The sequence below is a fragment of the Oryctolagus cuniculus genome, chromosome 3 (assembly GCF_051225735.1).
Source record: "Oryctolagus cuniculus isolate XC-2025 breed Fujian yellow rabbit chromosome 3, ASM5122573v1, whole genome shotgun sequence".
In the NCBI taxonomy this organism is placed as follows: Eukaryota; Metazoa; Chordata; class Mammalia; order Lagomorpha; family Leporidae; genus Oryctolagus; species Oryctolagus cuniculus.
This window is the reverse complement of record NC_142869.1, coordinates 15,436,501-15,580,679: the sequence shown is the minus strand read 5'-3', so window position 1 is coordinate 15,580,679 and position 144,179 is coordinate 15,436,501. Positions and strand designations below refer to the sequence as shown.

Here is a 144,179-nt window from a genome sequence, read left to right as displayed (position 1 = left end):
GTTGGCTAACCATAAGGACAACCATTTTTATAATATCAGGAAATAATAAGTTTATAATATATTAGTATATGATAAAACACAATACTATGGAATATTATTCTTATACAGTTAATATAATACTATAATAATCTCAAAACTAAGGCATTTTTTTCAATCAACTGGCTTTCTAATAAACCTGTGAATTACACATATTTCTAATTTGGGGATAAAATAATGTCAAATTATATACAAATTGTGTAGTATATATATTCAACATTATATATTTTGTTATCTATATCATATAATTATATTATATATTATATATAATATATAATAATATTCAATATTAAAAGATGATAAAAATGTATAGTATATGTATACATATATGTATAATCTCATTATTAGGGATTCTAATAATCCTTTAACTACTTGCTATTGTGGACTTTCAAAGAATATTAAAACGGGTACATAAAGCCATGTCTTAGGAAGTGACTTACTCTGCTTCTGAAATATTAAGCCAGTGATTAAAGAACTTCCCCTGATTTCCTTCAAAGCATTAGGAAAATTAAGGGTGTGAACTGTTTCTAACTTGCCCTGTGAGGGATTATGTAGGTCTCAAATCTCTAATATGGGAAAATATCAGAAAGGAAGAAACCAATGATTTTGCTAAGAAGTCTAAGATAAAAGGGCAAAGCTAAATTGCTGGGCAGGCAGGCTGCCTTTCTGAAGCTTTTCTCCATTCATTATAGTCACCAAGTAAGGTTTCTATCTTGTGGATGGAAGACTTATTTCTCAAAGTACTCTCTCATTAATCTGGTCTGCCATGCACAGAAATGTGTTAGTTTAAATTAGGAGGAGTGACTGGATAGAACATGTTGGGTCACCATGGGTCACTGCTACTGCAAAAATTAAATATAGAATCTTTGAGATATCAAATATATAAAAAATTAAAAGTTGTAACCTTGACTGTGATGACAGAGAGTCAGTCTAAGAAGAGACAGAATCTGGCAAACCCAAAGCTTGTTGATAGGCAGGGGACTGAGAATGAGGGCTAAATTGCACTCATAAAAAAATGATTCAAGGAGTGGACTAAAATATAGATTCTCAGTATAAACCAGAGAATTTTTTAGATGTATTTATGTATTATTTGAAAGGTACAGTTACAGAGAGACAGAGGCAGAGAGAGAGAGAAAGGCCTTCTAGCTACTGGTTCACTCCCCAAATGGCCACAATGGACAGAGTTGTGCTGATACAAAGCCAGGAGCCAGGAGCTTCCTCTGGGTCTCCCACGTGGGTGCAGGGCCCCAAGGAGTTGGGCCATCTTCTACTACTTTCCCAGGCCAGAGCAGAGAGCTGAATTCGAAGTGGAGCAACCAGAACTAGAACCAGCATCCATATGGGATGCCACCACTGCAGGTGGAGGCTTTATCCACTATGCCACAGCACCAGCCCCACCCCATCTTTTAAAAACTGATGGAAGAAAGATTTAGAAATGCTGACTTAGAAAGTACAAATGGCACAGTCAAATCAACTTTTTTCTAAACTAATCTGCAACCATTCAGTGACATTTCAGTAAAATAATAACAGAACAGAGGTAGGGAATGTTCAGCCTGTGAGCTGGACATGTAACGTTAATGAAACTATTTAGTCTGCTCTGCCAATGCAACCACAGGCAGGACTCAAAATTCAAGAAATCTATAGCAGGCTAAGTTTTAAGTTCATAATTTTGTGTGGTCCAGCCCTGAGTAAGCAATTTTGACAGAGCCATATTTGAAACAGGGAGTATTTAAATAATCTGCTAGCTATTTTTGCTTTCAAATCACTAATTTGACCTTTTTTCAGTTCCCTATCCTGCCTAATTCAGTAGTTTTAAATGATAAAGATACCGCTTTCATCTAAATTCAAAATAACAAAGTCAATTGGGGGGACATAATGAAACTGACATTGGTGGACTCTATAATGATATTCCAAAGGTTAACATTATTCATTTCTAAACTAATTAGGCTGATTGCCTGCTCAGAAGTATAGATTTGAATATCTGTAGGTGGTGACAGCTTATTTCCACATAGCCAATTCCACAGTTGGAGTTTAATCAGTAGGTTCACAATGCTGTCAAATTTACCTTCAAGTTCAAGCATTCTCTCTGGGCAAAAGCAGCGGCAAAGTTTCAGAATTTCAAACTTGCCCTTCCCAAAGGTTTCCATCTGACAGTATGGCCTAGTAGCATTATTCCTGAGAGCAGAATTGAAGATGGAGCTCAGAGAGCCCCAAAGTGTACTTCTTTCATCAGTAGAAAGGGAGTCACGAAGGGCCCACATGGCGGGGGGGGGGGGGGGTGGAGGGCTTTGGAATCTACATTTCCACAAGATATGCAAGCTGAAAACATTGCTCAAGTTCTATTTTCAACTTTGTCACTGAATGTGTGGGCCAGAATAAAGTATATAGTCTCTTACACTTTGGTTTGCAAATCTGTATGCAGGGATGATATTTGTATTCTCTCTTCCTCGAGGGATGTTTCAGATGCAACATTAGTGGGTACATACTTAAAAGTAAAAACCTGAGGGTGGACTTTGGCCTACCAGTTGAGACACCAGTTAGGCATACCCTCCACATCAGAGGGTCTGGGACTGGTTCCCAGCCCTGGATTCTGACCCCAGTTTCCTACTGATGGGCACTCCTGGAGGCTAGAGAAAATGGTTCAAGTCAATGGGTTCCTGCTACCCATGTAGAAAATCGAGTTCCCAGCTCCTGACTTCAACCCTGGCCAATCCCTAACTTTTGTGAGCATGAATAAATAAATAAATTTTTAAAATTGGGGGGAAAAATGAAAATTTGAGAGTTTGAGAACACAGCATAAGATAGTCACAAAACAAACATGTTTTGCATTAGGAAAACCTAGGTCCAAAACCCAGTCTACTACTTAGCGACAAAATTTAGGTTTCAATTTTCATATCTGAAAAAAAAAGCCTACTATAAGAATTGAGTTAAAGAAGATACTATGCCAAGTCCTGGTGTTGTGATTGTCATTGTGGAGACTCAGTTAAAGATGGATTTAAGTTGGCTAACCCTTATCCAAAGTACTTGGGAGCAGGAGTGTTTCTGACTTTGAATTCTAGGATATTTGCATATATATAATGAGACAGCTTGGGGATGGGATCAAAGTCTCAACAAAAAATATATCTGTGTTTCATATACCCCTTATACACATAAATGTGAAGGTAACTTTATGCAACATTTTTAGTGTACCTCTATTTGGGCACATGACATGAAGTAAGTTATGAAATCATATCAAAACATAATGTCAGTGCACAAAAAGTTTCAGATTTTGGAGCATTTAAAAATTTTATCAGTTTGGATTAGAGATGATCAGACTGTATTGCTATGGATGAGAGGAGGACTACTTCTAATGGATTTATGCCAAGTGGGATGAGAAATAAAACAATTGTATAACACTATGAACTAACAGGTACAGCTCTCTTTACAAATTTTGGTCATAATGGATATCAAACTCTTTAAGCAAGGCCTTGCCTATCCTCCTACTTGACAAAGACTACTTGCAGAGGCAAGCATGAAAGCCCCTGGCAGGTACAGTGTGGCCAGGTGGGAAGTCTCACATTTCGCATATGCCCTATTGTTTCAATTCTCTACTCATAATCTGCTAATAGTGCTCATGAGGACGGGATATTTCAGAGGCACCTCTAGAGAAAGCCTCTCTCAGCGACTGTCAAAGATACCCTGCTGCAGAATGTCCCCTGAATGCATGCAAGCATTCGCCACTTCCCTGGGACTCCAGGCTGTCTAGAGTAGTATGTTCAGCTCCCATCCATCAGTGCTGTGATGGCAGGAGACACCAGCAGCATACCCTCTGCTTGTTTACCACATCTTACTCACCACCCTTCGGGGGCCTGGAGGATCCCGCGAGTCTTGTCATTGTCTGTCGTGGATGAGAAGTTTGCAGTGGAAAACACTGCCATAATATGTGATGGGAGAGGAGACGAATAATAAGAAACAACCAGAGCCCATAATTGTTACATCTCAGCACCACTTTGAAAGGCAGAGCCAAAGGCTGGAAAGAACACAAAATTTGGACTCCAAAAAACAGGGCTTTGAAACTCAGTTCTATCCTTATTACCAGTAATAATAAAAGCCCCTAAGCACAGCACGTGCTTTATCTTATTCAGTCTTCACAAGAAACATACAACAAAGTGTGATGGTGCATGTGTCCACTTGACTGGATCAGGGAGTGTCCAGGCTAAACATTATTTCTTGGTGTGTCTATGAGGGTATTTCTGGTCAAGATTAGCCTTTAGGCCGGCACCGCGGCTCACTAGGCTAATCCTCTGCCTGCAGCGCCGGCACACTGGGTTCTAGTGCTGGTTGGGGTGCCGGATCCCGTCCCAGATACTCCTCTTCCAGCCCAGCTCTCTGCTGTGGCCTGGGAAGGCAGTGGAGGACGGCCGAAGTGCTTGGGCCCTGCACCTGCATGGGAGACCAGGAGGAAGCACCTGGCTCCTGGCTTCTGCATGCCAACCATAGCAGCCATTTGGGGGGTGAACCAACGGAAGGAAGACCTTTCTCTCTGTCTCTGTCTCTCTCTCACTGTATAACTCTGCCTGTCAAAAAAAAAAAAAGATTAGCCTTTGAATCAGTGGACTCTGCTAGATGGCCTTTCCCAAAATGGGTTGACATCAGCCGATCTGTTGAGGGTCAGGATAGAACAAAAGGCAGAGGAAGGAGGAATTCATATTTCTGCTTCTCTGTATGAGCTGACTTGGTCTTTTCCTGCCTTATGACTGTGACTTGTACCATTGGTTCCCTCTTGTTCTAAGGTCTTAGGATTTGGACTGTAACTACATCATTGGCTTTTCCTGGGTCTCCAGCTGCAGACAGCTGGTTATGGGACTTCTCAGACTCTATAATGTGTGAGCCAATCCCTTATAAAAATCTTTTCATATGTACATATGTGAGGAGATCTTCAAAAAGCTCTGGGAAATTAGCATTATCTTTTAGTTAAATTTTTCAAAGAACTTTTTGAAGTTCATTTATGTGTGTGTGCACACATATATGTACGGTTCTATTCTACTACATTGTTACCTGATTTTATAGATTAGGAGAACCAAGGAACAATGAAGTATTGTTCCATTTCTTGTGATCATGAGGAGCAAGTATAAACACAAAGCAGCATTGGGTTAAGCCACTAATTGAGATGCCCACATCTTATATCAGATCACCTGGGATGGCACCCCACCTCTGCTTCTGAGCAAGCTTCCTGCGAATGCACATCCTGAGAGGACTTAATATTATCTGAGAATCAATTTATAAAGTCTTATATATAAACTCTTGTACCCCAAGAAAAGAAATGTTTCACCGAGGTGATGCTGCTGCCATTTTGGTTCTTTGAGTCCTTTTGTCCTCCCCATAGGGCTCCACCTTCTCTGTGGGAAGAATGCACCCTCCCCTCTCTCCCAAGACAGCAAGGAGAGCAGGAGGAAGCTAAGCGGCAATCAGGGCTTGGGAGAGCAGTGGCCTCCTTCACATGGATGACTTAACTCTCCGCACAAGGAAACACAATATGTAAACATGCATAGACTTAGCTGTTCCAGGATGAAAAGCAAAGGGAAGAGAGTAGTAAGACCCTGCCCACATCCACTCACACAACTCCAGGACATCAATTTCCAATCCAGGCTGCCCTCCTAGATAACCACTGACGCTTACCAAATTACAGATGCCAGACTCTGCTGCTAGTAATTCAGGTTCAACAGATCTGGTTGGGGCTCAGGCATCTGATTTTCAAATATTCCAAGATGTCTGAGGAGCAGCCAAAGCCGATAATCCCAGACCATGAGGGCAGCTCCACTGTGAATAGATACTGTTAGCAAAGCAAGAAAATATCCTCACCTCGCCTCGCCTCGCCTCGCCTCGCCTCGCCTCGCCTCTCTCCTCTCCTCTCCTCCCCTCTCCTCATTTCTTCTCCCTCCCTCTCCTCTTATCTCTTCTATCTTTAAGTCATCCAAACAATGACTAAGTTAGCTACCCAGCCTTCTGCCCACTGAGATTTTAATTCACATAATCTATTAGAAAGACTTTTCCACTTGACAAAAAAACCCCATAGATTCCTCCCTTGATTTCCCAAGAATCTGTGTGTCTAACATAGATCGTTTCTGTTGAACACAAGCACTTGAACATAATACAATAATGGTCTAGTTTTCCCATGTTTCAGCACTGGGTTGTTATTTTACACACATGTTGCTTCTGGTAGATGACCTTGGTTAATAGTCGAACTGAATTTCTACAATGAACAAATGCTTCTTGAAGGGACTAAAAATTTTTATACATATTCAAGCACTTCCTGAACAACTTGACAAACACACAGATCCCGCAGTTATTCATAGCAGCTCTGACGGATCTTCTCCCATCACTGTACTTGGCATTGTAAACTTATTTGTTCCTCTTCAAAAGATAGAAAGAAGGAAATTTCTTAGTCTATTTCTTATTACAAAATTTTATTTAGAGCCGGCGCCGTGGCTCAATAGGCTAATCCTCCACCTTGCGGCGCCGGCACACCGGGTTCTAGTCCCGGTTGGGGCGCCGGATTCTGTCCCGGTTGCCCCTCTTCCAGGCCAGCTCTCTGCTATGGCCAGGGAGTGCAGTGGAGGATGGCCCAGGTGCTTGGGCCCTGCACCCCATGGGAGACCAGGAAAAGCACCTGGCTCCTGGCTCCTGCCAGGATCAGCGCGGTGCGCCGGCTGCAGTGGCGGCCATTGGAGGGTGAACCAGCGGCAAAGGAAGACCTTTCTCTCTCTGTCTCTCTCTCTCACTGTCCACTCTGCCTGTCAAAAAAAAAAAAAAAAAAAAAAAAAAAAAAAAAAATTTTATTTATAAGTAGAAGTCCTTTGGCTTTTAGAACTATTCTTAGAATCTCCAAATGCAAGATAAAACTATTGGTGAATACCAACACGGGTAATGATAATGTATTGAATAGAGGAAATATATTTTTAAAGGCCCTGATGAAAGTTTAAATTTCTAACATTATATCGCTACCTATCCCAGGAATGCCACCTTTTGATAATGTTTTTTGACATTTCTTTTCCCTCAAGCTCCCAGTCTCTAAACGAAGGGGACAGGGAGCACCCATGACGCCTGCCAACCCCAGCAGCACTTTGAGATACTGGATACTGTTGAAGATGTAGCGCTTTTTAAAAAATTACTAAGTGAAAACTATAATTTTTGTGGCTGAAAGACGCTTGTCATTAGTACCAGTCATTAGCTCATCTAATTAAGTGAAATGATTCTCTGTAGATACTGATCTTCCATCCTTGAATGTATTGGCTCACATGAGATTAAGGCCTTGCAGTTACCAGGAGTGGGAAAGATCAATTTAACTGATACTGTGCCATAAGGCTGACCTTATTATTTATTTTCCATGAATCATATGAACTACAGGGAAATCTCATACCCGTGCTTTTCATTAAAGAACAGGTAATGCATTTAACTTTCATTTTATGACTCAGTCAGGAGAACACTGTGATCTGACCTCTGGGGTTTAGAAATAAACAACTACTTTCTCATCAATATTGGCATCACTGAGCAAGAATCAGGAAACCGTTTTGACTCAACACAAAAGCATGTCTTTTACAAAAGCAAAGAAAATATCCAAAGCAAGATGTAGGCGTTTTCTTCCACTATCCATATCGCAGCAGCCAGATGAACCAGCAGGTCAGGAGAAAAAATGTTTCTTTGACAGAGAAGTTTCCAGAGGCAATATAGGATTCTGTATAGAATATAGATTCCCACTGCTCTCAAACAGGCAGATCACCTACTGTTTTATACACTTTCATGTCACTTAAGGCAAAATTATATTCTAATTTTACAGGATGTAGTCCTTGGGACTGGGCTGGAAGGAGGAAAGAGTCTATGTCCTTAATTGGTAGGGCAGCAGACTTTCCCCTCGTCTCCATAATTATGTCCTCTGTATTCCATAGTCTCGCTTTTACAAACTTGCTCTCAGCGTAGCCTTACTTATTAACATGTTACTTTTCATTTAAAAAAATGTTGAAAAGAAGCCACATTTGCAGAATGTGTGCAAGAAGAACAAGTGTTTGCCTCATCTTCCCCTGGCTATGCTTCTGATTATAACTGAAAGCATTTAAGTGTTCACTAGATAAGTTGTCACTGTCCGAAGGAAGGAGGGACAATGGGAGGTGGTCTTCCAAACGACTTTGTGTAGGCTAAAGCTATCTTGGACCTAAAGTCTTGTCCTTTCCAAGAGGTATTTCTTACTTCCAAATAATATTCTTTGTAATTAAATAGGCATTTTTGTTCATTATCAACCAGCATTAATGCTATTAGAAAATAGATTGCAACTTATTATTAGCATCTTTTGAGGCTCTCCAGTTTGACAAATTCAACACACATTGTTTCTATTCTTTCTTAGCCTCTCAACCAAATTTTCTCTAAGGTTACTGTCTCTCCAATGGAGGAATTAGATTTTAATTTGGAGTAATGAAGTTTGCCCACTTATATTGAAATTATGCCTTCATTTTCCTAATTATAATCCAAGTTAATTCAAGCTATGTGACTCTCAGACTTCTACATCTGTGTTTTGGATCCAACCACCATGTCCCTTTAAGCATGGCTCTATCAGACCATGTTAACAACTATTCCTCCTGGCTGGCAAAAAGGCATTATGGTATGATAGGTGAAAATTATTACTACGCTTCAGAAACTGAATCCAGGACATGGGTAGTCAGGTAGCTAAAAAAAAAAAAACAAAAAAAAAAAAAAAAACTAACCACCAAAAGAGGTAGGGTTTTTTACTACATTTTTTTTTTTTTTTTTGACAGGCAGAGTGGACAGTGAGAGAGAGAGAGACAGAGAGAAAGGTCTTCCTTTGCCGTTGGTTCACCCTCCAATGGCCGCCGCGGCCGGCGCGCTGCGGCCGGCGCACCGCGCTGATCCGATGGCAGGAGCCAGGAGCCAGGTGCTTTTCCTGGTCTCCCATGGGGTGCAGGGCCCAAGCACCTGGGCCATCCTCCACTGCACTCCCTGGCCACAGCAGAGGGCTGGCCTGGAAGAGGGGCAACCGGGACAGAATCCGGTGCCCCGACCGGGACTAGAACCCGGTGTGCCGGCGCCGCTAGGCAGAGGATTAGCCTAGTGAGCCGCGGCGCCGGCCCTCACTACATTTTAATACTTAACCTCAGGCATGGGAAAACTTCCATCAAGTTCTAATGAAAACTGATTGGATTGTGTTGGAGGTTGTGTTGGTGGCAAAAAGATTGATATAAAGGCTAGAAAGAGTTTGAAGAAAAAGTTTATCAGAAAGTAAAGAGAAAGAGAACTTGCACCCCTGAATCATCTAGTCAGGATTTAATGATGTCTCACGTTGCTGTCCATCAAAGCCACTTAATATATGTTTGAAAGAAAACAGGAATGTAATTAGATACCTCTCTACCTAGTTAGAAAGAACATAAAGTACTTCAGGGTTTATCTTGAGACCTTTTGCGTAGATTGGGAGGAACAAAGATGAGTTGTGACTCAGTCACTAACTAGAGGAAATGAGTCATAAGATGGTGTATTTAGCTGTTTGAGCTTCAGCATCACACTCAGGCAGCCCATCTGACACACAGCTTGCTTGAAAGTGGAGAAGTGAAGTTAGAGCACACTTCTATTGTTAAGATCTTTATTTCCCAACATAAAATACATTTCTCAATCCCACGACTTTGGATTCAATCTTACAGTGAAGTTCATTCTCAAAAACCATGAGTTTTAGATGTTCTTCTGTTTGTTTTCCAAGTAAATATTTGCCTTGATTATGGAACTTATTGAAATTATGAGAAAGTCATAAACATAATGAAATAATCTGTGCTCATTCCCTGTGAGACATATAAACCCAAATGTATTAAAAATAAATTAAATTAACAATTTGAAAAAGCAATAAATTGTAACTATGTAACAGCCAAAATCATCAAAAATACAATCTCAGGATCTAGAAAATGTTTGATAAAAGATCACATTTTTCACTGTAGCAGGAAACATGATTTTGTTTCTGTTCACTCTGTTCTCTTATATCCACCAAAATACATGGATTCATATTCATGATGAATAAAAACATCTTTTCAAATCAAACTGAGATCATAAAGATAATGCAAACATGTTTTCTAATCCTACTCATTTTCTATTATGCTATCCATCTATTTATCTACAAGACAAATGCTATAATTTGGATATCAATTTGGGGGTCAGTCGAAGGCCCATGTAATAAAGCTTTGGTCCCCAAAGTCTTATATTAATGGCTAATTTATTAAGGTTAAGGTTAGTGGATTTAGGAGTAGAAACACTATGCAACTAGGATGTCTAGGAGGTGTGCCTTGTGGGAGATCTTAGGTTACCAGAAGATCTCCCAGGAAGTTCTCATGAGAGAGTTGGTAATAAAAACTGGGTTGGGATTCACCCCTCTCTCTTCCTCTTGGCTTGGCTTATGATCCTTCCCATACAAGTATTCCATCATTTCCATCCACCACTGTCCTCTCACCATGACTGGGTCATCCAATTATGGACTGTGAACCTCCAACACATGAACCAAAGCAAACCTCCTTCCTTCATAAGTGGCCTGTGTCCAGTATTTAGCTATGATAACAACAAGTTGACTAATATAAGTTTGAAAAATGTTGAATTTGAGTCCTTACAGTATCCTTTAAAAATTCGCCATAGCATGGAGAGTCTAGTTAGCTAACTAAGATCATTTGTCAGACAACTTGTTTAGTAGTCTCTGTTCATTTACTCGTTACTACCATAATGTGTAAGCTTTTTCTTTCCTACTGATTTGATTAGATTTTCATCCAACTTAGTCCAATTAGTGTATGTATGAAGTCATAACTGCATAGCCTCAGTGGAAAACTGGTTCTTGAATTCAGTGCTTAATCTCAGTTGCCACCCACGGTCAAGTTGACAGTTATTTTCCCAAAACTATTTTATAGCTAAGTTTGAGAATTATGTGCTGGAAGTCTCCAGAATGGAGTTAAAAGTGAGGGAACACTTTAGGGAACAGTATCTATGAGCAAGTATCAATTACATAATGAGGAAGCAACTCCCAAATATAGAACTATAGAACTATTTAATATGGGCACCCATATATAGCAGCTAACTCTTAGGGATTGTTTATTATGTGTCAGACACTACTCTGGGTATTTTCCAGGTAGTGGTTATTTAATCTTTATTAAAGGCACATGGCAAAGATGCTATTATAATCCTTATAAAGGATGAAGAGTTTAAGGCACAGAGGTCAAGGATATTACCAATATCACCCAGCTAATAAGTGGTACTGTCAGTATTTAAAGTCTAGCTCAGAGTCAATGCTCTTAGCAGTATGATAGACTGCCATTTATAGATTGTAAAGGAAAGTTCTACTTATTGATGAAGTGTATTTCTGGAAATGAGGTCAGAAAATCTTGCAGCTAAAAGCACCACATATTTCTACACTCCGCAGTCAGTCGTTACTCTAGTCAGTTACCTTAATTGGAAAGGAACAATACAGACTTAAATTTCAGCCAGAAGACACAAAGGAGTCAACCGCTCTAGCAGATGAATCCATGACTACAGTGGAGGTTTGGGGCTACACTGGCAGCATCAGACATAAACTGGAGAAAGTCAAGGCAGCCTGTCAGTCAGAACCTGTCACTGAACAAGAGCATACTGGAGTCCCTTCTCTAGATTGCGAAAGTAACTCCTATCCACACCAGACGAGTTAATAATCAGTATACATTGTCTAGGGTTCTTCAAAATATTCTATCTTCTTTTCTCCATTAAATAGTAATTCATCTAAAGACTGAATCTATATTGTCTTTGTGTATATCCTACTGTGTACAAACCATCATTAGAATCAAAATGATATTTAACACATTTTATTTTCAAGCTGGATTTTCCAAATCCTTCTTTATATAACAATTAATATACATAATCACAAAACCAATATGTACCCACGATAACAATTTAAGAAATTAAAACACACACTAAAAGTCACACATCATTTTATCATCATTCTTATACTTGGGTTTCTATAAGTTATCATCTCTCACCCTTTGGGGATCTACCAAGATTGTCATGAGATTTGAATGAGATAACACAAGTAGTATAAAGTGTTTAAAAAATGGAAGCTATTATTAAGGTAGTGACTATTATCTTAATTTGTATGTGAATATTCATAAAGGGAAGATTTCTACACGTAAAATGGTTCTATAAAGAATATGCATATTTTACATTTTACCAGTAACTGCCAAATTTTCTTCAAAAACCTATGTCAATATATATTCCTACACAATAAAGCTCTTTTTCTATACCCCCAGCCATCAGCCCTTATGTTTTTACTACTTTGGATGAAACATGGTATTTCAAATTAACTTGCATTTCTATTTGTGAATGAGGTAGGCATCTCTTTATTATGATTATTGGATACTCAATTTATTGAATTATCTGTTCAAATTATCTCCCGTTTTTATGTTAATTTACTCTCCTTTTCTTACTGTTTTGTAGTACCTTTTATATCCCATAAATATCAATTCTTTTGTCTCCAAGTACAAATATATTTTCCCAGTTTTCTCACAGCCTTTTAACATTGTTTATGAAATATTTTATAAATCTGAATTTTCAAAAGGTTTGTTGTCAGATCTGTCAATCATTCCCTTTATAGTTTCTAGATTGAGGCTTTGACTAGGAAAGTCTTCATCACTTCAATATTCATAAAAACATTTTCCTATTTCTTATAAATTTTGCATAATAATAGAATTGTTTTATATGTCTGAGTGTATAAGGTATAAATATGTATATGATTTGAGATAAAGCTCAGACTTTTGTTATTTTCTGGTCAAATTTTAGACTTCTTCCTTCTATTACATTATGAAATATTTTATTGAAATCTTAGAAATAACAGCACTAGACAAAATCTTTTACCCATACCCTCTTCATATACAATGTGAGTAGATTTTCTTTTTTGTCTCAATGTTGCAGGTGGAGAAATTGAAGATCAAAGAGTTTAAGCAACTTGATTAAAGTCATATGGCTAAAAAAGGACATATGTGTACCTGTTATGTAGACTTTTTGATGCATGTCCCGCACACATTCTACCAGGAATCATTATATAAGGTCCACAGTATAATGAGAATAGAATTAGCTTCAATATGCAGTATCATCAAACTTTAAATGTATTCATGCTTATTGATGTTATTCAATCCACCATCATCACTTCAAGGTATTAGACAAATGTACAGGTTCTTTGTGACATGTAGAAAGTCAAATGGATGCTTTTATTTTGCATTTATGATCTTTTGAAAAAAAATGTAAGTCCATCTGGTATAGATAAAAATCATTATAATGACCCAATTCACTGATTCAATTTGTACAATAAAGTGCCATATCTTTATGACTCGTTTATTAAAATCAGGAATTGGTAAATTGGCCTTCTTTATAAAGTATGTCAATATCTTGGGCTTGGTAGTCTGTCATGTTGCCTCTGTTACAACTAATCAAATCTGCTGCTCTAACATGAAAACAACCGTACACTATGCAAAAGAATAGACTTGACTGTGTTCCAAGAAAATTTTATTTACTGTGACCATAGTGTTCTGAACTCTAATCTAAATTATCACAAGATATCTTACAGTTCCTTCTCTTTATTACTGCAAATTATAATGAGGAAGTGAAAAACATAAAGCAGTAAATTTGAGGCATGCTAATAATCCATGAGACTTTAATTTCCTAGGGAAGAACATGATGAACATTTTCCCTCCATATTTATAGCTTTTGTTAATGGCTTGGACTAATAGATGAGTTTAAAATATATTTTGGAGGAGAACCAACAGCCCGCAGGTCTCACTAACGGATTGGATATAAGGTGAAAATCATTGATAATGCCAAAGTTTCCAGCATGAGCAAATGGTGAAGACATTTGTTGAAATGAAAAGGATTGGGCAGGGATATATTTGGGGATGACCACCATATATTTATTAATATACTTAAAAAGTTTGTTCCCCATGTTGAAGGAAAAGGTATGAGAAATAAAACCAAAAGTTTTGAATTAAAATAATACTTCTGAAATTTCTATAAAACATAAAAAGTAGAACCGCCAGGTTAATCTGTGGCACTCAGAAAAGAGGCTTAGAATATAGAGAGAATTCAGATCATAGATGTCATTTAAAGCCAAGGGAATGGATGGAATTAGTTAGAGAATGCAGAAAGAGAAATCAAGACAAGGAAGAATTTTTCTTAAGATTTATTTATTTATTTGAAAGGCAGAGTTGTAGAGGAAGAAAGAGAGAGAGAGAGATCTTCCATCTGCTGTTTCACTCACCAAATGGCCACAATGGCCAGGGCTGAACCAAGCCAAAGCAAAGCAAGGAGCTTTTTCTGGGTTTCCCACTTGAGTGCAGGAGCCCAAGGATTCAGGCCATCTTAAGCTGCTCTCCAAGGCACATTAACATGGAGCTGAATCAAAAGCAGAGCAGACACGACACAAAATGGCAACCACATAGGATTGTGGGCAGTGGCTCAACCTGCTGCACCACAACATCGATCCCAAAAAGGAAGGATCTTTGTAGGCTTTCTGCATCATCCCTTAAAGAACAAGGCACATTTGGCATAGTTTACCAAGAAGAGGGTTCTATTGTTCTCCTAATCTTGGTAAATCTGGTACTCATGTGAAGTAATCATCTACATCCTATTCTCTAAAATGTTTTTCTAATTTATTAAGCCATATAGCCCTTTTAAGGGAAGTAATGGGTTTCAAATAATCTCTGCAATTCAGACTCCAGCTACATTTCACTTCTACCTACCTAATAAGCTCAGTGCACTGCCTCTTGAGGTATTACTTGCTGAAGGATATGGGTAAAATCCCTGCAGTTTAAATGCATGGAGAGATGGGATAGCATTGTGGCTTGGACCTCTGCATCCTCATGGGAGACCCGGATAGAGCTCTTGGCTCCTGGATTCAGCCTGATCCAGCCCTGGCCGTTGAGGCCATTTGGGGGGTGAACCAGAGGATACTCCTCTCTCTCTCTCTCTCTCTCTCTTTCTCTCTCTCTCCCCCTCCCTCTCTCTCTCTGCCTCTGCCTCTCTTTAACTCTTACTTTCAAATAAATCTTAAAAAAATAAAAAAGAGATAACGAAACTAATAACGGAGACATTGCTGTCATTTAATCAAAAATTCTTATCCCACACTTATACAAGGCCACTCTTAAATTTCTTGGAGACATCAGAGCAGAGATAAGAAAAATAAGCCAGTTTGAAAATAGATCAATAGAAATTATCCCATCTGAAGAAATGTAGGAAAGAAGATTGGAAAAAACAAATAACATTACCAGACTTTTCAGAGACCTAAGGGACAGCATCAATAGGCCTCCTAAATGAAATGAGAGTGTTTAATGAGCCTGTGGGTACCATTTATGTTACTGGGTGCTTATTAGTAGATTTGGAATATTAATAAGCCTGTGTGTGTTCTTGCCTAATATTCAAAGAATTCTAAATAGTGGCACAAATAAATGAGGTAGCATGATAAGTTTTAAGCTTTTTATTTAGTGAGAGAAATGAATAGGAGAGTGAGGGCCCTATCTAAAAGAGAGGGGGAGATCTGGATTCATTCTGAGTACCAGGAGCCAGCCATGTAGAGGAGCATGCAGGCCAGGAAGCATGGGGCGGGAGGCCCAAAAGGCCACACACCAGAAGGCACAGGGCAGCAAGGGCCCATAATGGCGAAAGAGGCAAAAGGCCAAAAGAGCTGGGCCCACCGTGTTCCAGGCCTTTAATCCACTTCCACAGGGGAGTGGTTAATTAACCTGATTAGTAGGTGGGCACAAAGGCGTGGTCAGGTAGGGGCATGAGGTCACACAGGGGCGTGGTGAAGGCATGGCCTTCCAGCTCACAAACCTAATCAATTTTATCCTGTATGCCTGCGTACTAGAGAGGAAATACAAGCTATAAATTTTAGAAATAATAGCTGAATGCTTCCAAATTTGATGACTGACATAAATTTACAGCGACTATCAAGGAGAATTAATATAAAAAGAACTATTCCTAGAAACATCATAGTCAATCTGGCAAACACCAAAGATAAAGAGAAAAATTTTAACAGCAAATAAAAATAGCACTTTGTATACAAAGGAACAAGAATCAAATGCTCATTTACTTCTCATCAGAAACGATGGAGGCCAGAGGACAGTATATGTTAAAAGTACTGAAATAATTTTTAAGTCAATGCAAAATTTTATCTTTAGCAAACTATACATCAAAACTCAAAGTCAAATCAGGACATGTTTGGATAATAGAAAACGAAAATATTTCATAACCTGCCAGAAAATGCTAGAAGTTCTTTAGTTTAAAGGCATGTGAAATCAGATGGAAATCTGAATCTTCAGAAAATAATAACAAACTTCAGAAATGGTAAATATATAATTTACAAAATGTTATTTTCCACTTAGTTTTTAAAAGAGACATGACTATTTAAATAATCAGGGTGAATATATTATTTCAATATAGACTGGATTTTCCTTTTTACTTAAATGATATTAATCTTAGGTCTTAAAAAGTCATCCAATTTTTCCTGGCATGAACCTGATACCTGGATGGACTGTGGTCATTATTTTTTTGAAGTTAAATGTGCATTTTCTACCATTTATTTGCTTATCATTCATTGTATTTAAATTGTTTCTCCAATTTGTAGAAAAGTTGACAAGTTTAAAGTCTTCTAGAGTGATAAAATATTCTCCAAATCTACTTCTCTCTCTCTCTTTAAGGTTTATTTATTTATTTATTTATTTATTTGAAAGGCAGAGTTAACACAGAGAGAAGGCAAGTCAAAGAGAGAACCATGAACTGGCTCACCACCCACATGGCCATAATGTCCTGGGCTATGCCAGGCAGAGGCCACAGCCAGGAAATTCTTCCAAGTCTTCCACATGGAGCTCAAGTCTTGGATCATCTTCTGCTGCTTTCCAAGGGGCAATAGCAGGGAGTTGGATTGGAAGTGGAGCAGCCAGGAATTGACCTAGCACCCATATAGGATGCAAGCGCCACAAGCAGTGGCTAATCCCTGTATGCCACAATCCTGGACCCTGAATATCTCTTTTAAAAGGGGAACACTTCTTAACAGTCTTCCACTCTGAGAGATGTCCAAGTGGCTACTCAGCAGAGCAGTAAGTAATAAACACACTGCTGTGTGGTTAGAACTCCTTTCCAGGAAGAAAAGTTTGTTCATAAATTCTGTTGACATTTAAGTTAAAATAAAGAGCAAGCATCTTCAGGTAAGGGTAAAATTCTTGGGGAAAAACAATAAAACACACACACACACAAATTCTAAGATCAATATATCCTGGGGCCAGTGTTGTGGCATAACGGGTTAAGCCACTGTCTGCAACAGGGCATCCCATATGGGCAGTAGTTTGAGTCCAGGCTGCTTCACTTCCAATCTAGCTCCCTGCTAATGCACCTAGAAAAAGTTGCAAAAGATGGCCCAAGTGGTTGGCCCCTGCATCCACGTGGGAGAGCTAGATGAATATCTGGCTCCTGGCTTTGGCCTGGCCCAGCTTCAGCCATTGTGGCCATTTTGGGAGTGAACCTATGGGTAGAAGATCTCTTTCTCTTTCTCTCTCTCTCTCTCTCTCTCTCTCTCTCTGCTTCTCCCTCTCTCTCTCTGTAAAAAAGTAAGTTTTCAAAAATTGTTTTTTTAAAAAAAGGTCAATATCCTATAAAAGAAAAAAACTCAATTAAAATTGTCTTCAAATGCTGGTGGACTGAAATAAGGAAATTATATAGCGTTAAAATCTGGAGCTGTAGTATCCAGATTAAAGTCATCAAAGTAATACTATAGGGGTCAGCGCTATGGCATAGGGTGTAAAGCTGCCGCCTGCAGTGCCAGCATCCCATATGGGCGCCGGTTCGAGACCCCGCTGCTCCACTTCCGATCCAGCTCTCTGCTATGGCCTGGCACAGCAGTAGAAGATGGCCCAAGTGCTCGGACCCCTGAACCCACATGGGAGATTTGCAAGAAGCTCCTGGCTCCTGGCTTCATATCAGCGCAGCTCCAGCTTTTGGGGCCAGTTGGGGAGTGAACCAGTGGATGAAAGACCTCTCTCTCTCTCTGCGTCTCCTTCTCTCTCTGCGTAACTCTGACTTCTAATAAATAAATAAATCTCTCTTTTTTTTTTTTTTTTGACAAGCAGAGTGGACAGTGAGAGAGAGAGAGAGAGACAGAGAAAGGTCTTCCTTTTCCGTTGGCTCATCCCCCAATGTCCGCTGTGACCGAAACGCTGTGGCCCAAGCACTGCGGCCGAAGCGCTGCAGCTGGCACACTGCGCTGATCCGAAGCCAGGAGCCAGGTGCTTCTCCTGATCTCCCATGTGAGTGCAGGGCCCAAGCACTTGGGCCATCCTCCACTGTACTCCAGGGCCACAGCAGAGAGCTGGACTGGAAGAGGAGCAACCGGGACAGAATCTGGCGCCCCGACCAGGATTAGAACCAGGGGTGCTGGTGCCACAGGCAGAGGATTAGCCTATTGAGCTGCCGGCACCAGCTATAAATAAATCTTTTTAAAATGTAATACTATATTTAGATTCTTTTAATAATTTCCAGAAACAAACAGAATTTGTTTTCTTAGCTCCTGAATTTTCCTCCTGGACATTTCTGTGTGAATGTCTCAATGTCTACAATCAAAAGTCAAACTCCTTATCTTTGGTCTCAAACATTTGTCTCTCCTAACTACACATTTTATAGTATTACCACCTTTGTCTCAAGTTCAAAACCTAAAAATAATCTTTGGCTCCTCCCTCGCCCCTCATAAAGGATTTACCTTACCTTATTTTTTCTTGACAAAATCTTGGAATTTATCCTTTTCTTCCCCTTGCTAATTCCACCAATCTAATTCAGGATTTAAAATACCTCAATTGAATCTAAGAAGCCTGTATTTAAGGATAAAAAATGCAGAAGGAAGGAGAATATTGTCTGCACTTAATAATAACAGGTGGGTATTAAACACTTTAATTATTTCTCTAAGCCTTACTACAATTCTACCAGATAAATATAGTTAGTATTAATGCTGGATTTACAGAGGGGAAGGCTAAGGCACCTTGCATGAGGAACACAGATGTGAAAATTAATAAGTGGGGCCTCAATGGATGACAAGACTGTTTGAGCCAAATGTGTAAATCTTCATCAGTTCAAATATCAGCTTCCAGAGCCAGATACCGCAGCCAGTAGGTAGTTTGATCGCTGTGACTCTACTGTATGGTGTGACCTTTTAAAATAAATTGTTAGACATGGCAGTCACGGATAGCTGTTCCATGGACCGGTATCTGGTCTACTCTCATAGGCTCGCTATTACTCACAGCTTCAGAGAAAATATAAAAGTGGAAACTACCTAGCTAACTGGCAATGTAAAGGGAAAAAAATCTATTATGAATCCCAGTGGGAGCTCCATTTGTGCTTGGTTACCCCTAATTGTTTTTATTTTCCTTGCCCTTAGTCCCCAGAGCCATTCTTATCCATAGGAAGAAGTGTGTAAAGTGCAAAAAGTGTAAAAGCTCTGGAGTCTGAAATGACCCCGCCAGCACTGGAGGAAACTAAAGGAGCAGTTGCTATGGAGAACGCCAGTGTTGCCAACACGAAGCTATTTCTGCTTGAGCCTGAAGATACAGGAAAGACAGGTTCAGAAAGGGAGAGGGGGAATCACGGGGCTGACAATATCGCCCCTTGATAGAAAGATTTTGCTTTGCCTTTTGGAAGGAACTTTCTTAGAATAAAATTCATCTTCAACTCTGCTCAAGTCCCAGGATGGATGAATACTAATCCCCCCAAATCTGATTATTCTTCTAGTACAGATCCTAAAAGGGATCCCAGTGCCAGGGCTGGTGGAACCTGGAGGTCAAGCAGGATTTGCTCCATATGGAAACTCTTTCATGGAATCATCTATTCATCAGCTAGGCAATCAGTATCTATGAGTAACTTTGCAGCCAGAACCAGGGATTAGGAGCCATACTCCTGTGTGAAATTGGCAGGAGCTGAGCTTTTCTGCCTGTCAAAATCTGTGCCGTCTGGCACAAGCACAGAGATTCCATTTAAAATCCAACGTGTCTGCCAAATTAATCCCATTAAACTCTATGCGACCTTCCACTGAGGAAGCTCATTAAGAAGGCTACTGCTGTATTACTATTCCTATCCTACCAGAGAAATCCTCTTAGGAAGATAAAATTTTTAATGTGTCATAAACTGTCAGAGATAAGGCGATCTTGAAAACCATAGATCACCCCATTCAACCATCTTGTTTTACAGATTCTTGGCATGTGGAGAAAGAAAATTCATCTGCATATGTGAATGACCTGAGGGTTTTGAAACACAAAGTTCACATACTACACAGTATCTGTAATTTGGTTTATGAAATAAAATTTAAAAATCAATACATTCTGATGTTTTCCTTTTAGTCCCTGAAAATAAATCTCGGTATAATTTAATCCAATGTTTCTTCTAAAGGTAATTTAGTATAGCTCTTTTTGTAAATTCTATTTCTGCATTGATTCCAAAATCTCCCCTGGCTGGACAACAGTAAGTCTTTGTCTTATTCTTCACTTTCTCTTATGCTCTAACCTCTTATTAATATTTTTCTCAAGTTTCAGTTCCCTGCCTTTTTCCTCCATCACTATACATATTTGATCTTCTTTTAGCATATTTATGGCTAAACTTTTACATGATGGCAAGTTACTGTACTTCAATATTTGAGCTCCCAATGTCAATCAGAGTTTAGATAAAGCAAAAAAAAAATGTCCAGCATCATGACATACACTAACCACATTAGTAGCCTATACAGAGCATTGTCTAACTAAGCGCTAAGTGAATTCCCTTATTTTATCACTGATTACCTCATCTCATCATTACATCGATTCTAGCAGGAGGTTGATGATATTAAAATCCCCATATTGAAAATGAGAAAATAAGCTCAGAGTTAATTAATTTGCTCATGATCACACAATTACAAACAATAGAACCATCTATGGCCATACCAACCTGAACACACCCGATCTCATCCGATCTTGGAGGCTAAGCAGGGTCAGGTCTGGTTAATACTTGGATGGGAGAAATACTACAACCAAGCTTTTGGTTCCAGTGGTCTTCTATCATGATGAGCTGGGTCTCTTAACCACTATGCCATTCTTCCCATAAACTTGGGATCAAGCATAGTGAGAGATGAGGCTGGGAGGTAAATTTGTGAACAGATTTATTAGGAGACTTTGAGTGTCATCCTAAAGGGCTGGGTGTATGGGTAGCACTTAAACCAGGCTTGGAGAGAGAAGGTCAAGGAAACCTCACAAGCAAGTTGTCCTCAGAACAACTTGGAACAATCAGGAGACATATGAGCTCTCTAATCAGTGGGAAGAACATGTGGAAAAGAATAGAGGTGAAAGACTGTGGTGCACTTGGGAACAATATAAAATTTAATAATGATACTATGAGCTGGCTCACTAGGCTAATCCTCCACCTGTGGCGCCGGCACACGGGGTTCTAGTCCCGGTCGGGGCACCAGATTCTGTCCCGGTTGCCCCTCTTCCAGGCCAGCTCTCTGCTGTGGCCCTGGAGTGCAGTGGAGGATGGCTCAAGTGCTTGGGCCCTGCACCCCATGGGAGACCAGGATAAGTACCTGGCTCCTGCCTTCGGATCAGTGCGGTGCGCCGGCCGCAGCGCGGTGGCCACGGCGGCCATTAGAGGGTGAACCAACGGCAAAGGAAGACCTTTCTCTCTCTCTCTCTCTCTCACTGTCCACTCTGCCTGTCAAAAAATAATAATGATACTATGAATAGATGAATGAATGGGAGATGGATTGTCATGTGGTGAATTTCTAAGGAAATTGATGTTAGAGAGGAAGATGAGGTTTAAAAATATCTAATCCTCGTTAGCCATGCATTCCAAGTTCAGGTAACAATTCAACTCAGTAATTTGAACTTGTTGGCTGCTTGAAGAATATTATTAAGGACTACAAAGAAGACAGATAAACATTTAGGATTTCCTCACCAACCAGGTAAATCTTTCTAGAGACGGCAAAAGGTTCTTATGAAAATCCCCTTATCACTAAATGCTGTAGCAGTCAGTCCATGTTGAAGTATGCATTCAGAAAGTTCAAAAGATTGTCCAGATTTCTTCATGGAGGTTGAATAGACACACATCTCTTCCAGAGTCTGTACATGGTGGTGTATACAGCACTCACATGATGCTGACTTTATGCCAGGAGCTGACATTATTAGGGCCATTGTTCTATGCATTTGCATGTATTCAATTATTTCCTCATCATGAACACCTTTATAAGGCAAAGGTTGTATTTATCCTCCTTTGACACATGAGGAAATTGAAGCACTGAGAGATTAAGTGACTTTCCCAAAGTAAAGTAGGTAGTAAATCTAGAGGCTGGGCAGCGTGGCCTCACAGTCTGATCTCAGTCATTACACTGAACAGCCCTTCATGGCATAATGGATATGATCTAGAGTTTACGTCATGATATAGCCACTTTCCAGCTGTGTGAATTTGTGACCCAGAGCATTTTTGAGCTTCTATTTCATCATATGCTATTAATAATACACATGTAGAGGCCTATGTGAATAAGTTGTGTACATAATACACCTGGCTTGGGGCCGGTGCTGTGGCATAGTAGGTTAAGCCTTCACCTGCAGTGCAAGCATCCTGTAAGGGCACTGGTTCATGTCCCAGCTGCTCCTCTTCCTATTCAGCTCTCTGTTTATGGCATGGAAAATCAGTGGAAGATGGCCCAAGTGTTTGGGCCCCTGCCCACACATGGGAGACCAGAAGAAGCTCCTGGCTCCCAATCAGCTCAGCTCTGGCCATTGCAGCTATTTGGGGAGTGAACCAATGGATGGAAGACCTCTCTCTCTGTCTCTCCCTCTCTGTCTGTAACTGTACCTCTCAAGTAAATAAATAAAACCTTTTTTAAAAAAAAATAGGCACCTGAAAACACCTGGATCAATAAAGGAAGAGAACTGCTATGTAACAAGTACCTTGAATATACATTTCTTGTAAGCTGGAGGATATTCATAAGGAATAAAAGTAGTTATAATCAGCCTCGTACCAAAACCCAATTCTCTAGTTGACAGCTACTTGGGCACATAATCATACCCATCACTGTCATGAAAAGAGAGTGGGAACCATAGGTTTTATATTCAGTTGAGAGTTCACAAGTTGAAGGAAACAACTGCAAGGTATAGAAAATAGCTTCCAAGGTGGAAGGACTCAGGGTATAGTGTGTACCTGTGCCCTTCGTGAGGATCTACTGGAGGACAGGCTTCCTCCAACCAAGAGGCAATTAAGAAAGCAAAAGAAAAAAAAATGGGTGGTGAGCATTTAATATATTTACTTGTACATTTAAGACTCAAAAATGATAGGAACCAAAGCTTTTCTATTCTGGAAAAAATAGAAAGAATGCAGTCAAAATTTGTCAAGGGGAGAGGGCAGCATTTGGCCTACTGGTTAAGACATCAGTTTCCACATTAGAAACACATCCCATGTTGGAATACTCAGCTTGGGCTCCTGACTCTAGATTCCTGTCAATGTAGATGATGGGGAGGCAGCAGTGATGGCTAAGTAGTTGGGCTCCTACCACTCACGTGGGAACCCAAGTTCCCAGTTGTTGTTGTTTTAATATTTATTTATTTGAAAGTCAGAATTACAGAGAGACAGAGGGAGAGACAGACAGAGAGATCTTCCATCTGCTGGTTCACTCCCCAAAAGCCTGCAGTGGCTAGAGCTGGGCCAGTCTGAAGCCAGGAGCCAAGAGCCAGGAGCTTCTTCTGGGTCTCCCAAATGGGTGCAGGAGCCCAATACTTTGGCCATCCTCTGCTGCTGTTGGCTCTCAGTTTTGCCACACTCCCTCCACCTACCTTACAACCACCAGGCTGTTTCAGGCATTTGAAGAGTGGGCCAGTAAATGAGCTTGTGTGTTCTCTCTCTCTCTCTCTCCTTTTGTTTCAAACAAATCATCAAAAAAGTTTAAACCATGACAAGTCAAGGAAGTAGTATTGAAGAGGGTAGATTAAGTTCACTGATTATTGAATAAGCAATCAGTAGGCATTAGATATGATTTAAAATTCACAAATCAGATGCTAAAAGATAATACATTAAGTAAAGATTTCAACAGTTTGCTCCCACACAGAAACATAAAGTGAAAAATACTGTTTGAGTACTAGTTATAGCATTAAATCTCAATGTACTGTTGGAATCTTTACTTAATGTATGCTAAACTGATCTTCTGTATATAAAGAGAAACGAAAATGAATCTTGATGTGAATGGAAGGGGAGAGGGAGTGGGAAAGGGGAGTGTTGCGGGTGGGAGGGACATTATGGGGGGGGGAAGCCATTGTAATCCATAAGCTGTACTTTGGAAATTTATATTCATTAAATAAAAGTTAAAAAAAAGATAATACAGTGTGGAACTGAAAACATTTTTAAAGGTAGCAATATGAGTAGAATTAACTAGTAGAAAAATATAAATCCTCCTAGAAATCAAAAGAAAAAAATTTGAAGAGCAAATACATCACATAGAGAGATAAACATTGAAAACATAATGTAGTAGACATAATACTCATAAAATAACTTGGACAAGTTTAGACCAAATACAAAATTCGTATCAATAAATGTAAGTGAATTTAACTCATCTACTAAAAGAAAACAATCTCCACTAAACTCACACAATAAATGACCTAATTGTTTGCTACGTACAAAAGACCCTGAAAACAAAGTGACTCAGAAGTTTGAAAATTAACAGATGGGCAAAGATATGTCAGGAAATTGGCAGTAATGAAAACTCATGACCTAAGATTTTGACATCAAAGGTAAATTCAGGCCAAAAATAATTAAATGTAGCAAAGTACGATTTTAAGTGCTGTGTTGTAATTCACAAAGATCAAATGATTTCAAAAGTCAATGTGACAAATTAAGTAGAAACTACCTCTGTAAAGCAAAAAACATGGCAGATTCAAAAAGAAATATATAGAAACATACAGGAAGGTTTAGTACACCACTCAGCACAAGATAGATCAAGTAGAAAATTAAGATATTAAAGACAAATCACATAATCAATAAGATGGATTTTATTGATTATTCTGAACTTTACCCCTTGCTAATAGAGCATACAGTTTCTTCTCAAGCATAGACAGAATATTCACAAAATAAATCATACATAGGTTACAAAGAGAATTACAGTAAGTTGTATAAAACAGAAAAATGATATTCTTTGATGGTAGCATAATAAGACCAACAATTATTAATAAGATTTTTTTAAAGAAGCTAAAAGAAGCAATGTGAGGAAGAGGCAAGAATGACCTCTTGGGGGGCTGGCTCTGTGGCACAGCAGGTTCAAGCCCTGGCCTGAAGTGCCGGCAACCCATATGGGCACATTCAAGTCCCAGCTGCTCCACTTCTGGTCCAGCTCTCTGCTATGGCCTGGGAAAGCATAAAAGATGGCCCAAGTCCTTGGGCCTCTGCACTTGAGTGAGAAGACTGGAAGAAGCTCCTGACTCCTGGCTTTGGATCAATTCAGCTCTGGCTGTTGTGGTCATTTGGGGAGTGAACCAGTATATGGAAGTCCTCTCTCCCTGGCTGTACATCTCTCTGTAACTCTGCCTTTCAAATAAATAAAATAAATCTTAAAAATAAATAAATAAATAAAAAGAATGACCTCTTGGAACAACCAATGTACCAAAACCCGCATGCTGTTGCCTCCCAGCGCCCATTGTCTACCTCCACAGTTGCCGCCACCACTCCCACCATGCCCAAGAGAAAAGCTGAAGGGATGCGAAAGGAGACAAGGTCAAGGTGAAGGATGAAACACAGACAAGATCTGCATGGTTGTCTGCTAAACCAGCTCCTTCAAAGCCAGAACCTAAGCCTAAAAAGGCCCCTGCAACAAAGGGAGAGAAAGTAAAAGGGAAAAGCTGATGCTGGCAAGGCTAGGAATAGACCTGCAGACACGGGCGATGCCAGAATAGACCAGGCAGACAAAGCCAAAGGTGCTGGGGACACCGAGAGAAGTGTGTGCGTTTCCGTAAAGTGTGCTTCAGGTGACTGCACCGTATGACACACTATTTTTCAACAAGTTTTATAAAAATGGCAGAACTTTGTATTGCTTTTTTTTAAGATGTTGGCACACAGAGCACTTCGTTGTTGTTTTGGGGGACAGGCATAGATCACTAACAGAAGGTCTCCGAAGCTGAATTGCTGTGGGGGAAAACACTTTCCCCTGCAGCTCTGGGAGACTTCTCTCAGCTCCCAGGAGGGATTCCCCACCTTTGACACACAGCCCACCCGGGCACAGAACCTAATGGCATGAAAAATGAAATTTAATTTTATGTCCTCTTCCTCCTCCTTGTCTGCCTTTAGCATAGACTTAACTTCCTTAAACCCAGAGATCTGTTGGGACCTGATCCTAAAAAATGGGTACAGCATGACACAGTGCCTCAACTGAGATGGTATCTCTTTTCTAGACTGTGATCTTCAAACTGATCATTCTGCCATTTTCATTTCATTTCCTGAAAGTGAGTCGGCTTGTGAAAAGTTCTTGAACCATAGAAATGTGAAATATAAACCCTCACTCTAAACTTTCCCTTCCCAGAGCACCAGATGGAGACTTCACTGGGTTCTGTATTGGCTTTCTGATTTTGGTAGTCCACTGAAGCAGGGAGTTGAAAGTTGTATACTTGTTCGTAATTCTATGCCCATGTCCTGCCTGAAATACTGTGACTGTTATGAAAAGAATCGTTAATAAAACTGGGTACAGTTTGACTTGGAAAAAAAGAAGTTAAAATATTCTTTCTCTTGGAAATTAAAAAACTATTTATGTGTCATAGCAAAAGATTTCTCAGGAGACATGACAATTAAATACAAGTTGTACCATGGCTTGGATCTTGGGACAGAAAGAGGACATTAATTGGAAAATAGAATAGAGTCAAATAAAATCTGAAGTATAACTGATAATAATATACCAATGCTGGTCTTTATATTTGGCAGATGTACCATAATAACATAATTTATTAACAATGGGGAAATTGAAGAGTATATGAGAACTCTGTAGTATCTTTGCGACTTTTCTATAAATACAAAATTATTCTAAAATAAATGGAGATTTATTGGTCAAAGGGTACAAACTTTCAGTCATGAATAAGTACAGCATGATGATCTAATGTTCAGTAAGATGACTTTATTTAATGACTATAATATAGTGTGTCCTTGAAAGTTACTAATGGAGTGGATTTTACCACACAAAACTATGCCAGGTGATGATATGTTAAATAGCTAATCTGTAAGAATCATTAATGGAAGGTTGTAAAATATGACTAAATAAATATTTTATATGTTGAAATCAAATAGTAAATAAAATTTTAAATAGAAAAAGCATTTCTATTAAACCGCTGTTTGATAGATAAAAAGGAAAAATGCAACTAAAATAGCAAATCTTCTAAAAATGATGATTAAAAAATACTGTATTTCAGAATCTATGAGATATAGAGGTGTACTTCAAAGAATTTATGAAAAAATGGATTTGAAAGACATTTACTTTGTTGCAAATTTTGAAATTCATGCACAGTTTTTTCATAAAACATATTTTTCATTAACTTTTTGAAGACCTCTCATATTTAAAACTATTGTTGGAGGAAAAATTATAACCTTAAGTGCTTTATAAATACAAAGGAAAAAATGAAAAATGTAAGTTAAATTCCTAACTCTTAGAATCTAAACAATAAAATAAACCAAAATATAGCACAAGATAAGAAATAATAAATATAAAAGCAGAAACCAATGAGGAAGACAATAGAAGAACTACAGATCTAATGAATAAAACAAAATATCTATTTTTTTTAAAAAAGTCAACAAAATATCCAAAGCATTAGCTAACCTAACTGAGGGGGAAACAGAGAAAGTAAAAGTAGACAAAATTAATTACATGAGGGAAATAATTATTTAAATACAATAACTGCTTGATGAAACTACTTTTCAGACCTATATAAGTCTACATTTATAGATGAAAAGTTTTCTAAGAAAACAGAGAATAGCAAAAATGACTGCATTTGGTATAGAGTTCAAAGAAATAACTTTTTATAGAAGAAATATAGTTCCTGTATTTTGTATATTGTGGGGAGCAATCCGGACTAGACTAAGTTACTCGAATTAGGACTTATTCTATGCATCTGCTCTCCCACAATATGGCGCTGGGAGAGAAGTAAACAGCTTCCGCACAGCTGCCTCCAGTTCAACCAATTAACTGTAGGACTTGCTCCTGATTGGAGAGCAGCGTACTCAGCCGAGTTGGGATTGGCGGAGGAGGACTATAAAGGAGGAGAGAGACGGCATGCACCAGGAACATCTATGGGGAACATCTAGCTGAAGGAACACCCGTGCAGCCCCCCAGAGAGCCGGCCGGCGGTGTGCCGCTCCCCTGCGGAAGTGGGGAATGCGGCCAGGGGGAACTGCCCTTCCACGGAGGTGGAAGGGATAGTAGCCAACCCGGGAAGAACCAGCAGCAAACCCGGGGAGGGCCGAGCAGACGAAAGAACAGCGCAGGGTCCTGTGTTGCTCCTCCACGAAGAGGGGGAGCGACATAATGGTGCCGTGACTCGGATAGGAAACCTAGCTTGGATAGGAAACCTAGGACGGATAGCAAACTTAGGAGGGAAGAAACGGGAAGAACTAGGGAAAATATCGGAGAGAGAGACTAGCAAACAGCCTAGGGAAAAGCCGGACGAAAAAAGTGCCGGAAGAAGCTATTGAAAGCCTAGGCATAGACTCGGATACGGACTACGGGGGGAAGCTGGGAGGAATCTCTAAGGTCGAAAGCGAAAGTGAAAGCTAGAACAAACAGACTCGGACGCGGACTGTGGGGAGAGGCCAGGAGAAATGAGGGAGGAATATCGTTGGAGGAAAGCTTGGGGAAACATACCGGGTAGAGAAAAATGTTAGGGAAATTGAAGCCGCGGGGGGCAGGCCAAGGCGGAAACGAAAGCCACTTTGGGATTCTCAAGTTAGCCCGGGAATAGGGGGCGAAAAGTTAAAACCAGAAGCTGAGACGTAAGCCAGATTGGGATCCGTCTGATTAGCCCGGGGAGCAAAGGACGGGAAGCCAGATCGTGGGGCGGAGACGTACGCTGGGTTGAATTCGCCAGGCTAGCCCGGGGAACTTAGATTGAATCCTAGTGGCGGAGACGCAAGCTACGCTGTGTTACTCGCGGAAGCCGCCGCGTGCAGAGAGAGCACGGGGCGTGAATAGACAGGGAACGCTGGCGTAGGCCGTGGTTCAGACGCGAAAGGGTTAAGCGTGGAGACCGCGGACCGCGCAAAGCCGGGAAGCCGCGCAGAGAGGCGCGCGGGCTGAAGCGGCGCAGAGCCGGGAACCCGCCGGCGGGGCGAGGTGCCGGAAAGCCGCAGGGATAAGAGAAACAGAAGTTTGGAAGTGAAGTAAAAGAGAAATGGGAATGCTGGAAGATAGAAGTGAAATGGGAGAGGTAGGAATGCCCGGAGATAGAGAAATAGAGAAAAATAAGGCCTCCCCTCAACATGCCAATTAGAAGGCTTGGATTCGGTCTGCCTGATTTAAGGCGGTAAGCGCCAGCAAAGCTCGACCAGAGTATGAGCTGCAGGTCACCGAAGATAGGCACAAATCAACACTAATAAGTCTCCCCCACAATACGGCAATGAGAAGGCTTGGATTCGGTTTGCCTGATAGGTTTTGTAAACACCTGCAGGCAGTTCTAGCAGAGCAGAGTATGCGCTGCAGGGCACCGAACACAGGCACGCATCAGCGCCTAAAAACCTCCTCACAACATGGCGAAGAGAGGACCCGGATTCGGTTTTCCTGATTGATAGGACTTGTAAGAGCCTGTGGCAACTCTAGCAAGTGCCGCGGGACACCGAAGACAGGCGCGTATCAACGCCAAAAAATAAAAAGAAAGGGGGATCTGTGGGGAGCAATCCGGACTAGACTAAGTTACTCGAATTAGGACTTATTCTATGCATCTGCTCTCCCACAATATGGCGCTGGGAGAGAAGTAAACAGCTTCCGCACAGCTGCCTCCAGTTCAACCAATTAACTGTAGGACTTGCTCCTGATTGGAGAGCAGCGTACTCAGCCGAGTTGGGATTGGCGGAGGAGGACTATAAAGGAGGAGAGAGACGGCATGCACCAGGAACATCTATGGGGAACATCTAGCTGAAGGAACACCCGTGCAGCCCCCCAGAGAGCCGGCCGGCGGTGTGCCGCTCCCCTGCGGAAGTGGGGAATGCGGCCAGGGGGAACTGCCCTTCCACGGAGGTGGAAGGGATAGTAGCCAACCCGGGAAGAACCAGCAGCAAACCCGGGGAGGGCCGAGCAGACGAAAGAACAGCGCAGGGTCCTGTGTTGCTCCTCCACGAAGAGGGGGAGCGACAGTATATAAATTAAAATGTAAAAGAAATAAAAATAACAAAAAGAAATTTAAAAATAAATAGAAAGAATGGAGAGATAAATGCTGAAGAAGTGCTTCATTTTTATTTGTTTCATTTTTATTCTCATCTGTTAACTCTCTACTTTCACTTTCTTCCCTTTATATCAGCCTACATGTCTCAGGTTGAACACTAGTTCGGCAGAATTTTCTTCTGTATACGTCTCTTTTTGACTCCACATTCAGAGAACTTCCAGCAACTTCATCAATGATGTCCTTTCAGTTTATTGTTTCTACTTCTAATCCCAAATGGTAAGCATACCCTTCACATACCTTTCTGAAAAATCTTATTTCTGCTTCAAATATCAACTTGTTAAAGGCTGGGAAAATGTCAAATTCCAAACGAGATTTAGCATTACATTTCATTTGAAATAGTTCTCAACAATCAAACTTGACAAATGACTTACAATTTATCACGGGATTCGAACTCATCCCATTTTCTTTTCTGACCTTCTGCAGGTACCATTCCAGTGTTCCGATCTCCCCCTCATAAGTAGTTCTGTTTTTCATAAACTGTCAACTGAGTGGGTAAAACAATAGCTTCTTTTGGTCCTTTCTCAACTGTACTGAAGATATTTTCATCAGTGCAATATTGCTTTAATCTGAATCCCATCAGACTTCAGCTAGTTTCTTAATAAGCCTTAGTGGAAAACACTGGCATAAATAATCAAAAGCTGTCATCATGACTGTGGCTCATGATGAGTTAAAGTCATTTTTATTTTAATAAGAAAATAAAGTGCTGAAGGACCTTTCTCATCAAGAGATTATTAAAACCCTGCTACTTAATGCTTCTTCTATCTTGAATTTACTTGTTTTTGTTGTTGTTAAGCCAGACTCCTAAGAAATAATGTCAATCAGATCAGAGCTATCTTTCTCATTAATAAGTTTGATAATCTAACAGAACTTCTCTTCAATATAACGTAAGTTTTTGAACATTAAGCTTTTCTTGTAGAGGAACTGTTATCACAAGTGAACAGATGCTCTGACTAGGGGTCAGATGAGATTGCAGCAACTTGGTTTCAGGAAAAAGATTATTTATGATTTTCTTTTAAATGTTCTCAATACAATGAAAGTTGAAAGATCCTAGAACGTGTGTTGTTTTTATCTTTCACGACCACTGCTATTTTCTTCAATTTCCTTTTTTTCATTACTTTTCTTTTCTTCTAGGGTTAAGACATTTCATCATTACCCTAGGCTAAATTTAGTAGCAAAGGAAATAAAATGCACAATAGCTGATGAGTCCAAACTTTTGGATTTTTCCATCTCCAAAGAAGAGGCACAGTTAAGTTTGGGGGAGTTTTGTTCTGCTGCAGTACTGACATCCACTTGTATTCAACAAGCATTTCCTCCTTGCCAGTTATAGGGAAGGGGTGTTGCTCAGCTCGGTGAGAAAAACAAAGCCAAGCCCTGACCCCCATCAAGTTTACAACCTAGCCAGGAAAACAGATGAATTAAATGACCATGCAAATTAAAGTACATGACTATACATGCCAGGAAGGAAAGCAAGGGGCCATTGAGCAATGTTACAAGGAGATCTGGAGCATTCTGTCGGAGGCAGATGAGACTTCTCTGAGGAAATGGTACTTCAGTTGAGAGCAGAAGATGGGTAGATAGGGAGGAGGCATGAGTGTAGATAAGGTGTCAGACAGAGGAGGGGACCTCAGCAGTCTGTAGTAAGAGGAGGGTTGTTGTTGGCGTGAGGAACCATATGAATTGTTTCCTGATATGACTTCTCATGAAATATATCAGTAGTTTTGAGAGGAAAAACAGAAAAAATGGGTCACGGTATTTAGCACAGAATAAGTACAAAATAACCCTCAGCTTCTGTTGTCATCATTTCAACACACCATGTCCCACCCCGTCCACAGCTGCTATTCAGCCTCGCTTGACTTCCAAACAGCCATTCAAGAAGGACGTGACTGCTCTCCCAAGCAGGGTTGCTTTCTAGGGGTGTTCTAAAACCTCAACTGTAATAAAGCAACAGTGTTCCTTGAATGAATAAGATTAATGTATTGGTCATCCAATAACTTCATGACATGCAAGTACCATGTGATTATCAACAGTGACAGCTAACTTTGAGTACCCACTATTGTGTTAGGGAAGTGACATGGGGAGTCATTGTCTTACAACTTTCAGAAGCAGGTGCTTTAACCACCATTGTTTTACCAATGAGAAATAAAAGGAACAGGATAATTTAAAATTTCTCCATGGTCCCACGGAGAGCTAGCAAACAGCCAACCTTGGCTTTGAATCCAAGAACTAAATCTGAAAGGATAGCCACTGCTCTATACTGCTCTCTTCAGACAAGATCCTTGCTCACATAGAGCTAGCTCACAACGTACTTGGAAAGACACAGCAGAATGGTGGGAAATTAATAAGCAAGTAAACAAATGAGCTGGATAATTTCAGTGTGTGATTAATGTTACAAAACAATTAAACAGTGATGTGATACACAGTTATGGGGCAGGGAGAGTGGCATAGGGGCACCACTGCTTTGGAAAAGCATCCCGGGAAGGGCTCCATGAAGAGGTGAGGAAAATATTTCCAGCAGAAGCAACAGTGATTGTGAAGATCTTGAGATAGGAAGCGATTGATATTGCTGGGACCACTAAGAGAGGCCAGGGAAAGAGGGGACTGTAGAACGCGGTTGCCAGATCATGTCAGAGGCTTCTGCCAAGGCTGGAGTTAGAAAAGTCGGTTCAGGCCGGCGCCGTGGCTCACTAGGCTAATCCTCCACCTAGCGGCGCCGGCACACCGGGTTCTAGTCCCGGTCGGGGTGCCGGATTCTGTCCCGGTTGCCCCTCTTCCAGGCCAGCTCTCTGCTGTGGCCAGGGAGTGCAGTGGAGGATGGCCCAAGTGCTTGGGCCCTGCACTCCATGGGAGACCAGGAAAAGCACCTGGCTCCTGGCTCCTGCCATCGGATCAGTGCGGTGCGCCGGCCGCAGCGCACCGGCCGCGGCGGCCATTGGAGGGTGAACCAACGGCAAAGGAAGACCTTTCTCTCTGTCTCTCTCTCTCTCTCTCACTGCCCACTCTGCCTGTCAAAAAAAAAAAAAAAAAAAAAAAAAAAAAAAAAAGAAAAGTCGGTTCAAGGACAGTGGGAAGTCAGGGGACATTTTAAAGTAAGGGGTGTGGCCCGCATGGGAGACCAGGAGAAGCATCTGGCTCCTGCCATCGGATCAGCGCGGTGCACTGGCCGCAGCGCGCCAGCCTCAGCGGCCAAGGGAGAGTGAACCAATGGCAAAGGAAGACCTTTCTCTCTGTATCTCTCTCTCTCACTATCTATTCTACCTGTCCAAAAAAAAAAAAAAAATGTATCTTAAAGTAAGGGGTGTGGTTAAAAGATCTGATCTTGTTTGTTTTTTTTTTTAACTTTCATTTAATGAATATAAATTTCCAAAGTACAGCTTATGGATTACAATGGCTTGCCCCCCATAATGTCCCTCCCACCCGCAACCCTCCCCTTTCCCAATCCCTCTCCCCTTCCATTCACATCAAGATTCATCCTCGTTTCTCTTTATATACAGAAGATCAGTTTAGCATACATCAAGCAAAGATTTCAACAGTTTGCTCCCACACAGAAACATAAAGTGAAAAATACTGCTTGAGTACTAGTTATAGCATTAAATCTCAATGTACAGCACACTAAGGACAAAGATCCTACATGAGGAGTAAGTGCACAGTGACTCCTGTTGTTGACTTAACAAATTGACACTCTTGTTTATGGCCTCAGTAATCACCCTAGGCTCTTGTCATGAGCTGCCAAGGCTATGGAAGCCCCCTGAGTTCACTGACTCTGATCATATTTAGACAAGGCCATGGTCAAAGTGGAAGTTCTCTCCTCCCTTCAGAGAAAGGTACCTCCTTCTTTGATGACCCGTTCTTTCCACTGGGATCTCACTTGTGGAGATCTTTCATTTAGGTTTTTTTTTTTTTTTTTTTTTTCCCCAGAGTGTCTTGGCTTTCCATGCCTGAAATACTCTCATGGGCTTTTCAGCTGGATCTGCATGCCTTAAGGGCTGATTCTGAGGCCAGAGTGCTGTTTAGGACATCTGCCATTCTATGGGTCTGCTGTGTATCTTGCTTCCCATGTTGGATCATTCTCTCCCTTTTTGATTCTATCAGCTAGTATTTGCAGACACTATTCTTGTTTATGTGATCCCTTTGGCTCTTAGTCCTATCATTATGGTCAATTTTTTGTGAACAGAAATTGATCACTGGGTTTAGTGAGATGGCATTGGAACATGCCACCTTGATGGGATTGAATTCGAATCCCCTGGTATGTTTCTAACTCTACCGTTTGAGATAAGTCAGCTTGAGCATGTCCCGAATTGCACATCTCTTCCCTCTCTTATTCCCACTCTTATATTTAACAGTGATCACTTTTCATTTAAGTTTCAGCACTTAAGAAGAATTGTGTATTGATTATAGTATTCAACCAAAAGTATTAAGTAGAACAAACAAACAAAAATACTAAGAGGGATAACATATCAAGTTGCTCATCAACAGTCAGGGTGAGGGCTGATCAAGTCACCGTTTCTCATAGTGTTCATTTCACTTTAACAGGTTTCCTTTTTGGTGCTCAGTTAGTTGTCACCTAACAATTTCACATGAACATCTGCTTAGAGAACGCAAACACTGAAGGATTCAAGAGTGAAAGAGGAGGAGGTTGTTGCAGTGGTTAAAATGCCACTTAGGACACTCACATTCTACATGGGGGTACCTGAGTTTGGGACTCAGCTTTGTTTCCAATCCCAACTTCCTGTTAATGCCAAGACCTGAGAGGTGGGAAGTGATGGTTCAAGTGATTGGGTCCTTGCTACCCATGTGAGAGAGTCCAGACTGAATTCCAAGCTCCAGGTTTCAGCATTGCCCAGCCCCAGGTATTATTGGCATTTGTGGAGTAAACCACAGGATGAACAATTTCTATCCATCTATCTCTGTTGCTGTCTCTCTACCTTTGAAACAAAATGAAAATAAATAAATAAATATGTTTAAAAGACTGAAAGAAAAAACTGGAGTAACCACAGTTGATCTAGTGAGAAATGAGAATAGTTTATACAAGGGTGTTAGCAGTGGCTGTGCAGAGCAGGGAATGGAGTGAGAATTTAAGTCCTACTGAGAAATTGGATGTAGGGAATGAAGACAGAGGAATAAAGGAGGATGGCTAGATGTTTTGGATTAGGTAAGTATCAACGGTGGTTCCTCCAAATGAAGATAAGGGAAAAACAGGTTCTAAGGGGAAAGTCATGAGTTTCAGTTTAAATGTGAAGTTTGAAATACATAATGGCCCTTCACATTAGAGTTTAAAACACAAAGTTATATATGATGGTATTTAAACTGTTCTTGGAAAAATAGAATAAAAACAAGTTTTGTGGTGCAAAACAATTTGAAATCCACACATATGGAAGGTGTTAAAAGTTCATGAAAAAGTCATATTATGAGATAACTATGCATAGATTTCAAAAAATTTTGCACCAAAATAAACATCTTTTGATTCTCTTGTCCATGAACTTAAAAGTTTATTATGTTTCATTTATTCAAAGGGCAGAGAGACTAAGACAGATGGATAGAAATAGTTTCTATTTACTGGCTCATTCTTCAAATGCCTGCAACAGCCAGAGCTGAAACTAGGATCTGGAAACTCCATCCAAGTCTCCTTCATAGGAGGAAGATAACCAACTTCTTGACTCAACACCTGCTGCTTCCCAGGGCACACTTGACCAAGAAGCTGGAATTTGGAGTAGATCCAGGACTGAAACCCAGGCACTCCCATAGGACATGTGGGTGTCCCAACAGAGGTCATAACTGGTAGGCCAAATGCCAACCCTTTTTTATTAAAGTATTTATTTATTTATTTAGAGTGCCATAGAAGTAACCTAAGGAGGGAAAAAGGAGAAGCGGGTTACGCCGTAGTTCCATGACTTCCCTGGCTTATGAGCTGACCATGTCTGTGTCTCAGATTCCCTATCTGTTAATGAGGCAATAATGACACAGCCTTTCTCTGTCTGGAGAAATCTAGGACTTCCTCTTCACTTTTGATTATTCCTTCCCATCTCTAACAGGTAAGGAATATTCTTATTCTTCTCCCTAACAGGTTCTCAAAACAGATGAAATTGTTACCTGGGGCTTTCTGGGACACAATGGGGAATGATCACATTTCGTCTTCCCTTGTGTGGAGTCTCACATGGTTCCTGCAGATAAAGCTCCAGGGAGGGCCCTTTGTATTTATTTTCAGAATGCTCACATCAGTGCGGCCAGCAAGGTCACTAACCTATTTAAATAAATCCAATCAAGCTGATTGACATCCCACAGCTGAGAGGAGTAAAGAGGCACAAAGTCCTATCTACCAGCCACAAAGTTGTATCTGAATATTCAGTTTCAACACCAAGATTTACAAGGAACCAGCAGCTCCTCTCATCAGTCAATCCTCAAGTATTTTCCGGGTGCCCTTGGGGCGGCTGGTACTGGATGAAGCTGCTTTTGTGAGCAAGCCGGTGGGTTCTCTGCTGTGAAAATAGAAATGCAATCACTTGTTCATTCAGCCATTTCCCCTCAGCCTCCCCGATGTGTTTTTTCGTGAATGACTAACGGAATAGCTGCAGCAAAGGCAGCCAGCAAATCCCAGCCGGAGGCCCTGGGAGGAAGGATGACTCATCCATACCTGACGTCAAAGCCTCTTATCCTTCCCGAGGAGTAGGAAGAGAATGGCAAGGCCTGAGTAGATGACCCAGATGCCCTCCCGAGACCCATGTGGGACATAATTGCTTCCTCTTCCCCCGCCTGGCAATGATGATTTCAACACAAAGAAAGTTCAGACTGTGAAAACCCCAATTTCACTGTCAAGTTGCCTGGAAAACTATAAACAGAAGTCTTTCTTTTCTGTCAAGCAATACCAAATGTTTGTTGCGAGTTCTTTTCCTTTGGAAAAGGCTGAAGGCATTCAGTATCTTCCAAAAGGTGTTCTGTATTGATTCGTGTCTTATTCCAGTTGAATTGGGTGGATTAAAACAGCAAGCTTATCTCTCATAATTCTGGAAACTGGAAGTCTGAAATTGAGGTACCAGAGGGTCTCTTTTATATGGCAGATGGTGGTCTTCATGCTGTATTTTTATTTGGCAGAGAAAGAGAGAGAGCCAGAGAGAGACAGAGCCAGAGAGAGAGAGAATACGCTAGTATCTTTTCGCTTATTATAATGACAATATTCCCATCAAGACCCTTCACCCTTCATCCAATCTTAATCACTTCCCAAAAGCCCCTCCTGCAAATGCCATCCACCGGTGGTTAGGGTTTCCATGCAATAACTTGAGAGCGCCCCACCTTTACAGTCTATAACTTACAGCATCTCCACATGGCCACTTCCAGTTTGTCTTCAGAATTTCCAAGGACTTCACCAGATTGCACCAGGGCCATTCATCTGCTCACTCTGACAGTTATTCAAACAGAAGTTCAAGTGTGTCAAGGAACTCACAGGGAACTATCCCATGAAGTCTCACGTCCTTGTAAGTCATCAAAATTTTTTTGCTTGGGAATTTTTTGGCTACAGCCAGCTCCCTGCGTATCTGTCATGGGACTCCCACTAGTTATCCTTTTACTCCCTGGGATCAATTCAAAAAGTTCTCTTTTTCCCAATATCTTATTAATAGGTCAAACCTAAATTTTTACCTGGTCTGTCTCTAAAGTTCCAATTCAAGTGCTAGCTACTCCAACACCACTGATCATTTAATTCTTTGCATTTTTATTGCATAAGAGTTTTATCACTCCTTTGGCCATTCTTTGATATATTAGCTTTTCATTGCATCTTAGGATTTGTTTGGTGGCTCTTGAAGATGCCAAACTTACTTTATCATCATTTTGGTTTTTGCTTTTGTTCTTTTACTAAGAGTACCTATTACAATACCTTGCACTAAAGGTTTATTCAGTAAGAGTTTATTAAGTTGATTGAAGTTACATTATTATAACCTCTGGGGCTACACTCTATTGTCATAAATCTAATAGTAGCGTTCCAGGAACGCTTTTACATATCTGCATACATGCTATTAAAGTGGAAAGCCAACACTAATTAGTTTGATGCTAGTCTTGGCCCAGCTAGGGCCTCAATATAACATTATCACCCAAATTCACAGAAGAATGATCACTAACAGGAAGCCAATTACAATTTACCAAATTATAATGAGAGAAGGGCCTGGCCTATGAACTTTCTCACTAGCAGAGGGCAGTTCCTTCCTAGCATGCAAATCTGCTAAGAAAAGTAAATTAGGATGAGATGTCTCATGGATACTAGGTAACGGTTAAGCAAATATATCTTCAAAAAACTTTAGGAAGCTAATGAATATCTCTTTCTTTATCTAGAAGGATAAAACATTGGTAATTTGAATTAGAATCCCAGTCTTAGAATCTAGAGTCACCCTGATAAATTCTTCTTCTTTGACTCCCTTTTCTGAATTTTAAATAAATCTACAACCTCTGAATTCCATCTCTTCCTGTTGTTTCAAAACTTCCTGCTTTCTCCTCTTTGTCTTTATGATGTTTTCCCTATGCTTGTTGTTATAACACTCTTACTGAGAGTCTTTATCCTGGAGGAAATTTCAATCAGATACATGCCTGATAGCCCTTTGTCTTAATTCACTTAATGTTGCAACAACAAAATAACTGACAGTGGGTAATTTATAAGGAAAGGGGGTTTACTTTAGTTCATGGTTCTAGAATTCCAGGAGTGTGGTGCTGGCATCTGCTTGGCTTCATATGGGGGCCTCATGGTGACTCAAATCAAGACAGAAAGTGAACAATCAGGCAGTTGCATGGAGAGGAGAGAAAAGGGGGTCCAAAACTCCTGCAACAGCAAACTCATGCTAACAAGTAAAGCATTAGTCCATTAATGAGGGCCCTATTCCCAAAACCCAACATCTCTTAAAAGCCCCGTCATGTCTCAGACCATTACATTGAAATTAAGTCTCAACATGTGTGTGTGTGTGTGTGTGTGTGTGTGTGGACAAATAATTTTGAAGCCATAGCACTCTCTACCCCTTTCTGTTGTTCAGTCTGGAATCTCCCAAATTTGAATGTGTGTCAAGAAAGTAAGGCTGCCTCCCAACTCCAGAAACCACTGGTTGTGTTTCCATGGACTTCCTGTTAATTTTCTGTGGGATTTTCATCTCAGTTAAGATAACCACAAGGGGCTGGCGCTGTGGTGTAGCAGGTAAAGCCATCGCCTGCAGTGCTGGCATCCATATGGGCACTGGTTCAAATCCCAGCTGCTCCTCTTCCAATCCAGCTTTCAGCTATGGCCTGAGAAAGCAATGGAAGATGGCCCAAGTCCTTGGGCCCCTGCGGCCTCATGGGAGACCTGGAAGAAGCTCCTGACTCTTGGCTTTGGATTTGCCCAGCTCTGGCTGTGGCAGCCATTTGGGGAGTAAACCAGTACCTCTGCATCTCAGTTATTCTGCCTTTCAAATAAATAAATAAATAAATCTTTAAAAAAAGATACCCAGAAAACCACAACAAAGCTCCAACTTCTGACTCCAGCTTCCTAAATGCAGACCCTGGAAGGCGGCAGTGATGGCTCAAGTAATCAGATTCCTGCCTCCTGCATAGATCTAGATGTTCCCAGCTCCTGGCTTTGGCTTTTGACATGAATCTCATAGTACTATACTTGGAACAGATTTACAGTTAGAGTCATATTTGATCATGTCTATGATAATCACAGACATTTTCCAACATCTACCTTTCTTCTGCACAAGCCAGGTAGATATGAAATTTTCACCACCACTGCATCTTCCCAGTTCTTGGGGTTCTTCTGATAGAAGGATTACAGAAAGATTCAGAGTATATACTTGTGACTATGAGGGATGTGTGTGTGTATGTGTGTGTGTGTGTGTGCATGTTTAAGTCAATCAATAATGATCATCTTTTCCAAATGGAATTGAATATGGAATGAAAAGATGAGGCTATGGGCTACCTTGAGGGAGTGATTGTTTTTCTGAATGAAATCAAACAAGTAGATGTGCACAGATCAATTGTAGTACAATCATTAAGTAGTATAACAGAATACAAAATTAAGCAATGTCAGAGTACTTCATACAAAATGAAACCTATGATTTTTATAGAAGGCACTTAAGAAGGCATTAAACACATCCTTTTAGGGGCCAGGAGTGTGGCACAGTGCGTAATGTTGCCGCCTGTGATGCCAACACCCCATTTGGGCACCAGTTCCAGTCTCAACTGTTCTACTTCCAATCCAGCTCCCTACTAATGTACCTGGGAAAGCAGTGGAAGATGGCCCAAGTGCTTGGACTCTGCACCCATGTGAAGCTCCTAGCTCCTGGCTTCAGCCTGACTCAGCCCTAGCCTTCGTGGCCATTTTGGGAGTTAACCAGTGGATGGAAGATTTCTCTCTCAACCTGCCTTTCAAATAAATAAATAAATCTTTTAAAAAATATTTTGGAGTTGACTGGAAGCCAGTGTTAAAATGGGATAGTGGGTAAGTTTGTTTTATCCTTATACTTTTTGTATTTTTAAAACTTGTTTCTTACTTTGAATAAATTGTATTTTAAAATCTTTTCAAATAAAAGTCCTACTCCCTTTAGGAGCTGCTCGATAATTCTCCTTCTCCTATATTTCCCAAAGCAGATGTAACTGGTGCTGGCAATCATGATCCATCTGATAATGACCTGGCTCTGTTACCTGCTTACTGTGTCATATGAACTCTCTGTCTCAGTTTCTTCAAATGTAAAATGGAAATGAACACTTGCTGAAAGTCATCACTATAAAAATTAAGTGGGTGAAAAGATAGTACCTAGCACCTAGTAAGAACTCAGTAAATAGTGACAACAATGATAACAACAAACAAACAGAAAACAGCAGCAAGGAGCATTTACTGAACACTCCCTCTGCCAGGTATAATTCAAGGCATTTCAGGGGATATGTCAATCACCCTCCCAGCCAGATGTAACTAATGAGGATGAGATTTTTAATTTCAACTGCTTTAGTTTCCATTTTCACAGTCCTGCATCAAAAAAAAAAAAAAGGCAAGTGTGGATAGGTATGAATAATTCATTATTCCATTAGCTACTCATTTCTGTAATTCTTTTGGATCCTTTCACCTAGAAAATAATGGCACAGATTACATCTTAACACCATGAACTTGGGCCTTTTTCCCCAGAGGAGACAAAAGCTTAAACCCCCGCACAGGCAGCCCAGCCCTGGTTTTGGTCTTTGCCTTTTGGAATAGATAACGACTGCCACACTGATCTCAGACAGCAATCTCACTGCCAAGCAATCTAATTACTGTCAGGGAAGCTATTACTCTCTTTCAATGAAGCTTCAGCCTCCACCTAAAAAAAAAATGAAGAAGAGGAAGAGAAGAAGGAAAGGAGAAAGAAATTGGAGATGAGGATGGTAGGCCCTGCCTTGAATGTTTTGCACAGCAAGTCACAGGTGGTGGTGTGTGTTAGCTTCAGACAATCTTTAATAAAATGTTCCTTGCTCCTGGGTCATTCGGATAAAGTCAGATCAAAAAAGCCAGGACAAGAAGAACAGGCTGAAATAGGAGCTGGATAGAAAACATGAGATAGGTTTGGGGTCATGGTTCCTCTAAATTGCCTGGAGCTCCTGACACTTTATTTAGCCCTCTGAATAGAAGTCACACCATAAACACAGTAACTGCAGGGAGACTGATGTAACCCATGGCGGGCTACTGCAGGGCTTTGAGGGCTGTCATCTACCCATCAACGACAATCTCCTTTGTCTGAGAAACTCACTCTCCAGGAGCAATTTTAAATCATCTTTGAGTAGACAGTTCAGCCAACCAAAATATTTTATTTTCATAAAATAAATCCTGATAAAACTTTAAAAATGGGCATAAAGAAGCCTTTTTCTCCCATGGAGGAGTTTTTTCTCTACTTACTTCCTCCCTTGGCCCAATAGCAAAAGTCAGCATGGGATGATCCTGAATAGACATTCATATTTTCAGAAACTATTTAATGTCCATTGTCTTATACCTAACCTTTGTGCTAAGTTCTAGGGGTAAAATGATGAGCAATCCAGAGGAATACAGATAAATAAGTAGGCAGCCTGAAAGTGTGGAGATAGGGAAGTCCATACGGAAGTGCCAAGTCTGATTATATAAGGTGGGGGCAGGCAATGACCCGAGAAGCCTCTGGGGTGCCACAGTCTGAGGTCAAAAGAATTTAATGCCAACCCTTTTTTTTAATATTTTATTTGTTCATTTGGGAAGTAGAGTTACAGACAGAGAGAAGAAGAGATAGAAAGTTCTTCTATCCATTGTTTCACTCCCCAGATGGGCACAATGGCTAGAGTTGGGACTGATCCGAAGACAGGAGCCAGAAGATTTTTCTAGGTCTCCCACGAGGATGCAGGGGCTCAAGCACTTGAGCCATTTTCCACTGCTTTCCCAAGACATCAGTGGAGAGCTAGATAGGAAGAGGAGCAGTTGGGACACAAACTGGCTCCCATATAGTATGCCAGCACCACAGGTTGAGGCTTAACTTACTATGCCACAGTGCCAGCCTCTAATGTCAACCCTTTCTTTAAACAAATTTTTATTGAGCACCTACTTTGAACAAATACTTTTATAGACCCTGGGATGGTAGTCAATAATGAGACCAAAAAAAAAGAAAAATTCCTGCCCTCAAAAATCTTATTGAGAGAGACTGACAAAAAGTAACACTAAATATCTATGACAGCTTTAGCTAGTGGTTATTGCTTAAAGACACTCAGGCAAATAAAAGAAAGAAATAGAAACAAAGTAAAACACAATAGAGTGTGTTTTATTAAATAATAAACAGAAGACGATGGAACAGTCAGGAGCAGCCACTTTGAATAGGAGGCATTTGGGCATTGACCTTGAATGCAGCAGGGAATTCAGCCATCAGCCAGAGGGTGCCTGGTGGCTCTGCTGATCTTGGTTGGGTGTACCCCCTGCCTGGTAGAAAGCAACATGGCCAGATGAAAGCAGACACAGAAGAGAGCAACAGGACAGAGAAGGTGGCAGGAGCTAAATTCATGGCTGTCATAGCAACTTATTGGAATTTGAATTAAATTGTGATGGGAAGCTATTGGAGACTTTTAAAAAAGGAAGTGCCATGATATTACTATTATTTGAAAAAGATCATTCTGTGACTTTAGGACAGACTATTGTGAATTAGAGTAGAAGTAACTAGCTAAGGGCCTTTATGATAGCCTAACCATCGATTGGTGGGAACAGTCAGAGCTTTTAAGATACATGGAAGATACGGCTGGCAAGTCTCCTAAGTGGGCTGGAAGTGGGCCAGTGAGGGAGGGGCATCAGTAGTCAATCTTGGAAGTAGATTCTGCATGTTGAACTCAAAAGGCAGCTTCTGCAGCAATGTGGGTTCTCTTGGTTGCCCCAGACTCTTGCCCAGAGAAGTGACATTGCCTTGTCCTGCCACTCTGACAGGCAGCACCAGCAGAGTCCACATGAGATGGCCCATTCTCGCTCCTGGCTACCAGTGCAACCACAAAACATACTCATAAAGAGACATGAGCAGTCTCAGAGGTCAGCAGTCTCCGGCTTGAAGTCAGGCTCGCCTAGCTATCACTGGTGCAGGCTCTGCAAAACTGTCTGCCTTTGAGTCCCAACCTCCTTTTTACAACAAGGGTAATAAAATTTGTTTTTGTGGGACTGTTGCAAAGACTAAGTAGGAAACCATATGGAAAGCATATGCACGAAGGTGTTTCAACATGAAGCATACGTTATTAATAAATACTTTCTGGAAATACATTTCTGCTACTCAAATAAAATTATAAAGCACAAAATTAAAATTTCTATTTACAGAAGTTTCCAGAACCTGCAAGGGGTTATTATGTGTTATGTCTCTCTATGAAGAAGATGGCATACAAACTTTCTAAACATTCCTAAAGTATTTTTCAACAAGGGTCCCTTTTTTTTCTTCAATACTGCCTAAGAAGACTTGGTTGTTTCACTTCTTGCAAATGACAAGAGTAAAAGCATTGTATTCCGAAAACCTCTAGTAAATGCTTAGGAAAAATAACCACTTAGCTCACCTACCCCCCCACCCCCACCCCGGAGGGAAGTGGGTGTAGCAAGATCCAGGCCCAGCCTTCAGAGCTATGAGGAGGCGGTGTTCAGAAGAGTAGAACCTGAGGCCAAGTCCAAGAGATCCAATACCAGGGAAGGAGTTGGCAAAATATGGAACTGGGAAAAGAAGGCAAGTAGGGAGCCTGAGGTTAGAGATCAGAGCTCAGAGATGGGAAGTCAGAGCCCCCAAGGCTTGCAACAGAACAGTAAAGGAAATCAGAGAGAATGGAGCTGAGGATTGAAAACAGGTCAAAAGAGAAGGAGAACAGCTCAATCTTGGCTCAAGGCAAATCTTGTGACTTACATGGAATGGATGCCCTGTAGCTCTCCCCCTATCTTTGGTGTATTCTTTCTGGGTGAGGGGTAGGACCTAAACAGGCAAAATCAGGTTGGAGGATTGGGATGTTTGCACGAATGTGCCAACTAGACAAAAATGGATTGCTTGGTGCCGACGCAGTAGAGGTCCTTGGAGAGGCTGGAGTGGGGGCCTTTCAAGAGGAGTGCTGAGAGAGGAGCCACTGAAGGAAACCAGCAGTTTCTCAGTGCCGCATGGTGAGAAGCAGGCTCTCGCCCAACACAATTTCTCCTGTTCAGCATCACAAGTTCACAAAGGAGCCCTGTGTAAAGCTCTCCTTGTCGCCAAGAATATAAGGCTTTGACGTTTCTTAAAGACACTGGCACATTCTTCTCTTGTCTCCTCAGGCTCTGACTTCCACTCCTCCATTCTGAGCACATTCTTGGCCAATCTAGGAACAGGCAGAAGTCCATTTTTACAAATAGCGTGAGCCAGGAATTTGGCCTTTTCCTCAGCTGTTTCCTTGGCGAAGTTCCTCAATGCATTCATCATCCACCCACTCACCACTCTCCTGGACCAATTTGCTTTCTGACTGGGGTGTGTGTGTCTCACTTCCACTCAAGTATCCATAACTGCATTAGCTGACATTTGCAGACCACTTTCTAATTGTCAGACATTGAACTAAGATCTTACATGCTTTATTTCATTTAATGCCTCCCAACAAACTTAAAGGAAAAGGAAGTTTGATATCCAGTTTTAGTGATGAAAAAACTTAGATGTTGAGCAAAACTCAATGTTGTACAGAGAATAAATGCCAGCACTGGAATTCAAACCCAGGGCCAACTTCACGACCTTACAGACACCATTAAATAAGAAATTCTGGTCTATTTCACCACTGAAATGGGCATCTGGAGATGTGAATTCCAGTGCCACCTCTTCAATTCGTTATTCAAATGGAACATCGCTCACTGGTTTTTTTTTTTTTCTCCTTTAAAAAAGAGGCATTGATTATGAGACGATCATATTTAAAGCCCTTTCAACTATAAGAGTCTACAGTTCTTGTGTTTATGTTTCTAAATGCAATACATAAATAAAAGGACTACTGTTTTTCTTTCTATTTGTCACTTTAATTTATGATTTTCCACACCTCCATTCTGTCCATTGAAACCATATTGGACATTTCTCTGGATTCTTTTCTTCTGTATTTTCATGCCTAGATTCCATCACCCTTCCTTAAAGCACTCTAATTCCTTGGCTGGCAATTCTTACTTTGCCCTGTGGGCTACATAGCATGCTCTTGGCCATGCAGTGACCCTAAGCATTGACTCTGTCTATAAACACGAACTGGCTCCTTTGTGTAAACTCTCTCCCTGACAAACTGGGGGTGAACATGTGAGCACATCAGTCATTCACGTTGAGGCTCACACATCTTCAGGACACAAGACAGCAGGGTTGATGTCAGAGAAAATCTTGTGCTTTGAGCAACAGTTGAAATAGCAGCTCTGGGATATCAGGAGATGTAACAGAGTGTGGCATCTGTGCCAGCACCAGCTTCCCATCCAGAATGTTTCTATAAAGTGATGTTGGCTGTGGGCCTGCTGCTGAGCTCTCTGGAGCTGCCCTGAGTCCTGTTTTTTCCCAGTCTGATTTTTTGATTCCTCATCAGTGTAATGTACTTTATGATATCCTTCCAGTAGATTTTATCCCTTTTCACTCCTCCCCACCTGTTATGTTAGAACCATTGCTTATACAACTCTATAATACTAACAGGGGCCAACACTGTGGCATAGCGGGTAAAGCCACTGCCTACAGTGCTGGCATCCCTTATGGGTGCCAGTTCAAGACCTGGCTGCTCTACTTCCAATCCACTTCCTGGGAAAACCAGGGAAGATGGCCCAAGTCCTTGGGCCCCTTCCCCCTGCGTGGGAGACCCAGAAGAAGCTCCTGGCCCCTGGCTTCAGATTGGCACAGCTCCGGCCATTGCAGTCAATTGGGGAGTGAGCCAGAAGGTGGAGGACCTCTCTTGCTCTCTCTCTGCCTCTCCTTCTCTCTCTGTGTAACTCTGACTTTCAAATAAATAAATAAATCTTTAAAAAAAAAACATGCAGGCATGAGTCTACACGCCAAATATTTCCTTGTGTTTGAAATGTTTTCTAAATTGATTCTTCTGAAATTAATTCTTTGAAAATGCCTTCAAATTTTCTTACAACTCACACAAGAGAACTGACATCATTAAATTGGCATGCCTTTATTTTTACCTAAAAGGGTTTCATTTAAGTCAATGATCCACCATATTCTCCAGGCTTGACTTCAGAATGTTTTCAAATATCAAGTTGCTGTTTTAAAGTCAGATTTAGAAAGAATTCCTGTTTCTTCCACTGAACACCTGTGTGACCTTGGTCAAATCAATCATTTCCTGTGCCTCCATTACTCCATCTGCGACAGGGGAACAATGTCTGTTAGGCCAGTGAAGTGAGGGTTCTCAGCACTGAGGCTATCCTACTGTGGGAGCTGAGTACTCACAGCATCATTAAATGAATAAAATGTGGCATCCCTGAAGTTGTTAGGGTCCGAAAACGCCCACCGCCTGAGGAACGACTCCAAGAGACTTTCTCTCATGCAACCAGCAAAGGCTTAAAGATTTATTGATCCAACATGTTGGGGCTCTCTGAACACACAAGAACAGAGGAGCCTCGAGGAACTAAAGTATAGGGTTTATAAAGGCAAAAACCGCAAAATCGGGAGGGGGGAGAGAATACACGGTTGCTAAGCAGTTGCTAAAATCTTACAGTCAGCAATTATGATTATGATCTTAAGACATAGACAAATCACATCTTCATTATTAGCCCAGGTAACCCAGGTGCAACCTTTCTACTTTTAAGCTTGAGCAATCATGCTAGGGGGTTTTTGTGCTCTGCCAAGGGTGATGTAGTGCACTGCTATTGTCCGACTATTTGAGATCATAGTTTCAGACCACAGTCTCATGGTGGGGTGGGGGTTGCTTTCTCAGAATGGAGTCTCAAGTGCTCCAAAATGGAGTCCCTACTGTCAAGGTGCTACTTCACTCTGTCTTATTTTCACAGCTGTACCAGGAAGGTTTAAACCTGTAAGCTTAGCTTTTTACACCCGTACATATACAATTTTAACTCTTCATTAGGCCAGTGAAGTGAGGGTTCTTAGCACTGAGGCTATCCCACCGTGGGAGCTGAGTACTCACAGCATCATTAAATGAATAAAATGTGGCATCCCTGAAGTGAGTTCCAGTAGAGGAATTCCAACACAGGCATGAGCAACAGCAGGATAGGATTGGATGAAGCCTGGATCTCTCCCCAGTGAAGCCAAGTTCATTTGGATCTTATGCTCTGGCATTTCTGCTTTAAAAACAGTCATAAACGGGGTTGGCACTGTGGTGTAATGGGTTAAGCCACTGCCTGCAGTGTCAACATCCCATATGGAGTCCTGGTTGGAGTCCCAGCTACTCCATTTCTGATCAGCTCCCTGCTAATGTGCATGGGAAGGCAGCAGAGGATGGCCCAAGTTCTTGGGCCCCTGCACCAACATGGGAGGCCCAGATGAAGCACCTGGTGCCTGGCTTTGGCTCTGGCCCAGCCCTGGCCATTGCTGCCATCTGGGGAGTGAATCAGTGGAAAGAAGATTCTCTTTCTCTCTCTGCCACTGCCACTGCCTCTCCCTCTCTGTAACTTTGCCTTTCAAATAAATAAATAAATCTTTTTTAAAAAGTCATAAACAAAAGGTGTACAAAGTGGCTGTTGAGTCTAGATCTGACCGGTCTTGTGCATGGGCCTGTGTCCCTTCCCTGGCCTAGCCACACCCATCAGCAAGCAAGTGAGAAACAATGCTCCCATGGTGGTTTCTTTAGGATGAGCTTTGAGCTGAAATCGAGCCTTATAGTCCTCTCCTATTCCAAGCCACTTGCTTGATTATAAGATTGTTCAGTCTTAGCTGTTTGCGTAATCCGCTAGAAGTCCTCTTTGGGCCCAAGTGAGATACTGATCCATAGGAATACACAAAGGGCCAAGTGGAGGAAAGAAAAGGAAGGAAGGAAGGAAGGAAGGAAGGAAGGAAGGAAGGAAGGAAGGAAGGAAGGAAGGAAGGCACAGAGGGAGGGAGAGAGTCTTCCATTACCCCTGGATCTTAACCCCCTGAACATTTGAACAATATCTGCACTCAAGCCCTTAGCTTATGTTAACCACTATCCAGCCCTGGCTCTAATTAACTCCTATTTGGGGGGGTCTGAGGTGTCTGAGCCCTGGCTATAATTAGCTCTCATTTCTTTGTGTCTGAGTTTTTTCTACTGGAATAATCAAATGAACTACTGTAGTTTGTTTGAAGGCCTCTGTTTTCCATAGCATTATAAAATACCCTTAATATGGAGGGGAAAAGTGTATACAGTGATGGTATGGACAGAAGTGTTATGCTTTCCCATGAAGAGTTTATGTTAGTCCACCAAGTTGAGAAGAACAGAGAGAGAAAGAGAAGAGCAAAGTCTAAATCAAATATAAATCAAGGCAATCTTCTTCATAAAGGTGCATATTTATAAACTTTAGGACAAATAAGGATTGTATCAGGATTATAATATAGCAATGGAAATATATTTTGTTTTTCCTTTTTAAGAAGGGAACAAAATTGCAGACTTAAATCAATGAAACATTATATATATATTCATTGTGAAATTATTATAGATTCATTTATTTGTTCATTTAAGTGATAAAAACGTGCCAGACAGTGAACTGTGGGTCCAGAGACCCAAATCCTTGCCGTCTGGAGTTTCTCATAGCTTAATGGAGTATTTATTACATACACTGACAACAACAGTTGAAATAGATCTTTGTAAAAATTAAGGCTGGGAATAGAGAGGGAGGAGAAAGAAGGGTTGGAGCATGGGTGGGAGGGAGAGCAGGCTGGGAAGTATCATTATGTTCCTAAATCTGTAGATATGAAATACTCGAAATTTATATAACTTAAATAAAATATTTTTTTTAAAAAGAGCTAAGCTAGCAGAACAAAAAGGAGTTGTTTATCTTTACCTTTACCTGAGAATGTCGGAGAGGGTAGTGCTTGGGTCCTACAGAGAAAAAAGTATCCTTGGGTAAATGACGAGAAAAAGGACCTTTTGAGAACATGTTAATTGTCAAGTTCTCTGCTAAGCAATGTTGCGGGTGCTGGGGACATATGTCTCCTGCCTTCAGAAAACATAAATTTTAGTGAGGAAGAAGCAGAGGAAGAAAAATACAGTAAATGCATTCATGTACAACACACAAGTAAATAAATCAGTAAACAGCCAAGCAAACCAACAGGGTAATTTCAGATAATGTAAGTGTTAAAAAAAAAAATAAAGCAGGTATGGGAAAGAAAGTGAGGATGGGGAAATAGACGGCTACTTAACTGGAGAGATTAAGGAAGGGCTCTTGGGGGTAACACATTAGCCCCAGGTTCTAAAATGCAGAAATGCAGTGGAAAGGAGCCACATCACCTTTCTGAGTACAGCTGAACGTGACATGGGATACTGGGTTCAGTGAGGCTGCAGAGACCCTGAAAAAGTGTGCCTCCATGCTAAGGAGTATGGGTGTTACAAGAAGGCAAGAAGGAGCAAGAAGGACCATCCCATGGTTTAAAATAACAGGTGGGACAGCTTTGATTTGTATCGTAGCTGTGTTGTGCTCCACCCAGAAGAAATCATTGGCCAAGAACCTAGGTTTGTAAATTCCTCTCAAGTTCTTCTCCACTGGAAAGATTAAAAAAATAGTCATTGGATGAACAATATAAACTACATCTCAAAACACTGATGTGTCCCTGATCATATTCCTGTCCAAAACTCTATAGAAATAACCACAAAAATCACAAACAATGAGATCTACATAGCGAACATGCTTCATGGTGTCTAGCTTTGAAAAGAGCTGTAAATCAATCAATGAATTAAGATCACACCCACCCATGCCACACTCTGCAGAATGTGGAAGCAGGAATCCTGCAGGCTGCCAGGAACAGAGAAGCTTCCCTAAGAGAGGAGAAAAGAGTTTCCTGAGCTAGAACATGCCTCCAAAAGTGGACTGTGCGACGCTGGGTCTCACCTTCTTGCTATAAGGGCCCTGAGAAAGAGCACAGGTGACAGTAATTAACCACAGTCAATTCCTTTAAGTCAAGGTCTTTCTGTTCAAGGCAGAATATCACCAAGTTTGTTAAAGTGTGGTGTCATCATCTCCTGTGTTGAGTGTGCAGGAGTTAGGAACTGCCTGAGAGTTGGGGCAGTCCATAAAGGCTTCCTAAGACAGGCAAAACATAGGCTCATAGATCCAGGAGCACCTCTCTGTGGCCTTTACTAGCCATCACTCTACTGGTGGAAAAGTATCCTCTCAAATGAAGTGAAAGTATGTAACCACTCTTCTATCCTGGGAAAATAGGTTTTCCCCAATTATCTGAATGATTATATCATTGCAAAGCTCATCCTTGTTCATGCAGATTTTCACATTTTGGATTATAATTCTCTTAGTAAAAAATATTTGAGGGGCCATCACTGTTGCATAGCAGGTAAAACCACCACCTGCAGTGCCAGCATTCCATATGGGTGCTGGTTCAACTCCAGACTGTTCCACTTCCCATCCAGCTCTCTGTTATGGCCTGAGAAAGAAGTAGAAGATGGCCCAACCAAAAAAAAAGTCCTACAAGAAGGATCTCTGTGAGTGAGACCCAGTGGAAAGAAGGGGCCATCAAAGAAGGTACTTATCTCTGATGGAGTTTGTGGACTCAAGAGGCTTCCATAGCTTTGGCAGCTCAAAAAGCTTCCATAGCCTTGGCAGCAAGAGCCTTGGGTGATCACTGACATCATAAATAAGAGAGTTAATTGTTAAATTAATAACAGAAGTCACTGTGCACTTATTCTCCATGTAGGACCTCTATCCTTAATGAGTTGTACTAAGAGAATTAACTGCAAAACTTGTTCTCAAACAGTACTTTATATGCTGTGGGGGGGTATAAATTGTTGAAATCTACTTGTATAGAGTTGGTCTTTTGTATATAAAGTTAATTGAAAGCAAATCTTAATGAAGAACTAAATAATGAACCAGCAGATGGAAAACTTCTCTCTCTCGCTCGCTCGCTCTCTCTCTCTCTGCCATGGCCTCTCTGTAACTCTGCCTTTCAAAAAAATAAATAAATCTTTTAAAAAAATATTTATTTGAGGCAGATAGAGCAGAGCTTGCATTTATTAGATAACACTAAGAGCAGGCAATTTTTTTCTGAAAAGGACAATTAGTAGACAGTGTGGGCTCCATGGATCATATAATCTATCTTCTCTCCCTTCTCTTCTCCCCCCCGCCTCCTACTCTTCTTTAATAACCCTTAAAAATGTAAAGACCATTCTTACCTTGTTGGCTGGGAAAAACAGCCCACAGGGTAGATTTCAGAGACTTTGCTGACCCCTGGGTTAGACTCTCTGAGTTTCTACACTAATAGAGAGGCTCATCGTGGTGTATTTTATGTATAGCAACTGCAACCTATGCCACTTATCTGTGCCTTTCTAGATTGGATATTAGTTTAGGTTTTCACTTTTTGCTAAGTGTCATTGAAGGTTTGTTAACGACAAAGAAATTTCACTAAGAATTTTCATTCATTTAACTTAAACATTTCAATTTTACCCAGACTTTTAAAGGTATAGAAATGGAGTCCATGCCCCAAAGAAAAAAAAAATACTGTATTATATCTCATTTACCATGACATGGAAGATAGGCTAGTGGTATAGCACAGAGTGGTCAGGCTGCAGCAGATCCAGCACACTATTCTGTTCCAGGGGTCGCAGCTGGCCTGCGGCTTTTGAATCTGATAAAAATGAACCCTATCCTTTGGAGATTATCCTGAATGTGTCAAAGAGACTCTTTTCAATCTTTTCAAAATAGCTTTGTCTATGATTAAGTTCCTATTTTGTTGGATGTGGTTGTTGGTGTCAGGGGTGTTGTTAGTCTCATACTCGTTTTACCCTTTAAAGACATTCATCCTGACCAGCTGCATGGCTACTGTTGCTACTAACAGCCCAGAGCCCATGGGGAAGTAGAGGTGGAGGACGAGCAGAACAGACCACTTCCCAACCTACTGGCCATAAGGAAATCGTCTTCCTTGGCCAAGATATATAAGAAATGGGTTTAAAGTTCTGTTTGCATAATCATCTCACAAAATGCTGACCCAGTTTGAACCCTGTTGTTTTTATTCAATGAAACTATTTTAGGCAACATGAATTTTCTCCCCTACAATAAAGTGAGCATAGCTCTTCTGATGCTTATCCAATAGAATCTAGAAGAGAAACCAATGGCAGAGCTAGCATTTATTGAGCACTTACTAGGTTCCAGACTCCCTCCTGTGCACAAACAAGGAAACTGAAATAGGAAGATGTTACCTACCCAAAGTCACACAGTCTGCCAGTGGCAGGTAATGCACCTGGCATTCCAGGCCTAAAATCCACTTTACCAACCATCTTGGAGATTCTTGGAGCTCATTTCTCAGTTTTGTAAAATTGAGTATGCAAAGAATTAGGAGCTGGCATTGTGACATTGTGGGTAAATCCTCTGCCTGCAAAGCAAGAATTCCATATTGGCTCTGGTTCATGTCCCAGTTGCTCCACTTCTAATCCAGCTCCTTGCTAATGACATGGGAAAAACAGTGGAGGATGATCCAGGTGTTTGGGATAGCTGGATGAAGCTCCTGGCTTCAGCCTGGCTCAGCTCTGTTGCAGCCATATAGAGAGTGAACCAGTGGATAGAAAATCTCTCTCTCTCTCTCTCTCTAACTCTGACTCTCAAATAAATAAATAAATCCTCTTTAAAAATAGCTAAAAGATACATTTATTTTAGTGCAAAAAAATGAAATGCATGCAAAATTTCACATAATTTCCATGTGCTTTGTGAATACCACTCATATGTGTGGATTTAAAAATCTTGCACCAAAATTAGCTTACCTCTTAATGCCATTTTCCACAAACATTTTGAAATTCCCTCATATAAGATTAACAATATTTCCTGCTCTTAAAGTACCCAAGAAAAATCATTATTTTGTAAAGAAAGAGGGATGGGGTAGTTTCACAGGAACTGATATTGAACCATGATGGTGACCAATAGCTACCAAGTTAACAGTGAGAAGGGCACTCTGAAGGTCGGACAGGAAAATGTAGGATATTCCCTGCTGATTGCTCAGCACTGCTCTGGAGACATGACACGGTGTATTTGAAGTTTCTGGACTGTCATATTAGAGGACTCTCTAAGTCCTCTCAATATGGTCTAGATGGCAAGACTCATTGTTACAAGGTTGTTCATGCCAGAGCATCCCAACCTTTAATATGCCATGGCACCCAGAAGATAATCCTAACTCAGGCACACTTCCTTTGATCAGGAAGAAGGCTTCCACAGCATTGGAAGTCATGGTGTACGGCAAAGCTGAGGCAGTAGTGAGTGTTGTGAATGTTGTACTATCCCCAGGGACAATTAAGCCAAAGAGAGAGAGACCGACCATGTATGCTTTCCCGATCACTTTCCTGTTCATCTTTTTTTTATCTTTTTGTTTTTGAATATTTATTTTTATTTCTTTTCAAAGGAGACAGAGAGAGAGAGAGAGAGAGAAATCTCTCATCTGCAGATTCATGCCCCAGATGACCACAGCGGTCACGGTTGTTGAAGCCAGAATGCATGAACTCAATCCAGGTTTTGCATGTGGGTGACAGGGACCCAAGTACTCGAGCACCTCTTCCTCTCAAAGTGTGCATTAGCAGGAAGCTGGAATCAGGAGCAGAGCCGAGACTCCAACACTGGCACTCCAATATGGGATGCGGGTGTCCCAAGGCAGTATCTTAACTGCTGCACCAAACATGCACCCCTATTTTTCTAAATATTAATCTTTGCATTGTGATTTCCAGCAAAGTAATTAGAATACTACACATTTTAGAAGGGGATACTTGGTTATAACATGCCCTGTTTTTCACTAAGTGTGATTTTCTACTCCCAACTATTAATTTTCCTTTGTTACTAAAAGCCAGTTATTAAGAACAATTGAGAGAGTTCAATAATATGATCTTAATTTGGTTCTGGGACCTTTTTTACAATTGTTGCTTACTCTGAAACTTGTTTCACTGTTCCCATCTACCAACAGGTTCATGAAATGAGAGAATAAGTGGAGTATCTTTACATTTACCAATATGGAATATCAATTTCTACTTTGCTGTCTGTCCTTCCTTACCTGCTCATCTGTTCTAAATCTTAAAAATAAACAAATTGCCCTTCTCATTTAGCTGGGTCTGGTGTATAATGTGATTTTTAGTCAATCATTCCCATGGTAACTACCATTTTCATCTACAGTCAAGCTTCCTTTCTGTATTTATTTACAAAAGTGCTTTCCTGGAAAAGTTTTTCATATCACTTACATTTACACAAATCTTACGTTGTATCTAAAGAGAAAGTCAACACATTTTTTCTAGTAAAGTCCATTTGGAAGGTGGAAAAGAGAGAGAGAGAGAGAGGAATTAACATGTCATTGCTTCCTACTTCATGAATAAGAAAAAAAAATCAGAAAGAGCTTCCATTCTAAGAAAAAATGTACTGAAGTTATAATCCTTGTGGCACAATTGAAACACAAAAATGCTCATCATTGTATAGACATGAATCACATTTTGATAAAGAGGCCATTTCTCATTTCACAACACCTCAATGGACCACGGGGTCCTCATTCATCATGTCTAGCAGGAGGTGACAATGGGTTAGCCACTCAGATGAAAGCTTAGTGTGTCATTCTCATGACACTGAGTCCAGGATGGCCTGGAAATATGATGTTCACAAGAAACAAACTATGGTGCCAATGCTAAGTGCTCAGTTTTAATTTTCATCACTTTATCAAAGGAACAACTGTAGCCAAATCATCATCACCAGGTTGAGAGTCTTCATCACCAAACTTCCATTCAGCAACCACACTCCTTGGTATCTCACCATGTGTCAGGACAGGCATGGGTGGGGGGACTCAGCAGTGGAAGAGAACAGAAGCAGTCTTGGGTATAGAGTGTCACCTGTCACTGAAGTTTTGGGATTTGCTGTGTTTCAGAAATACGTGTTATCATTAAAGTCAAGACAATGTAAGGGCTGTATAAACCCTCTCAACCATTGAAAACTATTCTGGTGATATTCTCTGGAAATGAGTAAGTGCTTGTTTGATGAACTTCTTGTGGTTCCTCCAAAATATTCCAATCTGGGAGTGTTAAAAAAAAATCACAACTCTTTAAAGGGGAGCTTCTCAGATTCTGATAACTATTCATAATTGCATCACTTCCTATAAGGCACAATAGACCACTTAAGAGATTCAAAACATCTAAATTTTCTCTCCTCCCCCCCCCCCCCCCCACATACACACAAATGCTACAGGATTTCAGTGAACGGAAGAACAAGAACGGACTCAGGAAGAAAGTGCTACTTCAGTTGGGTATCAAAAATCTGGATGTAGGGGACACAGAAAATGACAGTTCAGACAAAAAAGAAAAACTAGAGTAAGCAACAGCCAAAAAGAAGAGAGTAATGTGTTAATCTGGAAGGACCATGAAGGCAGGTTGGAATGTCTTAAAACACAGAACCGGGTGTAAATTAGCACAGGGCCAGGATTGGGCCAGTGTAAAATCAGTGATGTGGGTGGGCACAGTGGTAGGCAGTTAATAAAGCAGCAGTGTAAGCTCTCCAGCTCCAGCTGACTCTCATCATGCAGAAATGCCAGTTCAATATTGCCAGTTATTATAAATTTCTGAGAGCAGGAAAATAATTTAACTTTTATGTGGAATCACAGAGTTGATTCAATGTTTCACTTAGTAAGGGTCACACAAAACTTGTAGATAGGTTAAGGGTAGCCTGTGAGACTACAAAAATGACACAAGGTGTGGATGGCAACATTAAAATCTTTCTACTCATACATTCCAGTGCCTATTTCCTAACAGCTTCTCTCCCAATCAGGCTTATTATACACCCTCTGTTAGATAATTAGCTGCTTGTCTGAGCTCTAAAGGGTGTTATATTTTGCATTTCTGAAAAAATAACCTTGATTTCACAGATCCTGATCCTGCTGACAGTAGCCCATAGTTTCCTGAATTAGAATGGCTCAGTGCTGTAACAAATAACCTGATGAGTTTAGCAGCTTAACACAATAGATGTTTGCTTCTGTCCCACATAACAATTCAGGGTGGCTGTTGGCTGTCTTTCATGTCAGCCTTCATTTAGGTTCCTTCCATCTCATGGCTGTGACTTCTCTGGATTCTGATGTCCTTCACCATAGACAAGGAAAGCCAAAGAACGGAGCGTCATATATGGGAGAATTTTATAAACCAGACCCACAGTGGGGCACGCGTTACTTTGACCTACGTTTCACTGACAAATAATTCTGCCGTGAATGAACTGAACTCGGGAGAGGCTGAGAAACGAAGTCAAGACGTAAGCCCAGGAGGAAACAGAAAATGAGCCACATCTAATGATCTGATGTCTGTCTTCTTTTTGAAAGACACAAATTATTTGAAAGGCAGAGTTATAGACAAAGAGGGGGAGATAGAGAAAGAGAAATATCTTCCAGCCACTGGTTCGCTCCCCAAATGACCACAACAGCCACAGCTGGGCAGGCAGTAGCCAGGACCCAGGAACTCCATTAAGGTCTCCCACATGAGTGTCGGACCAAGTATTTGGGCCAGCTCCACTGCCTTCCCAGGCACCATAGCAGGGAGCTGAGCTGGAAGCAGAATGGCTGGGACTCTGGAGCGAGCAGGCTGGCCCCTGCATTCTTTTTCAAGCAGTGTTCGTTTTCATCCAATACCATCTCTTCATCTCAGATCTGCATGTGAAGGTCTTATTTCATAGTTAAGTACAAGCAAGGTTGAAATAAATGTTAGAAGCAGCCACAGAATTCAAAGGTTATTCAACACCAGCAAACTGTCTATTCTTTCTCTACTGCTCTCTCCTTCCCTCTGAAACACGTGAGAAATTTCACCTCCAAAGCTCAGCAACATACACTTGGTAATTCACTTGTCGTCTGTACTCCAGGAGTGGCCCCTCATCTGCTCCTATAATAGCATCCTTCATATAAAGTGCAGTCAATATGCTTCACTTATATCATTTACAAGGGTGAAAAACATGCTGGAATGTCATTAGCTTGTATTTTATACCAGGAAAACAGGCTCATCAAGTGCTTTCATGAGGTAACAGCTTTGATCAAAACAAGATTTAATTAAACAAATAATTAGCGCTGGGACCTGATCAAAGCATGAATGTACTGATTTTTTTTCCTCTTGTGTATAATGAGTGCTTCAGACTCTCACCTCCCTGGTTTCATCTAACTCAGACTTTCTGTTCTTTACCCAAAGAGAATGTTCATGAGACTTGTCAGTGGAAGCTAGGACCAGCATGAAGGCCTAAATTCCTAATCTATTTTGATGCATTTACTAAACATAAAAAGGATCCTCAGCCTTGCGACTCAAAACATCCCACCCAGTACACTAGGGCATACTTGTTTGCTTTGAGATTTATGACGAAAAATCATATATAGAGATTTTGAAAAGTAAGTGATTATTTCCCATTGATTCAAAGAGTTCACAAGGGTGAAATTATATTTGAATAGTATTTGGATGGCCGCCTTTGAAAATTCCTAAGTTAAATAATTATGTACTTTGGTTCAAAGGATTTTGAATATAGACTGTAATGTTAGAAAGCAGAGACAGCTAGAATAAAAATGTCTTCCCATGAAGCATTTCCTAAAATAATCAGCCAGTACAATTTTTACCTAATCATTTATCATTCCTGAAGTTCTTTGGGTGTAAAAGATTTAAATTGTATCTGAACTCAATTTGATCTATGCACTTATATTTTATAATTTTTTCTACTAATAAAGTATGTACAAATTATTTTGGGACTATTACTATAATTGTGAGATTAGATGCTCTAACTAGAACCCATAATTGATTTTATTCATTATTCTCATTTATGCTTTGGCTGATTCATTCCTTTATCCATCATTTCAGTTTTAGCTTTTAATATCATAATTAGTCAAAGTCTGACTCTTGATAAAATTTCACTAAAATACTCTTTTCAGAAACAAAAAGATGCTCATGTTTAAAAACAGTATATAATTAAATCAATTCATTACAGAAGACGGTCTACAAAGTCTATTTAATCCTATATAAGTGAAAGTAATAATTTTAAGACTTTTCAGAAGCTCATTTTGTCTAACAAATATCAATATTTCAATACTTCCAATTTTTAAATGTATCTATTTGCAAAATTATATTTTATTGCTCTTTAATTTATTATTCCAAATAATGCAAATAAATTTCAAAGTATTTTATAAAATTAATTTCTGACTAAAAATATCTATAATTTCCTTAATTCTTTATTGTTTATATTTATGTAGTCTTAAGTTTTATAGATATCTGTCCATAACTAGAAAAAATGTTAATGGAATCTTTACAAATTCAACAGATTCCCTCCACCAAAATAAATAGCATTTTCAAAGTTATTGATGCAGTAAAAGGAATATCTCACATCTGGTTCAAAGTTGTTAGCCAAAAATGCCTATTTACCTCAAAATTACCATGTAAGGCAATGTTGAATAACTTACATTGGTATATTTCCATTAGACACCCATTATACACAAGAGATTAACATTTTAAGCACATGTAAATATTAAATGTCCTCTTATAGAAAATATTACAATATCAGGTGTTGTTCATAAAGCTAGTTATAAAGTCATGCTAATAATAGCAAAAGCCCATACAACTCACAATTACAGAACTGCTCATCTGTCTGTTCTGCTTGGAAACAGTCAATATTTTCCAAAGGAGAGAGAGAGTGCACCACCTTTGAACAATAGTGTTAGAAGATTAATAAAGGACATACAAAAGACATGGAAATACTTCTAGTCTAAAAATGTTTAAATCATAAATGTATCATCTTGGATTCATTTTCACTTTTGTGTGAAGGTTCTCCTTCATAAGTACCAAGATATTGAAGAGATTACATTTTTTTTTTTTTTGACAGGCAGAGTTTAGACAATGAGAGAGAGAGAGAGAGACAGAGAGACAAAGAGAAAGGTCTTCCTTCCATTGGTTCACCCCCTAAATGGCTGTTGCAGTCAGCACGTAGTGCTGATCTGAAGCCAGGAGCCAGGTGCTTCCTCCTGGTCTCCCATGCAGGTGCAGGACCCAAGCACTTGAGCCATCCTCCACTGCCTTCCCAGGCCACAGCAGAGAGCTGGACTGGAAGAGGAGCAACCGGGACAGAACCGGTGCCCCAACCAGGACTAGAACCCAGAGTACCAGCACTGCAGGGGGAGGATTAGCCTAGTGAACCGCGGTGCCAGCCAGAAGAGATTACATTAATGGGACTTCACCAAGAATTATGGGCATCAATTTCAAGCATAAAATCTGATTTCTAAAAAAAAATCATGTTCATGAAAACACACTCAAGTTACTCATTAAAATTTTTCAAAGCATTTGGAAGTTTTATACAAATTCATTGTTTATTAATCTTTCTTTTTGTTTTGTAGTTTTATTACAATTATACAATATAAAAGTGATTATTTTCACCAAAGTCTCTGTCCTTGTCTCCCAGTTCCCTTGAGTTTACCCCAGTGTGCCACACAGATGTGACTGTGTCCTATGTATGACACTGACATAAAAAATTCTGAGAATCCCTGTGCATAGTTAGGCAGTGTCTAATATGAAATTATGCAACCTGTGTAGAACATTTGAATGAGGTTCAAGAAATACTTTCACCCAAAATGTGAAAATATGAAAAGAATCAGAAAGCATGCAGTGGGTTGACATGAAGTCTATCTTTACCAACCTGTCTTGAAAAATAAAGAGCTCTACCATCTCAAAAAAAAAAAAAAGTCAAACCACAAAACTAAAGTAATCAAAAATGATAACCTTCAGTCTGATGCCATGTTGTAATCATATCATTGAGGGAAAAGTACATAGTAAAAGCCCAATGATTATTTCATATGCTAATCTGAAGTCCTTCCTTTGAATAATGTTTACATTGAGGAATTGGTTGATTTTCCTCTCTGTTCTTATACTGCCATTTTCCCCTACAGGTCTGCTGAAATAAAACTTTTTCCATCACATTTCCTACAGGTCTACATATGGGACCTCCTACAGAATTTAACAGCCAGCACACTCTTCTCTTTAAAAAAGTGCCAGAGGATGCCAGAGGGTCCCTAACCACTCCAGTGTGAATGATACCAGACATTAACATTAACAATGAAAACAGGCACACAGAGTATCACAGCAATTTCTCCATGAAGCACAAAGATGGCATATTCACAACAATAATTGTCAGTAGCAAATATTTTCTTAGGACAGGCAGTAGGGAGTCATGTAACAAAAAAAAAAAAAAAAAGGAAATCACCTACTACACAAGCTGTAAGAATATTCAATGCTTGAAAAAACCTAATAAGTCTTCAAATATATTGCACATACATTACAGTGTATTTGCAAGACAATCTTTCAAGCAACTAAGATCGCCTAGGGATTTTTAAAATAGCAGTAACAATAATAATTATTGCTATGTTATAAATCCTTATTACGTTGTTTTATACAATAAGGGTTGTCAAAGGCACTGTATCTCTTGAAACATTAATAAATATGCAGTTTGTAGAAAAAATGTAACCTTATTGAAATGTCCTTTATAATCAATGAAAAGGTACAATTAAACCTCAGCCTAGATGGCAGCTGCTAATAGCTCAGAAACATTAAATTCTATACCATCTTTGGTTATTTTCCTTAATTCCAATCCTGAAAAAAACAAAGTAAGTCAATTCAGGACATTAAACACAGATACATTGTGTCAGGACTGGAATCAGGGTATTATTGAGTGTATTAAAATGTCTAACATGTATGAGCTGTGAACTATTAACATAAATTTGAATTAACATACAATTTTAAAAACAACATTTAGAAAGATACTAGTGATGAGATGAATTTTACATTCAAAATCATGGGTTATTACAATATAACTTGCAGCCTGTCAGCTGAGGATGAAATGCAGCAAAACAAATTGCAACTCTTTTATCAAAATTAGCTGAAAAAAATAGCACATGGAGTTAAAATGGTGCAAACAAATATTCAATCTGTGCAGTGGTTAAGCATTCAGAGCTGCAGTAAGTTCATATACAATATAATACAGACATGTAGTAATTATAAATATGTTATGAAAACAACTTTAAATTTTGCTAGCTAACAAGAATCCCTTCAAGTTATTTTTGGCATAGCGCCAGAGGCTTTATCTAAAGACGGTGCAAGGCATTATTTCTTCATAAAGTTCCCAACATGTAGCACTCAGAATCTTCAAGTATCAACACAGTCAAAATGCTGGTTTGTTCATGTATTCTTCCATGGTCTGAAAAAGAACCACAAATTAGAACAGTCTTTTTAAACCACATCCTTTAGCAGACTGCAATTTCTTTTAGTCTTTTCTTTGTGCCATTATTAAGAAGTTTCCAAATGTATATGTAGACATAAATCTTTGCACTCTAATCAAGAAAGGTGGTTCAGAGTTTGAGTATAATTTGTATGCACAACCATACAGCTGGAACTAAATGATTTTCAATTGAGAAAAAGCAAAACTTGATCATAAAATGAATGCCTAAGAAGAAAAATGTCCAAGCAACATCTGCCAGACATCACTGAAAGATAAATGAGTCTTCTGAAATGATCAAGAAGCCCACATCCAGGCCCCTGTGGCAGAGACGCCTGAATCACACTGTGTGACATTGTCTTGGCTCCTACGTTGTGCAGAACATCTTTATTACACTTATTGCCAAGACATAAAAGATAAACACACCATAATGGTGAAGAATTCCTGCTGTGTGTTTTGAAAAGGCTATCCTCCCAAATAGGACGTAATTTACCAATTATGTTTCCTCAGCCTCTTCATCAATTACCAAGGCTAGATATTTTTCCAGCACTTTTGAAAACATACCTACTTGAACAGACTCACAAGTATAAGCAGAGTTAAAACTTACAGTAATTTTGTAAGCCCAATAGCATGCAAGATGGATGGACTTCTTGCATTCTTTCTACAAAAACATCCATAGGAGCTGATGTGGCATGTGGGTTACTCTGCCACCTGCAACTCGGCATCCAGTATCTGAGTGCTCGTCTCATATGAGCACTTTCTTCAAAAGTGCCAGCTTGATCCCTTGCTGCTCTGCTTCCTATCTAGCTTCCTGCTAATGCACCTGAGAAGGCAGAGGAGGATGGCCCAAATGCGTGGGCTCCTGCCACACCAATGCACTTCCCGGCTTCTGGCTTCAGACTGGCCCAGCCCTGCCTGTTGCAGCCATTTGGGGAGTGAACCAGTGGATAGAAGCACATTTCTCTCCCCCCGCCCCCTTCTCTCTCTCTCTCCATGTCTCTGTCACTCTGCCTTCCAAATAAATAAATTTTAAAAATAAAAAACATAAAACCACATATTTTTGGTGTAGTAACATGGCTCCGGGCTGGATCAGTAAGAGAACTCGAAGAGGCAGAAAGTTATCCTCAGATACACCCTGCTTCTTCCACGTGCATCACTGTCACTTCATCCAGCCAGCAATGCGTGATTTGTTCTTAAGCTTAAACCCTAGTGTATGTGACTTATTTGAACCTGTCCAGAAAGACACTGAGCAGCATGGGCCACAGAGAACAAGGCCACTGCTCAAGCAAGATTGCCAAGGGGATACCAAGGTTATGAATCAGATATTTTAAATGCTTTCCATCAGCTCTATTTAGAATCCCAGTGCTCCTTCGCTGATGGTACTTGTGTTGACTACTCCACACTCCTAAGGCTCACCACCTCCAAAATGAGCATGCGCCAAGAGACACCCTCACCCTAAGAGTTCTGCCCTGTGTCTCCTCCTATAGACACTGCCCACGTTTCTTAACTTAGCCAGGCATCCCATGCTGGTTTTACGCAGCCTACACTTTATACCATTCAAAAAGGAACACAAAGTTGCAAACACAAAATTGGGATCACAAACTTCTGAATAATGGCATGGTATTTTCATTAATTGCTTGATACTCCCTTAACATAGTTTAACTTCATTGTATTGCTAGATATTCTTTGCAATTGAAATACCACATTTCTGTCAAATTGACAAAAATGAATAACTCTATGAGAGTATTGTCAGCTGCAGGACCAATCAAAGGTCCTGGAGTCAGCGCTTCACTGGCCTGTAGCTATTGCCACTTCTCACAGCAATAAGCAGCAGATGAGGATGCCTGCTAAACACTACACAGGCTGCACTGTCTCAGCCATCCTGTTACTGAACTATGTGAACTAACAATGTAAGATTTGGTATGTTCTTGAACTTGCTACTTCAAAGGTTTGGACAGACTGAAAACTGGCACCACCCCAAAGAGCTCAGCCCTTGTCTTCATAAGAGGAGTGCTAGAGACTGTATCTAGGGACCCTCGCACTGTGGTGTTTCATGCATTCACGGTGCACATACAGGATTCTCTATTGCATCATGGTTTGTGTTAGCTGTCGACATGTTTATGCTTTGAAAGGTGACAGTGTTGGTGTGCATCTAGCAGCTTCTCCTGCAGCCACACACATAGATGAGGCACTCTTGCTTCAGCATCAGAGGCAGCATTGGACTGTCCATTCTGAACATACTTTCTTGGTCTAGAACACCTGCTAACTGATGCCCTCCGTGGTCACCTCAGGAATTGCACTCTGCAGTTAACCACTAATCTTTTCAGTTTCTTTTTCCTCCAAATACCTTTATGTCATTGTCCACATGGACACTCTGCCCTCCCAAAAAAAGGTCATCCCCAACCAACCAAACTGTGACTTTATTTTCCTATTTTCAACATCTAGGCCTAGTACACCCAGAATAAACTGTGAGTACCTGGAAATTTGAGACTATGTGTCTTCGTACTAAATATGTGAGGATAGGCTTTTAAAAATTTTTAATATTCTTTTTAAATTTAAGATTTATTTATATTCATTTGAAAGGCAGAGTATCAGACAGAGAACGACAGAGAAAGAGACCTTCCACCTGCTGGTTGATTCCCCCAAATGACCACAACAGCCAAGCCTGGGCCGGGCTGAAGCCAAGAGCCAGGAACTCCACTCTGGTCTCCCAGAGCAAGGGCTTAAGCACTTGGGCCATCACCCACTGATTTCTCAGACACATCTGCAGAGAACTAAACCAAAAGCAGAGCAGCTGGGACTCAAACTGGTGCTGCAATATGGGATGACAGGCTCACAGGTGTCATCTCATATTATTAACCTGTCTAGCCTGCTGCACCACATCATCTTAGAATATTTTTAATATTCTAAGAAACATTTATTAGTGAGGGATTGGGGAAAGTCCCAGGGGCTACTTCAAAGTCTAAAATTGTTCTGAAAGTAAAGGCAAGTCGCAACAGCCTCCCTTAACCTTTAGTCACTACAAATAAGTGTTTAGATCCACATGCAGGAAGGAAATGGCAGTCACGTTTTTCCTTTATGCAATTACATTATTTGAACCTATCCACTCTAAATTTTTCTATAGCAGACGAGATATACAAGGTCAGTTTTTAAATACAATCCCCCACACATTCATTGACTTCAACAAGGTGAGTTGCAGAGCCCCAGACACCCTAAAAACACTTTCTCCATTTGGCAGATGATTTTAATCCAACAAGGGGGTTTTAGAGGGCAGCCATGACATTGCCTGCTCACCACAGGGAACACAGAAGATAAATGCTGGGCACCCTGGGACCTGCCCTTCAATACCTTCCATTCTGTCATCAGCTACATGTACTTCCAATGGGTGAATTGTGAAGGATCTCACTCTTGAAACACCTGCTTCCCAGATTTAAATGGAACTAGGAGCACCAGACTTACTGCAAGCTCTTTAAAACGCCTAGTGTTTCAAAATAGCCCAGGTGTGTCTTGGCCCCAATTCAGGGAGCTTTAATTATCGAAGTGTCAAAGACCCTGTTAAATGTCTGCTTCTCCTACAAGGAGATTAAGGATCCTGAGGATAGAATTATAAATAACCTCCATCCTCCACTGCCTACCTCTCCATCCCTGGTATATTTTAAGAAATGCTGTTCTGTGGAATTTCCAAACCACTGATTTCTGAAGTACCTTGTAAAATTCCCTTCTGGTGGCATCTGAGAGAGCCACGTAAATAAGAGGGAGTTTAAATGTAAGCAATGTTTAAATCAAGCAATGAATGTATTGGCCTCTCAATGGGAACATGCAGCTGCTGCCTATGGACTCCTTCTCAGACAGACATCTTCAGGACCAGTCAGTCACCTGAGGACTGATCTCCTCGATGGGCAGGAGCAAGTCAGCACTCAAAGCACTTGCTGAGAAATTAAGCCTAATGTTTTCCAAACTCGGCCTCTTATTTCCAAAGAGCAGGAAGGGTTTAAGATAGGAAGATGGAAAGATACACTTACCTAGACAGAGCTGGCCAAACCCAGGCCCTCAGACAGACAGACACACACACACACACACACACACACGTGTGTGTGTGCAGACACTTACACTGGGGCTGGTCAGATCATCTTTATTTTGGAGGGCAAAGGTCAGCAGGGTGGAGTGTGTGATCTCTCAGAGTCCTTGGGAAGACAGAAGAGTCTAATGTAGTTTAAGCTCCCTGATCAGTTGTGGTGCAAATAAGGGCTGTTTCTAACAGAGAAGTCCTGCTATGTTTTTATACCAGAATAACAGTCAGAAGTGGTACAAAATGTATGCTTCAGGACCCATTTTTACCTCTGCAAGCAAGGAGCAAACAGGAGCATGCATACAGCCTTCCCCAGAGGTGCAAGAAATTTTAATTAAAATGATAAATGCCATCTTCAATAATAAAGCTCTAATATTTCTGGCAAATGAAGTAACTATGTGACACTATTCTCCTTTCCCAGGGCAGCACAGACATTTTAATGAAAGTCTTTTAATACATCTCATTATTCTTGAAAAGAGTAGCACCAAGCAATAGCACCTTTTCAATAGGGACATATCCTCACACTAAAATCTCACCCAAACATGAAGAGCAAAGACTCTAGAAGCCAACTTCCTGGATTCCAATCTATATTCCACATTTAACTAGTTGTGTGACATTGAGAAGTGCATCATTTAACCTCCTGAAGTCTGGTTTGCTTATCTGTAAAATGGGGTAGAAACACTACGTACCTCTTAAAATTGCTGTAAGAGTTAAATGAGCGACTGACAGTCAATTGCTTGAAAACTGTATTGGGCATGGTGTAAGTACTCAGTACGTGTTGGCTAATACAATATTAACACTATTATCACCACTATCACCATATTTTCCCATATTAATGGGAAACTGTACTGACCTCTTGTAACATATCGGAGTCTTCAATGGCTTTGACAGCAGTTTTCTTGGATGTTTCCTGAATTTCTCCACCTATTATAAACTCATCAAGGATGAAATAAGCCTTTTCAAAATTAAAAATAATGTCCAGCTCACAGACCTGGTAGGAAAAAAAAATATTTTGATAAACTTGCAATAGGATCAGGGGAAACACTTGCCGATATCTCAAGCTTTCCCAGGTTTGCAACCATATGCCATACCAAATATAAAAATATCTGATTGGGGCCAGCAATGTGGCACAGCAGGTTAAGCTTGTAATGCAAGCATCCCATATCAGAGTACAGGTTCAAGTCCCTGCTGCTCCATTTCCAAACCAGTTCCTTCCAAATGTGCCTGGGAAAATAGCAGAAGATGACTCAAATACTTGAGTGCCTGTCATCTACATAGGAGACTTGGACAGTGTTCTGGACTTCTGGCTTCAGCCTGGTCTAGACCTTGCTGTTGTGGCCATTTGAGGAGTGAACCAGTGGATAGAAGATATCTCTCCCTCTCTCTCTACCTCTCCCTCTCCTTTCTCCTCTCCCTTCTCCTTTCCTCTCTCTCTACTTCTCCCTCTCCCTCTCCCTACCTCTCCCTCTCCCTTTCTCCCTCCTTCTCTCCCTTAGCCCCCTATCACTTTGCCTTTAAAATAAATATCTTTTTAAAAATATCTGATTGTATTTTTAAAGACAGAAATCTAGAGCCAGGGAATTCTGTGTCTTTAATAAAAGAAAAATCACATTCTATTAAAGCAGAGAAGGTCCTTAGATAATAATGTTGTATGTTGCAGTAAGACACTTGAGATTCAACAGAGGAACATGGTCACTCAGCTCCTATTTCCACCTGCACAAAGGACAGCTGAGCCCCTAGCTGGGTTTTAGGAACAAGTGCAGAGTTCCATTTCTCTGCTCTCTGGTCTGTAAATCCTGACTCCTAGCATGAAGATTCTCTCTGCAGCTCGCTTTTCAGGAACATATTAGCTCAACTGTGCTAATGTTTCTCAAAATTACTTCAGAGACCAGTGGTTTGGGACCTTTATAGTGAATCAGGCTCACCCAGAGGCTCATTAAAACACAGTGCTGGACCTGCCCTCAGCTTCCAATATACTAGGTCTGGGTCAGGTTGAGAGTTCTCATCTTTAACAGGTTCCCAAGTGCAGCTGATACTGCTGGACTTGCAAATGTTACATCAAAAATCACTCTCTGATAGACGTTGGTGTTTAAATGCAGCAAGTGGCAAGACCACCCCCTATAATCCAATGCCCCAATAAGACAGCTGTTCAGGCATTTTCTTTGCTGTCTTCCTCCTATTTATTCCTCAACTCACCGACCCCTAACTTTTCTTTGCATACTAGCCACCCAACAGAAGCTACTCTGTTAAAAGCTTTGCTCGAAGTTTAGAATCCTTCCCCACATTTGCCGCTCAGCAGCACTTGATCCTCTTCATCAATACCTGGCCAATGGAATGCACTTTTCTCTCGCTCCTCCGACTTGGGCAATACCATTTAATTTCTGTTATCCTCCTGCCTCTCTGATTATTCCTCCTCTAACTCCCTGGATGATTTAGCTCCTTATCACCTTGCATTCACTCAGGAAAGATTTACAGAGTGCACAAGATGTATCACTCAGCAGAACAGACAAACATCTCTGCCATGTGCTCCTTACATTCTGGAAACCCATCTTCTCCTTGGATATTCGTGTTCCACAATAGGGTCTCTTCCCTTTGCAATACACCTGTTCCTCCAGACAATCACATTGGCATTCTGCAGCTGTGTCTAGCAAGCAGGAGACTCAACAAACCTCCACGTCCAGCCCTTACCTCCTTCTGGGGCACTAGTTCACCATATTTTCTGTTGCTAATTAGACAATTTGGATAGTTTCAATCCATGTTTCCACATCCCAAACTAGTGTCAAGCTTATTCTTTTTCCTTTGGTTTCTATTTGGTTTAGTAGCTGCAACCTCCTATTACTTATCTATTTACTTATTTGAAAGCAGAGTAAGGGGGGGGGGGCGGGAGAGTGAGAGAGAGTGCTTCTATTTGATGACTCAGTCTCCAAAAAGCTACAACAGTTGGGACTGGGACAGGTTGAAGCCAGAAGCCAGGTACTCCATTCCAGTGAGTCTCCCACGTGAGTAAAAGGAACTCAAGTACTTCAGCTGTAGTCTGCTACTTCCCAGGTACATTAGCAGGGAGGTGGATTAGAAGGGGAATAGCCAAGACTTGAACCAGCACTGCAGTATGGGATGCTGGCAACTCAAGTGGCAGCTTAACCCACTGTACCACAACCCACACCTGGAACATCTTTCTAATTGCTCAATAATTCATCCTAGAGTTCAACTTATTCCCCCCTACCTCCACCCCTCATCCCTCCCTCTCAGTGTCATCCCACAAATTCCTACTGATTCGACCCTCTAAATCCCAAACCCTCCCCCTCTTCTTGGTTTTCACAGTCCTTGGTCAGGCCTGAAACACCTCACCTTTAAGCTACGGCAATGATCTTCTGTGTGAAGTTTGTGTCTGCTCAAGGCCATTGACCAAGGACATTTTGCTAAAATGCTGATCTTGTTCCTCTCCTGTCCAGGACAAAGTTTAGTTCCTCAGCATGGAATAGAGGAATCTTTACAACCGACAGGGGCCCTGCTCTCTGGTTCTTGGTCAGGGCTTATCCCATGCTATAGCCATATGTGCCATAAACTTGCTGTGTTCTTGCATGCCTTCACCCTTTTTACATTCCAGAAATTCCTGGAATGTTCCTCCTCTCCTGCTATTGAAACCATGCTCATGTTCCAAGGCCAAATTCAAAAGTCAGGGGCACAGTGACTGCCCAGGTTGTGTGTTCCCCTTCAGATTTCTTATCATTTCCTCTGGGTTCTCATTTGTATCTTCTAGATACTAGAACATGCTCACTTATTGATCACTAATCACCCTCCACCCCTATCCCCCATACTGGGAGCTCAGGGTAGGGACCTTGTCTTCATCACTTTTATGTCCCTGTTATCTTGCACGTAGTGAGATGGAATATATATCTGCAGGGTAAACAAACAAGTCAGCCACCAAATAGGTCTTGTTTCTATCATGCTGAGGATTAATGGCTTCCCAGATAATTTTCTGATTCTACTGAACGCTATAACTTTACATAAAATAGATGCCAATAGTCTTGCAAATTGCTCCATATATTTAGGATTTAGGTCAATAAACTTGCAGACTCCACGAGGAACATGGTTTATGTTGACAGATTCAATTGAATGTAGAAGCACATGAACAAATGAATACAACACCACTGTGATAGATGGCCAGCTCAGAAAAACTCATACAACTCATCTGCAAGGGTTACAAACTCTTCGTTCACTAGAAAATAGCATTAAAGCAACAATAAACATATATATACACACACCCATACACACACACATAAATCCTCCCCCCCTAAAATATCTCTGTGTGTACGAGTGGGCTTGTGTATACATGTATGAGCATATACATACCTGTACACATACACACACAAGCATGCATATACAGCTGTGTGTCTACACGCACACATGTATATGCACACATGACCAAAGATGGCCAAATTTCAAGTAAAAGAATATATTCACTGGGAACAATGATAACCTAAGACTACCCAGAACCAGAAGGTTTTACTCTTGAGAATAGGCATCCAGGAGAGAACAGTGTGATGAAAGCACACATATTTTCAAATGAACTTTTTCTTTTACTTCTCATTCCAGGAAGTTGGATGCTCATGGAACAACGCTCCCCAAGGCAAAAATGTGGTGAAGCACAGCACAGTGTGAACTGGGCATTTAAAATTACAGTCCCAGGCTGGGGAAAGTAATAGAGGTCTTCAAAAATTCATAGAAAATGCACATTATGAGAAAATTACACAGGGATTTCAAGTTTTTTCTATAAAAGCAAGCTCATTTTTAAATCCTACTTTCTATGCACTTTATAAAGTACCCCTATGTGGGTAATGGGGAAAGGAGATAGGATCCATGTTATAGAAAGAATTCTCGAAAACCCTGAGACAAACATCACAAAAACAAGGAAATGCTGTTAAGAAGCAATTCATAGTCAATTAAAGAAGAAATGGAAATGGCCGATACATCTTGTATAATGTACAGCCTCGCCAGTAATCAGAGAAATGCAAGCTAAATTGATGTTCATCTGAAAACTAAGAGATAATATCCAATATCCAGTACTAGAGATGGTTTGAACAAATAGATATTCAAGCTCATGTTAGTGGAATTCATAAATGTTATAGAGTACTGAGTTGAACTACAGTATAGTATTTACCAATTTTAAACGTAGAGTTCCTTTGACCAACAATTCCATGAGGAATTTGTTCCCATACTGTATTCAAATTAGTATACAATAACATATATGAGCAATTGAGATTATAATTTCATCAATTATAATAATCAGATACAACCAAAGTTTACTCATAAGGTAATGGTTTAAATAACATATGGTATACCCCCATTGACTCCTATGTAGAAATTGAAAAGAATGAAGTAGATTTATACAGACAGATGTGGAAAGATCTTCAATGCAGACTTACAAAGGAAAAAAGGAAAGTTGCAAATAACATGCATAGAGCAGTCCCATTTATTTTTTAAAACCTACATATCTAAACAGATATATAAAATTATGCATTGTTCTACAATGTTGAACAACTTAAACACAATGAAATCACAGTAAGTCAGGCATTCATGCACAGGAAAGAAGACAACGAGAAGCAGGCAGTTACCAGAGGTCAGGAGAGGCAGAAGTCAGGAGTTAGAGTAGCATTAGCTGAGGTACCTCAGAGGTCAAGGCAGGTGCACACCAGGAATCCAAGACAGACAGCAGTCTCATTAGGACAAACCGGCAATCAGAATCCTGCAAAGTGAACCTGATAGACACTAATACAAGTTCTCTAGGAACTTCTTGTACCCCACTCTGAGAACAGCAATCCAACCCCAGCAGCCTGGGGCTATTAGTTTAGCACCCAGTAAGTGGTAAGCATCAAGTGAGGTGGTACACAGTCCGCTACACAAAGACACACACAGATTACTGTGCATTTGCTATCTCTAGATAATTGGAGATATGGATCCACAAGCTCCACTGGCATGACAGAGAACGTTACCAGTGAGCAATTACACACTGACAGATCATACACAGCTGTAAAGTGCTACTCCTGGTTATTCTTTGAATTGAATACCATCTGAGAATAAGAAGAGAAAACATGCTAGAAGAATCATAAATCATATTCGCATTTCTTCTAATTACTCAAATTCTTCAAAAATTCTACCTTAAATTCTGTCTCCGTACATCAGAAATATCACCTTAATGTTCAAATGGCTCCACTCCATCCAATTTTGCAAATACACATGGCTTCCTCCATATCACAATGTTAATAAATACAGGAGTCATTTTATTTATTTTTTTCTCATGTATCTCGATTATGGAATAAAGCTTACAAAATACGGAAACTGATCATTTAACTTTATCTTCAATTTCTTAGCCATGTGCTTTATTGTAATTTGGCTTGAAAGTCTTTTCTTATAGCAGAATACTTGATGCCATGAGATTATTTCTGGCATTTCACAAACTAAATCCTTTTGGATTACTACAGGCCCTTACCACTGAATTCTATTCTAAAGAAAATACAAAACATTTCAAGTTACATGCAGTAAGTGCTTCAGGTAAAAAGAAACTCCATAAATACTATAAAGTCACAAATAAAACAAAAGTAAATATAACACAATGCACAACTATACAGCAATTAGAAGTTTATACAGAATTGATATTCACCCTACATATTTGGCCCTCATGGCAGCCCCATGAGTTAACAAAGTAACATTAACCTTTTTGAGTTTCCTTTTTATCATCTGTAAAATGGACACAGGTGGCAGGCCCCAAATCCTGGGTCGGCTATGGAAGCAAGTTGACCCCAGCATCTGACAAGACTCACGGTCTCGTCTTTTACAACAACAATAAAAACTCCCTAAATCAGGTTCAAAACCGCTCTAGAACAACAGCATCCACACACCGAGGGCATCATGGAAAATTCACACAACAGTCTTTAATGGGAAAATAAGGCAGGTGTCTAAATCCTCAAACATACTCTTATCTACTATGAGACTTTCAGGCATTTCCTCTTAGCCTCTATAAATTGGGGTCAATGCTACTTACTGAAGATGGAAAGATTAACTAGTTAATCCTTATAAATCTCTTTGAAATTGAAAAGTGCTAAAAATACATAACTTAAATTAGTAACCAGAGATTTTGCCTTATCTGTCTTCAGAAGGTAATATTTCCCAGTGTTAGAAGCTCAGTAGAAAGTTTTCCTTTGGAAAGAAATAAGGACAGAATTCAAGAAAACCTTTAATATTAACAACACAAGAGGTAAAGAAAACCAAAGAGAAACATTTTATTCCTGAGATGATGTCACTGAGAATCAGAAGGGAGGCTTTGCTCAGCCTTGTTAATTAATAAGAAGTGAACACCTACTGGGCATACAGCCTTGAACTGCTCTTAGTCACTCTTAGCTTAATGAAAGATTCATTGACTTTTTTAGTGAATTAAATTTTGGTTAATGACAAAGACAGAACTTCTAATGGTGTACCAGGATAGGGTGGAAAATGAATGATAGGGAAATAGGAACTCATTCTGATTCTCCCCATGCCTCAGCTGGGCTTAGCATTGGTGAAGGTCATCCAAATTCTCTTGAGAAGCAGCTTTCTTTGAAACACCTGGTTGAAATTTGGTCCACTAGATTGAGACAAAATTCAACCACAATTCACATCATCAAAGTTGCCTTCATCTAGGAAAACACAATGGTTCAAATCACGGTTCAAAAATGAAGAAGAGAAGGCAGGTGACGGGAGAGGTCAGAATTCAGGTAACTCTTCAGGCTCTTGCAAAAACACCAAGTCTGTAGGCTATTTTAAGTCAACAACAGGAGTCACTGTACACTTACTCCTCATGTAGGATCTCTGTCCTTAATGTGTTGTCCAATGTGAAGTAATGCTATAACTAGTACTGAAACAGTATTTTACACTTTATGTTCTGTGTGGGTGCAAACTGATGAAATCTTTACTTCATATATACTAAATTGATCTTCTGTATATAAAGAGAATTGAAAATGAATCTTGATGTGAATGGAAGGGGAGAGGGAGCGGGAGAGGGGAGAGTTGCGGGTGGGAGGGAAGTTATGGGGGGGAAAAGCCATTGTAATCCATTAACTGTACTTTGGAAATTGTATTTACTAAATAAAAGTTAAAAAAAAAAAAAAACACCACTCCTAGGTCTGGGTTTGTATGCAAGTTGGAAAGCAGCAGCCAAGAAGAGAAGCTGAGGAGTCCAGGTATAGAAACAGCTAGACAAGAAGTTTAGAAGGAAAGCAAAACTGAAATCCCAGGTAAATCTATACTGGTGAATGTTGAAAGAAGCAGGGGCCAGCATTGTGGCAGAGCAGGTAAAGCCTCTACCTGCAACGCTGCATCCCATATGGGTGCCAGTTTGTGTCCTGGCTGCTTCACTTCTGATCCAGCTCTCTGCTAGTGGCCTGGGAAAAGCAGCAAAAGATGGTTTAATTGTTTAGGCCCCTGCACCCTTGTGGGAGACCTCAAAGAAGCTCTCCCGGCTCCTAGCTTCAATTTGCGGCCATCTGAATAGTGAACCAGCAGACAGTTTCTCTCTGTGTGTGTGTGTGTGTGTGTGTCTCTGGGTGTGTGTGTGTGTGTGTGTGTGTCTGTCTCTCTCTCTCTCTCATGCGCTTGCTGTCTGTAACTCTGACTTTCAAAATAAATCTCTTTCAAAAAAAGAATAAGAAACGAAGAAAGTTGAAAGAAGCAGAGGCACTTTAGTCTCAACAGCCAGAGGCAGGCTGGGAGAGAAGGATGAAGGAAACACTGCTCTTTTGCACTGAAGGGTCCTAGAACACAACAGATCCTAACCACAGGCAGAACAGGTTGTCAGAAGAGACCAGTTCTTGTCCATGAGAAGCCCAATGAAGACAGTCACCAACAAACTGAAGAGTCACCTGGTACAGGGAGAGTCAGCAGATACACAGGATGCTGGGGAGAGAAGGAAGGTATTTAGAGGAAGGGAAGGGAAGGGAAGGGAGCTCAGAGGCAGAAACCAGAGAGAGGTCTTCAGAAACATAGGACAAGAATCAGCAAGAATCAATGGCATGGCAAAATGAAGAGAAGCCAACAAAGTGTTAGGATCAGCAAGGAACCAGGGCTGCAGAGAGGTAAAGGCAGTGACGACCCAAGAGGGGTCACTGGTATTGACCAGTAGGGAGGACCCTACAGTAACTAGGACTTCCTCAGAGCGGCAGAGATGAGAGCCACACGGTACCCTGTTGCACAGGAAAGGGGTTTTGAGCACTGCGCCAGCTGATACGGTGCATATTTGTCAGTAAATGCAGAACAATTACTAGATAGCAATGTGCAGGGAAAGGATTTAGGGGGTTGGTTTGTTTGGCGTTGTTTCCTCATATTTAAATAATATTAATAAATACTTATAGCTTATGAGAAAGGAAATTTAAAAAAGCAGAGACATGACAAAAACGATTAAGAATATGGGACAAAATATTAAGGCAGGCTTCACAAACTCTGGCTCAGCAACAGGTCTCTCATGTCCATGGCCTTGTAGATAAAGACACACTTGCCTCTGGGAGGCTTTGGGTCTTTAATTTATTAAGAATTACGGGTCGGGAGAAAAGCCTTGTTTTCTGATCCTAGGTGGACTCATGTGATCCTCAGTACTGATGTGATTTGAATTTTAGACTTGAGGGAGAGAAGGAATGTGATGAGAGAAAGATCTGAAATAAGAGCTAGGATGCTGCCTGTGTCTAATTCCAAAAGAAAAGAACAATACTTACATTTCCAAAATATTTGTCCAGCAACTCCACATAACGATGCACAATCTCTAGTGTCAACAGCTCATTGTCTTGATTTTCCACTGCACAGCAAAAATATAAACTAGCATACCTTAAAAAGGAAAAAAAGAAAGCAAAAAAAAAAAATGATGATCTATTAAACAATCTAAAGATGGTTTTTCACAAGGAATATGCAAAGTCCTCCCCAGTGGCTATCCCTATCATGAAGAATGAAACCATCATTCATCATATCCAATACCCTCCACAACTATGAAACAGAATCTATAAATATGTTCTGGTGACTGGATTATTTCTGCTAATGATGTGAAAATCTCCCAAAAAAGATTTTACCTAAAGAGCTATGATCAGGCCAGCGCCGCGGCTCACTAGGCTAATCCTCCGCCTTGTGGCATCGGCACACCGCATTCTAGTTCCAGTCGGGGCGCCGGATTCTGTCCCGGTTGCCCCTCTTCCAGGCCTGCTCTCTCCTGTGGCCAGGGAGTGCAGTGGAGGATGGCCCAAGTGCTTGGGCCCTGCACCCCATGGGAGACCAGGATAAGTACCTGGCTCCTGCCATCAGATCAGCACGGTGTGCCGGCCGCAGCGCACTGGACGCAGCGGACACTGGAGGGTGAACCAATGGCAAAGGAAGACCTTTCTCTCTCTCTCTCTCTCTCTCTCTCTCTGTCCACTCTCCTATGATCAGGGGACAGAATCTTTTGGCCCATGTGTGTGTTCTCTGTGGATACTGGATGCAGTGTGATGTTGGATGCAGGGCCAAGTGGGCTGTGTTCTGGTCCTGATTTAGGCATCAATTGCTTGGGACTTCCTTGGCAAAATGACCTCTCAGGCCTGGTTCCTCATCTATAAATTTAGGTCCCTCTCTAGGCTGGTCTTGCCATTAGCAAGCAGGTACAGTAAAAAGGTAGATAGGTTTTAAAGTTTGAAAGAAGTGGATTTGAATCCTGGCCCTACTAACTACCACTCAATTACTATGGCTGGGGACTAACTGCTTAAACTGTGTCCTCACTTTACCCACCTGCAAATCTGAGCAATAAGTATTATAAAGAGCTGCTTTGAACAAAGCCACACATCTCTCTGCCATACGAAACTGCATTTTTCCACAGTATTTGTTACTAACTGAAAATACCTTATTTGCTTACTTAGAAAATGAGTCCACTCCATGACAACAGGAATATTAGGTATGTTTTTCACCCCTGTATCCTCAGCCATTAGAATAATGCCAGGGACACAACAGGAGTTCATGAAATATTTCCTTTCCTGAATAGTGCATACCTGTACTGTCAATGTGTACTTTAAGTACTACTAAGTAATATCAAGTAGTTTAAGAACCCATAGAGGGAGGAAGGGAATATCATTATAGTCTTAGAATTCTCTCTACAAACTACACAGAATCTGTTAAAAACTAAAAAGCTATAAATAAATAAACAAGTTTAGCTCTTATACTAGAGCAAAGGAAAAAGAAAAATGAACCCATGTTGGCTCAACAGGTCTTGCCGTAATTGAAAGTCTTTTTCTGACTTCAAAGCCTGTACATTTTTTACGACACCTGTTTGCCATAGCAAGACCTTACCAGAAAGGAATCTCAATTAACACATGAGGAAACTGAGGCTGAGTGGTCATTTTGACGATGAGGTCCCAGGTAACCGATGCCTTAGTCTCTGCTCGTACAGATATCCAGGCCGTCTTCAGAGATTTCAGCAAACAGTGCGATTGGAATTGCAATCTAAATCATTCGGACTAGAACAAACCAATGCAATAATGGGAAACTCCGTTCTCATAAAGTTACTCACACCTTTTATAGACAAGTTTTAGTTCCTTCCAGTCAATAAAACTGCTTGTCCTGTGACCACGAGAAAGAATGATCTGGACAATTTCCCGCGTGATCTTTTTCCGCTCCTTGTCGGGGAGAGTGGTATACCATTTCTGCAGCCGTAATTTCCCTTGTCGACTGAAGAGCAATATGAAATGTATCTAGAACACACAAAGGACAGGGGAAACCTGAGCTCGATCAATCCAATCATTCTTCACAGATACTGAAATCCAGCGGCTGGGGTAAGAAGGGGTAAGTTCCAAACAGATGAGAAACCACTTACAGCGTGAGGACTACACCATCTGCACAGGAGAACAAGCAATGTGTACATCATAAGGATGGTCTATTTGTATTATAGGGGAAAGACACATTTATTTCCTTTAAGGTTGTAAACCCATTACAGGGATAAAAATACATCAAGAAAACAGTAACATCCCTTTGAGAAAACATTAAATTCTTCCTTAACAAGCCAAAACAGTTTTTAAAAAGTTAAGAATGATGGAAGGATTTCAGTCAGCAATTACATTCCAATTCCATGATGATATAGAAATAAAGGAGGGGCCAGCGATGTGGGGCAGCAGGTTAAAGCCCAGGCCTACAGCGCCAGCAAGTACTTGAGTTTCTGCCACCCATGTAGGAGACCCAAATAGAGTTCCTGGCTCCTAGCTTTGGCCTGGCCCAGCCCTGCAGCCAAATGGAGAATGGAGAATGCAGAAGAAGGATATCATTGTCTTCTCTCTCATCCCCTCCCCTCCCATCCCTTCCCCTCTCCCCCTCTTCTCATCTCTTTCTCTCTCTTCCCCTTCTGTCTGTCTCTGTCTCTTTCCCTGCCTTTCAAACAAACAAATAAATAAATCTTTTTAAAATAGAAAGTAATAAGGGGGCCATATTCTAAGTCTTAAGTATAAACTCCTTACTCTGAGGATTACCTAGCTGAGATCCTTAGAATCAACCACTTCAAGTTACAATTGTCTTTGGCACCACAAGAGATTTTTGAGAGGTGAGAAGGTGTGGGCTACAGGAGGAAGCAACCTGATTTTATTTTCAAGTAAGGTTTAAAATGTGCATTTGAAAAGAAGGTTCATATTTTAATAAATTTTAAATGAAAGGAAGATACTGTAACATCTAGAGATTTACTTCAGTACCTGAGAAGTATGGTAAATTTGATTTTCACAAAGTATCAGATGGTCTGAACTTTATTTTGAGAGCTTTGATTTTCTCTACTCACAATATTAAAAGATCGGGTTTAGGATCATAACTATATTTGGATTTTTTAAAAAAGTAAAATAGGGGCTGGCATTATAGCATAGCAGGTAAATCGACCTCCTGTAATGCCAGCATCCCATATGGTGTCAGTTCAAGTCCTGGCTAATGCACTTCTGATCTGGCTCCCTACTAATGTGCCTGGGAAAGCAGTAAAGAATGGCCCAAGTACTTTGGGCCCCTGCCACACACATGGGAGACCTGGTTGAAGCTCCTGGCTCCTAGCTTCAGCCTGCCCCAGCCCTGGCTGTGGCAGCCATTTGAGGAATGGACTAGCAGATGGGAGATCTCTCTGTCTATAACTCAGTCTTTCAAATAAATAAGTAAATGCTTTTTTGCAGTTATTTGGATAATGGAGGGATATGTGAGTAGTCTTCAAGAAGTTCATGGAAAACAGGCATTTTCATTTGATTCCATTTTCCATGAATATTTTAAAGTATTCTTGTATAATGGTAACCAATACTGAATTTAAAAAAAAAAAAAAACTTTTTACAAATAAAATCTTCAACTCTGGTGGAGAGGTTGGTTCTGAATGTTGCGGCTAAGCCATAGGAAATTATCAGGTGGCAATATCTGAGGGCACACCAACCCCAGGATCCTTACTCAGCGCTATTTCTGCCCCCAGCGACACAATTTGAGGTCTTAACAGTTCATCTTTTATCTTAGAAAGGGAACATCTGGCTTCAGAATCAGCACTTAAGGCATGTGGATCCAGCTAAAAAGCCCATGAGAGTATTTCAGGCATGGAAAGACAAGACACTCTGGAAAAAAAAAAAAATGACCTAAATGAAAGATCTCTGTGAGTGAGATCCCAGTGGAAAGAACAGGCCAAAGAAGGAAGTACCTTTCTCTGAAGGGAAGAGAGAACTTCCAATCTGACTATGACCTTGTCTAAATATGATCAGAGTCAGTGAACTCAAAAGGCTTCCATAGCCTTGGCAACTCATGACAAGAGCCTGGGGTGAATACTGATGCCATAAACAAGAGTGTCAATGTGTTAAGTCAACAACAGGAGTCACTGTGCACTTACTCCTCATGTAGGATCTCTGTCCTTAATGTGCTATACATTGTGATTTAATGCTATAACCAGTACTCAAACAGTATTTTTCACTTTGTGTTTCTATGTGGGTGCAAACTGTTGAAATCTTTACTTAATATATGCTAAACTGATCTTCTGTATATAAAGAGAATTGAAAATGAATCTTGATGTGAATGGAAGGGGAGAGGGAGTGGGAAAGGGGAGAGTTGCGGGTGGGAGGGAAGTTATGGGAGGGGAAGCCATTGTAATCCATAAGCTGTACTTTGGAAATTTATATTCATTAAATAAAAGTTAAAAAAAAAGGACAAGTGATACAAGAAATAAATCTTTAAAAGAAACTAAAAATAAAAAAAAAAAGAAAGGGAACATCTGGTTCAAGAAGGATGTGAGAACCAAGACATCACAGAAACCAAGTTAAAAAGCCCTGCCCAACCAGCAGCCTTAAGAAAAATCATTCTCAGTCTAGTTTTAAATATCTCCATAGAATGCAGCATTCCTTAAATGCCCATTTCACTGTCAGTGCTGGTTTAAAATAATTCAATAATGGGACACAATTACTACTTTCTAAGAGTCACATTTATTTTGTTTCTAAAAAGAGGTCATCATAAAAGTGACATTCTACAAGTGCAAAACTGAGTGATTTCAGGAACACAAAACCTTAAGACCCTGAGAATAAGGCTCAGTTTTGGATCACTGCCATTAGACAAGACTACTAAATCCAATGCTCAGTGAATGTTCGATTACTACCAGAGAAATGAAATCCACACATTTGATGTTTACTGTGCATTTCCAGTCAGAATTGTTTTTCTTCTCAACTAACTTACATCTCTTCTGCTACAACTTAAACCAGTTTTCCCTGTTTATCCACAGTGTATATAAAAGGAGAAAAATTACTATCCTTTAAATAACAGCTTCTAATGTGTGATGAGTTAGCTATTAAGTCCTCCCAAGACTCTTCCTTGCAGAGGAAAATCCCTGGTTCTATGTTGTCCCCTTATTTGTTCCATTTTTAGATTTCATAACCATCATTGTTGAGAGTCTTGCGAGATTTCTCCGTAGGTTAAGTGTTACTTTAAATTCAGGGTACCCAAATTGATGCTCAAAGCTCCATGGGAAGGCTGGAACTACTCAGCTCATCTATGCTGCAAATTTATCTCAGGATCAGGTGCCTGCCATCCTAACATGAGTCAACAATGTCAAACAGTGAACAATGAACAATTTTTCATTCTAACAATGAATTCAAAGATGAAGGATGAGCAGGAACATAATACACCCTGTATAAGCTCATATTAAATATAAAAATGCATTCCAAGTTCAAAAGGAGCAACAAATAAATTCATTTATCCAATAATTGCATTGCATAAGACAGTGTTGAAAGAGTCTTTTTGAGTTCTGCTGTGCTGGAGAACTTGTGTTTTGGCATCTGTGACCTCCCCTGATTTGACAGTGCAGCTTGAGTGAACTGGCAGAATGAGCTACAATGATTCAGAAGAGCCCATCACTCACAACAATTAATTTTACCCAATTTATCAGCTTAGTCTTTCAGGGCAGACTTAAATAAGACGTTTCAAGAGGTTAGTCAAATAATGCTCTTGATTAGCATTAACTTGAGTAGGAAAAGAGGCAATCAGAAGATTTTTTTGAATAGTTTCCAAGAGTCACCTTAACTTAAAATTAATATCATGGCTGGCACTGTGAAACAGTGGGTTAAAGCTCTGGCCTGCAGTGCTGGCATCCTATGTGGGCACTGGTTGAGTCCTGGCTACTCCACTTCCAATCCAGCTCCCTGCTAATGCATGTGGGAGGGCAGCAGAGGATGGCCCAAGTGCTTGGGCAGTTGCACCCACGTGGGACACCCCGAAGAAGCTCCTAGCTCCTGGCTTCAGATTGGCTCAAGTTTGGCCATTGCAGCCATTTGGGGAGTGAACCAGCAGATGGAAGACCTCTTTCTTGGTCTCTACATCTTTCTGTAACTCTTTCAAATAAATGGCTGAAACAGCCAGAGCTGAGCTGATATGAAGTCAGAAGCTATGAGTTTCTTCCGGGTCTCCCACAGGGCTGCATGGACGCAAGGACTTGGGCCATCTTCCACTGCTTTACCAGGCCTTAGCAGAGAGCTAAGGCCCACATGGATGTCAGCACTGCAGGCAGCAGCTTTACCCACTACACCACAGCACCTGCCCCCAGCAATAACTTTAAATCCTGCAAAGTGTGCTGAACAGGGTTGGACTTCTTACATTTGGGCCAAATGCTTTGGTCCCAGGTGTGCATCAGATTCTATCAATGCCTCTCATCCCACCTCAGAAGCAGTCACTGGGTTCATTGTCACCTGGAAGGGCCTAATTCAGTCACAGATGATCCCTCAAATCAAACATGCACCAAACATTCCGTCCTTAAAGCATCCACCAGAGAAATCCCAAGTGGGCATAGCCTCAATCAGTCACACATCTGTGAAGCATGTCCAGGGGACACTTTTAGGCCTTTGAGGGAAGTGCAAGACAGGCTAATACCACTGGGTTTGCACTGGCAACTGTCCAGTGTTAGCATCTTCCTTCTAGTACAAGGTGCAGAGTGAAGGCTTCTGATGGCGGAACTTGTTCCTAGTATGTGCAGTTCCTTCTGCTCCCTGCCTGGACCAATGAAATGGATGCACAACCAGGATTCAAGAAGAGAGGCATCCAGGAACCTTTTCCAGTCCCCAACACTGTCTCATTATGAGTATCACTTTCTCAGGGTTCACATGGATCTCAGAATCTGAGTCCCAAATATAAATACACAGAATATGTTCCTTTCCTCCAGTTCCATCAACCAGATAGGCCCCTCCAGGTATGGTCCAGACCACATGATAGTTTATTTCAATGGCATAATTTCTGTGATCCTTACCTCCCCAGTCTCATTTCCAACCTCTGCAGTGCTTTTGCAATTCCTTACCCAAAAACAAACTCTTATCTTCGTTTCTAAAAGGAGGCAATGAGCATTCCTGAGAAAAACTGTAGAGGAATTTACACCTTGCTAGTACCATCAGTGCACAATGGCCAAGCTCAGCTTACCTGGACACTTGCATAGATTTCCAAGCATTGTTCCCTTCTTTTCCCCTCAGGGTTATTCCACCCATGACCACCGTTGCCCCTCATATTCCCTATCTCCATCCTCACTCTCTGATTCTGACATTCTGGGGATATCCCCAGAATTTCTCCCACACCTGTGCACACAAACCTGGTGCACACAAACACCCACCCCTCAAGATGCTGGGGAACCAAAATCGTATGCTTTGGCTTTCAACTCTCATCTACTTCTTCAGGACTATACCTTCATCATTCCCACGCTGCCAATCTGTGACCCCACTCCCAAGGCATCCATGCACATGCTGAACAACCCTAAGTTTTGCTCACTTTAGAAAAATAGTGTTCTGGGGCTGATGCTTGGTACAACTGTTAACCTGCTCTTGAGACATATGCTACATATCATATGCTGTTGTGACCATTTGGGGAGTGAACCAGCAGATAGAAGATTCTCTCTCTCTCTCTCTCTCTCTCTCTCTCTCTCTTTCCCTTCTTTCCTCCTTCCTTCCTTCCCTCCCTCCCTCCCTCCCTTTCACTGTTGCACTGCCTTTCAAATAAGTAAATAAATACTTCTTAAAAAGCACTTGGCAAAATTCAACACTCACTCATGATAAAAATTCTCAGTGGCCTAGCTGTTAATATACCATTTGGGACACCCACATCCCAAATAAGAATGTCTGGATTTGAGTCCCAGTTCCATCCGCCCCCTGCATTCCAGCTTCCTGATAATGTGCACCCCATGAAGCAGAAGGTGATGGTTCAAGTAGTTGGGTCCCTATCACCAACATGGGTGACCTGGCTTCTGGCTTCAGCTTGTCCCAGCCCTGGCTGTTGCAGGCATTTGGTGAGTGAACCAGTGAATAGAACATCTCTGTGTCTGGTTGTCTTACAAATAAATTTTACATAAATAAATAAATAAATAAATAAGCAAATAAACAATAGCCTTCTCTAGAACTCTAACTTTCCTGAAAGTGATTCAGCTATGTTAAGAGTCCTAAAATGTCTATTCCTTAGACTTGGTAGGTCTATTTGTTTAATCTATCTTAGAGGTAAGTGTTTGGCCCAGTGGTCTCATATCTCATATTAGAATGCCTGGGTTCAAGTCTCAGTTCTGTTCCCAATTCCAGTTTCCTGCTAATGTCTGCTCTGGGAAGCAACAGATGATGAGTAGTTGGATCCCTACCACCCACATGGAAGACCTGGATTGAGTTTCCTCCTAATTCCTGGCTTCAGCCTGGCTCAGGCCCAGCCATTATGAGCATTTGCAGAATGAACTAGCAGATGGGAGCTCCTTCTTTCTCTCTCAAATAAAAATAAATAAAATATATATTTAAAATGTACCTTAAAATGCAGATAAATATTTAGGCAGTCAATGTCCATGGCAATATTTTTAATATTTATTTTATTTATAAGGCAGAGTTATGGGAAGGGGAGAGACAGAGAAAGAGAAAGAGGAGAGATCTTTCATCTGTTGGTTCACTCCCCAAGAAGCCACAACAGGCAGAGCTGGCTCAGGCTAAAGCTTGGAGCCAAGAACACCATCCAGGTCTCCCATGTGGGTGGCAGGAGCCCAAGTACTTGGGCCATGTTCTGCTGCTTTCCCAGGCACATTAGCAGGGAGCTGGATTGGAAGTAGAGCAGCTAGGACTTAAATCAGTATCCATATTGGATCTCAGGTGCTGGCTTAATCCACTGAGCCACAATGCTGGCCCCTCAAAGCAGTTCTTTACAGTATTACATGAAAACAAACAAAAAACTGGAAAATGCCTAAATATTCAATAATAAATACATTTTAAGTAATATTTAAGTAATATTTCAACAGAGTTCCTCAGATATAATATTAAGTTAATATATGTATATATAATTGTGTGTACAGTATTATATAACAATGTAAAATCATACTTGCAAAGGAATTACATGAAGAAAATACCTTAATTTTTAATAGCAGGCATCTTGGAATAGAGGAATTATAAATGTTACTTTCTTCTTTATTCTTACCTGGATTTTACAAAGTTTATACGTATGATTCTATAATCAGAAAAAATGCTTAACACAAAGGATATGAATGAGTTCAATAAAAATCAGTCAGCTTTCTATCTGAAGACCTAATACTAAGTAAATGCCAAACTTCTTTCAATAAAACTACACCTCAAAGAGACAGCACACTGTCCAGGAAACCCTAGAGTATGACAAAAAGGTCATGATTTTGCCAGCCAGTTGTTGTCGAGGGGTGTCCTGCATGTTAAGAAGAGGCAGAGCACAGGCGCTTTTTAAGGCAATGAAAATACCCTGTAAGATAATAGTGGGCATAGGTCATTATAAAGTTGTGCAAACCGATAGAAAGTCCAACACCAGGTGTGAAGCCTAATGTACACCATGGACTGTGGGTGATAGTGATGATTTAGTGTAGGTTCATCAGTTCTAGCAAGTGCAGCACTCTTGTAGGGAACAGTATAAGGGGCAAGGCTATGAACATGCAGAGAAGGGGATATACGGGCTGTCTTGGTACCTTCTGCTCAATTTTGCTGTGAACTTAAAACTGCTTTTAAAAAATAAAAATAAAGCCTTAAAACTAAAAGGGTATGAACTACGCAAAAAGACAAAATGTCTCCTAGCCAGCTGAGATGCCAGCCTGCTATGCTGACAACAAAACAGGTAGGTTAGGCATACACAGAAATGATCGTCATTGACTTAAACAGGGGGAGCCATGGTATTTTTCTCTAGTTTCAAAGCAATTAAGTGACAAAAGTAAGAGGGCAAGGAAGCACACCCGATGGTTTAGGTTTTATTTACACTAACTGGAGCATTGTTTTTGCAACACCAGGCTGCAATCCAGCAGACTGTAAAACAAACAATGGGTCACAATCAACCTATTTTTAATGAAACAGAGCAGAACAGAACAGCATATTTAGAGCAATCACATATATTAAGGTTAGTATTATTCCAAGATGTTTGTTTCAACTGCATATCTTTTACTGGGTAGTCGTTTAAAGTACATTTCTCGCTGTTACAGGAGGAGGAGGAGGAAGGGAAGAAGGAAGATGACAAGGACAGCAACTCTGGGCCCAGTGACAAAGTCATTCATGAGGTCAAACAAGCAGAACCAAGGCTGGCCAGTAAAGAAATGTTAACAGAAAATCAGCTTTTTACTTAGTGTTAATATTTAAACACTCAAGGAATGTTGTTTACCAGGAAGAATACTCGTATATATAATTTTTTCCAAGTATTAGAAATAATTGGGTGGGACTCTGGGTGTGTCAAACCACTGCATTTTAAACAAAAAGCTGACCTTCAAGAAGGGCAGTATAAGATTAGACAGCTAAGAATACTTATGAAAAATAGAAAGTTGTCTCCTTCTCCTTTTAAACAGGAGTGAACTCAAATTTCTTTCTCTTAATGCCAACAAACCAAATGAAGAATTAAAATCTCCCAAAGCCATGGGTGTCAGTTTGAAACCCTGCACTTGGCAGTCAATCCTCCTCCCCCATTTCAAGATTAACCAAAGATGATCTCAGGGGAAACCACCACATTGGCAGCTAAAATAATCGTATTTCCAAGAGACTTCTCAGCACAGATCATTTATTTCCATCAGTATCTACTGAGTTCCTGGTATGTGCACCATAAAACACACAAATATAAGAGTTGGTTCTATGCCTTTAAGGCCTTATAATTGTGAAAGGAACCAAAAGAAACTTCAAGGTCAACATATTGAATTAAGCGCCAGCCTTGATCTCATCTCCCTCTCAAAATACTATTATCATAACAGTAGAATTTTCAAAACTATGTGAAGCCCCAAAGTCAAAGAGAATGGCACCCAAGACAACAGTTGTTAAGAGGTTTCAACCAGTGGCCGGCGCTGTGACATAGCAGGTAGAGCTGCTGCCTTCAGTGCCAGCCTCCCATATGAGCACCGGTTAACGTCCTGGCTGCTCCACTTCTGATCCAGCTCTCTGCTATGGCTTAGAAAAGCAGTAGAAGGTGGCCCCTGCACCCATGTGGAAGACCTGGAAGAAGCACCTGGCTCCTGGCTTCAGATCAGCGCAGCTCCGGCCGTGACAGCCATCTGGGGAGTGAACCAGTGGATGAAGACCTCTCTCTCTGTGTAACTCTGACTTTCCAATAAATAATAAATAAATCTTAAAAAAAATAAAGAGGTCTCAACCAATCTTCAAAAGATGGAAGGGAGACAGAAATATAGTGAGTGAGTTAGCAAAGTAGGGAAAGGGAAATAAATTAACTCTCCCCAGAGAATGTCTCAGTGCAATGCTTATGGGTACCATGTCTCTAAAAGAGAATAATGCAATGTTCTGGAGACGAGGAAACCAGCTGAAAATCCACCTCTAGAGTAGTGGCACCTGCCACTTGCAGCATTTTCAGGGGCTTTGGCTAAGTGAGAATGAATGTGCATATGCATACATACAACACAGATACACAGACACACAGACACACACACACAGTTTCCAACTGCTTTACTCAAGGACACAAAAAATTAGCAAAGGTTAAGCTCTAGTGCAACTTTGAGCCCAACTTCCTTTGGCCCCCAGTGCAGCAAGTGGGTGCTTCTGACACTGTTCACAGATATCAAGGCCTCACCTAATCTGAGAAGGTCAAATCTGTGCCATGCCACAGTTCTTACACACTTTTGGCTTTCATTAGCACTCAGAGGACTTCATCTGTGCCTTGTAGAAGAAATATTTATAGATGCCCACAGCCCTCCTGGAATTCAGAGCCTACAAAACCATCTATCTTCAAGCAAGACATAAACATGCTCCTGTGCCCCATCTGTAGCTTTGTTGTACAAAAATAAACCTCTCTCTTCATTTGAGAGACTGAATGACACCAAACAGCAGAAAAAAGACTTCTGCATACTAACGGTGAAGTCAACCAGGCAGGCTGCCTGTGCCCTCAGAACTGTTGCCACAGTAGCACTGCTTCTGATCACTCACAGAGGCCAAGGTCACTGCACATTTGAGAACAGACTCTAGACAGAGAGAAAGAGACAAAAAAAAGAATAGGAAAAAAATAAGGCACGGGATACAGTAGGAAAGCTACACAAACACATTTGCATATATACATGCTGATGCACACACATTTACATACACACATTCACATTCAGGCACACACACATAGGTCACTCACATATACACACTCACGTACTTACCCCCACTCTCACACATACACATTTACACACACATGCATACGCACACACTCTGAGTAAAAGAGTTCCTCTGACAATAAATACAAAAAAATAGTGGCCTGTTTTTTAAAAAAAGACCAGAAAAAGCTCCTAAAAGGTAAAAAGTGGAGCCAGCGCTGTGGCATATTTCTTAAGAAGCCACTGCAGGGTATACCTCATAAATGCAGGAGTAAATGCAAGAAAGCGTTAGCTACGTCTCTGGGGCAAGCAAAAGGTAATGAAAGAAAAGCTCTGAGTGACAGCACATCAGGCCTGGAAGGCCACCATGGCGGTTGAAGTGGTGAGGCAGGAGCGGGAGCAGATCTGTTGTGAAGGGGAGGGAGGAAGAGAATGCGTCCATCAGTTGATTGATTATATACATATATGTATTTATATGTATACATGTATATATGTATAGTTGGGAAAGGTACTGACGGGCTTTCTGAAAGCTATGCTAGTGGTTTAAGAACAAGATAATAGATTTATAGAAAGCTGGGCAAGTAGAAAAATGAGGAAACCATAAACTCCAGGAAAGAAAAAGAAATAACACAACAGAAGTTATAATCATGGTTCTTAAAACTATTTTTGGAGAAGAAAAAGAGAAGAGAGGAAGTAGGTGTGTGCATCAGCACATGTGTGTGTGTGTGTGTGTGTGTGCATACGTGTATGTTATACATTGGCTTGGGGGATGGCAAACCAATCAGTGAAGTATTAAGCCTTTTTACTGTAATGTAAATTTAAAATGTGTTATCTTAAAAACTAGAAAAAGAAAGAAAGGGAAAAGGAAGATGGGTGGGGTGAGGCAGGGTGGAAGAGAATATCATTGTATTTTTAGAATTGTACCTACAAACCACGTTGAATCAATTAAAAATAATTAAAATTTTAAAAATTGAGAAAACAAACTGAAGTAAATGTTCATTTACCATACAGGAAGTCAGGAGATAAGGCAAAACATGATGAATGGAAGACTATCAGCATAAGCCTATTATTTAGAAATATAGAAGTAAATAGTCAAAGAAAAGGCTGCACTTATTAAAAGTAATTGCCTCTGGGTGAAAAACTTGGTAAATAAGAGGAGGTTACTATTTTCATTATTAATTGTTTAACTCCATGTTTTGAAACTAGGTGGTGTGAGTGTGTATGTGTGCATATGTATGTATACATATTACTTGGATTAAAAAATTAAAAAGGATGGGCTGGCACTATGGCATAGCAGGTAAAGCCACCGCCTGCAGCGCCAGCATCCTATATGGGCACCAGTTCAAATTTAGGCTGCTCCACTTTTGATCCAGCTCTCTGCTATGGCCTGGGAAAGCAGCGGAAGAGGGCTCAAGTCCTTGGGCCCATGCACCCATATGGGAGACATAGAAGAAGCTCCTGGCTCCTGGCTTCGGATCAGCCTAGCTCTGACAACAGTTGTGGCTATTTGGGGAGTAAACTCTCTGCCTCTCTGCCTCTGCCTCTCTGTAACTCTGCCTTTCAAATAAATAAATAAATGTTCAAAAAATTAAAAAGGAATTTTAAAAAGAATAAATAAGAAGTGCTGGAGTATCTATTTGACAGTGACATTAAAAACTTTTTCTGGGATAGCATTGCGGCAATACAGGTTAAGCTATTGTCTGCAATGCCAGCATCTCATATGGGCTCTGGTTCGCATCCCACTGCTCCATTTCTGATCCAGCTCCCTGCTAATGCACCTGCGAAAACAATGGGAGAAGTCGCAAGTGCTTGGCCTCCTGAACCTATGTGGGAGATCCAGGAGAAGCTCCTGGCTCCTGGCTTCAGCCTGGCCCAGCCCTGGCCATTGTGGCCACGTGGGGAGTGAACCAGTAGATGGAAGAACTCTCTCACTCTCGCTCTGTCTCTCCTTTTCTCTCTTTAACTCTGACTTTGAAATAAAATAAATATTTTAAAAACTTTTCCTGGAATGTTATTAGCTTCTCTCTCTCCCCACATTAAACTCAAAAGTTTATAAGGAAAATCCTTAAATGCATCAATTATTCTAAACTACCCATTATGAACTATCACTGGATTTTATCTGAAGCAGTTTTATTTTTCAACCTCTACTAGTTCACGGAATAAGGGTCCCATTGTTTTTCCATCTTCCAGGAGAACTAATACATTTTAATACATGTCCTGATTTTACTTCAAGGCATCATTTCATTTTGGCATGAGTTCTAAGGTTTCTAATACAGTTTTTCCAACTGTACTGAAGTATACTTGACAAGAGTTGTACATATATGTGATATACATTTTTGACAGGCAGAGTGGACAGTGAGAGAGAGAGACAGAGAGAAAGGTCTTCCTTTTGCCATTGGTTCACCCTCCATTGGATGCCACGGCTGGCCCGCTGCGTCCGGCACACCGCGCAGATCCGATGGCAGGAGCCAGGTGCTACTCCTGGTCTCCCATGGGGTGCAGGGCCCAAGCACTTGGGCCATCCTCCACTGCACTCCCTGGCCACAGCAGAGAGCTGGCCTGGAAGAGGGGCAACTGGGACAGAATCTGGCGCCTCGACTGGGACTAGAACCCAATGTGCCGGCACCGCAAGGCGGAGGATTAGCCTAGTGAGCCGCGGCGCCAGCCGATATACATATGTTTTGATTTAGATATTCATTGTCAGATGCTTACCAATATCAAGTTAATGATGTGAAGTGATGGTGATGTTAATTATCTGTGTGAGAGTCTGAGTATTGAGTATTAAGAATATTGGCATTTTCAAGTAGATAAGGCAGGGGTACTAACTATCCATTAGGTGCGCAGGATCTGACTGAAACTGTGCACACTTAAACCAATGTCTCTCCATTTCCCACCCCAGTGCAATTTAGGAGAGGGGACTGACAGAAGTTCCTTGTTGATTCTGCAGTCACCATAAACTCCCCTCAGCCTTCCCCTCTGGATTGAAGTCTTCTTGCCTCTAAGCTGCTCCTCCTGTCCTGGGGTTCTTAATTCCCTTACCGTGTTGTATGTTTCTTCTTGAACCAGGCCTCACTCCATTGCTAGCTCACAAAAGGGACTCAAATATTGGTGGAACTGTTGAATTTTGAGCAAAGGCAAATAATGACATATTCAGAGCCTGGGTAGAAAACTGCCTTGGGTTGGTGAGCACTGGCTTTCCTGAGTCTTCCTTCAAACGCTCAGGGTCCTGCTGAGCATCATAACCTTACAACCGCACTTACTTTTCCCCAGAGCGAAGAAACCTGCCTGGAGCTTGCACCTGCCAGATCTCTCGGCAGCTTATTCTGACGCTGACTTCTCTGAGCTGAACAGAATCTGCAAAACCAAGAGGTCAGCTGCTCTCTTCTTTCTGCTAGATCAATTATAAAAATAATCACTGATAAAAATGGCACACATGACAGGTCTGAGCACGCACTCCTTCATGATTCGAGTTTATATTTGCTTGCGAAGATAAACCTTTTAACAGTGATCCTGATTTTCTTCCTCTACACCCACTCTGAGAGCCACAAGACTATCCTTGCAGTGGGCTGGGCCCTAACAGAGGGGTTTTTCTGAAGGGAGGGCTACTGTTTTTTTTTTTTTTTAAGATGTATTTAATTATTTGAAAGGCAGAGTCACAGAGAGAGGGAGAGACAGAGAGAGAAGATCTTCCATCTGCTGATTCACTCCACAAATGGCTACAATAGCCAGAGCTGGGCCAGGGCAAAGCCAGGAGTATCGAGAAGATGTTTATACTATGCTGGTAAAGAAGCAGTAGCCCATGGGGCTGGTACTGAGGCACAGTAGGTAAAGCTAATGCTTGTAGTGCTGACATCCCTGTGGGTTCAAGTTCTGGCTGCTCCACTTTCATTCCACCTCCCTGCTGATGGCCTGGAAAGGCAATGGAATATGACCCAAGTACTTGGACTCCTGTACCTACGTGGGAGACCCTGAAGAAGCTCCTGACTCCTGGATTTGGTCTGGCCCAGCTCCAGCTGTCATAGCCATTTGGGGAGTGAACCAGAGGATGGAAGATCTGTTTCTCTCTGTGACTTTTCCTCTCTCTGTGTAGCTCTGACATTCAAATAAATCTTAAAAAATAAAAAAACAAAACAACAACAACCAAAACACCTCCTCAAAGGGCTCCAGCCATATATAGCTCTCCCTAAGCCAAGTTGACTTCTCCCTAAAATAACGCCATTTGGAAAGCCTTCTGTGATCTGTTACAGGTTTTACCAGCATGCTGAGTGGAAAGATGCTTCATCAGATAGAAGTTTCCCAGATGTCACTCACACGCGTTCTTGGGTGGGAGGTTTGCCGACACTTTCTGCACGTCCTCTAGTTAATGGTCCTTCAAAACAAACTTCCTCCATGCCACACATTAACATTTTAGTTCTTCTAAGCTGGTTACCAGTTAACTCAATTGCTGTTTTAGATCTGATCATTTTCACTAAACCAGGCCACATTTTGGTGGGGCAAGGGGTAGGGAGTGTAGAGCAGCTTGGCTAAGTGGGAAGACTTGGGTAATGGGTCGTTTGAGAGCTTGCATTTGAATCCTAGCGCTATCACTTGTGAGCTAAGAGGACTTGGAAAAGTTACCTGATCTTTCTGGCCCTCAGTCTCATCTCAAAAATCAGGATGACAACAGTCACAATGTCAGCGATGTCGGGAGGATGAAGAGATATTACACACATCAACTCTGCATCAGGCACAGAATAAGCACTCCACAAATGCTTGCTGTCATCAGGAAGTCAGCCTTGTGCCTTGTCTCTGCCATCCCCCGTCTCACCGTCTCATCAATCACCTACCCATGTGCAGAGAAGGAGCTTACCCCAGAAGCAGCCCAAGCTCCCTTTCTTCTCACTGTTGACCAGCAGTGTTCTTATCAGGTTATATATTTAGTCTCCAACTTCCTTGTAAAGGGTTTGACTTTAAGGTTCCCATTTTGTTCAGGTATATGTGTGTTTTCTTCCTGCGTCTTTTTCTATAATTGAATAAAAGCAGCTATTTGTTTAACTTTTAATTTTTACCCTCCCTTCTGATTCTGTACTTGAACTGCATCATTCCTTGATGGTGAATCACTGGCTCTTTCCCCCACTGGTTTCTAGTTACAGAGGCAGCATGGGTTCGTGGGAGTTAAAAAACAGGTGTGGCACTGACCCAATGTCAGCTCCCCTCCAGACCTCATATCACCATCTATGAGCGCAGGGTCACAAATCCAAATACCATTCGTAGGCTGGGCAGAGCCAGGTAACATATTAAATGTGAGTAAAGGTTCACTGTACTATAATGAGGGGTGGAAGAGATGGAAGCAGACTATAAATTATAAGTTCCAACTAAAACAGTAACAGCAACTCAGCCACTGGAAGTGGCTGCCAAGGCAAAGCTCAGCAGACAGTATTGCCAGGTCTTCAAGAAGCCTGCAGTCTGGATGATGATGTGAAATATGGTGATTGTCTTAATGTTGGCAGTTAATTATTATTATAAGTTCAAAAATGTTCAAGCTAAGCAAAGCACACTGTGGTCTGAGAGCTGCTCTTGGCTTCAAGTCTCCTTTGAGGCTGCTGAATTAGGTAATGGCTACAGACCCTGTTATACTAGCATTCTACAGCTTTATAGGGCTCTCACAATCTTGCCTTTCTGTGGTTTCTGAAGCTGCCTATTCGAGGAAGGATCCTCTGACCCAAAACTTTGCTTCCGCATCTCAGCCCAACATTACTGTCAAATCTATTCTATTGTCAAATTATCCCATTAATATTTACTCAAACTTCATAAGGTCCCCAGATTTCCAATTTAGGTTTTTGTTTCCATAATAAACCGAAAGAAATTTTATATGAATAATTAACACCTACACAACTTTAGCATCTTACTCATGGCCTCTTTTATCAACCTTTTCCTGAAACAAAATGTAGAAAAGCAATCTCATTGGCTGACCTATTTCAAGCCTTTTCCCAATCCTTGCACACCATCTGGTGGCAGAACTGTCTGCTTAGAACAAGTGAAATACTCCATGAAGAAGGCAAAATAAGAATGGGGAGAGGAAAAGAATCGGGAAAAAGAGAGGAAGAGGAAGAGATCAGGCTGAAGTTGGGAGCCAAGAGCTCAATCCAGGTCTCCTATGTGGTCAACAGGGACTTTATCCTTGATCCTGCTGCTCCCCAGGATGCAGATTATCAGGAAGCTGGAATGGGGAGTGGAATGGGTGCTTGGATCCAGGAACTCTGATATGGGATGTGGGTGTCCCAAAAGGTAAATTAAGTGCTAGGCCAAATGCCTGCACCACTGAGAATTTTTATAATGAGTGAGCTTTGGATTTTGCTAATTTTTTTTAAAGATGGCTTTGTTTTAAAGGCACAGCAACAGAGGGAGAGAGAGAGAAAGAGAGAGAGATCTTCCATCTGCTGTTCACTCCCCAAATGGCTGCAATAACCAGGCTGGACCAGACCAAAGCCAAGAGCCAGGAACTCCGTTCTGGTCTCCACATGGATGACAGGGACCCAAGCACTTTGGCCACGTTCTACTACCCTCCCGGGCAAAAGAGCAGAAAGCTGGATCAGAAGCAGAGTGGCTGAGACTGGAATTGGTACTCCAACATGGGGTGCCGGCATCAGAAGTGGTCGTTTAAGCCACTGTGCTACAATGCAGGCCCTTCCAAATGCTTTTTCTGTACCTATCTACACTTGATTTTTCTCCTTTAGCCTGTTGATTTGATGGATTGCATTAATCTAGAATGTCAAGCCAGGTTTGTACACCCAGAATAAATTTAGAATAAATAAGTTCTAAATGGTGTAGAAATCTATTTATATATTGTTGGATTAAATTCACTAATATTTTCTTAAAAACTTTTGCATGTAAGTTGTGAGAGGAGTTCTTCTCTTGACATGAGAAGGTTTGGTTTAACTCAGCTTTATTATCTTTTATAATGCTAGCATTATCTGAGTCTTAGACTTCAGCATGACCAGGGTAGGTTATTGTGAGCATATGTGGAGTGAACCCAGCAGGTGGGAGACCTCATCGGCTGCCTCTATGTCTCTCAAATAAACAAAAACCAGAAAGAAAATTGCAAAAGGAAAACCCTCAGCAACTAGAAATAGAAGGGAACACCCTCAACTTGTTAAGGGTGTTCAAAAAACTACAGCTAACATATTGAAAAGTGAGAAACTAGTCACCGTTTCTCATAGTTTCTCATAGTGTTCATTTCACTTGATCAGCCCTCACCCTGACTGTTGATGAGCAGCTTAATATGTTATCCCTCTTAGTATTTTTTTTTGTTTGTTCTACTTAATACTTTTGGTTGAATACTGTAATCAATACACAGTTATTCTTAAGTGCTGAAACTTAACTGAAAAGTGTTTGCTGTTAAATATGAGTGGGAATAAGAGAGGGAAGAGATGTGCAATTCGGGACATGCTCAAGCTGACTTACTTCAAACGGTAGAGTTAGAAACATACCAGGGGATTCGAATTCAATCCCATCGAGGTGGCATGTACCAATGCCATCTCACTAGTCCCAGTGATCAATTTCTGTTCACAACTGATCATAATGATAGGACTAAGAACCAAAGGGATCACATAAACAAGAATAGTGTCTGCAAATACTAGCTGATAGAATCAAAAAGGGAGAGAACGATCCAACATGGGAAGTGAGATACACAGCAGACCCATAGAACGGCAAATGTCCTAACAGCACTCTGGCCTCATAATCAGCCCTTAAGGCATGCAGATCCAGCTGAAAAGCCCATGAGAGTATTTCAGGCATGGAAAGCCAAGACACTCTGGGGGAAAAAAAACCTAAATGAAAGATCTCCATGAGTGAGATCCCAGTGGAAAGAATAGGTCATCAAAGAAGGAGGTACCTTTCTCTGAAGGGAGGAGAGAACTTCCACTTTGACCATGGCCTTGTCTAAAAATGATCAGAGTCAGTGAACTCAGGGGGCTTCCATAGCCTTGGCAGCTCATGACAAGAGCCTAGGGTGATTACTGATGCCATAAACAAGAGTGTCAATTTGTTAAGTCAACAACAGGAGTCACTGTGCACTTACTCCTCATGTAGGATCTTTGTCCTTAGTGTGCTGCACATTGAGATTTAATGCTATAACTAGTACTCAAACAGTATTTTTCACTTTATGTTTCTGTGTGGGAGCAAACTGTTGAAATCTTTACTTAATGTATGCTAAACTGATCTTCTGTATATAAAGAGAATCGAAAATGAATCTTGATGTGAATGGAAGGGGAGAGGGAGTGGATAAGGGGAGGGTTGTGGGTTGGAGGGACGTTATGGGGGGGAAGCCATTGTAATCCATAAGCTGTACTTTGGAAATTTATATTCATTAAATAAAAGTTAAAAAAAAAAGAAAAGTGAGAAACTAGCAAGAATAAGGCAAGGCTGACTTCCCTCACCTTTATTTTTCAACATTATCCTGAAGGGTTTAGCTAATGCAACAAGACAAGAAATGAAATAAAAGCTGTACATATTTGGAAGGAAAAAGCCTGAGAAAATGGAAGACCCACAAATCTGAAAACTGTACCCTCAGTAGTGTAGCCACTAAGTGGCAGAGTTAAAGTCATTTCTGCACTCCTAATCCTGTGCTATTTGCCTACGAAGCCTACCTATCTTTCCTTGTCCGGCAAAACTAAAACTACTCTGCTCCTCATTTTTTTCCATTTATGCAGATAATTATAGCCAGGCTAGTCTTTTGCTAGAGACCTACTTATAATGGCTGATGGATTGAGCACATGCCAGACACCACACCAAGCACCTCACATGTAATATTTGTCTATCTGTATAAAACATATTTATTTCAGGAGCGAGAGAGTGTAAGACAAAAAGAGATCTTCCTCCCTCTGGTTCACTCCTCAAATGCCCACAACAGCCAGGGTTGGGCCAGAACAAAGCCAGGAGCCTAGATTCCAATCTGGGTCTACCATGTGGGTGGGTGGCAGGGACCCAACTACTTGAGCCACCACCTTCTGCCTCCCACTGTATACATTAAGCAGAGAGCTGGATCAGAATTGGAGGACTTCAGACCCAAACCAGACATCCCATTATGGGGTGCAGGCAACTCAAGTGGTGTCCTAACCACTGCGACAAACATTTGCCCCGGTACATTTTAATCTTCCTCAAAACTGGAAGTGGAACACCTACTATTACCACTTTTGATGGATAAAGAAACTTCAGCCACATCCATCCCCACTCTACCCTCCAAAAAAGTTGAGCTTCTTTTTCCAGGTCAGTGGCAGAAGTGTTTAATTCCAGAATTCACTCTCTCATGGGACACAAAACTTAGCCTCTTTGAAGAGAAAGCAAAGACATATACATTGGCACTAATTAGACCAGCTCCTCTGCTTTTAAAGTCAATATGATACTGAGCCATTTTTTTTTTTTTTTTGACAGGCAGAGTGGACAGTGAGAGAGAGAGACAGAGAGAAAGGTCTTCCTTTGCCATTGGTTCACCTTCCAATGGCCACCGCGGCCGGCGCGCTGCGGCCGGCGCACCGCACTGATCCGATGGCAGGAGCCAGGTGCTTCTCCTGGTCTCCCGTGGGGTGCAGGGCCCAAGCACTTGGGCCATCCTCCACTGCACTCCCTGGCCACAGCAGAGAGCTGGCCTGGAAGAGGGGCAACCGGGACAGAATCCGGCGCCCTGACCGGGACTAGAACCCGGTGTGCCGGCGCCGCTAGGCGGAGGATTAGCCTAGTGAGCCGCGGCGCCGGCCCACTGAGCCATTCTTAAAGTGAGAGGTTAGTTCTTAAAGCTCCCACACTCCAGTCAATACCAAGGGTTTCAATGCCAATCACACAGAAATGGGAGATGTCAAAAGGCCTGCACTTGCAGAGACTAAGATAGAAGAACTAAGAGTTCAGCTGAAGACAATAAAGGCATTCGCACTAAATCGCTCTGAATCACCACTATGTATAAACATATCACAGAAGTGACAGTAAGAGGGCAAGAAAAGCTCTCAGCAAAATTTATTGAACTGATAACTTTTTGCTGGAAAAAAAAGATATCTCAGGTCATCTAAGTAACAGCTAGACTAAATATGGGCCCTTGCCTCTTCTCCCAAGGGCCTCTAACTTTCATGAGAAGAGGAACTGTTATTTCCTTTGTTATCAGAAGATAACTAAACAGGCCCCATATTGGTATGGAAGACCCTGTGACAACTAAAACGGAGCTGGAGCTGACAGATAGGATGAAAGGAAAGGGAGAAGATACAGCTGCTGCCTGCTGGGCTGCCTTCCATTTTTTTTTTTAAGTTTTAATTATTTTTTTTACGTATTTTAGAAATTTACAATGATATTGGTACAACTTTTTTTTATAACAATTGACATTGTATTTTATTCCATATTTCTATTTTATAAATACATTTTCTTTTTTATATATTAGTGTTAATTTTAATTCAAAAGGACTATTAAGAGTATCATTCCATCAAGGAGAGGGTATAAGGAATCTTTTCTCATAAAATTTTTTAAATTATATGTTTTTTTACAAGTTTGAAGATGCATATACTGATAAAAATTTTACTCAAATAAAACTGCATTACTGACAGCATATCTTTAGAACTATGTTAACTTATTTTTTTTTAACTTTTATTTAGTAAATATAAATTTCCAAAGTACAGTTTATGGATTACAATGGCTTCCCCCCCATAACTTCCCTCCCACTAGCACCCCTCCCATCTCCCGCTCCCTCTCCCATTCCATTCACATCAAGATTCATTTTTAAATTATCTTTATATACAGAAGATCGATTTAGTATATATTAAGTAAAGATTTCATCAGTTTGCACCCACACAGAAACACAAAGTATAAAATACTCTTTCAGTACTAGTTACAGCATTACTTCACATTGGGCAACACATTAAGGACAGATCCCACATGAGGAGTAAGTACACAGTGACTCCTGTTGTTGACTTAACAATTTGACACTCTTGTTTATGGCGTCAGTAATCTCCCTAGGCTCTAGTCATGAGTTGCCAAGGCTATGGAAGCCTTTTGAGTTCGATCTTTTCCGACTCGATCTTATTCCGACTTAGTCGGAATAAGGGTTTTAGTCAAAGTGGAAGTTCCCTCCTCCCTTCGAAAGGTAGAAAAAATCAGAAAGAGGGGGAGAGGCTGATATCTTTCGTCCACTAATTCATTTCCAAATGTCCACAACAGATGGGATGGGGTCAGGCTGAAAACAGTAGCCAAGAACTACATCTGGATCTTCTAGGGGGTGGCAGGAACCCAAATACTTGGGCCATAATTTGTTGTCTCCCAGGAGCATTAGAAGGGTGCTGGATCAGAAGTGGAGGCAAAGGCATGACTCAATCCTAAGCACTCTGATATGGGATATGGGAGTCCCAGGCAGTGGGGTACTGTGCCACAACACCCACTACCTTTCTTACAGAAAATGCATTTAGTTTTACTTTTCTCTTCCTTTCCTTTCTGCTTTCGTGTTTACTTAGTATTTACTAATGCTTCCCAAATGCTGGCACTGTGCTGAGAGATAAAGCTAGGATGTCCCCTAACAACAGAATGGATGGGATCCTATCCTCAAGGAGCTTACATTCTAATGGAGTGAGACAAACAGTTCAATGATATCTGAGCATGAGGGAAGGCACAAGAAGCTACTGGAGATAAAGTAACAGGGAGGGAGCACTTATGCAGGGTTAACAAGCTTGAATATTCTATCAGGGGATGTCTGAATACAGAGACCATCCTGCAACAGCAGATCAGAATATATCCAAGCTGTAGCTAGCATTGTTGTTGTTGCCAGAAACACTGTTATCCTATATGGGCAACAGGTTGAGTATTGGCTGCACTATTTCCAATCCAGCTCCCTGCTAATGTGCCTGGGAAAACCACAGATGATTGTCCAAGTCTGTGGCCCTCTGCCACCCACATGGGAGACCGTGATGGAGTTCCATGCTCCTGGCTTCAGTCTAGCACAGCCCTACTCATTGCAGTATTTGGGGGGGTGAACCAGCAGATGGAAGATCAATCTCTCTCTTTCAAATAAATTTTTAAATTTTTTTTAAAAAACAATATAGATTCTGGTTGTTAACGCTTTATCAGTTGCATAGTTTGCAAATATATTTTCCCATTCTGTCAGTTGCTTTTTACTTTCCTGACTGTTTCTTTTGCAGTACAGAAACTTCTCAATTTGATGCAATCCCTAATGTTAATTTTGGCTTTGACTGCCTGTGCTTCTGGGGTGTTTTCCAAGAAGTCATTGCTGGTACCTATATCTTGCAGGGTTTCTCCAATGCTCTCTAATAATTTGATGGTGTCAGGTCATAGATTTAAATCTTTAATCCATGTTGAGTGAATTTTTGTGTAAGGTGAAAGGTAGGGGTCTTGCTTCATGCTTCTGCACGTGGAAATCCAATTTTCCCAGCACCATTTATTGAATAGACTGTCCTTACTCCAGGGATTGGTTTTGGATCCTTGATCAAATATGAGTTGGCTGTAGATGTTTGGATTGATTTCTGGTGTTTCAATTCTGTTCCATTGGTCTATCCATCTGTTTCTGTACCAGTACCATGCTGTTTTGCTAACAACTGCCCTGTAGTATGTCCTGAAATCTGGTACTGTGATGCCTCCAGCTTTGTTTTTGTTGTACAAGATTGCTTTAGCTACTCGAGGTCTCCTGTGTGTCCATATGAATTTCAGGATCATTTTTTCCAGATCTGAGAAGAATGTCTTTGGTATCTTGATTGGTATCGCATTGAATCTATAAATTGTTTTTGGGAGAATGGACATTTTGATGATGTTGATTCTTCCAATCCATGAGCATGGAAGAATATTTGCAAACTATGCAACAGATAAAGGGTTAATAACCAGAATCTACAAAGAGATCAAGAAACTCCACAATGACAAAACAAACAACCCACTTAAGAGATGGGCCAAGGACCTCAATAGACATTTTTCAAAAGAGGAAATCCAAATGGCCAACAGAAACATGAAAAAATGTTCTGTTCAAGATCATTAGCAATCAGGAAAATGCAAATCAAACCGACAATGAGGTTTCACCTCACCCCGGTAAGAATGGCTCACATTCAGAAATCTACCAACAACTGATGCTGGCGAGGATGTGGGGGAAAAGGGACACTAACCCACTGTTGGTGGGAATGCAAACTGGTCAAGCCACTATGGAAGTCTGTCTGGAGATTCTTCAGAAACCTGAATATAACCCTACCATACAACCCAGCCATCCCACTCCTTGGAATTTACCCAAAGGAAATTAAATTGGCAAACAAAAAAGCTGTCTGCACATGTTTATTGCAGCTCAATTCACAATATCTAAGACCTGGAATCAACCCAAATGCCCATCAACAGTAGACCAGATATAGAAATTGTGGGGCATGTACTCTATAGAATATTATACAGCAGTCAAAAACAATGAAATCCAGTCATTTGCAACAAAATGGAGGAATCTGGAAAACATCATGCTGAGTGAATTAAGCCAGTCCCAAAGGGAAAAATATCATATGTTCTCCCTGATCGGTGACAATTAACCAAGCACCAAAAAGGAAACCTGTTGAAGTGAAATGGACACTATGAGAATCAGTGACTTGATCAGCCCTTGTCCTGACTTTTGATGTACAATTTAATACTTTATCCCTTTTAGTACTTTTTTTTGTTCTACTTAATACTATTGGTTGAGCTCTGTGGTTAAACACAATTATTCTTGGGTGTTTGGATTTAGCTGAAGAGTGATCCCTGTTAAATATTAGAGTGGGAATCAGAGAGGGAGGAGATGTACAATTTGGGACAGGCTCAATAGGACTTGTCCCAAATGATGGAGTTAGAAATGTACCAGGGGATTCCAATACAATCCCATCAAGGTGGCATGTACCAATGCCATCTTACTAGTCCAAGTGATCAATTTCAGTTCACAATTGATCATAATGATAGGTCTAAGAGTCAAAGGGATCACACAAACAAGACTAGTGTCTGCTAATACTAACTGATAGAATCAAAAAGGGAGAGAACGATCCAACATGGGAAGCGAGATACACAGCAGACTCATAGAATGGCAGATGTCCTAAATAGCACTCTGGCCTCAGAATCAGCCCTTAAGGCATTTGGATCTAGCTAAAGATCCCATGAGAGGATTTTAGGCATGGAAAGCCAAGATACTCCGGCAAAAAAAAAAAAAAAAAAAAAAAAAACACCACACCTAAATGAAAGATCTCTGTGAGCAAGATCCCAGTAGAAAGAACAGGGCCATCAAAGAAGGAGGTACCTTTCTCTGAAGGAAGAAGAGAACTTCCACTTTGACTATGACCTTGTCTGAATGAGATCGAAGTCAGTGAACTCAAAAGGCTTCCATAGCCTTGGCAACTCATGACTAGAGCCTAGGGAGATTTCTGACACCACAAACAAGAGTGTCAAATTGTTAAGTCAAACAGGAGTCACTGTGTACTTACTCCTCATGTGGGATCTCTGTCCTTAATGTGTTGTCCAATGTGAAGTAATGCTATAACTAGTACTGAAACAGTATTTTACACTTTATGTTCTGTGTGGGTGCAAACTGATGAAATCTTTACTTAATATATGCTTAACTGATCTTCTGTATATAAAGATAATTGAAAATGAATCTTGATGTGAATGGAATAGGAGAGGGAGTGGGAGATGGGAGGGGCGTGAGTGGGAGGGAACATATGGGTGGGGGGAGTCATTGTAATCCATAAACTGTACTTTGGAAATTTATATTTACCAAGTAAAAGTTAAAAAATAAACAAAAATATATATATTTAATATGAAGAGACCCTTTTATATCATATCCCTGAATTCCATATTTCATAAATAATGAAATTGAGGTACAGAAAAAAAAACAGATTCAACAAGATCACAAAAGAAGTTAATGAAACCATATGTGGGATTCTGTCCTGTACTCATCACCCTACACTGCTTCTCACGGAGCAAGATCCAAACTTCTTATTTTTCCTCACCTCCCTAGAGCAAACCTGTTCAACTTGGCGAGAAGAGCATTAGCTTCATCCTGTGTTGTTTGTCTGCTTTTAAATTCTGAATTCACTAAAGGAGAGCATTTCTAAACCTTTTAGAAAAAAACAATCACATAGATGGTCTCCCACTTTTGTTTGACTTACTAATTTTTGATTTTATCATGGTGCAAAACCAATGTGTATTCAATAAAAACTGTACTTTCCACTTGGGATTTGTGATATATGTTATACTATTCTTGCAGTGCTGGGCAACGGCAGGGAGCCCCAACTCCCAGTCATCCAGTCAATCACAAGAGAAACCAACCCACAATGTGCTGTGTTGGTAAAGCTATGGTGCTCACTTGGTTGAGTGTATTAATGCATTACCCACTTAACAATATTTCCAATTTATCATCACATTACCTTAAGCCAAGAAGTATCTATCCTATGTAGATTGAGAGTATTTCAATATTTTCCCATAACAAATCATGTAATCAGAACTACTCATATAGTGAATTCTTTTTTTTTTTTTTTTTTTTTATCTTTTATTTAATGAATATAAATTTCCAAAGTACGTCTCATGGGTTACAATGGCTTTCCCCCCCATACCGTCCCTCCCACCCACCACCCTCCCCTTTCCCACTCCCTCTCCCCTTCCATTCACATCAAGATTCATTTTCGATTATCTTAGTATACAGAAGATCAGCTTAGTATACCTTAAGTAAGGATTTCAACAGTTTGTTCCCACACAGAAACATAAAGTGAAAAATAATAGATGATTTTTTTTTAAATGATGATGAAATCAGATCAGACCTATTGTCATGTTTAATCCCAGTGAGAGTCAAGTTGGGAATTGATAGTTTCTTTTCTTTTTTTTTTTTTTTTTTTAACAGAAGATCAGTTTAGTGTACATTAAGTAAAGATTTCAACAGTTTGCACCCCCATAGAAACACAAAGTGAAATATACTGTTTGAGTACTCGTTATAGCATTAAGCCTCAGTGTACAGCACATTAAGGACAGAGATCCTACATGAGGAGTAAGTGCACAGTGACTCCTGCTGTTGACTTTACAAATTGACACTCCTGTTTATGGCATCAGTAATCTCCCTATGCACCAGTCATGAGTTTCCAAGGCTATGGAAGCCCCTTGAGTTCTCCGACTCTTATCTTGTTTAGACAAGGTCATAGTCAAAGTGGAGGTTCTCTCCTCCCTTCAGAGAAAGGCACCTCCCTCTTTGAAGACCTGTTCTTTCCACTGGGATCTCACTCACAGAGATCTTTTTTCCAGAGTGTCTTGTCTTTCCATGCCTGAAATACTCTCATGGGCTTTTCAGCCAGATCCGAGTGCCTTTAGGGCTGATTCTGAGGCCAGAGTGCTATTTAGGACATCTGCCATTCTATGAGTCTGCTGAGTATCTCACTTCCCATGTTGGATCACTCTCCCCTTTATTTATTCTATCGGTTAGTGTTAGCAGATACTAGACTTGTTTATGTGCTCCCTTTGACTCTTAGTCCTTTCATTATGATCAATTGTGAACTGAAATTGATCACTTGGAATAGTGAGATGGCATTGGCACATGCCACCTTGATGGGATTGAATTGGAATCCCCTAGTATGTTTCCAACTCTACCAATTGGGGCAAGTCAGCCCGAGCATGCCCCAAATTATACATCTCTTCCCTCTCTTATTCCCACTTTTATGTTTAACAGGGATCACATTTCAGTTCATTTTCAACACTTAAGAATAACTGTGTGATAATTACAGAATTAAACCAGTCATATTAAGTAGAACAGACAAAAAAAAAATACTATGAGGGATAATGTATTAAGTTGTCCATTAGCAGTCAGGGCTATGCTGATCAAGTCACCATTTCTCATAGTGTCCATTTCACTTCAGGAGGTTTCCTTTTTGGTGTTCAGTCAGTTGTCACCGATCAGGGAGAACATATGGTATTTGTCCCTTTGGGACTGGCTTACTTCACTCAGCATGATGTGTTCCAGATTCCTCCATTTTGTTGCAAATGACTGGATTTCGTTGTTTCTTACTGCGGTATAGTATTCTAAAGAATACATATCCCATAATTTCTTTATCCAGTCTACCGTTGATGGGCATTTAGGTTGGTTCCAGGTCTTGGCTATTGTGAATTGTGCTGCAATAAACATTAGGGTGCAGACCGCTTTTTTCTTTATCAATTTAAACTCCTTTGGGTAAATTCCAAGGAGTGGGATGGCTGGGTCGAACGGTAGGGTTATATTCAGGTTTCTGAGGAATCTCCAGACTGATTTCCATAGTGGCTTAACCAGTTTGCATTCCCACCAACAGTGGGTTAGTGTCCCTTTTTCCCCACATCCTCGCCAGCATCTGTTGTTGGTAGATTTCTGTATGTGAGCCATTCTAACCGGGGTGAGGTGAAACCTCATTGTGGTTTTGATTTGCATTTCCCTGATTGCTAGTGACCTTGAACATTTTTTCATGTGCCTGTTGGCCATTTGGATTTCCTCTTTTGAAAAATGTCTATTGAAGTCCTTGGCCCATCTCTTAAGTGGGTTGTTGGTTTTGTTTTTGTGGAGTTTCTTGATCTCTTTGTAGATTCTGGTTATTAACCCTTTATCTGTTGCATAGTTTGCAAATATTTTTTCCCATTCTGTCGGTTGTCTCTTCACTCTCCTGACTGTTTCTTTTGCAGTACAGAAACTTCTCAATTTGATGCAATCCCAATAGTTGATTTTGGCTTTGACTGTCTGTGCCTCCCGGGTCTTTTCCAGAAATTCTTTGCCTGTGCCAATATCTTGAAGGGTTTCTCCAATGTTCTCTAATAACTTAATGGTGTCAGGACGTAGATTTAGGTCTTTAATCCACGTTGAGTGGATTTTTGTGTAAGGTGTAAGGTAGGGGTCTTGCTTCATGCTTCTGCACGTGGAAATCCAGTTTTCCCAGCACCATTTATTGAATAGACTGTCCTTGCTCCAGGAATTAGTTTTAGATCCTTGATCAAATATAAGTTGGCTGTAGATGTTTGGGTTGATTTCTGGTGTTTCAATTCTGTTCCATTGGTCTATCCATCTGTTTCTGTACCAGTACCATGCTTTTTTGATTACAACTGCCCCGTAGTATGTCCTGAAGTCTGGTATTGTGATGCCTCCGGCTTTGTTTTTGTTGTACAAGATTGCTTTAGCTATTCGAGGTCTCTTGTGCCTCCATATGAATTTCAGCATCATTTTTTCTAGATCTGCGAAGAATGTCTTTGGTATCTTGATTGGGATTGCATTGAATCTATAAATTGCTTTTGGGAGAATGGACATTTTGATGATGTTGATTCTTCCAATCCATGAGCATGGAAGATTTTTCCATTTTTTGGTATCCTCTTCTATTTCTTTCTTTAAGGTTTTGTAATTTTCATCGTAGAGATCTTTAACGTCCTTGGTTAAGTTTATTCCAAGGTATTTGATTGTTTTTGTAGCTATTGTGAATGGGATTGATCTTAGCAGTTCTTTCTCAGTCATGGCATTACTTGTGTATACAAAGGCTGTTGATTTTTGTGCATTGATTTTATATCCTGCCACTTTGCCAAACTCCTCTATGAGTTCCAATAGTCTCTTAGTAGAGTTCTTTGGATCCTCTAAGTACAGAATCATATCGTCTGCAAAGAGGGATAGTTTGACTTCTTCCTTCTTGATTTGTATTCCTTTGATTTCTTTTTCTTGTCTGATGGCTCTGGCTAAAACTTCCAGAACTATGTTAAATAGCAGTGGTGAGAGTGGGCATCCCTGCCTGGTGCCAGATTTCAGTGGAAATGCTTCCAACTTTTCCCCATTCAATAGGATGCTGGCTGTGGGTTTTTTATAAATTGCTTTGATTATATTGAGGAATGTTCCTTCTATACCCAATTTGCTTAGAGTTTTCATCATGAAAGGGTGTTGAATTTTATCAAATGCCTTCTCTGCATCAATTGAGATAATCAGACAGACAGAGAGAAAGGTCTTCCTTCCATTGGTTCACCCCTTAAATGGCCACTATGGCTGGTGCGCTGTGGCCGGTGCACCGTTCTGAAGCCAGGAGCCAGGTGCTTCCTCCTGGTCTCCCATGCTGGTGCAGGGCCCAAGCACCTGGGCAATCCTCTACTGCCTTCCCAGGCCACAGCAGAGAGCTGGACTGGAAGAGGAGCAACCGGGACAGAATCTGGCACTCCAACTGGGACTAGAACCCGTGGTGCCAGCACCACAGGCAGAGGATTAGCCTAGTGAGCCACAGCACCAGCCGTAGTGAATTCTAATAAATATTATTTTAATAGTATAGGAAAAGCTAGTATCAATAATCCGCTAGGTTGTTTTAATAATTTCAAAGATGTTCAAATAAAGGGCATATAAATATGTTTCCTTATAAAGCACATTATAGGGGCTGGTGCTGTGGCACAGCGGGTCAAGATGCCATCTGTTGTGCCGGCATTCCATATGGGTGCTGGTTCAAGTCCCAGCTGCTCCACTTCCTATCCAGCTCCCTGTTAGTGGGAAAACAGCAGAGGATGGCCCAAGTCCTTGAGCACCTGCATCCACATGAGAGACTCAGAAGAAGCTCCTAGCTCCTGACTTTGGCCAAGCCTAACCCTGCCCATTGAGGTCATTTGGGGAGTGAATCAGCAGATGGAAGATCTCTCTTTCTCTCTCTGTCTCTTCATTTATCTCTCTGAATTTCAAATAAATAAATAAATCTTTAAAAAAGAAGACACAAAGGCTAAACTGATTGGCTCTTTCTCCACAACAGTTAACACATCATATTTTTAAAAAGTAAAATAAAGCACATTATAAACTTCATTAGTACTTTGCCTTTTTGATCCCTAATAATGAATCCTGTATTTAAAAAAGAACTCTTATGATTATAAACTATACTTCTAGGCAATATATGGAAGTATGCTAAAGATATAGTAAAGCAATTTTAATAACCACATGAACCTCAAATGCATCAAAGGTAAAACATTTTAATAGTAAACTTCCCTTTCATTTACTTTGAAGCATGTTTGACCACACCGCAAATTTTTAACAGTCCCTTAGTGGTTTGGGGAAGGGACATTTTTTCTGAAATTTTGATTCTGTGCCACCATTCATAGGTCCCAGAAAAGGTATATTTCTGAAAAACATATAGGTCAGGAATATTTTTGAACAAAGAAGAAATTTTATAAATGAAACTTCAATAAATCTATATTATTGGCTAACTAAGCCAGTATATGCTAGAACCAAAGAAAGATGTTTTTCCCATTACTTTAAGCTGCTTAATTGTGTTAAAATTTGAATATTTCTATTATTCAAAATGTTTGTAATGATTGATAGTACAGGTCAACCTGTATCCCCAACAGGGAGTGAGGAAAATCATGTGATGAGAGTCAGGTAAAGCCAGACATGGGAACCTCCCAATTGACGGCTAGGTTTAACTCCTAAATTTCAGTCCCACCCCTGATTCTTACAAGAAAGAACATCAGCAGGCAGTGGCCAAGCACATATCCTAAGCCTTTCAAACTCCTGGCTGTAGACCTAGGTTGTCAGCACAGAGGTGGAACCACTAATTAACCTCACAATGCACTTGCAAGTGAGCAAGCTTGTTCTGCCAATGCCATAATTTCCATTCTTCTAGTGTTCCAGGTCATAGATTCCAAACTATGGGAAGACAGGAAAGATCAAATGAAAGAAAAGAGAGCTTTATTATTAATGTTAAAATATGTGAATTTCATTTGTGTGTTAATCTCAATAACCTGTATTTAGGAAAAGATTAATTTCCCAGCAGCTTTATAGGGAATAGGCAGTTCTGGTTCTAATGCGTTGAAACCACCTTGCACGATCAGCTGAAATGATGATCTAAGCTTAAAACTCAGGAGTGTATAATTATGAGTCAAATGGAAAGAACCCGTAAGCAAACATTCATGGCGAAACAACAGAGAAACGAACTTGCCTCTGAAGGGCCCAGCAAAGAGAAGGTCGGCATTGGGCAGAAGCCTTCAAAATCTGTCCATGGGCTTAGGAAGAATGAAATAGAAACTACAGCAGCTTTAATATGTTTATGTATAATTTCCTGAAATATTCCAGAAGATTGTGTTTTCTGCCTTATCTTTATAATATTTGGTGCTACATTTCTGAAAGTTAGACATATTATTTAGTCTCCAAGTTTATTCTGAGAGGTAAATGGTTTATCCAACACTGTTCCAAATTATTTTAACCAGTATCTGCTCAAGCCTCCTTGCAGTTCAGAATCGGGTCTAACTTCTTATACTTCTTCAAAAACATATTTTGCAAATAGGTGATGTTTCTTGAAGGCTGGTCCTCAGAGTGTTTCACTTTAAAGTTTCAGTGAGATGAGTTTTTATTCCTTTTAATTTACTTTTATCCACGTATTGCACACAATTTAGTTATTTTTTCAAAATTTTTGCAAATAATTCTGAGGCAAATTTAAAAGCTGTTTATACCTTTACCAATCTGAGTTTTTCAGACTATTCCATTTCTGATTGGTCAAGTGGACTAGAGAGTGAGCACTTTCCTAAGTAGAGATTCTACCAAATTGCAGAGAGAACTAAGAAGAATAACAAATGTTCAATCTCTAGAAAAATAAAAATACAAAGTTGTGCCTCACACTAGAAAAGCAGCATAGCTCTCCAGCAGACATGTCTAACAAGTTAAAAGGAAACCAGACAGTCTCCAATTGAGTATACAACCACACGCACTCATCACTGACAGCACCGAGCCCAGACAACCCCTCCTGGTGATCATGCCAGTAACGGCAACATGCAAGCTACGTGAAACTCATGGGCACGTTTCAGTTTTTGACATAAACAAAGGACTACTTTTATGTCATTCTGTTGTATATAAACTAAATTCTCCCTTTTATTTTTCTTATATTCTGAGGTTGCTTTTATACTATCGGTAGTTACAAGATGTATATTTAGAATATCCATTCTCATATGTGTGTAACACTGAGATTATAAATTCTTTGAGGGCAAATAATTGGAGATATTACTCATGTTTACTTTTATACCTCTCTCAAGGTCTAACTTGAGTTGATTTTTATTTTCTTCTTTATATTTCTGGTTTTTTCCAAATTTTCTGTAATTATGTATTCCTGTCATAATTTTCCAAAACTCAGAGATGGCTAGAGAAACACACAGTATCTACTCCAGCAGAGGCTGAGCAGAACTGGGCTGTGTGAATTGCTGGCAGCTAGAGGTGGCCGTTGCCCAGAGACGCTGCCCCAATATACCCCACCCCAACAGAATACGGCTTTGCTGACATCCCGGGTTTGGGCGAAGAAGCAGCCCTGTGCGTGTAAGCACTCCCTGCATCAGAACGAACAGGCTGTTCACATAAATTCTTCTCACACCGCTATCAAGACCACGGAGCACACCAGGACTCAGAGCCCCATCTTGCTTGAAGGCAGCACAGGCAGCTTGTTGCCAGCATGACCCCCGAGGACCTAGGGGTGGCTGATAAAGGCCTTCTCTGCAGCTCCCTGAGTAGCCCACCCTTCGGCTGAGTTTTTAATTTGGGGCTAATTAAAAGGAAGTTAAGCTAACATGACATGAAAGGTTTGTTGTGTTTTGCCGACCCACAGGCCAACTGCAAACACTGTAGAAAGGATTCTTTGCAATCCTTTTTACATTAAGTTGTGGGGTGTGTGACTCCTAACTTTAAATGACTCAGCCCATTTGGGCAGATCTAAACAGGCTCCTAATTTTTTTAAAGATTTATTTATTTATTTGAAAGGTGGAATTATAGAGGCAGAGAGAGACAGAGAGAGGTCTTCCACACACTAGTTCACTCCCCAAATGGCCACAACAGCCTATCCAAAGCCAGGAGCCTGAAGCTTCATCCAGGTCTCCCACTCAGCTGCAGGTGCCCAAGGACCTGGGCCACCTTCTACTGTTTTCCCAGGCAAGCAGAGAGCTGGATCAGAAGTGGAACAGCTGGAACTCAAACCAGCACCCATATGGGATTCTGGCACTGCAGGTGGCAGCTTTACCGGCTACACCACAGCACTGGCCCCAGGCCCCTAATTTTTAATACTCTGGCACATGAGGCAAATGCAATAGAAAAAAAATTAGACAACTGTGCCTCCTTAGAAATACTCAGTTCCACTCAAAATGCTTAACACATTATTATTTACTAAAATTTGGCAGGTTAGTGAAGTTTTAGGAGACTGCATTGGGAAAATAATTATTTCAACCAATGCCCTCTAACAACCAGATTTGTCTTTGGTCAGACACATTACACTCCTGCTGAAAACATTCTGTCCAAGGAAGAGTCATGCTTACCATGGTCTACAATACCCTCTACCCCTCAACACATCTACTCCTCATCCCACCTTCCCTCAGCCTTCCTGGCACCCAAACTCAGGGCCCTTGCACCAGCGATGCCCTTTGCTCAGAGCTCTTCCCCCAGATATCTCACTGGTCACACTCCTTCACCTCCATCAAATCTATTCACACCTGCTTCTCAGTAAGGCCTACCTCCACCACCCTATGTAAAATGCAGCATAACTGCCTGACCCCAACACTCCTAGTCATCCAACTCCCCCCATTATTTTTCATAGTATTTGTGGCCCATGTTTTTATTCATTTACTATGTGATTGTCATTATTCCATACTCTACAATGTGAGCTCTACAGGACGACGATTTTGTCTCTCACAGTTCTAGAAAAATCTGTAACCAGAGTTGCATGGCTGGGGAAGCAGTGAATCAGAATGAGAACGTGGGGATCCGGACCTCAAAAACAGTTATCTCCTGACCAAAGAAAATAGCAAAGCCTGTGAAAATTTAGACTTGGTGGCTTAATACATGATAGAGAGGGAACAAATGATGCCTGGCCCCATCCCAACCCCCTCTCTCTTTAATAGTTTTCTAAATCGTACACCACTCTTAAGTTTTCACCTGATCCAAAGAAGCAATACTTTCCCCTTTCTTGGAAAAACACATGAAATGATATACACATATATGAATGCAAACATGTGCTGTACCTCTTGAAAAACAATAGGGTGAATAAACACCTTGTAATGAAAATTAAACTCCTAATCAATTAGGTGGTTATTACTTATAATAGACTATGGTATCAACAAATTCTCCCCTTAGAGACTTATTCATTGTAATATTCTTTTAAGCATGGTATTATCTATTATAGTTTAAGATCTGGCCCAATTTTTAAAAGTGCTTTGTTTATTGGGGTCAAACATACATAAAATTTACCATCTAAACTCTTAAGTGTACAGTTCTCAGTGGTATTAAACACATCCACGGTTCTGCAACTCACCACCATGCGTCTCTAAGATTGCTCTTCTTCTCAAACTGAATTCCTCGCTCCCCTACCAGCTGGCAATCACCACTCTGCCTTCTTTCTCTATGAATCTGATCCAAGTATTTCATGCACATGGAGCTGTACAGTATTTGTCCTTTATGTCTGGTTTATTGCCCTTGGCACATTGTCCTCAAGCTTCATCCATGTTGCAGCGTGCAGCAAAATTTATTTAAAAAAAAAAACTTTTTACATCAGAATAGTTCTAAATTTGCAAAACAAAAAGTAGTACAGTGTTTCCATATACCACACTCAAAGCTTCCCCTAATGTTAACATCTTCTATTAGCATATTTGTCACAATTAGTGAGCCACATCCAGCTTCATTTATTATTTTATCCAAACTTCCTCTATCCCTCTCACTCTCCCAGTTTCTAGCATTCTGCATTCAGATTGAAGATTTTTTTTAACCTCCTACATATGAGGAACACGCAATCTCATGGTTTTTTTGGATATATCCCAGTAGTGGGACTGTTCTATTTCTAGTTTTTTAAAGATATCTCCCCTGTTTTCCAGAGTGGTTGCTAATTTTCATTCCCTCCAACAGTGTATAACATTCCATTTTGCATGTACAGATCATATTTTGTTTATTCATTCATAACTCAATGAATGCCCCAGTTGCTTCAACATTTTCGCTATTGTGAATGACATTGCTGCAAACTTGGGTTTACAAATTTACCTGCAAGCTCCTACTTTCATCATGTTTGGGCATATCCCCAGAAGTGGGGTCACTGGATCAATTGATAATTCTATGTTTAATATTTTAAGGCCCTGCCTTACTGTTTTCCACAGTGGGTATATCAGTTTACATTCCCACCAGCAGGGTACAATGGTTCTAATTGCTCCTCATTCTTGCCAAAACATGTTACTTTCTGCCATTTTTTTTTTTTTTTTTTTTTTTGACAGGCAGAGTGGATAGTGAGAGAGAGACAGAGAGAGAAAGGTCTTCCTTTTGCCGTTGGTTCACCCTCCAATGGCCGCCGCTGCAGCCGGCGCACCGCGCTGATCCTGGCAGGAGCCAGGAGCCAGGTGCTTTTCCTGGTCTCCCATGGGGTGCAGGGCCCAAGCACCTGGGCCATCCTCCACTGCACTCCCTGGCCATAGCAGAGAGCTGGCCTGGAAGAGGGGCAACCGGGACAGAATCCGGCGCCCCAACCGGGACTAGAACCCGGTGTGCCGGCGCCGCAAGGTGGAGGATTAGCCTATTGAGCCACGGCGCCGGCTTCTGCCATTTTTTTTTAAGGTTTATGTGTAAGGCAGAGTTTGAAAGGCAGAGTTACAGAGAGGAGGCGGGGGTGGGAAGCGGCAGACAGAGGAAGATCTTCCATGTGCTGGTTCACTCCCCAAACAGCCACAATGGCCAGAGCTGGGCCAGTCCAAAGCCAGGAGCTTCACCAGGTCTCCCACGTGGGTGCAGGGGCACAAGTGCTCGGGCCATCCTCTGCTGCTTTCCCAGGTGCATTAGCAGGGAGCTGGATGGGAAGTGGAGCAGTTGAGGCTAGAATGGGCGTCCATGTGGGAGGCCAACACTGCATTTACCCTCTAGGTCATAGTGCTGGCCCCTGCCTTGCTTTTGTTGTTGTTGTTTGTTTTTTTTTTTTTTATTTTTAATGGTAGCCATGCCAAAGGGTATGAAATATTATCTCATTGTGGTTTGAATTTGTACTTCCCTAATGATTAGTGATGCTGAGAATCTTTCTAGGAACCTATTGGTCATCTGCATATCTTCCTTGGAGAATTATCTAAGCCCTTAGCCCATTTTTTCCATCATGTTGTTTTAGCTCCATTTTTAACATTTTCATCTGTGTACTAAGGGACTTCAACTAGTTTGTGGACAATGGAATTAAAAAATTTTATTATTATGTTTATTTTGGTGCCAAAAAAATTGCGAAACTCATGAAAGGGGTCTCCATAAACTTCTTGGAAAATATATATTATGAAAAAACGACGTATGTTTCAAACTTTTCTTGCACCAAAATAAACATCATTTAATTCTATTTTCCATGAACTTTTTAAAGAATATGTATTTATTTGCAAGGCAGAATAACAAAGAAAAAACAATATCACTCCCCAAATGTATCAGCCAGGGCTAGGGCAGACTGAGACAGAAACCAAGAACTCCATCCAGGTCTCCCATGTGGATGGCAGAAACCCAAATACTTGGGCCATCATCTGCTACCTCCCAGGTGCATTAACAGGAATCTGACTCAGAAGCATAGAGTATCTGAGACTAGAATAAGCCACTGAAGATATGGGATGAGGGCATCCAAAGTGGTGGCATAACTCACTGCTCCAAAATGTCTACCCTTCTAGGAACATTCTGAAGCACCCTTATACACCACTCACCATTAGAGACATTAAGTTAATGGTTACTTGGGATTTAGGAGTGGTGCTTCTGTCTTGAGGTCTCTTAGGCATAGGCCGTAGATAATAAGAAAATGCAATTTGGTAGTTTTGAGGTATCCTATAAGAGGTTTAAGGCCTGGTTATTCCCTGCCTGATTACTACTTAGCCAGTAAAATAATAGCCACAGAAAACAATATGGCACAGTGGCGTAAAATGTGCTTCACAGCCTAGATTTTGCCAAGGACCAGTTCTATGCCGTTATGTAAGCAGACTAGCATCTCTGGAGTATGGACCTGAGATGATTTCCAAGATTCCTTTCAACTCTGACACTACGTTGGTTATCCAAAAGGCAATAATAACCATATATTCTTTAAACTCGTGGAATACAGAGAATTCTCAGGTCAGCAGTCAGAAGACAAATATTACAGAATAACACAAACATCATATTTATTGGCCAAAGCCTTGACCTGTTTATGCATGTAGATATGTGATCCTTTACAAAGTAGAAGCGATAAATTTTGGTTCCCTTTCTGACTTTTTTGGTTCCTAAGTGTACAATAAAGGCGGTAAATTTTGGTTCCCTTTCTGACTTTTTTGGTTCCTAAGTGTACAATAATGGCGGTAAATTTTGGTTCCCTTTCTTACCACTTGACCTTAGAGAAGTGGTTTTCATGTTTTGGGGATTTTTTTTTAAAACATAGAAACTCTAGAGCTGAATAAAAGTTAAGTCCAAAGAGTAAAAAGTAAAATTGGAGCAGCTCTGGTTAAACAATTTGGGGGCTTCTGAGGACTCATGGAGCCTGGTCTCAATTCTACTGCCTTTGAGGCCAGCAGCCTGTTACTCAGTAGCACAGGGAAAGGGAAGAAATAAACTTAGGCATGTGCAGTAAATTCACAAAAAATGGGTAAACTGAGCTCAAAAGTATCAGAAAAAAACAACACAAATTCACATATTGCTTCATGTATCTCAGTTTGATCTCAGAACACACATTTTTAAAACCTGAATGAATGATTTCTCTGGCTTCCAAGTCTGTCTTTTTGAACTGTTGCCTAACAATGGAGGACAGCATCTCCACGCCATCCACTCATGGGCCTCAACTGCCTGTTTGAGCCGAAGGACAAGAGAGTAAATGGTGGAGAAGGAATGAAAAGCACAGCAAATAGCAGTAAGTTCATGTATTATCTGGAATATCATTTACTACACGTCAAGGTTCGTGCTAAGTAGTTTATCACTTAACCCCCATAACAAGAACATGAGCTGAATAACAATGACTTGTCACCTTTAACTAAAGCAACTGAGACTCACGGGGGCTAAGGAGCTTGTACAACTTCCCATAGCTGTAAGTAGAACTGGACTAAATAGCCGAGCAGGTTAGCAGTGCACTCTCAGCTCTGAATATTTTAGCAACTATAGCCCTGTTTGGAGGACACGGCCAGACTAAATCTACTCCAGCACAGTCGCCGTGTCCCACTGTGTGTCTTGTTCTAAAAGACGGACTCTGTGAGAGCCAGTGTGGGTCAATGATGAGCAATCATCCTCAGAATCAGAGGAGCTCTTCTGAGGGAGGGGGTGAGAGGACAGAGCAGCCCTCACCAGAGAGGCCTGAAAAGTAGAACTGTGGCACTCTTCAGGCTGTCACCCAGGAACCCCAGGGGGCAGGAAGACAGACATTCTTCATACGTCCTTGTCTGTGTTCCCTTTAGCAGCCCTAGCTCTTTGCATGTCCACTGGATCAATACATCTGTATAAATCTTCAAAATAGTTTCTAAGTAACCAAATAAAGTGCACAGAATTTTATGCATGATGTAAGAATGACCTTGTTAAGCAAAAAGCTTTAAAACACGCCACAGTATGGACAGCCTTGTTTGGATGCTTCGTTTTTCCATACAGAGGCTTCTTCAAGAAGAGGAAGTGGCCTGGACTTCCCAATCTTGAGGAGCCCTGACCGTGGTGATATGGGAGGAAGTCTTTGTTAAGTAAGTCAGAGAAAAATCACAGGAAAGAGACGGGTGGGCACGCTGGGCATCCCTGGGTGTCTCCAGCTCTGCTCTTTGTCTTGTTCACAATGGGAAGCTGCCGGTCATTTTCTGTTTTTGCCCCATCTACTTCACAGTTGGCAGCCCCAGCAGAGCCTACCCTCATTAATATGCTTAATAAGGAAGCAAGCATGACAAAGTGTGTCTGCTCATCAGATACCACTGAATTCTGAAACCAGATATGCTTGAAGGGTCACATTTAGGGGGCCAGCGCTGTGGCATACCAGATAAAACCCTGCCTGCAGCGCCAGCATCCCATGGGTGCCCGTTCAAGTCCCTGCTGCTCTACTTCTAATCCAGCTCCTTGCTAATGTGCCTGGGAAAACAGTGGAGGACAACCCAGGTGCTTGGGCCCCTGCACCCACATGGGAGTCCCAGAAGAAGCTCCTGGCTTCAACCTGCCTAGCCCTGGCTGTTGTGGACATTTGGGGAATGAACCAGCGGACAGATGGATGGACAATTCTCTTTCTCTCTCCTCCTCCCTTTGTAATGCTGCCCTTCAAATAAACAAATCTTTAAAAAACAAAAACATAAACAGGTCACATTTAAACCATTCCTGACCTTCCAGGCCAAAACTGTCAGTCCATGAGCATGAAAGACTAGTTGTCCAAAAACCCTAACAAATTCACAAACAATATTCTCACTGATCGTGTGACAATCACTGTTTGCAAAACATTCTTTCATTTCAAACACAGAAACTCTTAGTTGCACTTCAATCAAAATGAAGATTGCATATTAAACTAATGAGTTCTAAAACTATACAGATTTTAAGCTGACAGAACAATGACCCAAATCTATATCATAAATAGATATGGTTTAGTATTTAACTTATGTATCCGTGGCATTTTACCAATAGTGTTGACAGAATTAGTAAAACAATACCACTGATTCTGAAAATAAATATCATTACTCTATAAACCACATTGGAAAGCTTTTTAGAATTTTCTTTTTTTGCTAGCAAGCTAAGGACATAGCCACTGGTTCTCCTTACTTGGTAAATTTCAATCATGGGCTCCAGTGTAGGACACATTTCTTTGAGAGGAAGAATTTGGAGGAGCTAATTCAGGGAGAAACCATCCAGGATTGATTTTGGATGCCCTCCAAGGCAAGCAAAGAGACTGAGTTAATTAATTCCAGACAGACCCAAGTAATGGTTCTTTAGGGTGTGACCCACCTCTCAAGATAACAATCACTTTCTCTCTTAAGTTTATGAACCATCTTAGATTTCTGAGGACTGTGGTGCTACTAACCTAAAAGGAATGCACTCATTGATCTGTAAAACTAACCTAACCTGTGAGTCCATAAGAAAAACTGAGGTAGTGGGTTGTAATTTTTCTAAATGCCAGAGCAAACAATCTAAGCATATGAACCACAATGCTTATTTATATATTACTTCGCATTTCATAGTGTACAATATTATCGGAATGAGCTTTATTACCAGTTGGATTATATGAGGAATCTAAAGTAATACATTTGATGATAAACCTCTTTGACAGACTGTACGTGATTATCTTTTCCTTCCATCCCTGTGCATTTGGAAAAAACTACTGCCATTGGGCACTTGCCAAGAACAAATCCAGAAATCAGATGAGTCTTTCTGAGCAAAACCAGGGTTCCAGGTCAAAATATGCAGTATTGCTAAGAGAATCAGGATACATGATAAACCACAAGTCACAACAATCATGATACCATTATCCAATAAGAGATATCAAATATGCATAGAAGGCCATGGACAGGAACCTACATCAGTGACTGAGTTCAAAGATTAGTAAGTGGCAGAGAGGATTCCAACCCAGATCTGTCTGACCTTTAAGCCAAAGTCTTCCCACCATCCAAACACCAATTTCTCCCACCAATCAAATGCAGTCTTCACATATGTGCAGGATAAATGGGACAGTTGATTCCTAACATGAACTTCTTGGGTCTATGTTAAATAGATACATAGCACTAGAGTCAACACACTACAGACTATTCACAAAGATTATTTTCATTGCCAAGTTAGGGGGACTATCTGTAAAGTGTCCCATAGGCAATGAGATTAGTCCTCTTCAGAAGAGGTGGTCAGATCAACACTACCATGGTATAATCTTAGTAAGACATGGTTGGAATGACACCTATAGTGCTAGGATCTACTCTATAGAAGGCTGTATGAAGAAAAATGTGTTAGCAGCAAAGATCTACTTAGAGTGCTGGAAAAGACGACGATTTGGAAGAAATTGTGAACATCCCCAGGGGAGAAAAGTGCCCTGTCTGCTTGGAGTATCTTACATTGACTCATTTACCTGGAGTAGAAATAGATGCAACAGCAATGAGTTAGGGAACACTAACCCTTGCTACTGATTCTATGCTCTCCCAAGAAATCCTCTGATCATCATCCAACTTCTCAGGGAGACTTCCCTTCAGAAAATTCAAATATGCTGCACATCACATGACACGGTATTCCACATGACAATTGTTTTCCCAATCTAAAGCCCTACTGCACAGCAGGCAAGGTGTAGTGCACCTTTGCTTGCATTATATTGTTTAATCCACAAACCTGGTCAATTTATCATGTTGAAGACAAGGAGGAGGAGGATGAGAGGGAGAAGAAAAGAGAACAAGGAGGAGGAGGAAAAATATAATTAAGTTGTTGACACTTAAATGGCTTTCCAAGAATCATCAAGGTAAAGGCAGTAGGATGAGGTATATCAAATGCAGGTTGGACTCCATAGCCTTATCAGAAATGCCCAGGGCCCAAGAACAATGTGAAGGAGAAGGAGAATCTGTCAACTTCCTGTAAATATATGCAAAAAGTCTGGATTTATAAGCACTGATCTAGGGAAAATGTCCAAAAATTTTAGCAGACGTTCCAAGTTCTTCTTAGCCCAAAAAGTTTTAAGAACTACTGACTGCTTTGCAGGTAACATTATTAAATGGGCATACATTTAAGTTTCAGTTGTGGGGAAACAGTTTAAAACTATTTCAATTGCCATTAAGTAAACTCCAGGGCTAATCATTTGATAGTGAACCACATCTCATGGTCAAATCACATTGATTCTTTCCAGCAGATTTTCGACTTTCACAGTGCAATGGTGATTAAGGGTGGGCAGTGAAATAGATGTACATCTGTTCTCTACCTGGGGGCTTCCAGCTCTTCACACAGAATTCACCCAGTAAATAACAACCAAAACAAGACTGGCCCTGGCCCATCTGGAGGTCACAGCAACCAGTAAAGTGCAGATGGACTTAACATGTTCAATTCTGAACACTTGGTTTTTGTTGGTGGTGGTGGTGGTGTTTTAATCAGACATGCCAAAATAGCCAAATTGCATAAAATGCTTTTGAAAGAGAATGCAACAGATGTTTTGGGGTTCTTTTTGATAAAAATAACCATTCTTTACGTCACTCAGAGGAGAAAAGCACACTCTATTTTCTCACTTCTTTCTCTGGCCAAAATTTTTAAATAACTATTTTAAAATCCAGAAATCTAACCTAATTTTAGCAATGTGCAGCTACTGACTAAACTATAAAATCATTGGCATCCATAAATAATCATAGTTGGCAGTATAACTGACATTTAATTATAAATCAAGAGTGTGACAAAAATACTGCTTCAAGAGGCTTTGCAAAGAAAGGGAGGTGCCACTCTGATTGTGATTGTCTTATTTCACAGGTAACAAAAAAGAAATATTTTGTCTTTTTGGTCACTTTTGCTCAAGGTCTTAAATGTCCAGCTTCCAAAGCCAACACTCTACTGCAGAATAGAATTCTAAATTGGAATGATATTATAGAAGCATTCATGATGCAAAGATTACTACAAAAATATGATAACTGAAATTTTAATTATATAATCTGCCCTTTAAACTCTTAGCTGATAGGATGCAGTTATATTCACAAATAATAAAAGTGAGCTCTGGAGATTTGTGTTTTAAAAGCTGATTTTGCTAAAAAGTCACAATGGAACTCTTGTTAGGAAGATTTAATGTGATATTTAGAATGCCAGTGTTTTCACCCTCTAATTAATGTGGGATAAAAATTGCACCAATGCAAATTTTAACAGTATAATGTTTGCTAAGCTAGTTGCTCCAAAAATTACTTTTTATCATTGTTTAAAGGGCACTTTTGATATTGATTTTTACTAATAAATCAGACAAGTCCATGGTTTGAAGGAAAGTCACTTTAAAAAGTTTTTCTTCAGACTGAAAGTAATTCACCTTGCAATTAGCAGGATAAAGGTCTTTCCCCAAACACTTTACACCCATACCAGAGCTATGGCTTTCATGTTCATCCCATTATGTTGTAAAATGTTGCCTTCTTAAGTAAGCTCAATAGTTTGGAAGTTAATAGTCATGGATGGACATATAGCTGTGCAATAAATAGCTATCACCTGCATTTTCTTTCAAACTGGGCATGGACAAAGAGGGGTTCAAGTTTTTTTCTGATGTGTGTGGTTGTTTAACTTGTGCAATACAAAACAAAATGAGCCTAAAACATTTAGCTTCACTTAGAACTTAAAGTCAGCAATACCGGTGCATGTCCTACAGTTCCTACCATCTGAGAAAACACGAAAGGACAGATTCAGTTTGGGTGTGTTGGTCCCAAGCTGTGCCTTTTAAGTTGTTCACATCCCACGTCTATGAACTGGTGATTGGGAACTGAAGGAGAGAAGCCAGACCTTCCTCAACTGCTCTGCAGATCACAAGAAGAAAATGGCATCTGCCTTTCAATGTCCTCCACCAAATGACTTCATTCGCTCTTAGGGACTCAATTTCTGGGGCCCTGGGGGTGCGTATGCATGTTTCCCACACATTCATTGCTACACACAGCCAAGCCAACCTGTTTGCTGGCTCCCAAACACATCTTATTAGAACCCATTTCCCCACTGCAGCCTCTTCTCCCTCAGGTCCAAAAAACATGCCTCCCTTTCCAAGTCTAGAATATACTCTCAAGCCCCCTCTAAACTTCATGTTTCCTCATTTACTGTGACCACAGCTTCATTTTCTCTGCTCTTGAAACAAGTCTACCACTCAGGATGGCATACAAAATAATTTATTTATGGATTTTTTTCTTGTAGGAGCAGAAACAATCAGTTTTGTTGATCTCTTAATCTCAAGTTCTGATAGGTCTTCAACAAATGTGTAGCTACAACAAAGCAACACTTGAGCTGATGAAACCAAACGTGCACTTACTATGATGCCTACACACACACACACACACACACACACACCCCTTAGGAGCAACACAAGGACTTGGTATATAGCTACAGGCACTGTGTGTTGGCGCAGCCCTTGTACCTTCACGCCAGTTGAAAACGCTTACCTGCAAGCTGCACAAGGCTGGAGCAACAGCAGCAGCAGGACACAATGTTCAACTGTTTATCATCAGACCATCCTTGCTTCCAATTCTGATCCATTCAGGAAATAATGTATACCAGGCTTGGGGAGATACATTACAATTATTTAAAGATTTATTGATTTGTTTGAAAGGCAGAGTTTGAGAGAGAGAGAGAAAGAATGAATCTTGCATTTGCTGGTTCACTTCCCAAATGGTCATAATGGCTGAGGCTGGGTCCAGAAAAAGACAGCAGCAAAGAACTCCAACTGGGTCTCTCATGCAGAGGCTCAAGTACCTGAGCCATCTTCTGCTGCCTTCCTAGGCCCATTATCAGGGAGCTGAATGAGAAGTACAGCAGCCAGTACTCCAACTGGTACTCATATGGGACACCAGCTATACCATAACCTGCTGTGCCACAATGCTGACCCCTATTATCATCTTATTGTAGTTGGTAATAGACTTTCAGAACTGTAAAGGATTTTTTTAAAGATTTATTTGATTTATTTGGAGGGCAGAGTGACAGAGGAAGGCGAAGATAGAGAGAAAAAGATCTTCCATCCACCGGTTCACTCCACAAATGTCCACAACAGCCAGGTCTGGGCCAGTCCAAAGTCAGGAGCCAGGTACTCCCTCTGGGTTTCCCACATTAGTGGCAAGGGCCTAAGTATTTGGGTCATCTCCCACTGCTTTCTCAGGTGCACTAGCAGGAAAAAGACTAGCCACGATTCAAAACAGTGCTGCAATATAGGATGCTGGCATTGCAAGTGGCAGTTTAACCTGCCACATCACAGGCCTAAATTCTCATTTGACAACTGAGAATGGGTCCCAAGGAAGCTGAGTGACCTGATGAAGCCATCAACACAGCTGAGAACAGAACATGTGACTCCTTATTCTCCAGTCCAACAATCTTTCCAAGCAATAGCTTGCTCTTCTACATGTCTACTGATGTTTGTCTTAAGCTGCTATTAAATTAAGCTCCCCTATACATCAAACTAAACATTCTCCATGGCAAAGAAAAAATCTACAGAGTGAAGACACAACCTGTGGAATAGCTGCAAACCATATATCTGATAAGTGGCTAAGGTGCAAAAATACAAGGTACTCACACAACTCAATGGCTAAAAAACAAATAATCTCATTAAAAAATGAGCAGAGGACCCAAACATATAGTTCTCAAAAGAAGAACTACAAATACCCAAAGGCAGATGAAGGAAATTCTCAACATCACCAATCACCATAGAAATGCAAATTGGTTCTAGTCCTGGTTGCTCCTCTTCCAGGCCAGCTCTCTGCTATGGCCCCGGGAGTGCAGTGGAGGATGGCCCAAGTGCTTGGGCCCTGCACCCGCATGGGAGACCAGGAGGAAGCACCTGGCTCCTGGCTTCAGATCAGCACAGTGGCCCGGCCATAGCAGCCACTTGGGGGGTGAACCAACGGAAGGAAGACCTCTCTCTCTCTCTCTCTCTCTCACTAACTCTGCCTGTCAAATAAAAAAAAAAGAAATCCAAATTAAAACCACAGTGAAACATCACCTCACACCCTCAAACATGTTAGAAAGGTTACTACCAAAACAATGATGAAAGATAAGTGTTAACTTGCATCAGAGAAAGGGAGAGAGAAAGAGGGAGAGAGAGAAAAGCAAGCCCTTGCTTACTCTTGGTGGGACTATAAATTAGTATAGCTATTATGAAAGAAGGTATAGATGCTCCTCGAATAATTAAAAACAGAACGACCAAATTATCCACCAATCTTACTACATGGTAGATACCCAAGGGACACAAAATCAGTGTGCTGAAGAGATGTTTTCACCCCTCATGTCCACTGTAGCATTGCCCACCATATGCAAGATATACAATCCACATAAACGTCCATCGATGGATGACCAGAAAAAGAAAATACACTGCATACACACAATACGATACTATTCAGCCTTTAGCAAGAAGGAAATCCAGTTGTTTGCAAAACATGGATGAACTTGGAAGACATTTTTTAAAATATTTATTTATTTGAAAGTCAGAGTTATACAGAAAGAGGACGAAACACACACACACACACACACACACACACAGATCTTCTAACCACTGGTTTACTCCCCAAATGGCTGCAATGGCTGGGGATGGGCCAGGCTGAAGCCAGGAGCCAGGTGCTTCTTCCAGGTCTCCCATGTGGGTGCAGGGGCCCAAGAACTTGGGTCATCCTCCATTGCTTTCTCAAGCACAGGGAGCTGGACTCCAACCAGTGCCCACATGGGATGCCAACGTCGCAGGTGACAGCTTTACCACTATGCCACAGTGCTGGCCCCAATTATTTTAAGTAAAATAATTGAGGTGCATATTATCTATAATTCTGTAATTACATAGTAAATACCATACAGTCTCTCTCATATTTGGAAAATGACATTATAAAAGTAGAGAGCAGAAGCTGAGAGGAGGAAAACTATGGAAATGTCAGCCAAAGATATAAAATTTCAGTTACGTAGGAGGAATAAATTCAAGGGACCTGTTGTACAACGTGGTAACTATAGGTATGAACAATTTATTCTGGGGCCGGCACTGTGGCATAGCAGGTAAAGCCACTGCCTGCAGTGCTGGCATCCCATATGGGCGCCAGTTCAAGTCCCGGTGCTTCTCTTCTGATCCAGCTCTCTGCTATGGCCTGGGAAAGCAGAAGATGGCCCATGTCCTTGGGCCCCTGCACCCACATGGGAGACCTGGAAGAAGCTCCTGGCTCCTGGCTTCAGATCAGCCCAGCTCTGGCCGATGCAGCGTTATGGGGAGTGAACCAGGGAATGGAAGACCTCTCTCTCTCTCTCTCTCTCTCTCTCTCTGCCTCTGCCTCTGTAAACCCACCTTTCAAATAAATAAATAAACCTTAAAAATAAACCAATTTATTCTATACTTCAATTATGCTGAAAAAGTAGATTTTATGTGTTCTCACCACAAAAAAATAAAGCCTACAAGGTAATGCATGTTAATTAGTTTTATTTAGTCATTCCACAAGGCATGTATCAAAATACAATGTTGTACTTCACAAATACATTGAATTTTTATTTGTCAACTTAAAAACAAAAACTGAGCTCCTCTTGTCAAAACCACACAGTGAAGTGGTACAGGAACATGGTGTGGGCAGATACACAGGCAGTGAAGGGAGATAAGAGTAGATGACTTTTTAGAGATATGCAGAGGAACCAGTGAACTCAGAGACAAAATATGCACACACAGAGACCCTGCACACACCTGCAGAATCAGTAGCATTGCAACTTGTCTGATAAGAAGGCACAGTCATCCCCAAACACAGCTGAATCAAGTAAGGCCCTTCCTTGAACGAGCCTCAAGCTCCTTTTGATCCATTCCCCCAAATGCCGGAGGAGAATATTAATATTTTAAGAACTTCATATTTTCAAAAGTTTGCTCTCTTTTAGCTATCTGGTAAATCCACTTGAGAGAAATACCACTCCCTCATATACTGGATAATTTCTTATAGGGAAGACTGAAGGGTAGAGCAAGAGGAAGAAAAGGTAGAGGTGGGAGATCAGAAGAAAGCTGTTCCTATGGTCTGCAGTCAACTCTCACCCAGGTCACTTCCAGGATTTACACTTCCTTCCTCTATTTTTTGCTAACTAGCCTCCTCCCACTCACATCCATGTCCAAACACTCACGCACCTGCTCTTCTCTGAAAAGCTAAATGCAGGATCACCCCACCCTGCTGTGCTCAGCCCAAAGCCCATGTCTCTCATGTCCCTCCCGTCTCCCCCTCAATTCCTGTAGCAATTACATGACTTGAACAACATCCTTCAGAGTTTTTCACTGTTATGCTAGTCTAGATTTGCTATGCATATAAGAAATTTGTCATCCAGCAGCATGACAAGTCTTCCAATCAAGAAGCACATCTTATTCTAATGGGGTTTCCTTTCCTAATAACCATTGCAGTTAAGAACACCAAGGTGAACAAGCGGAAAATGCCCTGAAATGGGGGTCAATAGATTATTTCCCCATTTATCATGTTCCCTGGACAGAGTAATCAACTTTGAATATGCCAATGACATCTCCTCGTTGATTAACTTTTTTCCTATAGGGAAATGGGAAATTTGCTCTGATCGAATTTTCTCCTAGAGTCCTGTGAGAGGCAGACTGGAGTTTTGTTCTGTTTCAAATCATCCAAGGAGAAAAGAGACACTGGAAATAGAGAGCAGGAAGTTTCAGGCAATTTTCAGTGTGACCTTGAAGTTGAATACAACATTAATAACTAAGGGTCCTGCTCATATTTCATAGCATGCTTATTTCATCTTTCTTAATCTGAATTTTTAAAAGCTTTGTTCAAGAGGCTATACTCCTGTATGGTAATGGTCTCTTAAATGTTTATTAAGAACTTAAATTTTTCTTCTTACTGCAACCTACTCAGCACTAAAAATCTGTCCCCAAGACCTTTATACCTTAACAAAATCATCTTCATTTGCAAACAAAATGTGTTAAGAGGCAGGCAACCATATCCATCACACCTTTTCAAAGCTTACCACCAACAAACTGCAAACATCATGTGAGATGAAACTGCCTTGTCATAGACCAAGCCTCTCCCTTTCGCCCTTATTTTTTAAAAGATCGTTGATGTAGATTAGACTATCAGCATTCTTAAGGTCATGAGACCAAATGAAAAGGCAGTACTTTGAAAGGCTTATGGCTGATGATAGGTAAACAGATAGATAGCTGCATAGTTAGCTGGCTAGACAAATAAACAGATAGAGGTGTGTGTGTGTGCATGCACATGTGTTTACTGTTTAATGTCATGGTCTTAAAATTCTCAATGCTTTTTTAACAGGGGACTCTACGTTTTCACTTTGCACTGGGCTCTGTAAATGACATAGCCAGTCCTGCCTGTGAGGCACAAGTATCCAATTTATTTGCCCACCATACAAATCAGAGAAAGTTACCTTAGAATATGGGTCAACAAACTACAATCTGTTAGCCAAATCTGGCCCTCCACCTTTTGTTGTACATAAAGTTTTATGGAAACACAGCCCCATTCATTGGCATCTTGTCTATTGCTGATTTTGTGCTACAACAGAAGACTTGAGAAATAATGACAGAGACTGTAGAGTCCTCAAAGCCTAAAATATTTACAGAGAAAGCTGGCTGTCCTCTGTCTCAGAACATTCAAATTTTCCTTTCCAGAGAATAGTAACAGCAGAAATGGCAGTTAAGCCTGAAGGGCTGACCTTCAGGCTTAACTAACCATAAACAAGATATGTCTTAGGGTTTTACCTTTAATGTGCATGTGAATTTTGTATCTTGGATCCAAATCTACTTGTGCTTTACTTTCAAATCTAAATAGTGCCCTAGGAATCAGTCATGTTTGTTCTTTGGCATCTCCCTCTAAAAGGATGAGTACAGAAAGTGAGTTGGCACCCAAGTTTGCAAACCACAGCCATAGTTCCTCCTTTTTGGTAGACCTAGGGTGGAAGGGAAGTTCCTGCATCTAGGTGTCCACTGAGCTTCAATACATTCCAATCATTTCTTATGAGCCCAGAAATCCTGGTAGAGCAGATCCAATGAGGACATTAACATTGAGGATCCCAGGGTCGGCACTGTGGTCAAGCCACTGCTTGCAATACTGGCATCCCAAATTAGAGTACATATTCAAGTCTCAGCTGCTCCACTTCCAATCCATCTTTCTGCTAATGTGCCTAGGAAGGCAGTGGAAGATGGTCTAAGTGTTTGGTCCTCCTATCACACACGTGGGAGACCAGGATGTAGTTTCTAATTTCTGACTTCTGCCTGGCCTAGTCTTGGCTGTTTTGGCCATTTGAGGAGTGAATCAGTAGATGGAAGATATCTGTCTCTCTCTCGTTCTGTTTCTCCCTCTCTGTTGCACTGCCTTTCAAATAAATATTTTTTTAAAAATTTATGAAAGTATATGTAGGATTCTTAATACCCTTAATACTGGACTGAACATATTTTTGCACCAGGTCCTGTTGCTAACATGTGATCATCTTATTTTTCCCTGGAAACTACTTGGAGAGAGCTACTTCAGAATCCAGCTCTGCCTGGCACAAGGACTACAGTCCTGGAACACAGATTTTCCCCAGGCCAGCTTCCTCCCACTGGTCATTGGCATCCCATTTCTAACTTGAATGATTTGTGATAATCCCTTGCTGTTAGGAAAATGGTGCAGTTTTATCTGTGGCGCAATCTATACCCTGACACCATCCTAGGCTCTAGCACCCTCCTCCCCCACTCCCCCTCACCATTGCTAGAAGCCGTGGCCCAACCACCAGTGTCAGCCCTACCCCCATCCTAATGGGATTCGCTGCTCCTGCTTCCCTGCCCGCCCTCTAGCAAAGTTTTAAAAGGACCTGTTCCTGAACACGTGGCTCTCTTCTCTCCTCTCCTCTCTCTCTCTCCTTCTCTCTCTTTTGCCCTCTTCACCCCTTCCCTTTGGTCTGCTGGATTTTCCCCAATAAACCCTTTCCCTTACTCCGGTGTTTTGTGTGTTTTGTGACAGCCTAACACCTGCCATTGCTAAAATTCTTAATTCATTGCAACTAGCAACCACGCTGAAAACACGTTCCTCCAGCTGGACACCACAGTACATCGTGGAGAACAGTTGAGCAGCACTTGCCTCTGCTGCAGAAGGCATGGGGGCCCCCAATGGTTCAGAGAGTTTTTCTTTGTAAGTGCCTAGGATACTTACACAAGAGAATCCCAGCAGAAAGAGGTGTCAGGGAAGCACAAGGTTGGCCAGACAGAGAGCTTCCAAGGAAGAGGCAGGGACATATTGTCACGGGTCACAGAGGGGAGGGCGGTTGCCGGAGCTAGTCTCGTAAGTTCTTTTCCTCAGCTTAGTATAGAAATAAAAAGCTGGGAAACAATTTGCAAAGAGGCAGAAACTTTTATATAACTGGTAAGCAACAGAGAAAGCGTCTGGTGGGAGGAGACCAGGCGGAATGCTGGAGCAGGACACTGGCTTTGAGGAAGTGGCCCGGGTTTCTAAGGCATTACTATCTGTTCATTGGGTTATCCTGTTGGGGGTGCCCATTGGACAGGGGATTTCACATATGTATGTTGATTGGCTTGGAGATCATGGAGATAGCGGGGGTCTCCTGGAGACTGTCTCCTCAGGGGCTCAGACCCCCTCCTCTGCTAGCTTTGGGTAAAAGATTGCAGCCACCCTGAAGCTGTGATTGAAGGCTGCAAGGTCACACATGCAGCCCAAGAAGCTATTAGTGGGGAGATGCCAGTTGGCCTGGAGACAGGCTTTCTAGCCACAGCTGACAGTTTGTTTTTGAAGAACATTCTACCTATGTCTGAAGGAGCCCACAGACTCCCAGCCCCACTGGCCGGCCTCACATATTCCTTGGAAGAAAGAGACCACAGTGGTCTCAGGCCTCAGGCTATAGTAAGAACCAAATAAAATTGAAAGAGTGTTTCATGGAGATGTCAAGAAATCCTTGTCTCTGGGAACTGTTAAAGGAGTTTGTTTATGTGTATGTGTTTGTTGGGGAACTGTGAGAAATAACTTCATCTATTACACCTTAGTCAATAATCAAATAATTCACAGGACCCCAAAGAACAGACACTGACAACACAGTGTGGCAAATAGCATACCTCTAGTCTACTTCCTGCAGTTGTTAGTAAAACACCTTACAAAAATTGCAGGCAGTTGACAATATTCACCACAAAAAGATGAATCAAGGAACTCAGAAGTCATAGTCCTGGTGAGGGGGAAACACAGTCTCAGTGGAGTTGTCAGGAGACCAGCGGGAAGGCCCTGCTACAGGTGGGCCCTCTTGGGACATCGGAGTACCGCGAAGGGTTAGTTCTCTCTCCTGTTCCCAATCCCCTACCCCACAGCAACTCCTGGCCAGCAGCCCAGACCAAACCTTAAAGGAGGAAAACACTCATTACTATAATACACTCCCTCACTCTCAAACTAGAATTTACACTGCCAAAATAACTACATACTTATTCCAAAGAATTCAAGCTTCAGACAATAAAATTGATAAATTGGAGGGGGAAGGGGGCGAGGCAGGATCTACAGGTCCATAGTTCAATTGCTCCACCCAACTCCTTTGTACCTTTCCTGTTTCTGTGTAAGGTGCTGAGATTACAATGAATGGGGAGGCTTTTGTTTTCAACCTGAGTTAGGAAAATGCACACACAGGCTGTATCCAGCTAATAGGAGACAACCTCATAGTTCAGTCGGAAGAGTTCTTTCTAATTCAGAATTAAAATCACACACACACACACACACACACACACATTTGATCTTTGTAGCATGATGTGTATCTCACTTTATCTAAATAACATGTATTATAACTGGGTTTTCAACACAAAATGAAGCATTTCCATAGGGGTAGCCAGTTGAGTTTCTTCCAGTGGGTGATTTTATTTTGTTCACAACATGGTTTAAAAAGTCATCTTAACTTTTCCAAAGCACATGGGATGCATCTGTCAAAGTCCACCTGCATTTTTCCAAATGGTGTTTCCAAAACCATCTGTCAATCCTCAAGCTATCTTCTTAAGAGAAAAAAAATAAAGGAGCAGTGATAACAACCCCCCCCTTACCCATCAGCGTTGTCAACCACTGCAAAGTAAATTTTTCCTGATAAGATTTTAAGCACAGGGGGCTCACAGCCCCTAGGATTCCCAGCATTGTTTAACAAGGTAGAGATTTCTGAAACAAAGGTAAGAGGAAGATGTTTACAGCTGCTGTGAACAGTAAGATCAGATACCAGCACAGCCCCGGTGTGCATGAAACTGGAAATCTCCGTGCTGGAAACCAGACTCACTGGTAGCAAGCTGAAGCCTCTTCCAGCTCCCCAGTGTAAAAGCAGACAACAGTCAGGACCAAGAGGAGCGAGGACTAAGAGGGAATCACAAACCGGCCCTCAGCAAGGATCTTCAACTACTGGACGCTGGCAAAGGCCACCAATTCTTCCCTAGCACATGGCAGTAATGACAGATGAGACACACTCAGGAAAGCTGCTCAGTGCACGTTCATACGGATTCACTCATGGTACCCGTCACACTCCATGACAGTGATTATGAAACGTTTCGGACTCATTACACTCTTCAAAGCTGAGACCCCAAAGGACTTTCTGTTTATATGTTAATCCATTAATATTGTGTTAGATATTAAAATGGAAAAAATTAGGGAGGTATTCATTAATTCATTTAAAGTTATAATAAACCCATTATACATAACATTTTATGACCAATAACAATATGTTCCAAAGCCAAAAAATTTTTTTCAGTGAAAAAAGGAGCATTGTTTTGCAGTTATACAAATCTCGTAATGTCTGGCCTCATTGAAGACAGTGGGCTCTCCTACCTATCTCAGCATTCAATCTGTCGTGTAGGCTAAAGAACATTTCACCTTAGTCTTGTGAGAATGCAATGGCTAAATCAATGTTGTGGTGCTGTTGTGAAAATAGTTTTGGGACTAGCTCTGTGGCATAGTGAGTAAAGCCACCGACTGCAGTGCGGGCATCCCATATGGGCATGCTGCTCTAGTTCCGACCCAGCTCTCTGCTATGGCCTGGGAAAGCAGTAAAAGATGGTCAAAGTCCTTGGGCCCCTGCACCCACGTGGAAGACCAAGAAGTAAAGAAGCTCCTGGCCTCCTGGCTTCGGACGAGCTCAGCTCTGGCCGTTGCAGCCATTTGGGGAGTGAACCAGTGGATGGAAGATTTCTCTCTCTCCCTCTCTATCTCTGCCTCCCTGTAACTCTGCCTTTCAAATAAAAAAATAAATCTTAAGAAAAAAAAAGAGGGGCTGGCGCTGTAGTGCAGTGGGTTAACGCCCTGGCCTGAAACGCCAGCATCCCATACGGGTGTTGGTTCAAGACCCAGCTGCTCCACTTCCGATCCAGCTCTCTGCTGTGGCCTGGGAAAGCAGTGGAGGGTGGCCCCAGTCCTTGGGCCCCTGCACCCAGTGGGAGACCTGGAGAAGGCTCCTGGCTCCTGGCTTCGGATCGGCGCAGCTCCGGCCATTGCAGCCATCTAGGGAGTGAACCAGCAGATGGAGGACCTCTCTCCCTCCCTCTCTCTTTCTGCCTCTCCTTCTCTCACTGAGTAACTCTGACTTTCAAATAAATAAATAAATCTTAAAAAAAAAGAAAAAGAAAAAAGAAAAATAGTCATGACCCTCAGAAAAGGCTTTATGTACTAAGGTGCCTGAGTTACACTGGGAAAACCCCCACCTTATCAGTTCAGAGAAATTTTTATCTGCACTTAAAAATGAGCAATGGGGTGGGCGTTTGGCTCAGAGGTTAAGATGATGCTCGGGATGCCCAAATCACAAATCTGAGTGCCTGGGTCTGAGGTCTGCCTCCACTCCCAATTCCAACTTCCTCCCAGCACACGTCCTCAGAGACAGCAGGGGATAATTCCAGTTCTTGGGTCCCTGCCACACACGTTGGAGACCTGGATTGAGTTCCAGGTTCCTGGCTTTGGCCTGGCCCAGCCACAGCCACAGCCATTGCAGGATCCAGAGAAGATGGGAGATTTCTCTCTCCCTCTCTTTTAAGTAAATATTTTTTATAATGAGCAGAGACAGAGTGAGATGAAGGAATTGTCCAAGGTCACACAGCTAGAACAGGTCGGAGTAGGCAAAATACAAAGCACAAAATTCCTAATGTCATTCACTTATCAAAAGGATCAAACTGAGATCATGAATGCAAAGAGATATCACAGTACCCCCAGCTTATCACAAGTGTCCAAAAACACGAACATTTCCTGCATTTCTAATCAACTCATCACATGTCAGCAACAAGAAGAAACAAAATTCTTAGGGCTAGCATTGTGGCATAGCGAGTAAAGCTGCTGCCTGTGACATTGGCATCCCATACAGGTGCCAGTTTGAGTCCCGGCTGCTCCACAAATGTGCCCAGGTGAAGCAGTGGAAGACGGCTCAAGTGCTCCAGCACCCATGGGGAGACCAGGAAGAAGTTCCTAAGCTCCTGGCTTTGGCCTGACCCAGCCACAGCTGTGTGGCCATTTGGGGAGTGAAACAGCAGATGGAAGACCTCTTTCTCTCTCTCTCTCTCTCACTTTGCCTTTCAAATAAAGAAAATAAATCTTTTTAAAAAGAAAAAAACTGCACAGCAGGTGGAACATGGAACCCCTTTTCCCATACCCTTCCCCAACCCACAGAATGGAAGCAGCAGCCTTTTACCACTCAGAAACTCAGGGCTTTATTCGACCTCTGTGAGACAAGCAAGGTGGGCTGGGCATTCCACCACACTGTTCCCTGGGAAACCTCAGCAAGTCAGCAGAGCTGTCCCTATATTTACAGCTTCCTTTTTGCATCAAGCTGTAAACCTTCAGCCAACAAAACCGGCACCACCTGTGTGTGTGGCCAAAGTGTCCTGGGAGTCAGCATCTGTGGGTTTCCTGACCCAGGGCTCGGCACCCCACCGCTCTCCATGTCGATTATCACTCTCAACCTGAGGGCCCACCTGCTCGCTGCCTGGGCCTGCGGTGGGACAGCTGAGCCTACAATGTGCAGAGTGGGTCTCTTGCTGGGGTTTGGGAAGTGGAGTTGGTGCAGCTCACACCACTGCACTCTTAAACCGCTGCCCCACAGAAGGCAGGGGTGGTCTACTTATTGCTGCCACCCACACGCAACCCCAGCATCTCTCCCCTGCTTGTCCTACCCGCCCCCCGACCCCATACACACACTCACCACAATCCAATCACAACAGCCAGAGGGATCTTTCCAAAGCACCGAACGAACAAGGTCAGTTTGCTTGCTGAAATGCTACCCACATCATTGGAACAAAAAACCAAAGTCCTTACTTTAGCGTCTAGGGCTCTGCTTCCACGGGGCTCCCTACCAGATGGTGGTGGCTCTACCTGCAGCCGCCGGCCAGTAGCTTAGATGCTCTCTCCCCAAGGAGGCCTTCCCTGAGTCAAAAGTTCCCTTTCACATCCTTGTGCTCAGAGCCCTCCTCACTCTCGGAAGTTACCTTTATTTTGCGCGTACATCACAGGGCATCCTCCCTCCGCCGCCTCCTCCTAGAGCCACAAGCTCCCTGAGAGCAGGAATCCCACCTGGTCCCCCGCGACTTCCCCAGAGCCCCGCACGCTGCCTGGCAGGCTAAGCGCCCCGCCAACGAATGAATGGAGCCAGGACGCGCGGTTGCCTAGGCAATCCCCGAGCAGCCGCCCCGGCTCCCCCGCGCTCCCGCACCGTCCCGGGCGGCGGGGACACAGCCGTGCGGGTCTCGGGGGCCCGGGCGGGGCTCGCCGCACCCCCACTCGGCCGCAGGTGCCTCCCGAGAGCGCGCACGCCCCCGGGCCGGCGCCGCCCCGCGGCTCGCCGCACTCACCATGGTGGCCAGGCCGCCGCCGTCCCCGCCCTGTGACGAGCGAACGCAGTGGACGCCGAGGGCCGGAGCCGAGCGCAGGAGCCCGCGCGGCTGACAGGTGAGGCGGCCGCCTCAGACCATGGCTGCTTCCCACAATGCCCTCGAACTGAAAGTTTGCAGACTCCTCCCCGCGCCGCTCGCCTCCTCCCCTGGCGCTCCTCACCGGCGTCTTCCTCCCTTCTCCCTCCTCCCCCTCACTCTCCTCTTCTTCTTATCCCTCCTCCTCCTCTTCCCTCCTTCTTCCCCTCCTCCCTTCCCCCCTCCTCTCCTCCTTCCCTTTCCTCCTGCCCTCCCCGCCCCGCGCTGGCCCGGCAGCTGCTGCAGCAGCAGGTGCGAATGCACCTGCGCGCGCGCGCGCTCGCGCCTCTGCCTGGGGCCGTGTCTGCTGCCGCGGCCAGGGCTGGCCAGAATCGCGCAGGTACCCACCAGGACCAACCTGCACCAAAAGCTCCTGGGAGCTGTCATCAGCTTTCATAGATGAGGCGGTGCAAGTGTGCCCGTCATTCATTCGACAAACGTTTGTTAGACCTAAAAAAAAAAAAAAAAAAAAAAAAACACTTCCCGATACACTTGGAGAAAATTCTGTCTTTTCCTAATCAGGGTAAGGAGGGAGCGAGCGGTTGGTAGAAGAACTAGAAGTAATTTTTTAAAGTAAACCCTGCAATCCAAGAACGTGGGTCATTTTAAGAAGTTCCTTTAAACTTTTCTGTCACTAAGAACTTGTGGTATTGAGCCTTCTTCATTTTCTGTGCTCCCCTGATTTTTAAATCTTGGGAATATTATTATTTTTGGATGGGGGGTGGTGAGGCGCCAAGCCGCAATTTCTAAGCAGAACTGTGAGCATAAAAATGAATGTATACTTAGGTTCTTTGGAGAAAGACAATCGTGACCCTGAAAAAGTTAAGAACAATTGCCTGGGCTGCCGCTGCATTCAAACAGGTGAAACTGTTTCCGGGAGCTGCCATGCACCTTCTGCAGGAGGTGGGCCAACTCAGGTGACCGGAATGTAAGGGGAGCTCCATCCACCCACGCGTCCATGCCACAAATATTTATCAGTACTGACTTCCCGCGCCAAGCTGCGGGAGGAACTTCTGGATCCTGCCTGAAACACCCAGCTGTCTTTCTCTTAGAGCGTCTATCCTCTTGTAGGACAAGGCATAAGAAACACATAAATAAATTCCGACAAAGTAAAATGAGAAATGCTAAGAAGATGAGCAGGTCGCTAGGGTGGGCACAGGGAAGCTGCAGAAGTTTAGAGTGGTGGAGGAAGCTTCGCTGTGGGGAGAGGACTTGAGACTTGAGACCTGGAAGTTTCAAGGCAAATACATGGGGGGGGAGGGATACATTGGGGGGGAGAAGAGGGGAGAGAGGGGGGAGAAGGAGGGATACATTGGAGGGGGGAGAAGAGGGGAGAGGGGGGAGAGGGAGGGATACATTGGGGGGAGAAGAGGGGAGAGAGGGGGGAGAGGGAGGGATACATTGGGGGGGAGAAGAGGGGAGAGAGGGGGGAGAAGGAGGGATACATTGGGGGGGAGAAGAGGGGAGAGAGGAGGGAGAGTGGAGGGAGGGGGGGAGAGGGTAGAGAGAGGAGAGAGCCAGCCTTCTGGAAAGATCTCAAAGAAAACCTCAGTGCTGGAGTTAAGAGAAAAGATGTCTGAGAGATAGGCAGGAGCCCCAGGCAATCAGTCTTTTCTACATCAAGGCATAGCATACCCTAAAACAATCAAGACAGCAGCAAGTGCAGCCTCAAAGCCTTTAAAAGCCCAGCTGCCTGCTGTCCTCATTTGTCACCACACCTGGCGTAATGGTGTCTGCCTGAAGCATGATTTGGATTATTTGACAACTCTTAAACCCCAAGCTCTGGGGTGATTTTTGCTGAAAGAGAAGTGTATTTAGGAGAGCTGCCTTCTAAATGCCTGCCCTCTCCCGCAGGCTGTTTCCCTCCCTCTCAGACCTTTCGGCTTTACCTGAGCAGTCAGCCTTGGTGCCAGGAAAGGTCCAACTCCATGCCAGCCACCTTGCAGATCCTGTGTAAAACACGCAAACATTCTGCCTGGAGAGTTTTAGCCCTGGTGGGACAGAGGTGGGATTACTGCAGGCAGCTTCGTTGTGAAAGAAATCCCAGTGCTCTTGCCATGTCGAGTAAGTCCAAGATTCAAGCAGGAGAAAGTTCCCTCACTGTGTGGCCCCCATGGGAGAGGATGTGAAGGAGAAGGAGAGGCAGGGTGGGATCCTAACTAGCCCCGACCTTTGCTTTCCTTCCCAACCTCGCCGAGGTGAGCAGTGAGAGTTCTCCTGGGCTTCTCCCATTTGAGTTCTTCCCTCCAGGTTCTCACACCACACTCAGAATCATCCTAACACAGAGGCCTGCGGTGGGCTGGACACTGCACATACTTACCTCCCCTGCCCTTCAGAGAACCTGTAAGAAATAGGCACGGTGCCCAGTGTATAGATGACAACCTGAGGCTCAGCGATGACAAGACCAAAGTAGGCTAGATCACTAATGAGAGGCAGAAATGAGGCTGCACCAAGACTCAAGCTGATTCTCCTTGGGGCCCCACACCCAGCAGACTCTCTGAGGACACAACAGTGGGGGTGAAGCAGTGGCTTCTGAATACTGTTTGTATCAGCAGAGGAAGTTGTAATTTTGAGTCTTGACTTCGCTATGCTACCTTTGCTTCCTTTGGACTCCTGGTTCCATAGGTTCACCAGCAGGTAGGCCAACCACTGGTTGGGCCAATAGCTCTGTAGCTCAAGATATTTCACTGCAAAGAGGAGTTCCCAATTAGATCCTGAATGGGCTTTCAGATTCAATGTGTTCTGCCATGGGTGCACAGTGTGTTGTGTGTTTCAGATGAGGATGTCTGAGCTGGTGCATGTGACTCTGCATTTGCACACTTACAATACAATGCCCAGTCAACTTGATTGAGGATTTTCACTCTGCAGATCATTCCATGAATACATATTAACAGGAGGTACAGAGGGAATGCAGTAAAGGTCACCATCAAGTCCACAGTAAGGGAGATGGGCAAATTAGAGATGTGATAGTAAAGTGATGACAGTCCTTAAGCCAAAATATTAACAATGTAGAACTATCAATTTACAAGTTTGAAAAAAGAAATGAAGCAAAGGAGAGGCCGACTTCAAAGTCAACTTATGCAATGCCTTCCCAGCAGTACACATATTTAATTGAAACCTGGCCCTGGTGTTCTTCAGTGCCCTTCCATTAATGTCTTAAGAAATCAAAGGCTCCAGTAATTCCTTCTGCAGTGTTCAGGAATACCTCTTGTCATGGTGAAACTTTTAGTATCAGGCCTCATTCTGTTCTTTCAAAACCTCCTTTACTTTATAATAATAGGACATTTTCATTCCAAATGGAAAAACCCTACCTATATCTGAAGGATATTTTCAGAACATTTCCAATTATAAAATAATACCGATTCATGGTGGATTTGGAATATACATAAAAGTATTATTTTAAAAACTCTTAATTCTACCAAAGAGAAATAAGCATGTTTATATTTTGCATGTTTCCTTCTAGATTTGTATCCTATAGAGGCACAGAAGACATAGAGAAAGAGAGGAAGAGAGAGAGTGAGAGAGTGAGGGAGAGAGGGAGGGAGAGAGTTTTCACTTTTAAAATAAAAATTGGAATTCTGCTATGGTTTGAATGTGTACCCTCTAAAATTCATGTTGAAACTTGATCCCCACTATGTGGGTGTTAAAAAATGGGGCTTTTGGTAATTAGCCCCTTTTTTACCATCCGTCCCTTCTATCATGTGAGGACACAATGTCCATCTCCTCCCAACAGCACAATATGGCGCCATCTTAGAAGCAGTGACTGAGCCTTCATTGAACACCAAACCTACTGGTGCCTTGGATACCCAGCCTCCAGATCTGTGACAAATGAATTTCTGTTCTTTATAAATCACTAGTATCCAGTATTTTTAAAGAGCCCCAGTGAACTTGTATGCTGTTGTGCATCCTACTGTTTTGCTTTTTAGCAGCATAGCTATTGAACAAACATTTATTGAGCATCCGTTCTCTGCTAAGAACTGTGCTGGACATTAAACAGAGAAAAGGAGATGTAGCTCCTCTCTAGGTGGTGTACAGTATTGTGGGAAAACATAGATTAGACAAATAATACCTGTCAGATGTAACTGTCACCAATGCTAGGAAAGAAAAAGCTAGGTGCTGTGCAAACAAGTAATACAGGAATTCCTGGCAGATGTGTGTTGTTTGCCTCTCCAGGACCCCTCCTCTCTGTTTCCGGCACTTCTCAGTTTGGATTTGAGGAACCAATCTACACACAAACTCTTGACTTTAGGAGTGGCACACGACCCAGTCCTGGCTGGGCACAAGATTGCCTTTCCACGGCAACAATGACTGGTTCTGAAATAGGCATATGCTCAGAGGAACAGGCAGTAGGCAGCAGCCCAAACCAATAAGACTAAAACCTGGGACTTTTTTTAGGACCTTATTTGAGGAGTTCTTCTACTCTTCCTGCTAGGTTTAAATGTGAAAGAGGAGGCTGGAGCTACTGTGACGTTCTTTTTTAAAGTTTTATTTATTTATTTAATTTGTTTGGAGAGTGAAAGAAAGAGAGAGAGCAAGAGATCTTCTATCTCCCATCTTCCATCTTGGTTCACTCTCCAAATGGCCTCAATGGCCAGGGCTGGGCCAGGCTGAAGTCAGGAGTCCAGGCTCCATCTGGGTCTCCCACATGGGTGCCAAGGACCCAAGTGGTTGGGTCATCTTCTTCAGCCCTCTCAGGTGCATTAACAGGGAGCTTTCTCAGAAGTAGAGCAGCCAGGACTCAAACTGGTACTCATACAGGATGCCTATATTGCAGGTGACACCTTAGTTTATTGAGTCACCAATGCCTGCCCTTGGTGCTGCCATTTTATCTCCCTGATGGATGAGTTTCCCTATAAAGCCAATTTCAAGGAAATCGAGTCAAAAGGTGAAAAGGTGAGCAGGTCCTGTCAACACTTTCTGAGACAAACTTAACAGTAACCCTGGATTTCACAGTTACCTTAACCAGTTTGAGTTGCTACTTGAAATCAAGATCATTTGCAACATAAACCCGTCATGGAAAGTTTCCCTGAGGAAGGGCCATGTAAACTGAGACCTGGAGGATAAGTAATAGGTAGGCTGGCCTAGGGCAGGAGGCAAGTTTGGAAAGCCAAACAGAACAGCCACATCATGAGTAGATTCCTTGAGCAAGAATATCAGTGTTTGGGCAGCGGAATATCACACAGGCCTTTCCAGGTCTCATTGATTCCCCAAAATAGGAGACCACGAAGCATGAAATCATTTAAGACTTGCACAAGCAAAAATGTGACATGATCATGTTTTAGAGGTGTTTATTGATCCACTTGCTGTGGTCCAGAGAGCACAATGAGTGGCAGAGGAGAGAGGATGTGTGAGAGAGGGGAGACTTATTAACAGGCCTAAATTACTTCAACCAAGAGTTGATAATGATGGCTTCAGCAAGGATGACTGTCATGGATTTTTCACTTACTTTTAGATGCTGAGAATTTCCCCCATTTCAATTTCTATTTTTTTTTAAATGATACTCAGGGGCAGGCATTGTGGCACTGCAGTTTAAGCTGCCACTTGGAATGCCTGTATCACATATCAGACTGCCTAAGATAGAGTCCCACCTCTTATTCCAACCCAGCTCTCTACTGATGAATATCCTGGGAGGCAACAGATAATGGCCCAGGCGATTGGGCTCCTGCCACTCATGTGAGGGACCCACATATACGTTCTAACTTCTGACTTCAACCCGGCCTGGCCTTGGCTGTTGCTGTCATTTGCAGAATGAACCAGTGGATGGGATCTCTCTTTCTCTCTCCCTCTCTCTCTCTGTCTCTGGCTTTCAAATAAATGAATGACCTCTAACTTGGAAAAAAAAAAAAAAAGAAAGCAAGAGTTGAGCATTACCTTTAAAAAGTCATACTTAAAGGACGTCTAATATTCTATTTATGATATGTCACCTTATAAAGGAGTAAGTAACAGATGTCCTAGAGTCTTTTCCTATAACTAAATGCAGAGATTGTTTCCAGTTGGTATTTTACAAATACTATAACAGAAATAATGCATATAATATTTGCACCCAAGATCTAGTTAACCAGGATAAATTCATAACAATTAAATTACTAGTTTAAAAAGCAAACCCTTTAAGGCCTCAATATCTATTTAACTATTTTTACCCATATTTCCATCAAGAAAGACTGTACTAGTTCACACTGGTATAAGAGTCCCTTTTCACCACATTCCTACCAATAATGAACAACCCATATGACTCCTAAGAATAAATTTCAATTTTAAATAGCTCCAATTGAATTTAGCTGGAGAAAACTCACATCAGTGCTGGCTGGTTTCACTTTAAATTCTTGCTCCTGAGTTTGAAATGCCTTAGGCAATCTCAACTTTGTCCATCTTCTTCTCTATTTTCCTCATACCTCAGCACTGCCTCTCCCTTCCTCCCTATCAGCTTCTCACCAAGAAAGCAAAATCAATCGAAAGAACACTTCCTCATATTTAAAACATTAAATGTCCAAGCCTTCGTGCCTTCTCTCCCATTGGCTTGTCCTGCCTGTTACTGTAGGACTGGGCACCAGGTCCCATGCTCTTTCACATAGAAAGGATCTTATTAAAAATTGCTGCTCTTTTTCAATGACATTTCTTCCCTGTCTATGAGATCAGTCTCCTGCAATATCTAAATATTTGGTAAGATCCTCCCATCTTTTCAAAACAAACAAAATTTCCTTTGGCGTCATTTCCTTTATAGCTGCTGCCCTACTTCTCTGCTTCCTTTTGTAGCGTATCCATGACTCCATTTATAGTAATGTCTCAGTTACCTATGGCCCGCTACCTTTGCTGTCACCCCTATATTCTTTTTAACTCCACCTCATTGGGCTTCTGTCTCTACCACTTCACCAAACTGCCTTTACAAGATCAACAGTGAGCTCCAATGGCCCATTCCAATGGGCAACAGCTCTTGACCACTGAAATCCCCCTTCTACCTCTCTCCCCTTTTCCTTTCTTTTTTTTTTTTTTTTAAATATTTATTTATTTATTTAAAAGGTAGGATGATATATTGAGATATATATATATGTGTGTATATATATAGATAGAGAGAGAGAGAGCGAAAGAGAGAGCGAGAGCTCTACCATCTACTGGTTCACTCCCCAAATGGCTGCAAAGGCCAGGGCTGGACCAGGCCAAAGTCAGGAGCCTGAAACTCCATCTGTATCTCTCACATGGGTAGCAGGGGACCAAGTACTTGCACCATCTTCTGCTGCTTTCCCAGGAGCATTAACAGGAAGCTGGATCAGAAGTGGAGCAAATGGGACTTAAACTGATACCTATATGGGATGCCCATGTTACAGATGGTGCCAGCTTAACTCACTATGCCACACTGGGCCCCTATCTCTGTCTTTTTGCCTTTGTGGAATTGCTTCATCCTCCAAACCTGTATATGTGTTATACCAATGCTCAGTCTTTGTACCAAACTTGTACCTTGCATAGCTGGCATGTAGAGTAAGTTAGTACAGATACTGAGTGTTTTAAAGCTGCTAGTTTAGACCAGTCTGTGAAAGGCATATATGGAATTCAATAATTTAGGCAATGAGGATCTAGCAGAAGAATGGAAATTGGGCTTCAGGGCAAGGAGTGGTGCATAGCTGGAGTGAAACTGTGCTGAAAGGAGATTAACTGGAGAGGTAGCTGGGTGCAGGGCATACAGACACACTCCCAGAAGGAAAGGTTCAAACAACTGTGTGCCAAATATGGTGGGGCTTGAAATGAATTTTCGAAATGGGAGAAGAAACTGGTAAGCTGGCAAGCAAACTCAGAGTGTGTGTGTGGTTTCATTCATAGACACGCATGTGCATGTGCACACACATATGTGCCCTTGGAGCAACTCATTTCCTCTAGGCTATGGCTTTGCTCACCAGGGAAAGCGGTACACAACCCTTGAGTTGTTTTCATTTCTACAGGATTATGCTTACAACATGCTTTTCATGCAGTTAAGATTTATAAAATGATAGATGCGAGCCCCAAAGCCAGACATGGTAGGAGTGAGATAGTTCCTCGAGGAAGGTTTGAAAACTAGCAGGTCAAATACTGAAGATTTGGAGTCATCCAGGTGTATTGTCTGGTGGATACACAGAGTGGGTTCCTCCTGCATCAGGGAAATGTCTGTACTGTCCAGGTTAGTTGCTCCATCTTTAAATTAATTTTAATCCATTATCTATGGAGACCACAAATTTGCTAGGAAAAAAAATCCCATACATATATGTCGCTCCCCCTCTTCGTGGAGGAGCGACACTGAACCCTGCCTAGGCTTCATATCCAAGTCACGGCACCATTATGTCGCTCCCCCTCTTCGTGGAGGAACGACACAGGACCCTGCGCTGTTCTTTCGTCTGCTCGGCCCTCCCCGGGTTTGCTGCTGGTTCTTCCCGGGTTGGCTGCTGTCCCTTCCACCTCCGTGGAAGGGCGGTTCCCCCTGGCCACTTTCCCCACTTCCGCAGGGGAGCGGCACACCGCCGGCCGGCTCTCTCGGGGGCTGCACAGGTGTTCCTCTTAGATGTTCCTGGTGCATGTTGTCTCTCTCCTCCTTTATAGTCCTCTTCCGCCAATCCCAACTCGGCTGCCCACACGCCGAGTATGCTGCTCTCCTCCAATCAGGAGCAGGATCAGCTCCTGGAGGTCATCACTCAAGTTGGCAAGAGGCAGCTGCGTAGAAGCTGTTTCCTCCTCTCCCAGCGCCATATTGTGGGAGAGCAGATGCATAGAATAAGTCTTAATTCCAGTAACTTAGTCTAGTCCGAGTTGCTCCCCACACATATATGTATCATACATATATATATCATACATATATAAATCATACATACATATATCACCATTACAATGTACTGTCTGTTCTTGACATCCTGGAGGATTTGTGCAGATATAGAAGACCCATGAGAGTGTGGGTTGTTAAAGAATGAAGCCAATATCCCTAGAGTTACCTTCGTCTCTGCTATAGAGGTATAATGGCATCTTAACCCAGATGACCTGTGTATACTAATTAATACTATCCAAATGTTTTTGTCCTACTCTGAATACTAGATTGTCTTTAGGAAACAAAGGGTGCATGATCAAAGGCAAAGAGGGCATTCTTGTGTCATTTGCAAAGCTCTTCCTGGTGGCTCCTGAATTCTTAATGGTAACTTTGGAGTCTACAAATACACAAGGCTTACTTGGCTTCATTAAAGAAGACTTGTCAGGAAGTGAACCAGGTCTTACACAGCCAGGTCACAATGGTCATCTGGTTAAAGACTAACTAAACTGCAGATAAACAGATCCAGGAGGAGCAGCTCCTGAGTTTTTCATCTCCTTAGTCTTGTTGAATACAAAGTGCTTGAACACAGCATGTCATGCTCATCACAGCAACACAAAATGAAGA

The 144,179-nt window shown here is 41.5% G+C and overlaps 1 protein-coding gene and 1 pseudogene across 3 annotated transcripts; one reads left to right on the top strand and one right to left on the bottom strand.

The window, feature by feature from the left end:
- The first annotated feature begins 25,780 nt into the window (after positions 1 to 25,780).
- LOC127491834 (non-histone chromosomal protein HMG-17 pseudogene) lies at positions 25,781 to 26,089 on the top strand (annotated as a pseudogene).
- Positions 26,090 to 60,358: 34,269 nt separating this feature from the next.
- On the bottom strand, positions 60,359 to 134,946 carry AP1S3 (adaptor related protein complex 1 subunit sigma 3). 3 transcript variants are annotated; one of them, XM_051849127.3, is made up of 6 exons: positions 134,678 to 134,946; positions 77,906 to 78,084; positions 76,093 to 76,201; positions 67,206 to 67,343; positions 66,394 to 66,467; positions 60,359 to 62,265 (listed from the first exon to the last, which is right to left on the bottom strand). In XM_051849127.3, exons 1-5 carry the CDS (start codon positions 134,678 to 134,680, stop codon positions 66,435 to 66,437), a joined length of 462 nt encoding a protein of 153 aa, XP_051705087.1. In that variant the 5' UTR covers positions 134,681 to 134,946; the 3' UTR covers positions 60,359 to 62,265; positions 66,394 to 66,434. The 3 variants fall into 3 exon arrangements, with proteins under 3 accessions (XP_051705087.1, XP_051705086.1, XP_089185093.1); XM_051849126.3 differs by lacking the exon at positions 66,394 to 66,467 and having other exon boundaries at positions 134,678 to 134,945; XM_089328967.1 differs by lacking the exons at positions 66,394 to 66,467; positions 67,206 to 67,343 and having other exon boundaries at positions 134,678 to 134,945.
- Positions 134,947 to 144,179: the final 9,233 nt, after the last annotated feature.

Coding starts and splice junctions, on each gene's coding strand:
- AP1S3 (XM_051849126.3), bottom strand. Junction 76,202..77,905: donor CTAAAACTTGTCTATAAAAG/GTGTGAGTAACT, acceptor TTCCTTTTTAAG/GTATGCTAGTTTATATTTTT. Junction 67,344..76,092: donor TGGACAAATATTTTGGAAAT/GTAAGTATTGTT, acceptor TTTTCCTACCAG/GTCTGTGAGCTGGACATTAT.